Raw genomic sequence first — 144,179 nt, 5'->3', positions numbered from 1 at the left:
CCCCTTGTATGCAACACAACTACGGAGTATGTGCAGGACATCCACATGACACACCATAATACCTTCACAGTTCACAGCCTTCATCATACAAATACCTGAGTTCAATGCACTCTTCCTCATGTCCCACCATACACATCTTCCAGTGATGTGTAACTGAAGTGTACCACCTTTGTCATTGTGAGCTGTCACACATCTATTTGTGCATACTTAAGCATTTGTTTTGCTGCATAAAGATTACTGTCAGATGGCACGGAACCCCCATCAAGGTGTAATATCGCATGCATGTGTGATATCTTTTTGGTGATGCACTCATGACATTCATAGCTGTTTAATGACATTGCTAGCCTAGTTTATATTCATGGAAGTGTAGGTTGTGACATATATATCTCTGCTGTGTACAGCAGTCAACTAGTCAGTTGTGATCATCATATCAAGTGTGTCTCCTCATACCTCCTGCATATGTTAGTGTCAGGAGAGTGTGCTTGATTACACTCAGTTTGCTGACATGTCCTAATAGTTGTACAAGTGTGTTGGTGCAGAACCATCTATGCTCACCCAGAAACAAATATGCTGTGTCAGAGACATGGGTATTAATTGTGGCAATATTCTGATATTGTCCATGATTGTGCATGATGGTTTTACTGTTGGTCATGAGCCTGTATCTGTGTCCTACTTGTTGAAAACCTCTGTTGACAATACAGGCATACTCAAGCAAATCAGTTTGCATAGCTTCACAATATACACCCAACCCCAATTGTATTTAACATCCATGATACATGTTCTCTCCATTGTTCATGTCTGGATGTTTATATCACACAGACATCCTCCACTGTTATGTCACCCTGTGTGACAGTCACATTATATACATTTGTCATGGTGTAGTCCATAATGTGCCACGTAGAGATGTGGTTAGTGTTCCTGCTGCAATTGTCTTCCTTTTGCATTTCCTCATGTGTGGTACATTACAATGTTTTACCTAACCTCCTTCTCTGTGTTCATCCCTAAACTTCATCTATGTGCCCCTATTCAATAAACACACTTCCCATGACTCTTTCTTGTAAATGGCAGTCCATCCACCTTTACAGGTCACTGACACAACTTGTACAGACTGCCTGGAATGTGATTCCACAATACTCAACACTTTATACACTGTCCTATTCTGTGCCTGCAACACGTACATTAATATATAAAAACACTGGTGGTTTGTGTGGCATTCCATGCAATTTTGCTAGCCTAGCATGCTGCAGTGTACACATACACTGTCCTGTCCTGTCCTGCCCTGCACTATAACCAATTAATAATACATCTATCTTTGAAAGCCAGTAAAGCACTTAGCAAGTGTTGTTGCATAGACAGCCAGTAAGAAAAAAGTCAGGGACAGTTTCTAAATACTGTCCTAATTTAAATAAGTTACTCACAGGCTAACTTCTATAAACTTCAAAGGACATAGGAGGAAAGATATTCAGGGACTGAAGGAACATCTCTTCTGTGAAACCACATTGTAACAGCACTTAGGGAGTGTGTAACATATGGTACACACCTTTGAAATTGCTGTTGCGGTCAGGTTTTGTGTTACAGTACTGCATAACAGGTTTATCTTTTTTCCAGTTGTGTAGTGTAATCACAGCACTCCTGGCACCACTAGGGGCAGCCCTTGCTATTGGACTGCCAGACTGCAGCCCCCCCCCAGCTGTAAAAAGAAATAAATTAAAGAAAATAAAAGATTAAAAAAAAAATTTTAATTCACAGACTTTCGCGCATGCGCACTAGTCCAGACTGCTGCTGAGACAGTCTGGAGCATACGCAGACTGTTTCAGCAGCAGTCCGGACTGGGAAACATGTCAGAGCAGAGATCCCAGAAGTCTATGCCATTGTAACTGCATAGACTGTGGCTGGAAACAGATCGGACTCGGACTGCAACGTCGGCAGGCTGGAGTCTCGTTGGGGGAAGAACATCTCGCGTGGTGGATGTGCTCCAACGGACGTAATGCACTATGGATTTAATGGCACAAAGGGATCTACATCACGTGGGCAGGTTTGTAGTGCACTATGGATTTAATGGCACGAAGGGATGGGATCTACATCGCTTCAGGTAAGAGGAGAGTGTGTGTGTGTTTGTGTGTGTGTGTGTGTGTGTGTGTGTGTGTGTGTGTGTGTGTGTGTGTGTGTGTGTGTGTATGTGTGTTTAATATAGACATCTACTGTTAAGAAACTTAAAGAACTAATAATGGCATTTAAAATATATTCATGTGATATTACTGAAATGATTTATGCAGCATTTTTGGAAGTTTATAGCTGTAGATAAACAATTTTCTTCTTCCGTTGGATAGCTGCTATCAGATTTATTGCTGTTTTATAGAAGGATCCACTTTTGTTGAAACGCACCAGCCCTGCACTTCTTATTTTTCCTTGATACAAGATTTATGATTATAAGGACAAGCTTCATAAAAAACGTGTCTTACTATCCTTCTCTGTTTTTACCATAAAATCAAGCATTTCCTGTTTGCTAGTAAGATGGGTAAAATGGACAAAAGTACAAACTCTGTAATTTTGCTTTTGCCCTGGTCTCAGAATCGTAGTCTGTCAAGATGCAGTCTTTAAGTCTAGACCTGATTATTTCTGTGATAGAAATTGTTCATTAGTATAGCAGGCACTTTGAATTTATTCTGGCAGCTTGTCAGTTGCAGTACCTCTGCTTAAAGATACTATCTCTATTTTTGCATTATCACCCTGTGGCTAGATATCTGTTGCAAGAATAACTGTAATTATTGCTGTGTAACAAAATTCAGGACTACCTGACAGACAGACAGAAAACTTGTGAATAAAAGGGACAACACGCATATTAATCTTCATTTTGTAAGAAGCCTGACCTTCTGTACTCCATACTTTTTTCTAAGACATGAAAGTATCAGTGTTCTGTATGGTGAAATCTGATGTCTTGGGTTTTAGGCATATTTCTATCCCTGACCATGCAGCAGAAAGCTGCTCTCTTTTAATTTTCAGTTACTGCATAGAAAATCCCATCATGATAAGAGATATTGTAATTTGCCTACAGCTACAGTTAACCTAAATTAGTGGTAGGTCTATAGGTCGGATAAGCATAAATGTAAATCTCATTATTACTTGTGCCTTGTGATTAGGCTTGCCACCCCTCCGTTTTTTTTCCCGACTATCAGGAAATCAAACTGATTCTCCGGTAGTCCGGAAAACACTGTACAAACTCCGTTATTCTGTTACAAAAAGGAAACAGACTATCGGAGTTTGTAAATCGGCTGATTTACTACGCTTTTTTTACAGAAAAGCATAGTAAATCAGCCAAAAGCAGGCGGCGGGAACGAAAAAGAGGGCGTTCCCGTTGAGTGATGCTGTTGTGACATCACAAAATAGGAGGTATGTTGGCGGGAGAGGGGGTTGGGGTGGGCGGGGTTACTGGTGATGCGAGGGGCGTGGCTTTGCTACGGTTTTAGCCGTGAAGGAAGGTGGCAACCCTACTTGTGATAAGATCACTGGTGAAAAAAACAGTTATTGATAATGGTTCAATAAATACATAATTGCCTATATTATGAGATCTAGTATAACTTTAGACACTGAGTACCAGTCATATTTATTTATTTTTTTTTTCTTCATTTTTTTGGAACAACTACGAATAATTCCTAAGATACCAACAAGTGCTATATAGAATGACTATTTCCTAGGCTTTTCCAAGCAAGTCTACAAAATTTACAACATACTGATCGGTTAGATTATTTTAAAACAGTGGAATATGAAACACCATATCCTTTACTTAACCACTGGCAAGTTCATTATCTTTGATCATGGTATATCACATCAAATTCCCCAAGAGTTGCGTGACTGAATCACATGACACTGAGGAACAGAATATCAGTGATTCTTTGCAAAAGGAACTTACTGCTGATATGTTTTCTATGTAAGAAGCCAATAGTGATTCCCTTGTTTAGTAAGATCTCGCCCTTCTTTGTGTTTGTGTGAAAATGATTTTATATATATATATATCTATATATATATATATATATATATATATATATATATATATATATATATATATACATATATATATATATTGAAATTCTGAAACTGCATTTGTCGACCGGTCACAATGGTCAACACAAAATGCTGACTTTGGAACTTCAAAATAGCAGTCATGGAGAAAATGAGTACATTGACATCTGTAATTTGATGTGTTCAACATAGTAGGAGGTGACATCTGTCATACATGCTATGCACCTTAACATACCTTTACACTCTACAGTCAATGGTACGTTAATTGTACTATTTTGCAGGTGAGCTACAACCCCCTGTGCCCCTCACACCCCCTGCAAATTAAATATACCACCTCTGAGATCGCACTATAGTGAGGAAATGGGTTAATTCCCTGTTGCTCACCGAACCGCGAATTCTATTCACAACGCTGAACTCAAATACTCAAACTACACTACCCATACGCTGTAGTATAGTCAATGTATTTTAGATCAGCATTCTGCCCATTTGAAGAGTGCCTTTTGACCACATGCCGGTCGAGCACAGGCACTTTGGACATTTAATAATAAACCTATATATATATATATATATATATATATATATATATGAATATATAGGTTCAGTTGGGTGCAAGGCTTGGAAGGTGCAGGAGGTATTACCTCATACAAAAATGCTTATTCTTTTAATTTTCACTGTTTTGGTATTTCAGGCATTTGTGTTTAGCATTGTAGTTCCTTAGCATCTTGTGAGCCAGTGTTTCACAATGGAGCCTTTGACTATAGACTTAGCTAAATGGAAGAAAAGCATATTTTGTTTCTGAATTTTGTATCTTCAACACAAATATCCATGTGATATATACACACAGACATGTCATGCGCACACCCATGCTCACACACACCCCTACATATGTGTGTGTGTGTATGCCCCAGTTGCTATATACTGGTGGCTAGAACAAACTCATGGCAGTGTGGTAGGGAATACCTCAGGCTTGAACCCTGTACCTTGTATGCAGGTGTTAAGGACCAGAATTCCCTACCCACCACCATTTGTAAAAAAAAATTGCAAATTTTTGCCTCATATTTGATCTGATCTGTTCCTCATAATATCTGTGGTTTCTAAATGCTGCAATGCTTGATATTTGATGGTGCAGTGTTAGCATTGTTGTCTCACAGCTGCAGGTTTTCAGGTTTGATTCTTGGCTGGGGTGCCTTCTGTGTGGGTCTGCATCTTTTCCGTGGGTTTGCTTTTGTGTCCTCCCATGTTACAAAGACATGTCTGCATTATTTCTTCCTGTGCCTCTGCTGAAAATTGTTTTTTTGTTCCAAGTCAGACTGTCCTGATTAACAAATGTTAAATAAAATTGACAGGCATTTGAATTTCAGACTTCATGTTTCTGAATGTTTAATTCCTTGCATATTTGATGGTGCAGTGTTAGCATTGTTGCCTCATAGCTATAGGTTTTCTGGTTTGATTCTTGGTTGGGGGGTGCCTTCTGTGTCGAGTCTGCATCTCATCCCTGTGTTTGTGTGGATTTGCTCTGGTGTCCTGCCATTTTACAAAGACATGTGTCTGCAGTATTTCTCCCTGGGCCTCTGCTGAAAATTGTTTTTGTTCCGTCAGAAATAAAATTGACAGGCATTTGAATTTCAGACTTCATATTCTCCAGAAAATACACAGTAACACAAACTTTTATTCTAGCAATTTTCTAAGTTTATAAGAATAATATTTGAAATTTGTCCTTATTTTTGGGACTGTATTACCCCATTATTGGCTTTGTCCAGGGTTTTTGTGCTAAGGTTGACAGCTATGGTAAGAACTGAATTCACTGAATATGTTTGAGGGCTGTATTCCCTCATTACTGGGTTTGTCCAGGTGTTTTGTGCTAAGACGTTGACAGCTATGGTGAGAACTGAATTCATTAAATGATAGCCATTTAAGAATCAGTCTTCTGCTCTTTCACAAAGCAGCTGATTTGGCGTAGTGGTATGTTGCTCTGACTGTTTTGCACAGGGACCTTGGCAGTAAAATGTATGGTGGTAACACAGCATTTTTCTTTCACAAAGCAGCTGATTTGGCATAGTGGTATGTTGCTCTGACTCTTTTGCACAGGGACCTTGGCAGTAAAATGTATGGTGGTAACACAGCATTTTATTCTAGCAACTTTCCAAGATTATACAAGCAATGTTTAATGTGTCTCTGGTTTTTGGGCTTTTGACCCCCCCCCCCAATAAATTTGGCTTTTTCCAGATTTTTTGTGCTGCGAAGTTAAGATGCAGTTGAGTATTGAGTAGATTTTACAAGGAGCTGAGAGCTGCAGGGGAAGAAAAGTTTAGTGCTGTTTATGGTAAGTCAGATTGCATTGTTAATAGCACAACAGGTTGTGTACTTGCTTTTGATGCAGAAGGTTGTTGGTTCTACTCCCACAAAGAGTGTATGCTGCCGTACTGAAAAAGTCAAAATATTAACTAAGAGCCTGTTATCAGTTTGCCATCCATTTCCTATTGCAATATTACTAGCTTATCATTTTTAATGTAATATAGGAAATGTATTCCTCAGGGGCATCAGACACTATTTTTCGATGAAACCATGAAATATAAAGGTGTTTGCTAGCAGCAACCTCTTCATTAGTTACAGATTTATTTAATGTGGAATTATTTAGATGACTTTTTTACTTCTTCAGAGATTGTGCATATTTACTGATAATGGTGGACTGTAGAACTCTGCATATTTACTGATAATGGTGGACTGTAGAAGTTTGAGTAGACTTTTATGATGGAAATGTTCTGAACTGGGCAGTTTTGTCATTATGGGTGCATGCATTTTGTTTCATTGTTTACTGGAAAGATGTTCTGAATTGGGCAGTTTTGTCATTATTGGTGCATGTGTTTTGTTTCATAGTTTACTGGAAAAATGTTCAAAACAATAGAAGGTGTATCAAAGAGCACATGCATGTTTCATATGCAAGGGGCCTATGATTTGAAAACAGCCCAGAATTAATCTTTATCTGCCACTGGTAAAATGTATTTTCTTTGAATATGGGTTTCAATGCTGTTTCAATGAATATGAGTTTCAAGGGCAGAGAAGTTTTAATGCCAAGTTTGTTTAGCAGATGTCTTAGTGTTTGTGCTGTAAAATGCAAAATAAAACTTTCAAATGAAGTCCAAATCATCATAGAAGTAAATCAGTATGCACATTAGTGTTTATGGTAAATGGAGTGAAATAGCCAAGTAATGGATCATTGGAATGGCTGCAGGGGGAGGCTCCATTCGACCATAATTTTGTGAGGGGGAAGGACAGCAAACTTAAAGACAGCCCCAGCTGAACTATACCTCACAACTGTCCAGATTTTCAAACAATGAATAGATTTTTGCTTCTTATTTTTGGTTAGTTCCTCATAAAATTTGTGGTTTTCTGGCAAATCATTTAGGAATTAAGTCACTAAATAATGACACACTGAGTTTCAGACTTGATAACCTTCAGAAAAATGCATGCTAAAGTAAGACCTGTTGTTCTATCAACTGTCTCAGTTTATACAAGAGCAATTTTTAGTACTGTTTTATATGTTCCCCCAATATATTTGGCCTTGTCCAGATTTATTGCATTAACAGGTTGAGAGGTACATGCAAATAAATTGCTTTATAGAATTAGGCATAGCCAAACCTCTCAACTGTCCCTGATTTTTGGATCAAAATGTTGCTCTTCCCCCTAATAATCCCTCCGCAAAATAGCAATTTTGGAAGAAAACACGGAGGGTTTACAATTAAGAAATAACTGTAATAATCAGAGTTATAGATTACTTTTATTTCAGAAATGCATGTAGATTCTTTTATTTTGTCAGCTGCTCAAGTTAGCAGTACTAATATTAAAGTGTCCCTTCTTTGACAGGTTCCCAGCTGTATTGTGTGGCTATTTTATATTTTTACATCACATTTTTGGTCCATTTTTTCATAAAATTGTGTTTTTTTGGCAAATTAGTGACAAATCATTAAAGACTGAAGTTAGAAAATAATGACAGACATTTGAGTTTCAGATTTCATACCATTCAGAAAATTCATGCTAATGCAAGACCTATTCTATTATCTTTCTAAGTTTATAAGAGCAATATTTAAAAATTGTCCTTATTTTTGGGCCTTTGTCCCACTTCTTTGTATGACTTTGTCCAGATTTCTTGCTCTGAGGTTGAGAGGTATGACAAATGTGTCAGGGCCATCACAGTCAGCCAGAGACATTTCAAATTGTGACAAACTTGTTGCACCCCACTCCCCCATGTAGTGACTCTGGATGTGTCGAAGCAAGGCAAGGAGTAGTTATGCAGTGTAAATGTGCAGAGTATCCCCCCCATCCAAGGTAGACACAAGTACTAGAGTGGCTTTTCATCTGTCCTTAATTTTGCAGAATGGTCTGGTTTCTGTCATATTTTTGTACTGTTGATTTATGCTTATTACTCAAAGTGCCTGTTGCTCTTTGTTTAAGTAGCAATACTTTAATGACCATCAGGTAAGATTGGCTGAGATCGTAAGATGCAAGTAAGCTTTAATAAGCATACTGTTAAAGAATTGCCAACATTGAAAGCCTTTCTGTTGTTGCCATGTAGAGAATACTTAACTAGATAATGTATAAGCCTTGGGTATTAAAATGCATATGACAGTATTTGTAATAAAGGACAGGATTACATTATTTTAAGAAGCTCATTACACTTGGAGACTTCCAGTCATTTCTGCAGGCTTTACCCGTAAACTAAACAGAATGCCAGTCGTGTGGTCCATAACCTGTACAGTAATCCTTTTAAGCAGTGTATCTTAAGCTTATTTCTTGTTTGCTTTTCATTTTTACTTTGATCATGTTTTCCCCATGAAACAAGTAGATAGTTGTCAGGCAGAAGGTCTTTTTTTGGATAAGAAACATTTTTACAAGTGCGGGCATCAGAGATTTCTACTTTCAGCATGATACTTGGTACTTTAATAAAGCTGAATATAAATTATAATTAGAACTGCAGTGCAAGAAGTGGTTTGAGTTGAGTGCTGCTTGTTTTTCTTGTACTTGATTTTGACTGGCATTCCATTAATGTATTTAAAAAGTAATTTATTTTTTCATGCCTCACAACCTTTTTGTTTCCATCTAGATATTAAGTAAGCTGTCATGCAGCCAATGCATTGAAATATTTTTATTCTTCTACACTTCATTTTGTCTTGATTGGACTCTCATAATGATGGTTTGGCACCCAGGGCAGTGCATTTAGTTAGTTTTTGTGGTTTTGAGCATAGCTCCTCCCCTTTCTAGTTGGCCACACCCCATCTCATTGACCCCACCCATTCAGCTGTCTCCTGCAGCCCCCCTTTGATTTGAAGTCACCAGCCGCCACTGGGCACCACATATCATAAGTTACTTGGAATGTCTCCCATACCTTTATAGATATGTTATCTGTTTTTACATGTGCTTAGAAATGTGGTTTAGCAGCATGCAGATCTAAACACTGTTAATGAACACAGTTGTTTCCTTCTACCAGTCTAGCCTTCAACTTTTCCCTCTATTTTGTTGGTTTGCTTTATATTCAGAAGTAGGAATTTCCAGGAAGCTAGTGCTATTTTAGTGAAGACTCTTTCATATGGAATAATAATAAGAAGTGATGTAAGTAGTTGTATTCCCTCATGTCATCTTGTTAAATACACAAGAGTTATTAATTGAAGTCTTTTCCTCCAGGTGGGTAATAACTTTCATGCAGTAACTTTAGAAGAAATGAGACTCTGGCTGTAACCGTCAACCATTCTGATCTCTTTAGATTGGAATGCCCAGATATTTACTTTGTGTATCCACCACAGTCAAAGCAGTGTACTACCTCAGTCAAGGAACAAAATGACTATGAAAACTTATATTGCAATTAACAAAATAAGAACATTAAACAAATAATAACCTTACTGCAACAGTTTAACGCTAATAGTGCAAATGAACATAAAAGTATTTTTCAAGTACAAATGCCATAATTCTGCAAATCCAGAAGAATTCTACCAAAAACATCCAATGACATATATCAAAGGCAGATAATGAAAAGATGTCTGAAGTTATGTGGCCTGCAAAAGCACAGTTAGTGGGATGTCTGACATTGCTTTTTCTTGCACACATGGTCTATGTACATACCAACTGTTGAAGTGTCAACGTGAAGTATGTTTGCCAGATGTCCATCTATGATAGCAGATCTAGATCTACTTTTCAAACTATTCATTCTGGAGAAGAGCGGTTTACAGTAATATATGCTGCCAACACATGCAGTACATTTCATAGCATTTTCTGAGATATGGTAACTTTTCTGCTGAAACCTAGCAGGAGGGTGTTCTCTGTGAGGGCTCTAAGTCACTGTTCTTCTGAACCTAAATCAGTTCTACCTGCATGGCATCAGGAGCAGTACAGAGATCAACTACGAAAGGGTCTCCAAACATCTTCATCTCATTATGGTGTTTTCAGAAGGCCACAGACCTGTGTTTGCATTCTTAAATGAGCTTGACTGGTTGAGCACATGGTTTTGAATACTTCTTTGTATCAACCAGTCCTGCAATTAGGGTTGAGAAACAAAAAGCCTTCTGCTTGGATAAATGAATCCACAACAGTTCCAGCATTTGGGTGAATGCAACCACATGTTCATATAGTCTGTTAACTAGCTGATACCTTCCTGTAGTTTGATATTTAAGTCTGATAACAACTTGGTTTCATTCGCAAATAACGTCAAGTCATTTAACCACAGATCATCTTCCAAGAATGTGATATCTTTATCTTTTCATAGCTTCATAGATTCATAGGTAAGTGCTAGGCTATTGTCCCTAGGGCCTATATAAGCCTAGCCAAAAAGGTACCCTGGCTTTCGCCACCCAAGAAAATTATTTTCCTGTGCCCTTGTTGAGCAGAGCCACAGAAGTGATCCCCGAGGTGAATTTCCTATCTCCCATCCAATCATCAAGAAAATCCGATCTTCATAGAAAAGTTTTCATTTCTGATGTAATGACCAAACTCTGCTAATTGTTGCTACCCTGCTCAGCCACTGAAGGTGACAGAATTAAGTCAAATCATGTTGCTATGACCTTAGTCCTTCAAGAAAGACTTTAACTGCCTGTGATTCAGACCCCTTGATCTTAAAGTTAACAGTTGCAATAATCTTTTCCTTGACTGCTTTCACTGACTGCATCATTAAAATTCCACATTGCTTCCTTATCACAGCGGGAGCACCCATCAGTCATGACCCCCACAGAGTTTTGTTTTATTTAGCTTCCTCTTCAACAACATGAGTTTCACTTGATCGAAAATATCCTCTCCTGTTGTTGTCTTCTTATTTGCACAATATTCAGCAGTTCTTCCAGCATATCAAGACATCTGGTAGCTCTTCAAATGACTATGGCCAGTTCATCAGTGTCCCCAACATCAATGCTTTCATTGCAGGCTAAGCTGAAAAACTGAGAGTGCTCTGACCTTCTGCAAAGATGATCTTTTATCCTTCAGGACAGATTTTCCACTCACCTTACAATGGTCTGACATAAAAGGCTCAGATTTTCCACTGTTGGCATTTCTTCTGGCCAGGCCACATATTTATTTATTTATTTAATTAATTTATTTTACATTTGTTAAACGGGAAAGTCCGACTGGATACAGGTCCATTTTCAGTAGAGGCCCGGGGAGAAATGCTCCAAGTGTACATAACAAGTAAATACAGTGAAATTATTACAGTGAATTATCACAAAATTGAAATTTGTTTAACAATATATACACACAGGTACACGTTTTACTCACATACACACAGGATGGGTTGGAAGTCACTATCTGAGAAAGAAATAGTTAGTGATTTAATCTTGAAAAAGAGGGAAACGCAAACATTAACATACATGGTATCATCTTAACTTTAAATATTTCAGTAGGTGAGAGATATACAAAATTCTAAGCAGTTGGATCAGAGATTTATTCTTGTAATGAGGTACTCATTTATAGATTATGTTTGAGTGGGGGTTAGTCAGGGTTAGTACAGGGACAAAGCCAATGCATTTTTTATATATTTCCTAAGGGATTTTTTGAATTGAGATAAGGAGGATTCAGTGGTGAGTTCAGCAGGAAGAAGGTTCCAGTTTTTTCCAGCAGAGTTGAAGAATAGTGATTCACCAGCTGAATTGTTGGTTTTAACAGTTTGTACTAGCATTTTGTTGGAAGAGCGAATGGCCTTTAGGTTACTGTAGGGGGTGATATTTTCAGTATGGGTGTAGTGTCTGGTTGATAGAGAATTTTGTGAACAACTATTAGTTGGTTATATTGTAGTTGGTAGGGTAACTCTAGCCTGTCTAACGACTGAAGGTTAAGACAGTGATGGGTTCTATAAGCTGATCCTGTGGCAAATCTGGCAATATTATTATAGCAAATTTATTGAGGTTTGATTTGCTTAGGTTTGCGAAGATGGTTGAGGCATAAAGAGGGGTTGATAGCAGATGTGTACGGGCAATAACAGTTCTAGCAGATGGGTTTAGGAATTGTTTAATCCTGTATAAAGAGCCTAGTTTTTAGTTAACTGTTTTAATAGTTTTGTCTATGTGAGCATCAAACTTGAGGTTGTTGTCGATGATCACTCCCAGTAGTTTAGTGCTAGGTTCTGGGGAAATGATGGTGCCATTGTTAGATATTATGGTGAGAGGTGGTGAGGGGACCTTACGAGTGGGGGAAAAGAGTAATAGTTTGGTTTTGTTTGGGTTTAATAGTAGTCTGTGACCAGTGAGCCAGTTCTCTACTTTGTTGAAAGTGATTTGGGATAAAGATTGTATATCTGTGGGGGGGAGGTGGCAGAGCAGATTAGAGTGGAGTCATCTGCATACTGAATGCAAGTTGCATCTGGGATGACTTTATGTAGGTCATTAATGAATATGGAGAATAGGAGGGGTTTTAATATAGATCCTTGTGGGACTCCAAGGATGACTGGTAAAAGGGATGATAGGTTATCCTTCCATAGTACAGCTTGTTGTCTGTCACTTAGGTAAGAATGAATCCAGTTAATTGCTAGGTTATCTATGGAGAGTGATTTTAGTGTGTCTAAGAGTAGCTGGTGGTTTACCATATTGAATGCCTTGGATAGGTCTAGGAAGAGGGCTGAGGAGAGATTGTTGTCATTATGGTTTTGATTTATTGTGTGAGAGAAGGAGAGAAGGGCTGAGGTTGTATTATGGCAAGGTCTAAATCCATGCTGGGAGGGAGCTAGGAGAGAATTTTGATTCAGATAGGCAAGACATTGCTTATGTATATATTTTCCCATTATTTTAGCCAAGAGAGACAGAATGGCTATAGGCCTATAATTTGAAATTTCAGTGGAATTCCCCCCTTTATGAAGAGGAATAATGTGGCACATTTTCCAGATGGAGGGGATATAAGCTTTGAGACTAATTCTATTGATTAAAATTGAAATGGGGTATGCTATTTAATGAGTGGCTTTTTGGAAATACTCTGCAGGTAGTAGGTCTGCTGAAAGGGTGGTGGGTTTCAGTTTCTTAAGTAGGGACATAATAAAAGATGTTGGTACTGGATCAAGCTTGAAGGGGATTTTATTATCAGGTGTGGGATTGGTGGTACTTAGGGTATTGGGAGATAGCTTGCAGGCTAGGGATTGCACGGTTTCTGTAAAGAAAGTGTTAAAGGTGTTAGCAACAATTTTAGGAGGTTGTTGGAGAGTAGTTAGGGGGGTAGAGGTAGCTGATTGACCTGGGTGGAGAAGTTTATTTATGCCTGACCAGAATTTTTGTGGTTGGTTTTGGTGCTTTGCTGCATATTGCAGTAGTATCTCTTCTTATCTAGTATAATAGACTTCTTAGTATCATTTCTCAACTGTTTATATATGAGGTGGTCTTTTGGGGCTTTAGTGGTTCTCCAGGAGGTCCATGCTTTGTTTCTGCTAATAATTTTTTGTCTTCTAACATTGGATAGCCATGGTGCAACTCTGTCATTGGTTCTAATAGTACGCTTGGGAGCATGGTTATCCAGGATAGTAAAAAATGTAGAGTTAAAGTATGAGACCGCTTCATCTAGTAGAAGTAGTCTTAGGATGGACGAGTCACATGAGTTAAGTTCATTCTGGAATTTAGTCTGAATAAAGATTTTACTACTTCTAATGGTTTTAAAGGTAGATTGTTGAGGGATGTCATTTCTTTTTCTGATTATATAGGTGAGGAAGTGATTGCTAAAGTCCTCAGGTAGGGTGCCTGTTTTATATATCTCGGGTAGGTTGTTTATTAATATCCAGTCTAGGATACTTTCCTTATTGTTAGGCTTATTGATTCTGGTAGGTGAAGATATTATCTGAGAGAAGCCATACAAATTTATATGGGTGGAGGGGAAGTCTGAAGAGCAAGTACTCCAGTCAATATTGACATCCCCGAGAATAATAGTTTCCTGGGAGCAGTTAGTGGACAGCCATTGGAGGATACCCTCCAAGGTATTTGTGTTGTCACCTGGTGGAATATAGATACATACAATGTTTATAGATTTGTGTTTGTTGATTTGGACCTTTGTGATGAGTACTTCTGCATTGTTAGTAACCAAGGCATTTGGAGTACTAGTTTTGGATACTTCCAGAGTGAATTTATACAAGATGGATACCCCCCCCCTCCTTTCTTAGAGATGCAATCGAGTCATACTATATTATGCCCTGGGGGTATAACATCATTATCAATGGTAGAGCCAGGTTTCAGAAAGGCATAATACATCAGGGGAGTGGACATCCAGGAGGGTATGTAAATAGTGAATTTTCTTGTTTATACTTCTAATGTTTAGGTGACACACTAGGAGTGATGATTCTAACTAACTACTACCCCAGCTCTCATCAAACTCCTCTAATGTAAAACCTCAACATCCCATTCGTGCCTCACATATTAACCACAGAACTAAAAACTACCACAAACTCTTATTAAAACTCCAGAAACTTGCTATTAGATTACTACCTAACCTCATAGTGGATGGTGACATCCACCCTAACCCAGGCCCAACCACACCTGTTACTATCAGTCCCCCAAATAACAGCCTTACTAGCCTACACAACTCAAATAATGCCTCCAACTCACTCCTAGTGTGCCACCTAAACATTAGATCGATTCAGTGCCAACTTCACCCCCCCATCCCCTAAAGGTCCCATCTCAATACCGAAAAATTGCCAAATTCCGGCAATAATGGCCACACAGGTGAAAAAAATACACTGTCCAAAGCTAAGAATACAGCATCCATGAGACCAGACAACATCTCAGGCTGTGTATTATATGAACTACAAAATGAACTGGCACCTCACCTAAGCGTCATGCTTAATCATAGCCTCACCTCAGGCTTCATGCCCACTGAGTGGCACACAGCTACAGTTATCCCACTCCACAAAGGGGGATCCACCTTGGATCCTGGGAACTACCGCCCTGTCAGTCTGACCAGCCTGATCTGCAAGGCCATGGAATGTATTATCATGGAACTTATAAACAAAGACATTGGCAACCTTCAAACACAGTTTGGGTTCGTGAAGGGCCGATCTTGTCTCTTGAACCTGACTGACTTCTTCAAATCAGTCTCCAGAGCTGTGGACAAGGGTAAGGTGGTCCACACAGCCTATCTGGACCTCGCCAAGGCCTTCGATGCCATCCCCCACTCTGGAATCATAGATAAACTTACTTGATGGGTTGCCAACTGGATTACTGACAGAACCCACACAGTAAAAGTAGCTGACTCCATATCCAGCTCCAGACAAGTTACAAGTGGTGTACCTCAGGGTTCGGTCCTGTGACTGCTCTTATAGGTTCATAGGTTCATAGGTTTGTACTGGGCTATCTGCCCGAAGGCATATATTAGCCCAGCCATGTTGTGCGGTATTCACCGCCCCTTTAGTAGCTCCCTAGACCCTTGTACTAGCAGATAGTACCCTTGGCCCCTATGTAGTAGTGCTGTTGGTGTGATCCCCGGTGTGAACTTTCTGTTACCCATCCACTCATCAAGGTTCCTCTTGAAGAGTGACAGTGAGGGGCTCTGTCTTATGTAGATCGGGACCCTGTTCCATAGTAAGGGAAGTCTCTGCAAAGGGAATCTATCCCTCCAGCATGTTCTATTCATTGTTGTGTTGAGGTTTATATCCCTAGAGCATGTAGCTCAAGTAGATTTGGTTTTGCTAAGATGGAGCATGTTCAACAATTCTGGGTTGACAGTCCAGACAGAGATCACCTCTGAGAAAGCGGTATGCAACAGAGAACAGTCTTAGCTTTTTCAATCATGCTGCATAGGGCAACTGTTTGAGGCCAGTAATCCTCTTGGTTAGGTACCTTTGTGGTCTCTCCAGCTGCTGGAGATGTCTATCCAGGTACATTCCAATTGGTGCATTGTACTCAATAATGGGTCTGATGAGGAAAGAGTAGAGGGGCACCATTACATCCTTAGATCTTGATGCGAACCCTTTCGTGATCAGATGGGTCACATAGAAGGATTTTCTAACCACTTTGGCAACATGGTTATCAAAGGAAAGCTGACCATCTACTTGGGTCCCTAGATCCCTTATTTCTTCTTCAGATTTCAGGGGATTACCTCCTATGCTGTAGTTTGCGGGTACTCTGTTTTTTCCAAAGGGGATTACTATGCATTTTTTTGCATTTAGCTTGAGGCCATGGCTTTGACACCATGCATCAGTCTCATTTAGGCCCCTCTGGAGGATTTCCATGTCGGCCGGAGACTCTATTATAGCACCCAGCTTGCAGTCGTCCGCAAACTTAGTCAGCCACAGCCCTTCCGTGCTTGCCTGTACTTCTGAGAAGTATATGCCAAACAGGGGGGGGGCCCCAGGACAGAGTCCTGAGGCACACCACTCATTACTGGTCTGGATTCGGACATACATCCCGCTACTCTTACTTTATGGGATCTGTCTGAGAGCCAGTTTGCGATCCATCTTGTGACATAAGGGTTTATGCCCAGGCTGTTGAGCTTATCAATAATGCCTGAATGGGGAATGGTGTCAAATGCTTTAGCAAGGTCAAGGTAAGCTGTGTGTACCTCCTTTCCCTTATCTATAGCCTGAGTAACTGTCTCAAAGAAATCCACCAGGTTCAGGAGGCATGATCTGCCCTTGACAAAGCCGAACTTTGTGGGGTCCAGTGACTGGAGGTTCCCAATCTCTCCATTTATGAGTTCCATAATGATTTGCTCCATAGCCTTACAGATCAGACTGGTCAGGCTTATTGGTCGGTAGTTCCCAGGGTCAGTTGTGGCCCCACCCTTGTGTAGCAGGACCACCATTGCTGTGCACCATTCTATGGGCACATATCCTGTGGAGAGGCTGAGACTGGACAGGGTATTAAGATGCGGGGTTAATTCCTTTTGGAACTCACGTATGACACAGCCTGGGACACCATCTGGTCCCATGGATGCAGTATTTTTAGCTTTATATAGAGCCTTGTTAACCAACGTATCAGTAATAATTGGGCTTACACAATCCCCTAGAATGGTAATAGGCCCTGTAGGTGGTGAGGGGGGGGGGGTGAAATTTGCACTGAACCTGTCAGCCAAGATGTTGGCAATGTCAGAAGGGTCAGTGTATTTTGTTCCATTTTTGTACTAGCTCAGACCAGACCTGAGCATTGCCATTTTGGTTTTTGATGTAGCCATAGAAGGCCTTATGGTTATCCTTGGCATCCTTGGCAACTTTCTTTTCAAAATTAGCTTTAGTTGACTTGATGAGGGCCCCCAACTTCTTACTAATGCTGATCGGGGATGATTTTTATACTTGAGATTTGTTTGGCATCTACTTCTCTGAAGTACAGGCCAACACTATGGGACTCTGGCTGACAAAGTTCGCAGATGACTGCAAACTGGGAGCCATTATTGAATCCCCAAATGATGTGGATATTCTACAAAAGGGCCTTACAGAAACAGATGCTTGGTGCCAGAGCCATTCTCAAGCTCAATGCCAAGAAATGTATAGTTATCCCCTTTGGGAAAAAACATGTACCCATGAATTACCACATAGGTGGCAGTACACTAAACACCAAAAGTGTGATAAGAGACTTAGGGACACAGGTGGACAGTGGTCTCACCTTCGATAACCACATCGCCACAACAGTCAGGAAATCCTTCTATGTGGTACACCTCATAACTAAGGGCTTTTCATCCAGAAAAAAGAAAGTCATTGTCCCACTGTACTCATCCCTCATTAGACCCATTATAGAATACAACGCCTCATTTGGTATGTACCTCTCAAGGCATCTGCAACAACCGGAAAGGCTGCAGAAATACCTCACTAAAAGAATCACAGGCCTAAAGTAAATGCCCTATGCTGACCGTCTAAAAAAACTCCAGCTATACTCTGTCGCATATCGTCTACTCAGAGGCAATCTCTGCTTAACATACAAGGCCATGTCAAACCCAGAGCTGTTGGACATGTTACATTTAAAGAAATCCCAGTCCTTCAAAGCCACATGCTCCAATGATCTAAACCTTGTCATCACAATGAACAAAACATGCTGGAGGGATAGGTTCCTGACCCAGAGACTCCCCAGACTCTGGAATAGACTGCCCATACATGTCAAGCCGAGCACCTCTTTGGCCCTCTTCAAAAGGAACCTTGATGATTGGATGGGAGATAGGAAATTCACCCCGGGGATCACATCAGTCGCCTTGCTAGACAGGGGTCCAGGGAAGTAAATATTGTGGGAAGAAATAGCCAGAGAATTATTATGGCTAGGCTTGTATAGGCCCTAGGCCCAATAGCCTAGTACCAACCTATGAACCTATGAACATATGAGTTGCAGGCCAGAACTAGGAGCAGTTTTCAGCAGGACATTTTTCTTCTTCATCTACTTTCTTTATTCTCACCTTTTTTTTTTTTAAGTGTTAAAACCTAATAATGGCATAAAAACTTTATAGCATGCTGTTCTTTAGACGTATATTTAAGTAGCTGATAGGTGAGAGTTGAGGAACAGAAGCAGCCTGCAAAATTATTTTATTATGTGTACTACATTTCAGCAAATCAGCCAAGTAGCTTGCAAATTTGTTAGTATCTGGGTATAACAGATAAGACAGAATGCTATGATAAATACTAAGAGATTGGTCACATACTCTCTGTAACTGATTGCCTGAACAGCAGAGTAACACCTGCCTGCTTCACATCATGTATCTTTCTGTATGGAGTATACCCTACACAGCACAGCAAAATCTAACGAATACCAGTGAGTAGGTTAAAATGGCAGATTAGCTATGTCTAAATCTTCAAAAGCTAGGCTGTGAATTTCAAAGCTCTTAGATTTGCATGGATCACTGTGTCCCCTCCCTGGCACAAGTAATATCATATCCCCATGCTTGTTTGTTATTTGAAAGATACCACCTATCAAATTCATGCCCCTTTCCTTTTATGGTGAGGGCAATTTATAGCCCTTCCCTTTCATGCTGAAGGCTTTGTGTGTGGTCTTCTGCAGACTGTGCTATCATTGCTTATGTCTAGTGTAAGCCACATTGCCTCCTCTTCTGTATGTGTGCCCATTTATAACAATCTTTCAAACTCCCTCCTATCTTAAAGATCTTCAGACTTCAGTCAACTGAAAATGTAATGATATTTAAAAAAAAACATGTTTTCTTCTCTTGGTAGATCACACTATCTAAACAGTATCCCAACACTGCAGCAAACATCCTGACTTCAACTCTACTTCATCTCCAAGATTAGTTCTTCCCAGAAATTAAAAGGTCATTGAAACCACACAAGCCCAGTTGGATTACCAAAAAACTTGGACAACTTTTAAAACTCAGGGATGATGCTTGGAAGGAGTGGAAATCAGACCCTTCCATCAATAAGCACAACCATTTCAGTACCCACAGAACTTTAGCCAAACAATCAGAAGACACAAATCTTCCATACACAAATCCAAGCAAGCACAACTCCTGAAATATTCAAGCAGTCCTGGAAAAGACAATAACCTTACACAGGATGAAAGAACCCAGGAAACAGAAACTTCTCTGCCTTTTTACAATATGGCAAACAGCATATGTACAGCCAGTGTCCTCCTGAAAGAATTCAGCAAGCTTTCTACTCTCCTCAACCTTCCCCTTCATCCCAAATCCCTGACTTTTCACCATCCATCTACGTCAAGCACATTCAACCTTTTAAACAATAACTGGATTCCCCTGCAGGCAAGGGCAGCTTACACCCTTGGTTTATTTACTACTTCAGGGACAAGCTTGCCTTCCCTCTTCCACACATCTATAAACTTTGCCTCACTAAAAACAGTATCCAGTTTATGTGAAAAGCAGCAAGCCAATCCAAAAACAGCCTAACCCTTTTCACTCTTCCCATGTTTGTCCCATCTCTGTCCTTCCAACTCTTGACAAAATCCTTGAAAACTTTGCCCAATCACAACTATCCCACTACATCTAACAGCACCTCCTTCTCTCTCACAACCAAAACAACTTCTGGGCTGGTCAAATCACGTGGACCCTCACAGATGATATCTTACAAAATACTGACAAATGTAACATGACAAGATCCCTTTTCATTTATCTCACTAAAGCATTTGATCTCATAAACTACACGTTTCTCCTATATGCTCTTAATAGAAATTGGGATCAGCCCCAACTCCCGTAAGGGTTTGGGTTTAAAGACTTTCTGGAAAACAGTCAAAATGGAAAAATACCTATTCTGACACAAGCTAGTTTCTAAGAGGCACCCCCAAAGGCTCTATTCTTTCTGTTTCCTCTTCCCTGTCTTCATCAATACATTTCCATTCAACCTTCCTCTTATCCTTTATGCAGATAACATGGTTATGCCTAGACCTATAGATGACCATATTATCCTCTTTGTAGATAAGATGGTCATCTATAGGTCTAGCCACTCCCACTCTATTATTCATGCCAAATTCCAGTCTGACTTGCAACGTCTTCAACATCTCATTATCCATTACCACCTACTACTGAACTAATGAAAAGCAAATCAGTGCTGTATGGAATCCACGATAGGATCTCAAAAGTTCTGGGCAACCTTCCTACAGCCAATCTGAACAACCCTGTTCTTGAAACTGCCACAACATTCAAGTATCTCAGCGTCTGGCTTGATCTAACCTTTACAGTTATATAGAAAATACATAGTCAAGAATAAATTCCTTGATTTTCTGTGCCAACAAAATGCATCTCTGCATTCCTCTCCTCCTGCCCAGGTCTGCTATTGGTAAAGGTGTCGTACTTTCCCAGTTTGAGTCTATAGCCTTCCTGTTATCATTTCAGTCTCATCTAAAAAAATCCTCTCACATCCAAACCATCTCTAATTCATTTTGTCAGTTCATTGCTAACTCTCCTCCTCCAAAACTGCATTGTCTCATGGGAAACAAAGCAAAATGGTTCTGCATTGAACAAAGAGCAGTTCTTTTACTCAGAACTCAACTCTTTAGATTACTAAACCATGAAAGTTTTGTCCCATTCTTGACATAACTCCATAAAACATTGTCATACAGTCTGCAATACTCTCATCATTACTCCCAAGATCTTCCTTTCATTCGACTTTATAGGCCTTCTCCATAGCTGCTCACTCCCTTTAACGGTCCCTTCTACCACTCCTGAGAAAAACCTTTTAAACCTCACCTGCCATGACAAGCTAAGAACGGCTATCCCACTCAAAGGCATGTATATCACTTAATCTCCCACCATTTTCTACCATTTAATCTACCAGCCCTTCTTTCAGACTGTTCTTACTTCAGTTCTCTACATATGTAAACATTATGTCTTACTCCTTACAGACTTCCAATCTTGTAGCAAAGCTAACACTTAGATATTCTAGTAGTTTACTGGATTTGAAACTTTTTCTTGCTTCCTATTTATTATTTGTACATTTTTCTACTATTAGTTTCAAAATGTAACCCCCCCCCCCCCAGGCTGTACCTGCAAATGCTCACTCTTGATCAGTGCATTACCCTGGTAAACACACACATAAATAGACAGATTCTATGTTAGTCCCTTCTATATAGATGGTGTATATACCTCTTTTTTTATTTTAAATGTAATCTGGTGAAAGCAACTTACTCTCATGGATTTGTGGACAGCATTGAAAAAATTACATGGAGCTGCTTACTGCTTGGTGTGACGGATTTGAAGTGTTCTTAAGACACTCTGTCTTGCTGGCTGGATTCTGCTAAAATTCAAAGTCTGGTTATATTTGCATTCACAGTCTGTTGCATACAGAAACTTGTAGAATATACACTGATGAGAGAATATACTTTGCAGCATCAACTTTAGAGAGCAGTAACAAATAACTTTTTATAATAAACCAAACGGAACAATGTTGCAGCTTAAAGTACTGTTCCAACTTTACTTCTCATATAGTACAGATGATGTGAGAGATATAACATTTACCTTAGGACAAATGAGTCCCTACCATACCTCTAACATAACTGGATTTATACAGCTCTTTATATACAGTTTTAGTCATGCATAAACATATACATTTCCTCTTGATATTCTATTTTGGAGAATTGCTCATCCTGTAGAAACAATACTAAGCTTCCTTGTTTAACAATGTCTTGTAAGAGACCATCTTTTCTGACAGTGTGAACATCCTGTAACAGTGTCCTGTTGTCCATGCAGAAAAACATGTTTTTGAGGAAACACATTGTCCTGTATTCTCTTTGGATCTTTCTATAAGAACATCTGTTCTTGTGCCAATGCTGATAAGCATGTCCTGTTTCCATGCAGAAAAACATATTTTTGAGGAAACACATTGTAAGAGATCAGCTTTTCTGACGGTGTGAACATCCTGTATTTTATTTGGATCTTTGTATAAGAACATCTGTTCTTGTGCCATGTCCTGTTTTCCATGCAGAAAAACATATTTTTGAGGAAACACATTGTCACAGTGTTATTGTCCATTCTTTAAAAGCAGATTTTACATTTTTGCTCTTGCATACATCCTGTTTTTAAGTCTGTAAGGGAAAAATGCCCATTCAGCAGATTCCTTTTCCAAGCCATGGTAATTTAGTATGGATGCTGATTACATATTACTAAACTCTATTTCTACATTTAAGCAAGCTTTATCTTATACCTTATTTATGTTGCATAATTGCAGCAAAGTTACTTTCAACCTTAGTATATTGTTGAGCACACTCTAACAATTCCGTCTTTTTTATTTTAAACTAGAGAAATAAATTCAGCATTATTTGGTAATACTTTTTCATTATGACAATTAACAACAGTAACTTGACTAGCGTTTGCTAAGCAGACTTTAATACATGTAAATAATATGCAACCAAGCATTACAATAATAATAAAAGAAATTAAAAATACAGTGATTTTTCCTGTCCATCCTGTAAATAGATTACTAAACCATTCACTCCAGTCATAATTCCAGTTTTTTCTAGTATGTTGAGACACTTGTGCAATCACTTCTAAATGTGCTTTTACAGATTCTGTTTTGTCTGGAATAAATGTACAACATTGTTCTCCTATTAAAGCACATGTACCCCCTTGTGATGCTAATATGTAATCTAATGCCATTCGATTTTGCAAAACCATAGTTCGTATTGCTGTCATTTCGACAGTAATGTCAAGGACTGCATTGAAAGTGGCATTTGCCAATACCTCAACTAGTTTAGATAGTTTTCTCAGTTCCCAGATGGCTTTTGCAGCCCCATACCAAGGGAAAATACCTGCTCCAGAGATTACATCATCTCCTAAATCTATATCTTTTAATTTAATATAATCAAGATTTTGATGATATATACGTGATGTATCTAAGGTGTCTACTGGATTTTCTGGACTTTCAATTACAGGTAATATATCCCTTTTCTTTTTTGTATTTCTAATGTTTCCTTTTGGTAACTCTTTTACATGATGCATTGCTGGTACCACTAATCCTATATAACAGGTGCCATCCCATCCCTTTGGTAACCATTTATAAGCATATTTACCACAGATGTAATATAACCCATCTGATAGCGCAACACTGCTATTTACCACACTGCCATTTACTTGCCCCATAGTAGGAGTTTTATCATGTACAACTGTAAAGTTTTTATCTGTTTTACTTCTCCAACATGTAATATTAGTTTTACAGTCATTTTTGTCATTTTGTGAAAAATGAAATACTGCTGCATCACTTAATATTAACTGACCCTTAATTGGTATTAAAATAGGAAAACCATGAGAAAATACTCCACGTACTGGTATGTGGTTGTGAAAATTTATCATTTCAATTGTTTGAATACAATTGCTATTACCCACTGGAACAGTTCCATTTTGTTGAAAACATGTGATCCCCTGCACTATAGCAGATAACTGTACTCTTGTTTTACATAATTGTACATTTATAACTTGATCTCCTGTTTCATTTATTAATACTCTCCAACTACTAAGAGAATTTAGTGGAATAGGTATTAGAGGCATTACCCCTGTTATTTTTGGTATTAAACTACATACCCAACAATTAGAAACATTCATGCTTTTTGCATACCAACATTGTCTTGCTAAAAAGTGTTAAAAGATGGTGACCAGTCTTGTTCATTTTTCCACATTTCTTTACTCTCTCTCTCTTATGTAACTTTACAGTTTGATTAACAGGTTGTAAGTATAATTTAATACTAAGCAATACAATAATAGTTAGTATGATAGCTATTATCAATTTAAAAAATTCCTTTAAATAGAAATTCCATTGTTGAATCATTTTGCCTTTGGTCATCCGAAACTGGATTTCCAAAAGGATGCACTTTAAACCATGTCAATTTCATTAGGGTTTTCTCTGTTGGAAACCTACAAAAGAATACATTTAATCAGATTTACATTGTTCACTATTTTTTATCATTCTTAGTTGATCTTTATGTACCAGCATTGTTCTGTTTTTCTTTTTTCCTTTGATTTTGTACACTAATGGTGCAATTTGTTCCACTACTTCAAAAGGGCCTTGCCAATTGCTAGCCCATGGTCCTTCCATTTGGAATGTTTTTACCAATACTTTGGTTCCACAGGGAAGGTTTTCTTCAGCTGGTATTATTGGCACCTTTTTCCATAGATGGAACGCTTGCTCCCTTGCATTATAGTTACATATACTAGTAAGTTGTTTTAGCCATTCCTGATGTTTGCTAATTTCTAGCATGGGCCTACCATTAGGTAAATCTGGATCAAATGGTAATTGTATGGGCATTTTGCGGCCTGTCATTATTTCATATGGGGAAATACCTGTTTTGCTGTTTGGTGTTGCTCGAATACCCATTAAAATACCAGGCAGATGATGTACCCATGTATTGCCCTTTTCCAAGCATGCCTTTTATAGACGTACTTTTAACATCCGATTCATACGTTCTGCAATGCCATTAGATTGTGGATGGTATGGTACATGAAACCTTTGCTGTATGCCTAACAAATTACACATTTGTTTAATGAGATCACTAACAAACTGTGGGCCATTGTCTGACTCTATGACCCGTGGCCATCCCCAATGACAGAAAATATTTTTCCATAAGGCTTCTGCTGTTGCCTTTGCTGTCATGGTTTTGGTAGGAATTGCTTCTACCCATTTTGAAAAGACGTCCACTACTACTAGTAGATATCTGTAACCTCCCTTTGTTGTTGGTAATGGACCTGCATAATCTATTTGAACTGCATACCATGGCCCATCCACTGGCTGTACTCGATGTAACTGAGGCCTTTTGCTTTTAGCATTTACCTGCAGACAGATTAAACATTCTTCTATAATCAGTTTGCAGACCTTTTTTAAATTTGGGTTCCAATACTTTTCTTACAACTGCCCATAACTTATCAGTTCCTATATGGCCCAGTATTTGGTGATTTAACTTGACCAACTGGCGTGCCAACTGAAATGGTACATATGGCAACTGTAACCCTTTGGAGGTCGTGTATGCATACTACTCCTTTGGTGGTATACCTGCCAATCTGCACTGATCGGTTTCTTCTTTTAAGCCCTGTTGTTTTTGTATATTTACAAGGACTTTCTCTGTTGACTCTTTATCTAGCGCTTTTAAGACACTAACTTCTACATTGGCATACTCATATTCTGGAAGTTCTTTTCCATTTTGTGCTGCTTGTTTGGCCAGGGTATCAGCTAACACATTTAATCTGTAAGTTTCACTGGTTGGCTTTTGATGTGCTTTTACTTTTAAGATGCTATACTGTCCTTGTTGTTTTGACATTGTTATAACTTTATATATGTCTTTTAATACTTTAGCATGCCGTAATGGTTTACCTACACTATCCACAAATCCTCGTCTTACCCAGGTTTCCATATGTAGTCTTAAAGAATTTACTACATAAGCACTATCTGAAAAAATGTTAATAGGATTGTAATACTTTAGCACATACAATACTGGCTCCAGTTCAGCTCTTTGAGCTGACATATGTCCTGGTAACTTGATTAGTTCAGGAGAACCCAGTTGTGGATTCTCTGGAACTATGGCAAATCCTGTCCAGTATCTGCCTTGGTCCCAATATCGTGCTCCATCCACAAAGATGGATGGCTTAAAGTGATCAAAATCAGATGCTAAAAATTGCACTTCAGGTGACATTATCTTTTCTAAACAGTTATGCTGTTTTCCTTCATATCCCATATGGTTTGACAAATGGTATTTATCCCCTGTCTGTATAGTAACAGTTTTCATTCCAAAAAGTGCCATCCATTTTGCAAAGACTGCCTGACTAATACCATCTGTAATTTTATTCATTTCAAAACTGTCTATCAAAGCTTTTACAGCTTGATGTGGTGTTTGTACTATAATGCTGGAAAATACGGTCAAATATTCAGTTTGTTTAATACCCCAGTAAATGGCTAATAACTGCTGTATACATGGATGGTAGCCCAATTCCACTGGAGTCATCTTTCTGCTAAAGAAAGTGACTGGGCGTAATGTTTTTTTCATTCTGTTGTCGCTACCATGTGGCCATTCCTGTAGTAGTACCACAGACAGTGTTTTTTTTCCTGCTGCTGCTTGTAACACAAATGGTAACCTTGGAGTGGGCGCTATTAGTTCTGTAGCTTGTGCTAGTTTTATTTTTATCTGTGAAAATGCCTCCTCTTCATGAGATCCCCACTCTAAAAAGGTGGAGTTCTTTTGTTCATGTAACATTTTGTATAGGGAGCAGCCACGGCTGCATAATCCTCTATAAATTCCTATTGTAATTCATGATTCCCATGAATTTATGTAAGTCTGCTATAGTCAGTGGCTTTTCCATTTGTAAAATGTCTTGTACACATACAGGGCAAGGAGATCTTCCTGTTGGTTTTATAATAGTACCTAGAAACTTAACTTTTTGTGTCATAAACTGAATTTTTTCACTTTTAACCTTAAACCCTGCTTGCTGTAGAGTATGAAAAACTCTCTTAAGAAGCCGTACATGCTCCTCTACTGTTTCTGACTGAATTAAAATATCATCAATGTAATGTATTACTGAATCATCCTTTTCCAAAGGTTGTAGAATGGATCCTACTGTCTGAAGAAAAATAACTGGACTGTTTTGAAACCCTTGTGGTAACCTTGTCATAACATATTGCTGGTTTTTAAATGTAAAGGCAAATCTTGGCCAATCTTTTTTCCTGATTGGCACTGCAAAAAATCCATTTGCTAAATCTATTACTGTAAACCACTTACTTTGTGGCTTAATATGTGCAGCCAACTCTGGGACTCCTGGAATCAAGTGTGCTCTAGGAGTGGCATATTGATTAACCTTTCGTAAATCAATAACAAGACGATAACTACCATCTTTTTTCTTAACTGGCCAGATTGGTGAATTTGTAGGACTGTTGCCTTTTTGTATAATCCCTTCTCTTTCCCATTCTGCAATACATTTTTCCATATGTTCTTCTGCTTCCCTAGGAATAGGATATTGTTTTTGAAAAGGTGGTATATAGTCCTGATCATTTCCTATTCCTACTGGGCTTTCTAGTTTCCCACAATCAGTGGGACCCTTGGACCATAGATTTGGGAATTGCTGTTGTAAATGCTTCCATACACCCTCACTGTCTGTATTTATATAGCCTGTAGGTTTTTCAGGTTTGTCAGGTAGAGAGATTGCATAGCAACCTGTATTTTGCTCTTCCTCTCTTTGTTGTTTGTCTCCCATCCACAGAATATCATTAGGTAAATCAATTACTATGCCTAAAGGTCCTAGAATGTCCATACCAATAATGGTATTTATGCAAGATGGATGCATTAAAAATACACCCTTCCATATTTGTCCCTCTTGACTAAACTTTATGTCCACATTTTGGCTACTAACTGCATAGCATTCTGTGCCATTAAATGCTGAAATGCAAACCTTTTTTATAGGATTTACTGGTAACTGTCTGTTTGTGACAGATACTGCTGCTCCTGTGTCTCTTAAGACATTTTTCCACAGTGACCCCTCTACCCAAATATCAATCAGTGGTCGTCCATCTCGACCCTTCTTAAAGGTAGTCAGGAAAGATACCAGAGTAGGGGGGGCACATCCCTATTGTAAGGAAATCCACTCATCCTCTCCTTTATTATCAAATGCAATATGACACACCTCATGTTTTTGTTTGTCATCTTCTTCTGTGTCTGAATGATCTACATATTTAGGTTTTTCAATTTCTTTTTTTAACTGTTGCCTAGCTATTCCTTCTGCCTGTTCTATCAAATGTTTCGGATTTACAGGTGAAACTGTTTGAAAATCTGCCGGGCATACTTTCCCTTTTCCTGTATATTGATGGCTCTTATAACTGTTTTTACTAATATTGTAAGGTTTTTGTACATAATCCTGCTTTTCTGACTTTTCTTGTAAATTGTTTGCTCTCTTTTTGGAAACACTCCCTGTTCTTCCTTCTTTTTGCACCAGGCTTTGTAATGATCACAATTTTGCTTAACGTGTCCTATATTTTTACAAAAGAAGCATGTTGGTGCCTTTTGCTCATTACCTGTGCTTGATCCTGGTACTACAAGCATAGAGGCAGGAGCTGGTGGTGCTGACACAGCTCTTTCTGCTGGTGGTTGGTCACACCATCTTTGACTTCCCCTGTTTTTGACTTCACCAATTACTTCAAATGGCTCACTATTATCTTCACATGCAAAGATATGGTGTGAGTATAAAGTCCCATCATCGGCCATAGTCCGTCCCTCATTAGTTTTTGTACCAAATCAGTGAGGGTATCAGAATTTTCTTCGTAGATACATTTAATATCCCCTGGAACCCCTTTCACTTGTTCTAAGAAGCAATGTATTAACTGTTTTTGTATGTCTCTTTTTCCCATGTCTCTGTCTGTTTTTATATATGATTTGAAATGCAAGTCTAAAATGATCACTTTGTTCCATTAATTTATCTGTGATAGTAATTTTAAAATTATCTAATAATTTGGCTGTGAGAGGCTGCCCTTGTGTAAATGCCATTAAAACGGCTGTCATACATCCTACTTTAGTGTTCAACTGATAATCATCTTGCTTTAATTGTATGAAAGTTTTAAAACATTTGGGAATGAAAATCCAGAAACATCTAAGTAATGCATCTGTCCATATATCAGATCCTGCTGTATATGCCACCCATTCTTCAAATGTAAGCATGTTATAAAATATGCCTTTTTTATCATTCCACTGTGGTAAACTCTGTAATAATCTAAACTGTGTATATAAATCTGTAGTGGTTCCCTGTCCCTGTTCTATAATTTGGACTGGTTTTGTGTTTTTTAACTCTTCTTTAAGCTGGGATATCAAAATAGTATTTTGGAGGTTAGTCTCTGTTAATTCATCTAATTCTTCTTCCTTTTCCTTCACATGCTGTTTAAGGTCTGTCATTTCTACCTGTAAGTGTTTAAGGGATATATGATACCTGTTATTGGATTCCTCCGTTGACTGCAGAGCTCCTATGCACTTTTGACAGAAATCTTGGATGTCAGTTTTGAACATTTTAAATTCATTTTGTTTCTCTTTTAAAAACTTATTAAAGTCTTCTGTCAATGTATCATAAGCTTTGTTTCTGTCCTCATCTGTATGTGTAGCCGTGGCATCATTCCATGCTTGTACATAATTTTTAAAGGGAGTTACAAGATCTACAGGGGACTCTGTCAATAACAGATTTGATTGCTGTTGTAATTTAGAAATTAATGTACTGACAGGACATAACTGCTTTACATCTGGATATAATGAAAACTGTGTATCCTTAATTCATTCTTTATCATGAACAGATCTGTCTGCACAGTCTAGTTTTTTAGCAATATCATGCAATACTTGTTTATGGCATATTACACAAAATGCAGTTTCCTTTGAATCACACAATAAACATTTACTACGATATACTTCATTTTTATGTTGCAAATACCAATCAAATGTTACAATCCACTTACATAATGCTGGTATGTCAACTTGCCCTAACAAGGTTTTACACTTACTAATGTGTTGTGTATACCAACATTGCAATTTACTCCATATTTTATCTGGTTGTTCTGCTACATTAAGAGTAAAACTTGGCTTACATTTGCTAGAATTCTGCCTGATAGCATCCATACTAAAAAAAAAAATGTGACGTAGAAAAAAGTCTTACCAGTGAGCAAGAAAACAGGTGATCAGGCTGTTGTTGCAGATGGCTGAAAATTTTTCAAAGTCACTCGAGAAGCTGGGAAAGCACAACAGGCAGTGGACTGCTGTTCTAGTGGATATCCACCTTTTCTTAGCAAAGTTATGGCACTGCGACTGGAACTTCAGTCTCACTCCGGATGTAGACATCTAAAAAACTGTACTACTGCAAGCTGCATAAACTGGAATACTTCTGTTTAGGATTTACACATATGTACAAATGTTAGTTACTGCAATTTAACTGAAGTGACCCTCTGCAGGGCTTACCATCACTCCTCCTGTGTTTGAATGCAGATTGTAGGTTCAAATGCAGGCTAGCTTGCTATTGAAAAAATTACATGGAGCTGCTTACTGCTTGGTGTGATGGATTTGAAGTGTTCTTAAGACACTCAGTCTTGCTGGCTGGATTCTGCTAAAATTCAAAGTCTGGTTATATTTGCATTCACAGTCTGTTGCATACAGAAACTTGCAGAATATACACTGATGAGAGAATATACTTTGCAGCATCAACTTTAGAGAGCAGTAACAAATAACTTTTTATAATAAACCAAACAGAACAACGTTGCAGCTTAAAGTACTGTTCCAACTTTACTTCTCATATAGTACAGATGATGTGAGAGATATAACATTTACCTTAGGACAAATGAGTCCCTACCATTCCTCTAACATAACTGGATTTATACAGCTCTTTATATACAGTTTTAGTCATGCATAAACATATACATTTCCTCTTGATATTCTATTTTGGAGAATTGCTCATCCTGTAGAAACAATACTAAGCTTCCTTGTTTAACAATGTCTTGTAAGAGACCATCTTTTCTGACAGTGTGAACATCCTGTAACAGTGTCCTGTTGTCCACGCAGAAAAAAATGTTTTTGAGGAAACACATTGTCCTGTATTCTATTTGGATCTTTGTATAAGAACATCTGTTCTTGTGCCATGTCCTGTTTTCCATGCAGAAAAACATATTTTTGAGGAAACACATTGTCACAGTGTTATTGTCCATTCTTTAAAAGCAGATTTTACATTTTTGCTCTTGCATACATCCTGTTTTTAAGTCTGTAAGGGAAAAATGTCCATTCAGCAGATTCCTTTTCCAAGCCATGGTAATTTAGTATGAATGCTGATTACATATTACTAAACTCTATTTCTACATTTAAGCAAGCTTTATCTTATACCTTATTTATGTTGCATAATTGCAGCAAAGTTACTTTCAACCTTAGTATATTGTTGAGTACACTCTAACAATTCCGTCTTTTTTATTTTAAACTAGAGAAATAAATTCAGCATTATTTGGTAATACTTTTTCATTATGACAATTAACAACAGTAACTTGACTAGCTTTTGCTAAGCAGACTTTAATACATGTAAATAATATGCAACCAAGCATTACAATAATAATAAAAGAAATTAAGAATACAGTGATTTTTCCTGTCCATCCTGTAAATAGATTACTAAACCATTCACTCCAGTCATCATTCCAGTTTTTTTCTATATGTTGAGACACTTGTGCAATCACTTCTAAATGTGCTTTTACAGATTCTGTTTTGTCTGGAATAAATGTACAACATTGTTCTCCTATTAAAGTACATGTACCCCCTTGTGATGCTAATATGTAATCTAATGCCATTCGATTTTGCAAAACCATAGTTCGTATTGCTGTCATTTCGACAGTAATGTCAAGGACTGCATTAAAAGTGACATTTGCCAATACCTCAACTAGTTTAGATAGTTTTCTCAGTTCCCAGATGGCTTTTGCAGCCCTGTACCAAGAGAAAATACCTGCTCCAGAGATTACATCATCTCCTAAATCCATATCTTTTAATTTAATATAATCAAGATTTTGATGATATATATGTGATTTATCTAAGGTGTCTACTGGATTTTCTGGACTTTCAATTACAGGTAATATATCCCTTTTCTTTTTTGTATTTCTAATGTTTCCTTTTGGTAACTCTTTTACATGATGCATTGCTGGTACCACTAATCCTATATAACAGGTGCCATCCCATCCCTTTGGTAACCATTTATAAGCATATTTACCACAGATGTAATATAACCCATCTGATAGAGCAACACTACTATTTACCACACTGCCATTTACTTGCCCCATAGTAGGCGTTTTATCATGTACAACTGTAAAGTTTTTATCTGTTTTACTTCTCCAACATGTAATATTAGTTTTACAGTCATTTTTGTCATTTTGTGAAAAATGAAATACTGCTGTGTCACTTAATATTAACTGACCCTTAATTGGTATTAAAATAGGAAAACCATGAGAAAATACTCCACGTACTGGTATGTGGTTGTGAAAATTTATCATTTCAATTGTTTGAATACAATTGCTATTACCCACTGGAACAGTTCCATTTTGTTGAAAACATGTGATCCCCTGCACTATAGCAGATAACTGTACTCTTGCTTTACGTAATTGTACATTTATAACTTGATCTCCTGTTTCATTTATTAATACTCTCCAACTACTAAGAGAATTTAGTGGAATAGGTATTAGAGGAATTACCCCTGTTATTTTTGGTATTAAACTACATACCCAACAATTAGAAATATTCATGCTTTTTGCACACCAACATTGTCTTGCTAAAAAAGTGTTAAAAAATGTGACCAGTCTTGTTCATTTTTCCACATTTCTTTACTCTCTCTCTTATGTAACTTTACAGTTTGATTAACAGGTTATAAGTATAATTTAATACTAAGCAATACAATAATAGTTAGTATGATAGCTATTATCAATTTAAAAAAACATCCTTTAAATAGAAATTCCATTGTTGAATCATTTTGCCTTTGGTCATCCGAAACTGGATTTCCAAAAGGATGCACTTTAAACCATGTCAATTTCATTAGGGTTTTCTCTGTTGGAAACCTACAAAAAAATACATTTAATCAGATTTACATTGTTCACTATTTTTTATCATTCTTAGTTGATCTTTATGTACCAACATTGTTCTGTTTCTTTTTTCCTTTGATTTTGTACACTAATGGTCCAATTTGTTCCACTACTTCAAAAGGGCCTTGCCAATTGCTAGCCCATGGTCCTTCCATTTGGAATGTTTTTACCAATACTTTGGTTCCACAGGGAAGGTTTTCTTCAGCTGGTATTATTGGCACCTTTTTCCATAGATGGAACGCTTGCTCCCTTGCATTATAGTTACATATACTAGTAAGTTGTTTTAGCCATTCCTGATGTTTGCTAATTTCTAGCATGGGCCTACCATTAGGTAAATCTGGATCAAATGGTAATTGTATGGGAATTTTGCAGCCTGTCATTATTTCATATGGGGAAATACCTGTTTTGCTGTTTGGTGTTGCTCGAATACCCATTAAAATACCAGGCAGATGATGTACCCATGTATTGCCCTTTTCCAAGCATGCCTTTTTTAGACGTTCATTTAACGTCCGATTCATACGTTCTACAATGCCATTAGATTGTGGATGGTATGGTACATGAAACCTTTGCTGTATGCCTAACAAATTACACATTTGTTTAATGAGATCACTAACAAACTGTGGGCCATTGTCTGACTCTATGACCCGTGGCCATCCCCAATGACAGAAAATATTTTTCCATAAGGCTTCTGCTGTTGCCTTTGCTGTCATGGTTTTGGTAGGAATTGCTTCTACCCATTTTGAAAAGACGTCCACTACTACTAGTAGATATCTGTAACCTCCCTTTGTTGTTGGTAATGGACCTGCATAATCTATTTGAACTGCATACCATGGCCCATCCGCTGGCTGTACTCGATGTAACTGAGGCCTTTTGCTTTTAGCATTTACCTGCAGACAGATTAAACATTCTTCTATAATCAGTTTGCAGACCTTTTTAAATTTGGGTTCCAATACTTTTCTTTTACAACTGCCCATAACTTATCAGTTCCTATATGGCCCAGTATTTGGTGATTTAACTTGACCAACTGGCGTGCCAACTGAAATGGTACATATGGCAACTGTAACCCTTTGGAGGTCGTGTATGCATACTACTCCTTTGGTGGTATACCTGCCAATCTGCACTGATCGGTTTCTTCTTTTAAGCCCTGTTGTTTTTGTATATTTACAAGGTCTTTCTCTATTGACTCTTTATCTAGCTCTTTTAAGACACTAACTTCTACATTGGCATACTCATATTCTGGAAGTTCTTTTCCATTTTGTGCTGCTTGTTTGGCCAGGGTATCAGCTAACACATTTAATCTGTAAGTTTCACTGGTTGGCTTTTGATGTGCTTTTACTTTTAAGATGCTATACTGTCCTTGTTGTTTTGACATTGTTATAACTTTATATATGTCTTTTAATACTTTAGCATGCCGTAATGGTTTACCTACACTATCCACAAATCCTCGTCTTACCCAGGTTTCCATATGTAGTCTTAAAGAATTTACTACATAAGCACTATCTGAAAAAATGTTAATAGGATTGTAATACTTTAGCACATACAATACTGGCTCCAGTTCAGCTCTTTGAGCTGACATATGCCCGGGTAACTTGATTAGTTCAGGAGAACCCAGTTGTGGATTCTCTGGAACTATGGCAAATCCTGTCCAGTATCTGCCTTGGTCCCAATATCGTGCTCCATCCACAAAGATGGATGGCTTAAAGTGATCAAAATCAGATGCTAAAAATTGCACTTCAGGTGACATTATCTTTTCTAAACAGTTATGCTGTTTTCCTTCATATCCCATATGGTTTGACAAATGGTATTTATCCCCTGTCTGTATAGTAACAGTTTTCATTCCAAAAAGTGCCATCCATTTTGCAAAGACTGCCTGACTAATACCATCTGTAATTTTATTCATTTCAAAACTGTCTATCAAAGCTTTTACAGCTTGATGTGGTGTTTGTACTATAATGCTGGAAAATACGGTCAAATATTCAGTTTGTTTAATGCCCCAGTAAATGGCTAATAACTGCTGCATACATGGATGGTAGCCCAATTCCACTGGAGTCATCTTTCTGCTAAAGAAAGTGACTGGGCGTACTGTTTTTTTCATTCTGTTGTCGCTACCATGTGGCCATTCCTGTAGTAGTACCACAGACAGTGTTTTTTTTCCTGCTGCTGCTTGTAACACAAATGGTAACCTTGGAGTGGGCGCTATTAGTTCTGTAGCTTGTGCTAGTTTTATTTTTATCTGTGAAAATGCCTCCTCTTCATGAGATCCCCACTCTAAAAAGGTGGAGTTCTTTTGTTCATGTAACATTTTGTATAGGGGAGCAGCCACGGCTGCATAATCCTCTATAAATTCCCTATTGTAATTCATGATTCCCATGAATTTATGTAAGTCTGCTATAGTCAGTGGCTTTTCCATTTGTAAAATGCCTTGTACACGTACAGGGCAAGGAGATCTTCCTGTTGGTTTTATAATAGTACCTAGAAACTTAACTTTTTGTGTCATAAACTGATTTTTTTCACTTTTAACCTTAAACCCTGCTTGCTGTAGAGTATGAAAAACTCTCTTAAGAAGCCATACATGCTCCTCTACTGTTTCTGACTGAATTAAAATATCATCAATGTAATGTATTACTGAATCATCCTTTTCCAAAGGTTGTAGAATGGATCCTACTGTCTGAAGAAAAATAACTGGACTGTTTTGAAACCCTTGTGGTAACCTTGTCATAACATATTGCTGGTTTTTAAATGTAAAGGCAAATCTTGGCCAATCTTTTTTCCTGAGTGGCACTGCAAAAAAGCCATTTGCTAAATCTATTACTGTAAACCACTTTCTTTGTGGCTTAATATGTGCAGCCAACTCTGAGACTCCTGGAATCAAGTGTGCTCTAGGAGTGGCATATTGATTAACCTTTCGTAAATCAATAATAAGACGATAACTACCATCTTTTTTTCTTAACTGGCCAGATTGGTGAATTTGTAGGACTGTTGCCTTTTTGTATAATCCCTTCTCTTTCCCATTCTGCAATACATTTTTCCATATATTCTTCTGCTTCCCTAGGAATAGGATATTGTTTTAGAAAAGGTGGTATATAGTCCTGATCCTTTCCTATTCCTACTGGGCTTTCTAGTTTCCCACAATCACTGGGACCCTTGGACCATAGATTTGGGAACTGCTGTTGTAAATGCTTCCATACATCCTCACTGTCTGTATTTATATAGCCTGTAGGTTTTTCAGGTTTGTCAGGTAGAGAGATTGCATAGCAACCTGTATGTTGCTCTTCCTCTCTTTGTTGTTTGTCTCCCATCCACAGAATTTCATTAGGTAAATCAATTACTATGCCTAAAGGTCCTAGAATGTCCATACCAATAATGGTATTTGTGCAAGATGGATGCATTAAAAATGCACCCTTCCATATTTGTCCCTCTTGACTAAACTTTATGTCCACATTTTGGCTACTCACTGCATAGCATCCTGTGCCATTAAATGCCGAAATGCAAACCTTTTTTATAGGATTTACTGGTAACTGTCTGTTTGTGACAGATACTGCTGCTCCTGTGTCTTATTAAGACATTTTTCCACAGTGACCCCTCTACCCAAATATCAATCAGTGGTCGTCCATCTCGACCCTTTTTAAAGGTAGTCAGGAAAGATACCAGAGTAGGGGGGGCACATCCCTATTGTAAGGAAATCCACTCATCCTCTCCTTTATTATCAAATGCAATATGACACACCTCATGTTTTTGTTTGTCATCTTCTTCTGTGTCTGAATGATCTACATATTTAGGTTTTTCAATCTCTTTTTTTAACTGTTGCCTAGCTATTCCTTCTGCTTGTTCTATCAAATGTTTCGGATTTACAGGTGAAACTGTTTGAAAATCTGCCGGGCATACTTTCCCTTTTCCTGTATATTGATGGCTCTTATAACTGTTTTTACTAATATTGTAAGGTTTTTGTACATAATCCTGCTTTTCTGACTTTTCTTGTAAATTTGTTTGCTCTCTTTTTGTAAACACTCCCTGTTCTTCCTTCTTTTTGCACCAGGCTTTGTAATGATCACAATTTTGCTTAACATGTCCTATTTTTTTACAAAAGAAGCATGTTGGTGCCTTTTGCTCATTACCTGTGCTTGATCCTGGTACTACAAGCATAGAGGCAGGAGCTGGTGGTGCTGACACAGCTCTTTCTGCTGGTGGTTGGTCGCACCATCTTTGCCTTCCCCTGTTTTTGACTTCACCAATTACTTCAAATGGCTCACTATTATCTTCACATGCAAAGATATGGTGTGAGTATAAAGTCCCATCATCGGCCATAGTCCGTCCCCTCATTAGTTTTTGTACCAAATCAGTGAGGGTATCAGAATTTTCTTCATAGATACATTTAATATCCCCTGGAACCCCTTTCACTTGTTCTAAGAAGCAATGTATTAACTGTTTTTGTATGTCTCTTTTTCCCATGTCTCTGTCTGTTTTCTTTATATATGATTTGAAATGCAAGTCTAAAATGATCACTTTGTTCCATTAATTTATCTGTGATAGTAATTTTAAAATTATCTAATAATTTGGCTGTGAGAGGCTGCCCTTGTGTAAATGCCATTAAAACGGCTGTCATACATCCTACTTTAGTGTTCAACTGATAATCATCTTGCTTTAATTGTATGAAAGTTTTAAAACATTTGGGAATGAAAATCCAGAAACATCTAAGTAATGCATCTGTCCATATATCAGATCCTGCTGTATATGCCACCCATTCTTCAAATGTAAGCATGTTATAAAATATGCCTTTTTTATCATTCCACTGTGGTAAACTCTGTAATAATCTAGACTGTGTATATAAATCTGTAGTGGTTCCCTGTCCCTGTTCTATAATTTGGACTGGTTTTGTGTTTTTTAACTCTTCTTTAAGCTGGGATATCAAAATAGTATTTTGGAGGTTAGTCTCTGTTAATTCATCTAATTCTTCTTCCTTTTCCTTCAGATGTTGTTTAAGGTCTGTCATTTCTACCTGTAAGTGTTTAAGGGATATATGATACCTGTTATTGGATTCCTCTGTTGACTGCAGAGCTCCTATGCACTTTTGACAGAGATCTTGGATGTCAGTTTTGAACATTTTAAATTAATTTTGTTTCTCTTTTAAAATCTTATTAAAGTCTTCTGTCAATGTATCATAAGCTTTGTTTCTGTCCTCATCTGTATGTGTAGCCGTGGCATCATTCCATGCTTGTGCATAATTTTTAAAGGGAGTTACAAGATCTACAGGGGACTCTGTCAATAACAGATTTGATTGCTGTTGTAATTCAGAAATTAATGTACTGACAGGACATAACTGCTTTACATCTGGATATAATGAAAACTGTGTATCCTTAATTCATTCTTTATCATGAACAGATCTGTCTGCACAGTCTAGTTTTTTAGCAATATCATGCAATACTTGTTTATGGCATATTACATAAAATGCAGTTTCCTTTGAATCACACAATAAACATTTACTATGATATACTTCACTGTTTTGTTGCAAATACCAATCAAATGTTACAATCCACTTACATAATGCTGGTATGTCAACTTGCCCTAACAAGGTTTTACACTTACTAATGTGTTGTGTATACCAACATTGCAATTTACTCCATATTTTATCTGGTTGTTCTGCTACATTAAGAGTAAAACTTGGCTTACATTTGCTAGAATTCTGCCTGATAGCATCCATACTAAAAAAAAAAAATGTGACGTAGAAAAAAGTCTTACCAGTGAGCAAGAAAACAGGTGATCAGGCTGTTGTTGCAGATGGCTGAAATTTTTTCAAAGTCACTCGAGAAGCTGGGAAAGCACAACAGGCAGCGGACTGCTGTTCTAGTGGATATCCACCTTTTCTTAGCAAAGTTATGGCACTGCGACTGGAAATTCAGTCTCACTCCGGATGTAGACGTCTAAAAAACTGTACTACTGCAAACTGCATAAACTGGAATACTTCTGTTTAGGATTTACACATACGTACAAATGTTAGTTACTGCAATTTAACTGAAGTGACCCTCTGCAGGGCTTACCATCACTCCTCCTGTGTTTGAATGCAGATTGTAGGTTCAAATGCAGGCTAGCTTGCCATTGAAAAAATTACATGGAGTTGCTTACTGCTTGGTGTGATGGATTTGAAGTGTTCTTAAGACACTCAGTCTTGCTGGCTGGATTCTGCTAAAATTCAAAGTCTGGTTATATTTGCATTCACAGTCTGTTGCATACAGAAACTTGCAGAATATACACTGATGAGAGAATATACTTTGCAGCATCAACTTTAGAGAGCAGTAACAAATAACTTTTTATAATAAACCAAACGGAACAACGTTGCAGCTTAAAGTACTGTTCCAACTTTACTTCTCATATAGTACAGATGATGTGAGAGGTATAACATTTACCTTAGGACAAATGAGTCCCTACCATACCTCTAACATAACTGGATTTATACAGCTCTTTATATACAGTTTTAGTCATGCATAAACATATACATTTCCTCTTGATATTCTATTTTGGAGAATTGCTCATCCTGTAGAAACAATACTAAGCTTCCTTGTTTAACAATGTCTTGTAAGAGACCATCTTTTCTGACAGTGTGAACATCCTGTAACAGTGTCCTGTTGTCCATGCAGAAAAACATGTTTTTGAGGAAACACATTGTCCTGTATTCTATTTGGATCTTTGTATAAGAACATCTGTTCTTGTGCCAGTGCTGATAAGCATGTCCTGTTTTCCATGCAGAAAAACATATTTTTGAGGAAACACATTGTCACAGTGTTATTGTCCATTCTTTAAAAGCAGATTTTACATTTTTGCTCTTGCATACATCCTGTTTTTAAGTCTGTAAGGGAAAAATGTCCATTCAGCAGATTCCTTTTCCAAGCCATGGTAATTTAGTATGGATGCTGATTACATATTACTAAACTCTATTTCTACATTTAAGCAAGCTTTATCTTATACCTTATTTATGTTGCATAATTGCAGCAAAGTTACTTTCAACCTTAGTATATTGTTGAGCACACTCTAACAAGCATATTTCTGCTCCTCTTACCACAATATTAGTAACGTTTTTCTCCCATCAAACCTACCACATGAAGTTAGGTTTCTGTCTTGTTATTGGCTGCTGGTACTAATTAGCTTCTGATTTCCTTTTGCCCCTTCCCCTTAGCCATTTTACCTCATTTGTGTTGATTCTGGATGTTTTATTCCTTTTAGGATAACTCTTTTTTTCTGTTTTCACTAGTGGAACTAACACCATTAATTACTTCCCATAGCTTTTTTCTACCTACCCTTGGTAGTGTAAGCACTTGCTAATCTCGTTGCCCTCCCAACTAGATGTAGATCACCATGACAATATAGGCCTGCATCCATCCATAACTCTCCAGTGAAGACACAGGCCGAAGCTCTGTAACAGCATAAAACAATATTCTGAAACTAAGGCTATGGTGCACTATAGTCTCAACCATACCACGGAATAATAGCACCTTGGAGAATATTACCAATTAATTTGTTAGCCTAATACTCCCTTTTGCTTATCTAAACTCCCCCTGTATCTGCCCTGCCTCATGTCATTTTTTCAAAGGGGGTCATTACCAACCTGTTGTCCACTATGCAGCTGGCCCAGTTATCCTAAAGGGGTACAGGGCTAAACGGTGAATTATTTGTGGTCAGCACTGTGATGTGTGATTGCAAATGTAAATTTATTGTCTCTGAAATGCAGCAATTTTTGAATTAGCATATTTAATGAGCAAAGAGGGATATAGGAGGTTGAAGCCCTGCAAAACGCTTTAGGAGTGTAGCGGCAAATTTTGATTGCTGGTGTGTTACTCTGAGTTTGATACTTAATGATGAGTGTTTATTACTCACGTATTAAACTTGGATCATGAAGCCATCCTAAATATTCACTCTCTATCCTTTCTAGCGATGGCCCAAGACAGACATGGCCGAAACCTTCCTGTACCCTTCTGTATTGCAGTGGTACCTTATGATGACAGAACCCATGTCAGATGGCCCAAGACAGACAGTTAACCTTCCTGTACCCTTCTGTATTGTAGTGGTACCTCATGATGACAGAACCCATGTCAGAAGTTGCTTTCTTCTCCTTTGTGTTCCAATTTACCATTTGGTGGGTCTTCTCTGTGAAGGTTCCCAGAGTTTTCACTGATGGTCCAAAAAGCACTCTGAACTCACAAACGCCAATAAAAACTTTTAATCTTACAAAGCTTTTGGGTTTTCTCCCTTCATCAGTTTTTACCGCTGATGAAGAGAGAAACCCCAAAACCTTTGTAAGATTAAAAGTTTTTATTGGTGTTTCTGAGACCAGAGTGCTTTTTGGATTTTACTGGTTTAATTGCCATTGACCCAGTTTACTGGCTTCTTGGATCCTATTTTGCTTTGATGGTGCCACCTCATGGAAACCATTCTATGTTGGGACAGCATACGAACTGTGGGAGGGTATGTCTGGAGGGGGTGTGCACTTCTTTTCCAGCAGCCAGAATTCAATATGCTCCAAATGTTCCTGCTTTTTCATAACCACTGTGACAGAGGCTAAGATTGTTGTGGTGCCAGGATGGGAGTGCTGGTCCTGAAAATGTTTGGACATTTCTGCCTGCAAATAAGAATTCTGTTCTTTCAGCTTAAATATATGTTAGTTGATGGGGGCAACACTTCATTTTCCACCATCTCCACAGAAAGTTATAGCCCCCTTCCAGCAATGTACTGCACCACTGTTACTATTTTCTTAGTTTTTCTTTAAGTTATTTTGCTTGCTTGCTTGTAGCCTCTGTACCTCTGGTCACTTTTTTGTAATATATGCTGAAATCCCTTAGATATTCTTCATATGGATCACTACTGCAGTAGGCTAAGCAATATAGGTTATAACCTGCCAGGAATATAAAATCCAGTCAGCTTCCAAAGCTTCTGGGCACCTTCCATGCACCCAAACCATCAGTCAGTTTGAGCTGAGCTGACTGAACATCAGGTTTGGATGCCAAGCCCTTCAGAGCTTTCCTGCCACCAACAAGAGCACTGCTGTGTGGGTTTTCATGGATTGACAGTTGGCTAACACTGTACCATTGTGGGGCAGATAAGTTCCCTTCGAGGATAAAACCTTTCATTTTACGTTTTATGGAAGAAATTGTATGTTTTCTATAAAATAAGAATTTTAAAGCTGGGGAAAGGTGGTTTTATTGACTGTCACATGGAGGATGCCTCTTTTAACAATATCATAGAGCTCATACACCAGAGGAGAACTTGGCCTGTAGACCCCCTCTGAGGATGAGATAGATCTAATCAAGGCTTATGGTCCATCACTCACAATATCCTGAGTCATTTCCCAGGTTGATAATCTTATAGATCTAGTGACTTGGAGGTCATGGCAGGAGCCAGACAACTGTGAGGCAGTCCTCGTGCAGCCCAACAAGATACTCAGGCCCCCTAATGATCAGCAGTTCTGGGGTAAATCCCCTGCAGTGGACTCCATTATTGTGGCAGTGGTCACAAAACAATAATTATCAGAAGATTCTAATTCCATCCACCCACATAATAAACAGTCTAGGGTAATGGATAGGCTAGGGAAGTGAGTGCACACTTCATGCACCTTTGGGTTGAAGGCACTGAACTATCCCACTCATATGACTAGATTCCAGAGGGTTTTAGATCAGCAAATCCTATCCGCTCTAAAGAATCCAGACAGCTGACACTAGTAAACAACTGAAAATGGCCAGATCTACTATGTCAAGCATTTGTAACCTCTTCATGCACCTTATATACAATGCAGCGGATGGGTTGGCCAGGGTTGCTGGGTCAGGCATTGCCATAAAATACCATGCTTGGCAGTGCTTGTGTGACTTCATGGATAACTTTAAGGTGTCCTTCATGAATGCTTGATTTGATGATTTGTCTCTGTTTGGACCATCTGTCGAGGAAAAGATGAAGAAGTGTGAGATGGAGGCACCATAGAGAGCATGTAGCAGGAGCAAAATGAGCCTCATTCACCTTGGTTGCAAAAGTGAAATTGTCATAAGTTTGACTCACTCTCAGACAGGAGAGGCTGCGGCAGAGGTGGCCCCTTCAATGGACATTGGTTCAGAGGCAGAGGAGGTCCACTGAAACAGGGATAACATGGCTCCTTCTCAGACAGGAGGCAGCAGCAGTATGTCTTAAGGGTTGCCTGATTGTTCCACTCAGGATGCAGTCAGGGGCTGTCTGTCCTTCCTCCTTGCCATGTGGCAGGCTATCATGCAGGATGGGTAGATAAGAAGGATTATATTCAGAGGTTGCTGCATTCCATTTTCCCACCCACCATCCCAGCCCACAAGGCCACTACAGATGTACCACCTCAGTAGGTAAAACAGGCCACTTGACAGGTTTTCTCTCTATTAGAAAAAAAGAGCTATCCAAGAAGTCTTCCCAGATCAGACCAGACATTGCCAGGGTTTTACTGAAGATTCTTTTTGGTTCCTAAGAAAACTCAGGATCACAGATCTGTTTTGGATCTAAGTCTTCTAAATGACTTTGTTAAGAAGACTGGTTTCAGAATGGCCATGGTGCAATTGATTCTTCCCTGCCTGTAGGAAAACACCTGGATGTGCTTGATGTATCTCCAAGATGCTTTCCTTCACATAAAGATTGCAAAAGAGTCAAGGAGATTCTTACACTTCTGAGTAGGAGCCAATAATTATCAGCTCAGGGTCCTGCCATTTGGATGTCTAGGGTTTAGGATTTTCCCATACATGGATGATTGGCTCCTAACTGCCCATTTTATGGAGTCCATGACTTAAGTGAAGACTCTTTGGGTTAACGGTCAACCTTCAAAAATCAAATCTTTTCATCTGTGCAAACTTTTACAAAGAACTATAAACTAGGTTTCTTCCTTAGGTCTAAGGCAGGCTTGGCTAGGACCATTCTCTAGGGGCTCCTGGATCATCATCCTTCCCCCATCTAAATAAGCTATGGTAATCTACCCATATAGCTTAGCGTACTGCAGTAGTGATCTCTTCAACTATTTACATTTATTAGCAATCCCACTGTATTCCATACAAACAAAATTCAAAGAGCCCACCCCTCACAATCTATCTTGCTATTTTAAAAATAGTCTTTCCACTTGGATAGCTAAAGTTTAGTTACCCCCTCTTTCATATCTAACTGCTTAGTGAAGACTTCAGCTCATAGGATATGAACCCATTTTTCCATCTTACCTTTAAAATCTACAACATCAACTCCAAGACCACCAATTATTGGAGAGCCCACATTCTCACTCTCAGTAGTCACCTTGGGATTAGTGCTTCTGTTTTTCTCCTGATGAGAGAAGGAGCACTGTGACATTATTTTCTGGAGACTGCTGATCTATGGAAAGCCTAATAACTGCTTCATAGGTGCCAGCTATGACTTTCTGCTTATATTTTGCTCCTGGTGAGAGAAGGAACAGAGGGCATTGATTCCTGACTGTTTCTGGTTGGGCAGTGTGTGTCTGTGCTTGACATTCCCAATTGGACTGCTTGCTATTCAAGGCAACTACCAGGAAAAGGCTACAACAAGCCTACAGGCCCTTGCATCATGTGGGATAAGACTGTGGATCATTAAAGAGGCTGTGGCCTGTTTCTCATCTTGTGATTGGTGCTAATGTGTTGCTTCTGGTGAGAGAAGAAGCAGAGGAGCATTGTATCCCAGCAGAGTGAAGCTGGGGTGAGACCAGCACTAGTACTAGCCAGGCAGTAGCCATTCACAAGACTCCCCTCGTTTAATCATTCTTGAAAAGCTAATTCTTTGTTTTCAGTAAGTACTGTTTGATTTGTTTCTAACTTCAGAATATCTGCCTAAATACTTCAATAAGTCATCAAGGTTTACTTATTAGTTTCCCCTCAAGTGTTTGGCAGTGCCCTGTATAGACACAGACACCTTGAGTGACATTTTTTCTGTAAAAGCACAATTGAAATTTTACCAATACCTAGTTGCACAGGACAGCTAGTTTGCTATGACAAGCACTGCTCCCAGAGTTGCAAACTGGAAACTCCTGACATTGCTTTATTTTCTCACTCTTAACTGTCTAATCAATAAAAAAGGGTATTTTACCATGGATATGAACTTTTCCACTATCTCCATTACTAGCTTGGTGGTTATGGACATCCTGAGGCAATGCAGAAATTGCCTGATGTTTACTGACAACTAGTTAATTCTCAAACAAACTGATATGGTATGTGAGAGATACATTTAAATAATATCACTGAAGGCAAAGCTCTCACATAAAAGTACTCCTAATGTCCATAAGATTATCAGTAGTATACACACTGCACCCATCACATACAATTCAAAGCAGACATATAGACCCACCTATGCTGAAGCACTTAAATGTAACCTTCCTAACCCTCAAAGACCTTCTAGATGAAGTACACATAACAAATATCCTCACCAGCCCTGAATGCACTCTTTCAAAGCAACACTCACATCAACACACAACCACATCTCATGGAGCCTCTACTTCTAAGCCCATAAGGCAAGCTACCACAAAGTCAAGCATTCTGGTCATTGGAGACTCCATTGTGAGACACACTGATGTCCCTCTCACCAGGGTGAGTAAAGAGAAAATCACAGTCAGCTGCTTATCAATGGCAAGGATCTGCCACATTACACATGCACTCAGGTCATTGGACACCAAGTACCAGTATGACTCAGTCATAGTCCATGTGGGTTTAAATGACCTGAGACATACCTCACTGAACTATATGAAAAGAGTCATCATGGAGCTCTCAGAATATGTGTCCCAGGCTGGTATGAACCTAGCACTGAGCAGCATTTTACCTTTTCCAAGGATGATGCCACAATACGAACAAAACATAACTGACTTGAATATTAGCTAAACCTTTGCCTTCCCCTATAGTGCTTTTTAGGCAATACTAAACTGAGAGTACTTCTGACATAGTAAATCAAAATCATGAAAATCTAAAGGTATTACTGTTCAATGCTAGGAGTCTAAATAAAAAAACTCTATTTTCTAGAAGTTCTCTTCACCCTAGAGACTGCTGACATCTGTATAGTTACTGGGACATGGTCTAAAGCTGTGAAGAGCATGCCAACAGTGCAAGGGAATAATGACCTCCACATATTTGGATCACCTATTACACAGACAGGGGCTAAAGGTGGAGGTGTCTCAATTTGCATAAAAAATAAATATACCTCAGGGCTGGTCAGATAGGACAATGCACTTTAGCTTCTCCATGTTCAAATCACCATAGGCAAAATCCCATACCACTTCCTTGCAAGTTATGGGTCCCCCATGACCCAGAAAGTCATACTATGTATTTAAACTTATTGGAAACACTCACCATCCAACCCAATACCATATTCATAGGTGACTTTAATTACCCCGCTATTTACTGGGAATCCTATATGACACCAAATGTGCAGGCACAGAGATTCCTGGATTTTGTAAACACAAACTCCCTGGAGAAATTTGTCAAAGCACCAATCAGGGGTGCAACCATACAGGATCTGGTCCTCATTATGAGAGAGTGCTGCACACTTCCTAGTGTAATAATGTCTTTCCTAGTAAGTTCAGACCACAAAATGGTCTCCTTTGAAGTAAAAATAAAAACTTGCAACCCCAGCTAACCCTGGAATATTCAGGAACTACTCTAAGGCTAACTTCCTGCTAATAAGAGATAAGCTGCCAAAATGCCCCCATAAAACTTGAGAACAATGCTGTCTATGCAGAACTGTTCACAGAAACTCTATACAAGCATGTTAATAGATGCATAGAGGCAGCTGTACCCACCAGGAAGTAGTACAGAACTAACTCAAAAAACAAGCCACCCTGGTGGAATCACAAAGTCAACAGGCTGTATAACAGAAGGAAGAAAATCATGGCAAAAATTAGGAGGTGCACCACACAGCAGGATAAAAGCACTCTCATCAAACCAAAAAAACAACTCGGAGGACAAACAAAGACTAACAAAGCCAAATTTGAGGTACATTTGGCCTCCCAGGCCAAGGACAACCACAAGGCATTCTTTAGCTATGTCTGCAACCTCAAAAGCAATGCATAATTATGAGCAGAGCTCTTTGTAAATGGAGACACCTATACTGAGCCAGAAAATGTAGCAAACCTACTGGCTGACAAATTCAGCTTCAACTTTATCCCTCTCTTACCCTCAACATTTCCTCAGGTAATACCATCAAATATAACTCCCCCCTGCTATCACTAGGAAACAGGTTCTTAATGCTCTCTCTCTAAGACAAAGAACACTTCATCAATGTACCCAGACAATATCCCAGGATGTCTTCTAAATAGCATACAACATGACCTATCAGGACCTCTGGAATTGCTATTTAACTGTAGCCTCCAAAAATGCTTTGTGCTTCATAAATGGAGAACCGCAACAGCCATCCTTCTGCACACAGGTAGGCCATCTTCAGACCCTGGAATTACAGACCCATAAGTCTCACTAGTCTGATATGCAAAGCCATGGAAAGAATTATCATGGGAATGGTCCATAATGACATATTAAACTTCCAGACACTGGACACAACCTAACTTGGTTTTGTGAAGGGCAGGTCATACCTATTCAAACTGGTGGACTTCTTTGAGAAGGTTTCCAAAGCAATGGATGAGGGCAGATTGGTTAAAGCTGCCTACCTTGACTTGGCCTTTGACACAATACTCCACTTGGGCATTGTTGAGAAACTCAAGAGGTTAGGTATAAACCCTTATATCACCTAGTGGATAGACAACTGGCTCACAGAGAGGACCCAGGAAGTTAGAATTGGGGAGTCTACCTCTTCAAAGAGGCCAGTTACAAGTGAAGTCCCTCAGGGATTGGTCCTGGGACAGTTTGTTTTTGGCATTTATTTCTCTGAAGTCAAGGCCAATGTCAATGGTCTCTGGCTGACTAAATTTGCAGATGACTGCAAATTAGGAGCTGCCATTGAATTCCACAATGACACAAATATTCTCCAGGAGCGGCTGACACAGACAAACATCTGGCACCAGAGCCATGGTCTAAAACTGAATGGCAAGAAATGCACATTAGTATCCTTTGGGATGTCATCCATCCCTGGTAGATATCATATTGACAACACACCTATTAGAGGTGACCCAGTAGTCAAGGACCTAATGAAGCACATATACAGTAATCTAGTTTTTGACCATCACATGTCTACAGGAGTGAGGAAATCATTCTATGTTGTACAACTTATAAACAAAGGTATGGCATTTAGGTCCTAGGAAGTGATTGTTCCACTGTTTTTGGGATTCATCAGACCTATCATTGAGTACAATGCCTCCTTTGGTATGTAACTAACCAGGCATATCCAACAACTGGAATGTCCACACAGGTTCCCTCACTAAAAGAATACCGGACATAAGTAAAATGTCCTATGCAGACCGCCTCAAGGCCCTATCCCTGTATTCTGTCTCTTACAGGCTGTTGAGGGGTGATCTATGCCTGGCATACATGGCATTGTCAGACCCCTCTCTGTTGCACCTCCTGCAAATCCACAAAACAAACAGCACCAAAATTCTCCATTCTAAAGACTTAAACCTTGCCTGTGATATAAATAAAACCTGCTGGAAATACAGGCGTGTATCCCAGAGACTACGCCATCTCTGGGACAGGCTCCCTATCCATGAGAAGTAGAGTTCCTCCCTAACCCAGTTCAAGTGTAACTTGAACAATTCGATGGGGAACAGGAAATTCATCCCTGGTTTGGCATCTATGTCTCTAAAGGACAAAGGCAGCCTGTAAATAGTTCATCTCCCAGGCCCATGATTGTAAATGCTTCATTTACCAAGCTCCTGTTTACACTTTTCAAGGGTACCAGAACTTGTCAAACATTATGGATGCATGGCTAGGCTTAAAGGTGCTCTTGTGGTCATTAGCCTAGTAAACACCTATGAACACAGTACAATTATGTAAGTAAACTTAGTTTAACAATAGAGGTTTAAATTATTACTGCTGCAGTAGCCACTCCCTCCCTTCATCACTTCAGTTTTGTATATATTCATGCCAGGCTGTGGACATTTATTGTTGTTATAAATTTCCTAGTATTGTCATTTTTGGGGCTTTAGCCTCCCTCTCTCTGTTGGCATGAAAGTTCGGAAGGGCTTGTCACCCAAACTTGATTTTTAATCAGCTCAGCTCAAGCTAATGTTTTGGGTGCATGGAAGGTAGCTTTGGAACCTGGCCACCTATTATGTCTTTGTCAGGATATAACTCATATAGCTTAAGCTACTGCAGCAGTGATCATTCAAACATCTAGTCAACAACATCTGTGGCAGATGTGTTCCCATATAGAGTCCTCAGTGTACATTGTGTACTTGTTAAAAAAGCATTTTTCTCAGTCTGTGATGGGCAGGTAACAATGAATGGAATGATCAGGATGTGCTTGTACTAATAATGATGTCCATGGCCATTCTTGAGAGAGCAGCAATGCAAATGCATAGTTTGGAGTTTAATGTTGTCCCCCTCCCAAAACATTTTTTTCCCATGCTACACATATATACTGTTGGACACATTCATAGTATGTTAACATCCTTGTTTTACATATCTTTTGCACCATTCATTTAGTTAGGCAACCTATAGTTTTATTTATTTATTTTGCCTTTGTTAAAACTGGGATAGTCAAACTGGGTTCAGCATGAACTGCTTCTCAAAGAAGGCCTGGGAAGAAAAACTCGATATAGTAAAAGTTTAGACAAAAATTGGGAAGTTATATACAGTATAAGATCATGCATAAAAGAGATTAATCAAAAGCAAGTCAGATATTATACTGAGAACAAGAATCCATATCTAACAAATGCACTATGTACATATAAGACAGAGATATTTATACAGAGAAACAGCTTATGAGCAGCAACGTTTACTTTATGGGAGCACTTTAGTCTCAGTATAGGTCTTTGGTGTACTGTATAGTACCTCAAGTGTCAACTTGCAGTTTTGTTTTTAAGGCATTAGCAAGGTGCCCTATCCCCTATTTTAGTCTGTAATGATAGAATATGGCATAATAAATAAGAAAGACATCCTTACTACCCAAAAATGGGTGAATCCGTGTCTATAATTATTTTTCAGTTGCTGGGAGTGACAGTTGCCAAACATACCAGTCTCCTGTACCAAAATAACAAAATTATCCACAAATTTCTCAAAAACAACAAGAAAAGAAAGCCTTTTATTTCTTTTTTACTCTCATTCATTTCATCAGTTATTGAATCCTTCGCCCATCCATATTTACTGTTTACAGATTACGACCAGTCTTGTTTCTTGTACCACAGATATATATATATATATATATATATATATATATATATGGATCTACTTTCAATTAACAAAAGTACAATCCACTGAATGGCAGAACCATGAACTCAATTCACTGAAAGCTCACTTGCACAGAAACTAAAATTGCTGACAGTTAAATTAACAAAATGCACTTGCCCATTAAATGGGGTGTACCGCATTAAATTGAAGAAGGAAGTGTGTTTAGCTGTATGAACTTACCGTCATGTACAGTGTTGGAGTTGTTCATAGGTTCATAGGTGTGTACTAGGCTAATGGCCCTGGAACCCTTACAAGCCTAGCCCATAGTAGTGCCCTGTGCAAAATCTCTCCCAGAGTCCTGGTTGAAATATGTTTTACAGGTAAATCACTCTGAAGATGTTACTATTTAAATTTGGCAGGTTATGTGTATTTTGTAGAAACTTTTTGGAGATCACGGTACAGTGGGGCTAAGGGAATTTTCCCTTTTCCCCACTGTAGTGCAATCTCAGAGTTGGTGTATATTAGTAGCAGGGGTGTGGGGGTGCATGAGGGGTGTGCCCCCTTGCATAATGTAGTGTAGTGTATTTTTGTTTGTATTTTAGTTCTTTTCTAGGGTTTAGTTCGTTTAAAGTTGGTTTCGGTGATTGAGCTGTCAGTGTGTTAAGTTTCCATGCAAGTGAGTTTTCAGTGAATTGAGTCCGTGGTTTTTCTGTTCATAGGTGTTTACTAGGCTAATGACCAAAAAACACTTTTAGCCTTTTGAGGCCTAGCAATGTATCCAAATCTCTGTCAATTTCTCATACGCTTGATAAGTGCAAAGCGGGGCTTGGGAGATGAAACATTTACAAGCAGGTCCTGCGAAATTAACCATTTACAGGCTGCCTGTGTTCATTAGAGACATAGGTGACAAACCAGGGATGAATTTCCTGTTCCCCATCCAATTATCCAAGTTACACTTTTCAGGACCCAACTTCAGACTATGCTGAACACTTTCATGTTTTACTTTGAGATTTTCTGGTTCATTGCTAAATATTATTCAGTAAGTATTCAACAAATTATTTTACCAGTTTTAAGATTTAATGTACATTGTGTATAGTTCAGTAGTTGCCTTGTAGAAATGTGACCACTGAAACTTACTTATAGCGATGTATTCAGTAAGGTCTATGTTGATGAATTAGCATTGTTTTCGCACTGGGAAAGTGTTTTTTTTTTCCCAAAAGTAAGGGAACCACAAATGACAAATGTGTCACATCTGTAACTAGTATTAAAGCACATTTTAAAAGTTAGCTGTCTTGTGCTGCACTGGGTCCTATCTCCTTTTGGTACACTGCAGATACGCCTCAAAGAGAAGAAGGTCATTCATGATTTACAAAAAGGAATAGAACAGTGAGGTTTTTTTTGGAGACCTATTTGAGTAATCTAGTTTGTGAAGCCCATCTATCCTTTGAATTAGAAACATTAAAGCCTCTCTCTAGCTGAAACAGTTGCATGTTCAAGACAATGCAGAAGGGGGCATTTATACTCTCTGACTGGCAAAATGAGTGAGGGATGCAGTGGAAAGATGACTTCCCTTGGGCAGGTGACAGTCCTATTGTGTATCATATAGTTCACACTGTAAATATTTCCTACTACTCTAGCGACCCGTGGGTGAAATGTGAGACATCTGTCTATGATGGTACCTAGGTCCTTAATAAGAAAATATGTCTTAAGCAATATTTTAGTTCTGCAAGTAACACAGGGATCCCTTGCTTTCACAGTTATCTGCTACATTTGTTAACATTGAAAACTAAACCTTTATGCTTGTCCAAGTTATGGATCACATCCAACATTTTTAGAGAATTAGTGTAATGTATACAAAATTCAAATGCCTGAAATTATGGCAGCTTCATTGGAAAATTATTTATTTTATTTGCTTTTAGTTTGCTATCTGGGTATGTGCCTGGTCAGACAACCTTTTTCAGTCACAACTTGGGGTCTTTGTAGAGCAACAGAACATGATTTTCATCATAACGAGCACTGCTGCAGTAGTCTAAATTGGATGGATTATGTCCTGTATAAGATAAAAAAGCTAGCCAGCTTCCAAAGCATCAGGGCAACTTCCACTCACCCAAACTGTAATTCAGCTCAAATTGAACCGACTAAAAGACAGGTTTGGGCACAAAGGTCTTCTAAGCTTTCCGGCCACCAAAGACAGCACTCTTCTGTGGGCTTTAGACAATTAACAATCGGCTTGTGCTGTTTCATTGATGGAAATACAAGTTTATGTTCAGGAGAAACCTTCCATGTATTGAGTTTGTTGTTTATTCTTACCTTCCTCCTTAAGAAAGTATATTTTAAGATAAAAATATCTGTTTCTTTTTTTTTTAACTGTTAAACAACTTTACTCTAATTTTAAATGAGAGCATAGCTTTGTTTATGACAGTTTAAAAGTTTGTTTAAGCATTCTAAATCATTATTCGCTCTAGAGAATCGGTGTTTAAATTGTTTTTTGGGCTGATAAAATGTATTGGAGTCATGCCTCTCAACCTGGAAACATCAAAAATCTGGACAAAGGCCCATGAAAAATAAGTACAAATCTGTATGCTGATTAACAGAATATCTGCATGCATAATTATGTACCCCCACCCACTCGGATGGAATTGTGGGATACCAACTTTCAAACACAAGCTAAAGAACAGATAACCAAAATATGGCCCTAGACCCTGTAGTAAATGATAACCACTGTTTTTTGAAATGTGTAGCAATGATGTTCACTGGGAAGGGAGAAGATAATGATCCTTAGGATTTTGTTTTTGGTGACTTGCAGTATGTGAGTTTTGTGGCAAAAGCAGTGCATTTAATGTTTGTCTTTTTGTCTTTTCTTGGTTAGGGGTTGCCACAGCGGAACTCCGGTCCGCTAATGATTGGCAGTAGATTTTTTATGGTGCCGAGTTGCCAGCCCGACACCCAGTCTTCAGCAAAGGCACGCCCATTATGCATGTCTTTCAGAGGCCACTCGACCAAGGGGAGGACATGCAGACTCCACACAGAAGGCACTCCAGCCATGAATCGAACAGGAGAACCTCTTGCTGTGAGGCAACAATGCTACCGCTGTACCACCATGACTTCAAAAGCAGGGCATTTAATAGTAGGCATTTAATGGTAGGCAATAGTCTAATCTTAGAAAAAGAATATTATAGTTTGCTAGGAACTCCAAAAATCATTCTCCATGGCCTACTGATCAGTGGTATAGCTAGAGTTTGTGCCGTCCAGGGCTGTCTTTGAGTTTGATGCCCTTCCCTCCTCACAAAATCATGGTCAAATGGGGCCCCCCACACAGCCCTCCTTTATGAGGCCATTCCATTGTCCCATTACTTGGCAGTTTTGCCCCATTTACCATAAACACTGTAAAGTACATACTGCTTTACTTCTACAGTGAGTATTTGGATTTTATTTAAAACTTTTATTTTGCATTTTGTAGCACACACACTAATAGACATCTGCTAAACAAAGCATAACAGTCTCACAATGAAAATAGACTTAGCATTAAAACTTCTCTGCCCTTGAACCTCAAATTAATTGTAACAGCATTGAAACCCACATTCAAAGAAAACGCATCTGGCCAGTGGCAGATAAAGATTACCTTTGGACTGTTTTCAAATCATAGGCCCCTTGCACACGAAACATACATGTGTTCTTTGATACACCTTCCTGATTGCATAAAATTATATTCCTTGTATAATATAGCACACTTGTTAGAGTGCATTTTAAATTTATTGTTTTGAACATTTTTTGAGTAAGCGATGAAACAAATTGCATGAACCAATAATGACAAAACTGTCCAATTCAGAAAATTTCCACCATAAAAGTCTACTCAAACTTCTACAATGCACAAGTATCAGCAAATATGCACAATCTCTACAGAAGTAAAAGTCATCTAAATAATTCCACATTAAAGAGATCTGTAACTAATGAAAAGGTTGCAGCTAGCAAAAAACTTTATATTTCGTGTCTGTTGCCCTTGAGGAATAAATTGCCTATGTTATATTAAAAAATGATAAGCTAGTAATATTGCAATAGGAAATGGATGGCAAAATGATAACAGGTTCATAGTTACTAGGTATCTTCACCAAAGAGGATATTCTCAGGACAGCAGCATCAACCCCCTTTAAAAGTACAACACAATACAGTATCAGCAATCTGTCTACATACTGTGGGAGTAGAACTCACAGCCTTCTGCACCAAAAGCAAGTATTGTACCTTTTATGCCAAGTATGTTTGTGCTGCTAGTAGCACAAGTAGCACTAAACTTCTCTCCCCCTGAAAAACTATGCAGCACAAGAAATCTGGCAAAAGCCAAAATTTATTGGGGGGGGGGGGGACAAAGGCCCAAACCCAGGGACACATTTTAAATGTTGCTTGTATAATCTTAGAAAAGTTACTATAATAAAATGTTTTGTGTTACCATGCATTTCCTGAAAGATAAGGTGACTGCAACTTAAAGGGCTATCATTATTTAGTGAATTCACTTCTCACTGATTTGCCAGAAAACCACAAATTTTAAGAGGAACAGACCAAAAGTATGAGCCAAACATTCCAGACATTCTGTAAAACTTTGGACAGCTGAGAACTATGGATTTAACTCCTTGAATCACCAGTGGTGGTGGTATGGGTAGAGAATTTAAGCTCTTGCTCCTTGAATATAAGGTTCAGGGTTGAGTCTGAGTAATCCTAACTACCAGTTACACCTAACTATATACATACAGAGTGGGTAGAATTAATGAACCACTATCTGTAAGCTGCTGCCTAAAAATAACAAACCACATAAACTAGTATATCAGATAAATGCTTTGCTTAGCACATTTGAATAGATGCATAGAACAGAGCAGCCAGAATCTTAGCTGGGCATGTTTTCTTTTTTTTTTCTTACCTGGGAGCCAATCTCTTATCCTGACCTTCAGCATGTGGGTGGGTGCTGGGCAGACTGAAACTTAAATTTGCACAGCTGCCATTGCTGCTATATTCCCTCCAAAACAGTTCAACATCTGACTGACTCCAATGAAGCTGATGTCATGACACATGCCCCTGTAGGCTGGTGATGATGTCAGCCATAAATTTAAAGTTGTAGCACACAAAAAATAAATAAATAAAATAACCAAAAAAATCGGGAATTAAAGGGGCCACTCGGGAATTCTTGGCACCCCATGATTTTGCCCTTAAAACTGGTAAACACCAAGGAATTCAGTATGGTTGAGAGATATGAGGAGTGCTTTTAAATGTGTTGAACTGGAAAAGTTATTTTGACTACTTTTTAAATGTTACTAGCTTGTGCTGCCTTTTTCTCCAGGAAAGAAGCACCATTTTTGGCTTGACCATGGAACAAACTAAGAGTCCCATGGTCAGTTTTTCTTCCAGCCACAAAAAGAAAAAGAAAACGTTAACTATACAGCTTTTGCCACCACAGTAGGCTACAAAGGAAGACTGCTGAATCCAAAGCTGGTTCCAAATACCACTCATCTTTTCCCCTGGAACCCTCTGGTGTTGTCTATACAGCCACTATGAACCCGGTGGGTTAATCGTGTCCTCTGTGGCTGTTGGGATCCTCTCAGTAGGCAAAGGAGAGCCACTCTTGTTGGTCTGACAGAAGAAGCAGGGAAAGTGTCCCTGCTTAGCCCGAAGTTTGTGCAAATCCCTGGGGAAGCTTTTATTGCCAATAATAATCCTATTAGCCCCAACTTTCCTGTCAAAAAGAAACAGAAAATTAAACATTTATCATCTCTTGTACCTGTTTCATTGGACAGGTGTAGTGTATTAAGTCTGGCTTAGCATCTTGTACACTCTATTGACCCTTCTTATCAGGTGGTTTCTGGTAAAAGAAAAAGGGATTCCTGTTTTCCTGAACAGATTCAAGAAATGGACTCTGGAGAGGAATGTGAAGTGACAGATTTTTCAGTTTTTTTTCAGATTCCTGATTCACACTCAGAGATGAACATGTTATCTGAATCTCCCTGTCAGGGATTTTCTTTCTCGAAGACTATTTCCAGAATATGCCAGTGTTTTCACTGGAGCTCACTGAGGTTTCTCAGTGTCTCTGAAAATACTATCATCTGTTAAAACTAGAATTCCCATAAACTCCTCCCACCCCCTGAGCTGTCAGCATTGGAGGATGTAGACCAGTTTCATAGTTCCATAACTGATTACTAGGCTAATGACTCCAGGGGTCTTTTTAAGCCTAGCCATGCTTTCCAATGGGGAGAATCAAATCCTGTACCTTGTGTCTACATGCCAAACCCCTTAACCATTATGCTAGACTTGCTGCCCTTGTGTGCCATTTTAAGTTTTGCCAATTTCCCTTCCATGAGAATCAAACTCTGTACCACTTAAATGACTGCACCAACCTACCAATGTGTTGGTCACACCCTGTGGTTTCCCTGTCAGCCAGGTTGCTGTACCTAAGAAAGCAGATAGAATGTACAATTTCCTCTGTTTTTTTCAAATTTCACCCCAGACACTCATCCCGGATCTTATCCAGCAGCTAAAGTTTCAGTTAATCCAGCCACTTCCAAGTATTTTGTTAATTCTAATCCTTCCCTTCTGACAAGGATGGTAAAACAATTGATACATTTGGGGGAAAAAGTATGTGCTTCTTCAGCTTTAATTTTTAGAATTTTGAATTGACAGGCTCATATGTTAAAGTTTATTCTAATTGTGGAAGTATGAGGAATGATTTATCTGCAGTTCCTTCCTGTGAGGATAAAATCTGTTTGTGTGGATTAGATTCTTCCATTTCCTACGTCACTACTCATTGCTTAAAGTGGGTACATGACTCTGTAGATACTACATCCAGGGCTGTTGCCACTGGTACTTTATTGAGAAAAATTACCTGGCTGTATTCTCAGAACCTCCCAGAAGATGTACAAAATGAGATTTTAAATTCACCTTTGAACAGAGATTTAGCTTTTGGACAATGTGCTGCAGAGGTTATAAAAACTATGGTGAGAGGGTAAACTGATACAGGGGATCTCTCAGATTTTTCAGCTCCCCCTTCTCCAAATTTTCCAAGGGATTTTCTGCACCCTCATCTAGCGTTGGCAAGAAACAAAATAAACAGTCTCAACAAAATGCTGGTAAGCAGACATTTGAAAAAGAATTTGGCAGGGAAATTCCAAAAAGAAAGCAGGGGACCCCCAGAACAAAGGACAGTTAAATAAGGCAGCATGACTATATAATGAACCTTGTATCTTTCCCAGCCTGGAAGTCCCTTATCCCTTCCAGAAAGTCTGAATGTCTGTTTCTCTTTTTGGCAACAGATTGTTTCAGACAAATGGGTTCAGAGGCTGTTTATGACATTCTTAACCATGTTACAGATGGCAATGGGAAGACATTCCTTCATATCTGGAGAATTATTCCACATACACCAAACCAAACTCCTCTGTTTATTCCTGTCCTACAGCACATGCTGCCTTGGGGTAATAGAAACAACTCCTTCTTCCCATTTGGAAAAACAGTTTTATTCAAGAATGTTTTTGGTGCCAAAGAAAGAAAATGCCTGGAGACCAGTTTAAGACCTTTCTTTCCTAAACCAGTATGTGATAGCACCCATGTTCCAAATGCTTTCACTTCACAACCTGTTGCCCCTTCTTCCATATTTATGCAATTTGCTTATCTTTGCAGAGCCTTTTTCAAAGTCTCAGGAATCTCTCACTTAGGTGAGAGATCTCCTATGCAGGCTGAGATTCTAAGAGAACATTCAAACTTTTTTGACTTCACCACATAGGATTGTGTTCTAAGGGTGTCTGCTAGACACCTCAATACAAAGAACTTTTTCCTCAGGAAAAAAAAAAGCTCTATTTTTAGATTCATTTCAGGGGGGGTTCTATTAAAACTTTAGTCACTGTGAGGAAATATCTAAGGATTCTGTATCCCATGTCCTCTATGATTCTCATGATACCCCGGCAAGACTGCATGAGAAAGACATAATAGTATCTGAAGTCTCTTTAGCCTCAGTACCAACATCCATTATGTTTTCAGAATCCAATTCTGGGATTTGTGAAAAGGGAAATCACTTGGTGGAGACATCAAATATCCCTGGATTCAGGTGAGTCATCACAGACATCTTGGGCCTTGTTTGGGGAGCTGTTTTAAGGAAGATAAAAGTGCAAGATATCTTGGACAATGAAGACAGACACAATTACATATCTATAAAAGAGATTCTTGCCCTTATCAAAGCACTCAACTCTGAATCACCTCTGGTCCCCAGGATAAATTCAAGTTGTTACAGACAATGTCACAGTGATGTGTTACATAAACAAGCAAGGGGGAGCCAGATCTTACCCGTATGGAGACTAGCCATGTTAGCATGGGATCTAGCTTTACAACTCAGTCGCACTATACAGGCATCTTACATTCTGTCAGAGCAACATTGCTTGGGAGACAAGCTGAGGAGGACAAAGCCAGGCCCTCATGAATGGAAGTTAGATTAGAGGTTTTCCAAATGTTGATCCATCTGTGTGGGGACTCCATGCAAAAAGGTCTGGAAGACAGATGCCTTTTCTTTTCCTTTGAAAAGATGTTTCTGTATGCTTTTACCCTTTCCAGTGATATCCAGGGTCCTTCTGAAGAATCAAAAGGAATCCCCAAAGATCATTCTGGTGACTCATCTCTTTTCTGGCCCAGGCAACAGTGGCTCTCTCTTCTTTTGGAATTGGCCAGGGGCAATTACCGCAAGCTTCCTCACAGACTGGATCTACTCACACAAGAAAATGGGTGTTTGATTCATCCTGACCCTAAACAACTTCAACTGACTGCCTGGATCATAGAGTCTTAGTGCCTTTCAGACATGTCTTTACCAAGGGCGTGCAGCCGGCACTAATGGAGGCAAGAACACGTGCTACTAGAAAATCATATATAATCAGATGGAAAAGGTTTTCTAAATGGTGCCAACAACAGAACAAAAATAAAACAGCTCAAGGAACCATACAGAACACTTTTATTGAAGACAACTAGCCATCAGGCTTTCGCAAATGCTTTTTTCAAGATGTAAGAAACATCAGTACAACAGCTCTTCATTTAAATACTTGCAATTGTGAAACAATTAATAAATCAAACACATAATTAAAGTTAACTACCTAAAATATTTCATCTTTAAAATAGGCATAACACTGTTTGCAAAATTTAATCCAGGACTTTTATCTGCCCTTAGTTCATTTATCTAGCGGTATTCTATACATTCAGTTTTGGTTAGTATATCACCTCCTCTAAAATTAAAGGGTATATATTGTAACACCATGAACTTAAAAGAATGTGTATCATCAAAATCACTTATTATGCTTATAAAGGGGATTAAAATCCAGCTTTCCCCATATTTCAGATAGATGATCATAAATTCTTTCTTTTACTTTCCTGTTAGTTTTACCAAAATAGAAAGCCAGACAGGAATTATATAAGGCAACATATACCAAATTCATAGTATTACAGTCTGAGTAAGCAAAACGTTTATAGGTATGTTTTGTAAATGAATGTACAAATGTATTATTTGTATATATACATCTATATATATATATATATATATATATATATATATATATATATATTTGCAAAAAACTGCAAATTACAATTATTGCAAGAAAACGTCCCTGCTTTGTTGACTTATTCATCTTACATCCATTTGATCTGATTCTTTATAGCATTGTTTTTGCTTTAAATTCATACCTTTTTTAAAACTGAACTCAGGTCAATCTCCTGTATGTTCACACGACTCTTCCACACTTCTAAGAATATGCGAGTGCTTGTTTATGACATTCTTAACCATGTTAGTGCATGTATTATAAGGTATAGTGAACCTTACTCTACTATTTGAATTAATTTTTTGAGTTATTATACTGCCGCTTCCTTGAGAAGAATGGTTTACTCACAGTAGATTGCTCACTCATAATTTCATTCTTATTACTTATTAAGTCCAATTCATTGTAACCCCTCTTTTTAAAATCTATAATAAGGTTTTCCATCTGTTCCTTAAGTAACTCATCTTCTCTATTTAATCTAGCCATATGTAACATTTGACCCCTAGTCACATTATTAAATACATGCTTAGGGTGCATACTTAATCTATGTAAATATGTGGTTTTCTCTACTTCCTTCACATAAACCGTAGTCTGCAGGTCACTATCCTGCTTTGTTATATTAATATTAAGAAAATCGATGTCATGTACAGAGCTGCATTTCTTAAGATGTAAGAATCTAACAGTATTCATCAAATATCCAATGTATAAATCAAGTTCTGTTTCATTTCCACCGCAACAACATAACTACCACCCATTCAGTGCTAGTATTTTTCTAGTTTTAAAATATGTGTGTGAGTTATTTTCTAATGGCCTGTCTTATTCCGCTATCAATATTCATTTGTCGGCCATTTCAGTGTCTGCCCATGGATCCCCTGTTTTCAAGGCATTCTCATGTCAAAATATTTTGAAAGGGGTATTGCATAAGAAACCTCCAAGAAAACCAGTAGCTCCTCCCTGGGATCTTAATTTTGGGTTAAAGAAGCTAACATGTGTTGCATTAGAATCAGTTCATCTAGCTAACTTGAGGCTCATAACATGAAAAACAGTTTTATTGATTGATTCCACCTCTGCAAGAAGAGTATATGAGTTTCAATCTCTTTTGATGGATCAACCTTATCTTATTTTTCACAGATACAAGTTTTTTTTAGAACTAATCCTTCTTTTATGCCTAAAGTAGTATCCAAGTTTGCTTTAAACCAAACTATGTCCTTGTTCTTTCCTGTACCCAAACATGAGGCAGAAAGGATTCTTCATACCTAAGATATCCACAGACAAAGCAGGTATTGTCTTGACAGTACAAAGTCTTTCAGAACTTCCAATTAGCTGTTCATTGCTTATGAAAGTAAGAAGAAGGGCCAACCTGTGTGCAGACTATTTCCAAATGGTTGTCTCAGGTTATTACCCTTTGTTATTTCTACCACAACAAAACTATTCCAGGCATGGTAAAAGGCACACTCTAACACTCATTCATGACTAGTATTTCTCTAGTTTTACAATATTTCTGTGAGATACTTTCCTATGGCCTGTCTTACTCCTCTATCAAGGTTCATTTGTCAGCCATTTTATGTCTGCTTTGGCTTCATCTATTGCTTTTTGGAATGGGTTAGGCTCTAGAAGTATTCTAGAAACAGCAACTTTGTCCTCTGTACATATTTTAAAACTCACCACAAGGTAGATTCAAAGTCTAGGTCAGGCTATGCTAGGACCATTCTATAGGGGCTCTTGGACTATTTCTCTTCTACTTCCCAGTTGTTCTAAGCTATGATAATCTTCCCATATAGCCTCGGCTACTGCATCAGTGATCATTATGATGAACAGTACACCTGTATAAGTGAAACTTACCATAAGAGATGTTCAAGTAATCACTGCTACAGTAGTCGCTCCTTACCTCCCTTCACCTCACTTGTTTTTGGTGTGTTTTTGTGCCAGTGTATAGACATTTATTTTTTGTTGTTCCTAGTAATGTCCTCTTGGGGCTCAGCCTCCATCTTTCAGTTGGCATGAAAGCTCTGAAGGCCTTAGTGCCCAAACCTGACTTTTCGTCAGCACAGCTAGAGCTAACAATCTGTGTGTGTAGAAGGTGCCCTAAATCTTTGAAAGCTGACCAGCTCTTATATCCTATGCAGGACATAACCTATATAGCTTGGGCTACTGTAGCAGTGATCATTCACACATGTACTGTTATAGTATGCTTACGTGTACTTTATTAATCCAACCAGAGACACAGAAACATCACCATTACAGTTTTTTTTGTAAAGCCTAAAGACAGCTGTGCACTGTAAATACAGTTTTTACAACAAATTGTACAAAGTCATTATAAAATCATCCAATAAACATATACTAGCCTTATAAATGTGTTGCTATAGGAAGTGAACAAAGCAAACCTAAAGCAAATTGTGTAGGCATTAAAAAAACATACAGCAAGGCTTTTAATACTTGAATAAGTTAGTTGTTATTCAGTGTTGAAACACAGCAAATAGAAGAGTTAGAGAGCATCAGAAAGATCTAGAGTGGATATTATAGGAGTAGCAGGATATTGTAGTGCATATTATTGCAGAAGCCCAGATAAAATAAGCCCACATATAGTCATGGAGTCCGAAAAGAGTAAGAAGGGAGTGTGTGATATATTGATAAAAAGTATTTAATATTATTTACATATGTGCATGTATTTAAAAGGTGCATCCCAGAAGATATGTTTTCACATTGAATGTAACACTCAGCCTTCACGGTAGAATTACATAATGGCAGTACCATAACTGGACCAAAGTTTTAGACAACGTTATAAACCATACATAATATATCCAAATGGATTCTTGGATCCTTCCCCTTCCATCTCCCAGTTGTTCCAATCTATTGATACTGGCTGCTATCATTTGTTCACTGCTGCCATAAAGCGATTATGCAAACAATCTGAAAAGAACTGTAGTGTCAATGTTTAGTCTATACTTAGCAGCAACTGCGATTGCTATGAGATTAATCCAGTGCAGTGATGTAAAAGTAAGCCATCTGTCTATATGATAGTGACCAGGGTTCAGGAATGAACAGTGATGGTTAGAAGGGTTAACCAGGGTGGCAGAGGATAAATGGTATGCATTCCGTGGATGGTAGGCAGATGTGTGACATGGCATTGTTCTACAGGTCCTGGTGCAGGCCTGGAGGGCCTACATTTAAGCACTTTAACCATAATGGAGATGCAGTAAGGCATCTAATCAGGAACATATGACCATGCCTATTGTGTGTCATACCACAAAGGTAGAGATCTACACGCAGCAGTCATTAGTGATCACTGCCCCTCACCTGCTCCAACCTTTATTTCCATTCTCTGCTGTGCACAGTTAAAATGCAAAAGGTTATATTTCCTAAGGAGTCAGAGATCACATCCAAAAGGACTGGAATGGGCTTGTGCCATTAAAGATCTGCTATGGGGTTGGTGATAGTGGAACAACAGGGTAGCAAAGAGTAGGTTGAATGATCACAGGTACCAGCTGGAGAGAGAGGCAGTTATAGCAAAAAAATAGCTTTCACAGTTTTCAGTATTTAATCTGCAACTTAAAATGCATCCTGTTTTTTAAACCATTTCATGAATGAAACAACGGTTGTTTTCATATTTAGACTACATTTTTTGCAGCCACAGTTACTGAGATACCGTACTATAAATTGTTTATAAAAGTTACAAAAATTAATATTCAATATGTCTATTGGGATTTATAAAATCTAGTTTAAGACCTAGAATGGAATGAATGCTACCACTGTATGGATTAGTTTGTGTTGAACAGTTTTCTGTGCACACTTCTACATTAGGGCTTAAGGTTCTAGAGATAAGAACAGTTGTTTGAGTTGGGAGAACAAAGCTTAAATTTATTCTGTTGGTGTCTTTTCTGCAGCAATGAATCCCCTTCACAAGCATGAGCTCCTCCTGTATCCCATAATCCCCTTTTCAAAGGAGATGTTCCAGATCTCGTTGACTCCATTGTGGCTTTGACATCTCCTGAGTGAGGTTGAGTTTTGAAGGTAAAAATTAGTGGCTATAAATTTCAGATAAATTATTTTTTGTGACTCTGTAGTACTTTCACACTAGCAGTAGCAATCTGTACTCCCCTTGTTTCTTTGTATTTACTGTGGTTACACTATCACTGACTCTTCTACTCTCATTCCATTCCTCTTCTTCATTAAGAAAAGAAAGAAAAGAAAAAACTTCACTTTATTTAATAACTGTTTCTTTCTTTTATTGAGAATTTTTATTTTGGTATATTGTTGAGTGCCTGGGATATCAACATTTTTTTAGGGTAAGTGTGTGGTACCATTGGCTACATTTTGTTCAATCATAGCTATGAACAAAGATGCCAAGCTAAGATTTTAAAAGTACAAGAGATGCGGCTATGATTCCCCCACAAGACCCATGAGATGTGTGTGGTGTCTTTGGTAGTGGGACATCTCCAAAGTAATTATTTGTAAAAATTTCAGTGCAAGAACTTTGTCTGACAAGAAAAATACGTTGGTGTTTAAGAAACTGTTGGCCTCCAAGCTGGCACTGACAGAAAAATTGACAATGGGGGACTCAGATAAGTCTTTCACTAGAGCGTCTAGACAATAGAAATAAAAGATCAAGGTAGATGATTCTGATGTGCAGTTGTTGCTGTAATTGAGAACTTATCTCCTGCTAAGATGTTCAAAACTTCTTCTGTTTGACAAGAGCTTCTTCTGTAGCTTCTCCAGTTTGATCATCCTCCCCCCTTTGGCATGAGTTGTCAGGAATCATGGACTCAGTGCTGGGACATATGGCTAAAAGCTTTTTGTTTTCAGAAAAAGAGCTGTCCAAGTTCCTTTCTTTTTAACCAGCTTCAATATCTACTCTTAGGTCCTGCAGGTCCCTTCAGAGCCCTACCCCTGTTGATTAAGAGTAGTGGATGATAGCCTTTGTGAAGGCTCAGGTTTGATATGCTATCATCTTATATTCCTCAGTGACCAGAGTAGCTTGAGAGGACTTTCTTCCATCCTCTTCTTCCATTTATTCTCTAGCCCCATTCAGGGCCTGTAGTGAAGGAATTGCTGCCAACAACTGTGACTGCTCCCTTGGCATTAGAGTGATACTTCTTCCTCCACCCAGGAGCCCTCAACTTCTGTGGTTAAAACCACTGAAGTTTACAGTTAGTCAAAATGCCAATCATTAAAGTTTATAGTTCTTGTTCAGAAAATGTATGTTGGTGCAATACTTGTTGATCGGTTATCTTTTTAAATGAATTAGAGTAGTCTTCCATAGTAGTATAGTAGTGACGTAATACATATTTAATCTAGCTAATTTTTTGGCAGGCACTTGTGGGTGTAATGCACTGTGTTTGGGCTACCACAGTTTGTCTAGCACTAAGTACAGATGAGTAAAGCTGTGAGTTTTAATGAGCTGCTTCTTGTAGTGCAGGGTTCAATTTCCTCTGCCTTTGTCTTCTGTGTGACTCTTGACCAAGTTACTTCACCAGACAGCACTCCTGTGCTGTTTCTGAAAGGGGACACTTGGGTCCAGTGGGCTCCCCGAGGTTATTAGCAAATATGTTACACATTTGTCTTTCAAATTTCTGCATCTTTCACATAGCCACTAATTAGTACTTGCCTATATACTATTTGATTATGAATTTCAGCAAGTCTCATGTAGCTGAATGGGTTGTCAGATGGATTTTCATTAAATGTGAGTTTCAAGGGAAGAGAAGTTTACTGTTGTTCATGCAAAGTCTGTTTTCAGTGTGAGACTGTTTTGTTTAGCAAATGAAATGAATGTCAGTATTTTGCTGTAAAATCTGAAATATCTATTTAAGAAGCATTAAATTAAACCCAAATCTGTGTGATCATTGTAAAAGTAAAGAAAAAAATAGTATGCACACTGACAAGTTTGACCAGTGTTTTATGGTAATTGAGGAGAGACAGCCAAGTAATTGAATACTGGTATGGCAGGGGGCAAAGTCTGTTACACTGCCTAGGGCCCCATTTGATAATGATCCAGCTCTGGCTATCAGGCGTTCCAGAGGATGGAGGATTATTGCAGGCTATTTGTGAAGCAAGAGGTAAAGAGAAAACATCTCAAATATCTTAAAGATAAAGACAAAGACAAACAGTAATAGTGTGATTACTCCAATGTAAAACAGCAGTTTGATATTGGATGAAACATATGTAGTATAGGAAAATGCATCTGAAAATGAGTAGCAAAGATGGCTATCCTCCTAGTTTATGAAAGGTCCATATATTTGATTTTTGTATCTTTGTAAGCTGATAAATATTAAATAGTACAGGCATCATAATTCTGTTAAACAATTGTAAATATAATACAATTATTAGATGCACACACACTAACACACGCACACACACACACACACACACACACACACACACACACACACACACACACACACACACACACACACACACACACACACACACATATGCATGTTAGTAGGTGAATTCAGACACGTCTAGGCTAAGCCAAGACAAAGGCTGTCATAAGGGGGATGATAATGGATCCCAGGAAGGATGTTATGATACAGCCTGCTCTCAGAAACTGCATGCTATTCCAGTCTAAATCAATGAAGACTGAAGATAGTATCCATGTAGATATCAAAAGTTGTAACAAAATCCCAAGAAAGGAAGTCAGCATTGATTTGTATGGTTCTGCAAACAGCTTTGGATACATATTGATGATGAAGATGAATATTCAGGTCACCGTTCAGTGGTTTCAAGCTTAAACACTGTTGCCATAAATTTCTGGATACAGCGTATGAAAATTATACCATTATTGCCTGAGCCCTGAGGTGAATGATATTATAGAAAGGTTCATGACCAGTATCAGCAAATCTATTAGAGTTGCCAGAATGAATCAGACTTCTGGACTCAACAAGTCTTCACACAAGAGTTCCACTTATATGGGCAAGAAAGGCTCCAACAAGCTTTGTGCTCAGCTTTGAACTCAGCATATAAAATTACTTATGCATTAGACATTTTTTAAAAGCTAGGCATCCAGAATGGAGATATCAGAGAGACAGGCTCTGAACAAAACTCCAGGCTGAAATTCAAGTGACCAGGAAAAAAGCAGGAGAACAGAACATCAACAAAGAACAGATTGTTTTGCTCAAACAGCTCAACGGGAACAAACTCACTTCACTGAATAGTCCAGATATTCATATTGTATAAGACATTTAATAATGTGTGGTTATTATTTCACATGGGCAACATATCCTAGACATTGTTTACACTCCAACCAGACATCATTAGTTTTGAAGGAAATGATGATTCTGTGAGACAATGGCATTTCATATAATGGCACTGGCATCTTTTTCATTTGTGCCTGGCAAGAAATGTACCTACTTAATCTTGGACACCTGTGCAATAAGGCAATCAACCAGAATTATATAATCAACCAGAACTATAAGAAAACCTGTTTACCTTGGTGACAACATACATTCTGATAAATCTTATCATGGTGTTTTTATTACAGGTGTGAACATTCTTGGTAAAGTGACTCACTGATAATGAGTTGATTCAGAAAAAATGCACATACATGCTGTGTGTCTGTGTGTCACTCATATATATATATATATATATATATATATATATATATATATATATATATATATATATACCCAGCCACAGCAGACCCACAAACCCTCTACACTGCATACATTACACACACACACACACACACACACACACACACACACACACACACACACACACACACACACACACACGCACACACACACACGCACACACACGCACACACACGCACACACACACACACACACACACACACACACACACACATGCATTCTTAGCCACAGCCCCACACCTCAGTTCTCATTGCAATGGGTTTTTCTGTATCAGTTTCATACATTAAAGATTTATTCCCTGTGTTTAGTCCTACCATCTCTTCTTAGAATATACTTCATACGTCTTCCATTCTTGCTGTAAATAAGTGCTTATTGACTACTCATAATCTTTCCCCTTTCAGCCTTAATGTATTCTAATTTATCTCTAATGGCTCCTTCTTGGAATATGTGCTGCTTTCTTACACCATAGTTAAATATTTGGGATGTTGATATATGACCTTTTCTGTCATATCACATCATCCATATTTTGTTTTCTAGGTGTAGATAGTGAGACCCATGAGATCCCATAATGCAAGATTCTTGACAAATGAATGTTTTTCATTAGGCTACAATTTATCATGTAACAATGGCTCATAACTTAAAATAGAGTCTTTTCTCATGCTTTGATGACTTAATCAATATCTTGAGGCCTTCCGTCAAATCTGACAAAATTCAAAGGGTGAGTAAACACAATTCTTTGTAAATAATATTGCTTATAACACTATAACAATCATTGTAAATATCACATTATTAACTGCATAATTCTCTAAGTTATTATAAGTGTAACTAATGTAAAGGTTTATTTGCTAAACAAGTGTTTAGACAACTGATTTAACCTTAGTCAATTTATGCATGCTTTCTAGTTGTGATCCAGTTTTAGCTATGTTGACTTGGTACACCTATTAGAATTTATTGGGGTAGAGAGCTGTGTCTCCTGGGCTAAGCCTGAAATTGCTACATTTGGCTCAGTGGTTTTCCTGGTAAAAAACTTAAATAAATAAATTGAATCAGCAGGTTCCAACCTACCATTCCTGTGCAGACTTAACTGCAGTCCATGTCTGGCCAAAGTTACCAAGTTCTCTTGCACCATTAACAACTACTGCATTCAGTTGTCTCTTTATGGTTTCTAAATAACCCAGTCAACTAACCCCTAGAATCTTTGACTGCACTATCATTCCAATCACTCTGAGAAATATGCTAGCACTCAAAGCCTAATATCCTAACTTAACATTTTCATATATGCATGCTCTTCCAACAGCTGCAATAAAATTCAGACTGGAAACATGTATGCTTATCCTAATGTTTCATCATCCACCATTCCTCACACATCCATGCAGGACCCATTTCCTCCTTGCGCTATATCAGCAGGCCACTTCAGAGATGATACACCCTTAATCCAAATATTTAAAGTAGAGCAATTAAGAATGACTAAGGAGATGGGATACTAATCAAAGTGCTGCTATATACCCTAGATAGTTGATAAAAAGTTTCTAAGAGTGCCCTTATATTTCCATTTCATGATCCCTGCATTTTTAGCTATAATGTGCTGTATCAGGTACTCCATGTTTCAGGACATATAATGGCAGCTCCTAAAATGATTCCATTTAAGCATGTATCTGTATAAATTTGACATGACACTCAGCAAGGTCCCTCTTCTAATAGATACAGCTCATGATCATAACTCAACAATGTAGTACAGTCACTGTTTGCTTTGCCTCTCTCAAGGCTGACAGATAACTAATCCTTGCTAGCTAACCCTTGTTTATTGGAATAGATTAAGCTGGATTCTGATGCAATCTCACACAGCATATCCAGTTGAAAAGAAATTATACAGTTGTCAGATTGTTTTTATGAGCCACTCAGGAAACATCTCCCAAAGACTTTAAAGATGACTTTAGATGTTTCCAGCCATCCCTTTTATTTGTATAATGATGCAACAAGTAGATATTATATTTACTTGTGTTGTATTTCATTCCCAGGTAAGCTGTACTGGACACAACAGTGTTATTCTACTGCTTCTCCTGGCTGAGTTACTTGCATAGTCACAGTATGCAAGTAAAGGTTGGAGTAAAACCCATATCTGCAGGTTAAATGCATCTATAGCCACCTTACTAAAAAGTTATACTGCCACCTCACTAACTGATACTGATCTCTGTCAATGCACAGATATATGGTTAAGGATCTTAGATGATGAGCAGGACATCTTATTGTCCATCCTGAAACTGACTATTAAGCTGTAGATTTAATAATTTCAGAAAATTGGACTTCTGACAATATCATTAAGCCAGTACATTGCTCTCATCATTTCAACCCCAGAAAGTAGCATTTTTTTTTAATTCTACTTGAAAGTACGGGCAAGGTTTAATTTAACCTCATCCATTACTGCTGGGACCGATAAATCCATTTCTGCTTCTTCAGTGATGATTTCTACCATATCATTCTGCAAACTGCAAGCAGGGACAAAGAGAGCAAGAGAAAATTGTTAACTCTTTTTATGTAGATGGTTTCATAATTCCTGTGTTACTTCTCAGCCTTTTTGGTAAGATCATATGGTTTGCATGCTTTATTCTACTTGATTTGATCTCATTTATCTGTTACGAGTCTTTTTGTCCTTGTCCATATTTTACAATGAATACCTAGCTCTATGTAAAGCTAATCCTTGTTCCCTAGTTATACTTCTGATGAGCTGTTCCACACTGCTAGAGTTGATAATTAATCAGATGGATCAGTAATGATGCTGACATGTTATATCTGCTCTGCTGGACTACCCTGTTTTTTTTTTTATTTCTGTATTCAGCCATCAGCTGCCACTAGCTCCTCTCCTCGATCTCCTGTGCTTTGCTTTCAGTGTTTTTCTACTGAGTCCTAACCCACTCTGTGGCAGCCTTGAGAGCTCTGCTACAGCTTCTCCTGAGAGGCACATTCCCAATTCTACACATATACAACCTCCTGACCAAGCAGCCCACATGTTACACAACAGGTCTGTCCAAGCTGTTCATGCAGCAGGCTACGATGCTTCCTTCCCTCCAGACTGGGCAAGGCATCACTTTCATCCTCCCTCTCCCAGTCCTTCCAACACTCATGCTTCTAGTTAGACATGGGTTATCTGGGGTACAGTAAGGGCATTATCCTTCATGCTCTATGGGGCTGGGTATCACTGAACTAGCTCTTGGGCATTAAATATACTAACAATTAGACAGTACTTCAATGATGAAACATTATTTCTGCCTCAGAAACAACCTGCACATTTCAGTGGAGCCCAGAAGGGAAGGCCCTTCTTAAGCTTTATGGCAGAAAATGACTGCAGGTTCTGTGTCTTACTCCAAAAATAGGAGTGAGAGAGACACTATGTGCATTGTCCCTGCTAACCACGGAGTCCCTTACTCCATGAATGAGAGTGAGAGAGACAGTATGTGCATTGTCCCTGCTAACCACGGAGTCCCTTACTCCAAGAATGGGAGTGAGAGAGACACTATGTGCATTGTCCCTGCTAATTACAGAGTCCCTTACTCCAAGAATGGGAGTGAGAGAGACACTATGTGCATTGTCCCTGCTAACCACGGAGTCCCTTACTCCAAGAATGGGAGTGAGTGAGACAGTATGTGCATTGTCTCTGCTAACCACGGAGTCCCTTACTCCAAGAATGGGAGTGAGTGAGACACTATGTGCATTGTCCCTGCTAACCACAGAGTCCCTTACTCCAAGAATGGGAGTGAGAGAGACACTATGTGCATTGTCCCTGCTAACCACGGAGTCCCTTACTCCAAGAATGGGAGTGAGAGAGACAGTATGTGCATTGTCCCTGCTAACCACGGAGTCCCTTACTCCAAGAATGGGAGTGAGTGAGAAAGTATGTGCATTGTCTCTGCTAACCACGGAGTCCCTTACTCCAAGAATGGGAGTGAGTGAGACACTATGTGCATTGTCCCTGCTAACCACAGAGTCCCTTACTCCAAGAATGGGAGTGAGAGAGACACTATGTGCATTGTCCCTGCTAACCACGGAGTCCCTTACTCCAAGAATGGGAGTGAGAGAGACAGTATGTGCATTGTCCCTGCTAACCACGGAGTCCCTTACTCCAAGAATGGGAGTGAGTGAGACAGTATGTGCATTGTCTCTGCTAACCACGGAGTCCCTTACTCCAAGAATGGGAGTGAGTGAGACACTATGTGCATTGTCCCTGCTAACCACAGAGTCCCTTACTCCAAGAATGGGAGTGAGAGAGACACTATGTGCATTGTCCCTGCTAACCACGGAGTCCCTTACTCCAAGAATGGGAGTGAGAGAGACAGTATGTGCATTGTCCCTGCTAACCACGGAGTCCCTTACTCCAAGAATGGGAGTGAGAGAGACAGTATGTGCATTGTCTCTGCTAACCATGGAGTCCCTTACTCCAAGAATGGGAGTGAGTGAGACAGTATGTGCAGTGTCCCTGCTAACCACGGAATCCCTTGCTCCAAGAATGAGAGTGAGTGAGACAGTATGTGCATTGTCCCTGCTAACCACAGAGTCCCTTACTCCATGAATGAGAGTGAGAGAGACAGTATGTGCATTGTTTCTGCTAACCATGGAGTCCCTTATCCAAGAAGATATCAAAGAGTATGGGACACAGCTAATACCAAAAACCCACTTCTAACTGGAAGCATGAGACCACCCAGAGACGGTATCCTGGGAACAGGATTTGCACCAAGGATGTCCTCATGTCTACGTCTGAACATATCCATCCCACCTTAAAGGCTACATTGAACCATTAGTAGTGTGAGCACTCACAACAGAATGAACACTAAAGAATCTGATGTCTACATCAAGCACCATACCCCTGCATCAAGTCAGCAAAGGCAGACATGAAATCTCATATAAAGAAAAGATGGGTTTGGCTAATCTGGAAACAAGGTCAGCCTTTGGCAGCAGAAAGTGAGCATAAAAGACTGTACTTGATAGGCCCTCTGGCAAGCTAACCCGTGTTTGATTGGAGTCACCAGTGCTTTTGGAGGCTGAGCATGGAGGATGGAAGAGAATGGCTTACACTGGCTTACCCCACCTTGGGGGAGGGAGGGTGATCACCCACAGAAGCTGTCTACTGGGCAATGGTTTATGGGAGGTGCACCACATGCTTTCCTCTGAGTAGGGGGAATTGTGGAGTTTGCAAGCCACCCACAGGGTGATGGTTATGGAAGTCTATGGCATTAGAAGACTACTGACTTTCACATGCCAGGGGAATAAATGAGCTGATAAGGATCTCCAGATTTGGAACTAATGGGTCAGGGGGCTGTTTGCCTATCTTGTAATGCTTGGCACACAGGAAGATCAAATGAGCTAATGTGGCACAGATAAGGGAGTTATTAGACCAACTCCATAGTCTAGCAAAAAAAATAAAAAAGTGACCATTCTCCTGGAAATTAAAGAATGACAGATTGCAATATGGTAGAGAAGCGTGGCAAAGGAAACATAGTTACCAGTCTGTGACCTGAGGTATCTTACACAGTATGAGAAAGCTACAATCAAAGCAAGCAGAAAAGCAGGTTATGTTGGTAGGTAGTTATTCAGCAAAATGGCAGCAATTATAATGTTCGTCTACAAATCTGTACTTAAATGTGCTTGTTCTGTAGCTCTTTCTGTACACCAGTAGAAGGAAGATTCAACAAGGGTCACACATAGGTCACTGTAAACACAGTTGCATGATCTTCCACAGAAGGATATTCTTTAAAAAGATAGTGAGGGAATTTAAGCTAATGTGGCAGTGGGTGAAGGGAGAGGTACAGCTGAAGGGGGTGGCGTTCTCTAGATTAGAAACAAGCCATACCACTTGGGCAAACTGAATAAACAACAAAACATTCTCTTTCTGGCTGTTTGATGTAATTATGTTTTTATTACCCTGAAGCATCAGCGCTGAGCTGCCAGGGCCCACATTTTCTTATTAGCTTTAGCAGTCATGTTCTTGGATCATAAAAACTAATTTAAAAATCAGTGAATACACAGACATATGCTGCATTCTGAGTGAGTGACTGAATCTCATAATGAGTTCATATCCATTCTAAGTCTCTGTTTACATGCACGGGCACAGCACACACATGCATCCTAAATGCTAGGCATCAGATTCTGATGACACATTTATCCTTATGCTTACAGCTTTGCTGTCATGGTGTACTACACGTACAATCCATTCTTTCTGGAAAGCATCGGGCAGTTAATTGACTTGCTTAAAGCCACATAGTATAGATGTTCTTCAGTTATTTAGTGAAATCTGTAAACTGTGCTGTCATTATGTATGCCAGTAAGTAGGAATGGGTGATTTGTTACAGGCTCCATTTAGAGATGTTATGGAAAATTAATTGTAGCACAGGAAAGAATGCAAGCACCCTGAACCAAGTAGTTTATGTAGTTACCCACGGAATGTTATTACTTCTAGTCAGCTCTAAGAATGGGATTCCCACTAGACAATGCACAGTACAAGCAGAATAAATATACCTAAAATGCCCTTGTATGGTCTATCATGGAGGTACTCCGTATTATCGTCTGACTAAGAGCTTAGCAGTGAAGTCCTCAGCATGTTAAAACACTGCAGTTGGATGAGAGCGTGTCTGAAGTCTACCTAAACTATATGCACTGCCTTCCCTTTACAGCTTCTCTCAGACTTATTGGGTATGCCCCCTCCTTCAGAGGATCCATGCAGACACCTATTATCTGTTATACCATAACTCACAGAATTACAAATGTGTAACCACCTTCTGTGTGTAACAAGTCTTTTTCATTTCTCCTAGCTGATGTGAAGTCGACAGTCCTGGAGCAGGCAGCATTCCGTCTAACATCCATTCATATATAGCGATATTACAATAACCATTTTCTATTTGTTAGCAGCATATAAACTGTTAAAGAGGTGATCGTTAGGACCTCAGTACTATCCTGGAAATGTTTAATATCCCAGACAGCATACCATCTGATTGGATTGTCTTGTTCAACATCAGCACTACAGCATTTAACAGTTTAACCAAATAACATGTTTACTGAGCATTTTGTTTTAAACAGCAAACATATTTTCTTAACTTTAAACAGTGCTGAAATATAGGCTCCTGTGTCCTGGTAAAACAATTCTTTATATGTTAATTTAATCCAATATTAATTGTAGGAGTATAACTGTAACGTCTCTACTAACCACACATGTTTTTATATTAAAATCTTTACTGAATATAATGAATGATATTCAGTTTAAATAGCATGTATTGAAACTAAATTTGTGAGCTCATGCATACTTAGTTGTTTTTTTCTAATTTATTTTTTAACATATTAGATTTCTTAGTGATTATCAGAGATGCTTGGAAACTACTCTTTTGTGATCCCAACTGCTTACTTAGTTATTTATTATTTAACAACATTACTAAACCTCCCCATCATACCTTTATAGATTTTAGATTAACATATTAAACATACTTTTATAATATCTAAGTAATATAGCAGATTCCATTTAATAATGGTTTCTTTTACGGTGCATATTAAATATTAAACCTACCTCATTACCTGCTTCATATGGGCAATATATATTAAAATCTGATAATGCAACATACCACCTTTAGGGCTTCCTGAAGAAAAAAAATAACAGATCTCCATCCAATAAGACAATGTAGAAACTGTCTCATGTTCTCTGACAGCCACTTAATTCTTGAAAATCCTGATACAGTAATGTGAGAAGTATAAGTATACACTGTCTCTTAAGGCAGCGCTGTCACATAAAAGCACAACTACCAAACAGGTTATCAGAAACACACAACATCACACATCACCTGCTACACACAACACAGGACAAATACATAGACCCACATACGATGCAGCCCTTAAAAGTAAGCTTCCCAAACCTCAAAGGCCTCCCAAATGCAGAAATTATGATAACTGTCCTCAGCAACCTCAAAAACACACTACCACAGCAGCACCCACCAAGACATTCAGCCTCATCTCATAGTTTCTCATAAGGCGGATATCCACACATTCCAATAGGAGAATACATTGTGAGGCACACACAGACGTCCTGCTCACCAGGCTGAGCAAAGAGAGGGTTACAGTCATTTTCCTATTTTATTTTATTTATATTTGTTTTCTGTAGTAGAGCACTGATCTCTCACCTTATTCAGACTCAGTCCAGGATCAGTGTCTGGTTAAGTCACTTGCTCAGAAACACACAGTTAGGGAATGGAAGCTGAGGGGAATCAATATAAAGGGCCAGGTTCCACCACATCGTGCATGCTCTACGGTCATTGAACCTCAATGAACAGTATGACTCAGCCATAGTCCATATGGGTGTAAACGAGTTGAGATGTACCTACATGGACTATATGAAGACAGACATGATGCACCTCTCTGACTATATGTCTTAGGCCAGTATGAGCCTAGCATTTAGCAGCATTTTACCTTCTCCAGGGAAGATGCCACAGCATGAACTGAAGATAATTGACTTTAATAACTGACGTAGTTTTTGATGGGGGTGTACAATATTTATGAACTCGAGAGGATATGATTGAGAGACCACACTGCTTTGCCTTAAATAGTCTGCACTTGTCCCCTCAAGGCTTATGAATATTGGCTAATATTTTGTCTAGCCCCATTGTGCCATTTTTATGCATTGCCAACTTGATAAACCATATAACATAGGTGAATCAGCTCTTAATAATCTAAAGGTGATGCTGGTCAATGCCAGGAGTCCGAACAAAAAACTCCACTCCCTGCAAGTTGTCCTCAGGCTGGATAACACAGACATTTATGTTGTTACTGAGACATGGTTTTAAAATACCCTGACAGTGCAGGGCTATAATGCCTTCCACACATTTAGACTTGCTACTGCACAAAAAGTGACAAAAAATGGAGGGGTTTCAATTTACATCTCAAGGCTGGTCAAGCAGTGTGACACCCTGGAGCTTCACCACATATAACTCACCATAAGCAAAGTCCCATATCATATACTTATCAGCTACATGACTCCCATTATGATTCAAGAAACTGACACCACTTACTTAAATAAACTGGAGCCACTATCCATTCTTCCCAACACCATATTCATGGGCAATTTCAGCTACCTTTCTATCAACTGGGAAACATGCAGATCCAGAGAGATTCCTGGACTTTGTCAACATGAGCCTGTGTCAGATAGTCCATATGACCAATAGGGATGCAAACATCCTTGAACTGGTCCTCATAAGCATGAGAGACTATTACACCTCCCTCACCCCCTAATGTAACACCCTCTGTGGTTAGGTCAGACCACAAAGTTGTCTATTTTGAAATAAAAATAAGGCTTGGGACACCACCTAACCCTGGAAACTTTAGGAATTATTCCAAGTGAAATTTCCTGTTTTTAAGTCACATCCTGGCAAACTTTCAAGCCTCATCTAAACCCAGGGAACACCGCTGCCTATGCAAAGTCATTCACAAAATCCCTGTACAACCATGCATACAGCTGCATAGAGGTAGTGATAACTACCCAAAATAAGCAGAGACAAGCTGTAAAAGCAAGCCATCCAGTAAAAATAGGTTGTATAATAAAAGGAAGAAAGTCATGTCCAAAAATAGGAAGGGCAATACCCAGTAAGACAAGAACTCTCCCATCAAACTTAATAAGCAACTCAGTGGACTAATTATGTCTACCAAACCCAAATGTGAGGTAAAAGTAGCCTCCCAGGCTAAGGATAATCATAAGGCATTCTTCAGCTCTGTCCGCAACCTCAAAGACAAAGCACATCAACATGCTGAACTAATTGTCAATAGAGCCACCTATACTGAGCCAGAGGATATAGCTAATCTACTGATGTTATACTTATACCATCAGACACCTCTCAAGAATACCCCCAATCATAACTCTTCCAAGTACTTCTAGAGAACAGATCCTAAAAACACCCTCCAAAGCTAAAAATACTGCATCCATGGGACCTGATAGTATCCTACATTGCCTCCTTAATAGCATGAAACATGACCTGTTGGGCCCACTAGAATCACTATTTAATCAGAGCCTCCAAGGAATGAAAGACTGGAGTTTTTATCTCTCTGCACAAGGGTGGGCCATTTGTGGACCTGGGAAACTATAGACACATAAGCCTGACTGTTCTCATATATAAAGCCATTGAGAGAATAATTGTGGACATGATAAATGTCGATATAGGTAACCTTCAGACATCAGATCCAACTCAGTTTGGATTTGTTAAAGGGTAGGTCACACCTTCTCAATGTGGTGGATGTCTTTGAGAAAACCCCCATAGAAATGGACGAGGGCAAAATGTTGTATGCTGTTTACCTTGTCCTGAACAAGACATTTGTCACAGTACCCTACTCAGTCATTGTAGATAAGCTTATGAAATTAGGTATAACCCCCTATGTTACCTGCTAGATATCCATTTGGCTTACTGAAAAGACCCAGGAAGCCAGGAAGCCAGGATAGGGGAGTCTACTTCCACTACATGGCAGGTCAATAGCATGGTTCCTCAGGGCTCAGTACTAGGGCCGATCCTCTTTGTCATCTCTCTAAAGTCAAGGCTAACATCAAAGGCCTATGGTTAACTAAGTTCACAGATGATTTTAAACTAGATGCAGTCATAGAATCCCCTACTGACACAAATACCATCAAAGAAGACCTGATACAGACTAATAACAGGTGCAAGATTCATGGTGTAAAACTCAGTGCCAAGAGGTTCATAATAGTCTCTTTCAAAAAGATGGCCATACCTGCAAATTACTGCATTGATAATACACCACTAAGGGTAGATCCAGTGGTCAGGGATTTGAGAACACACTTAGACAGTGACTTGGCCTTTGACTACCATGTGTCTAATGTAGTAAAGAAATCATTCCATGCTGTGTAAATTATAAGCAAGGGCCTTGCCTCCAGGTCCAAAGATGTCATTGTTCCATTGTAGTCAGCCCTCATTAGATCAGTCATTGAGTACAATACCTCCCTCTGCATATCCCTGATACATAGTGTAGTCAACATGTCCTATGTGAACCACATCAAAGGGTTATGATTTTACTCAGTCTCCTAGAGACTGCTAAGAGGCAATCCATGCCTGGCCTGTAAAGCATCTTCTGATTCAGCTTTAATTGATCTGTTGCACATTTGAAATAGAAATACCATCTGAAACAATTGATGTAAGGACCTTAGCCTCACCTGCAACATAAATAAGACATGTTAGAGAGAAAGATATATGTCCCAGAGACCAACCCTTTTCTGGAAAAGGCTTCTCATTCATGTGAAGCAAATGTCTTCCCCACACTTATTCAAGTGCAGTCTGGATCAGTGGATGAAGAATTGTATATTTAACCCTAGCCTGGCACCTGCATCCCTATTAGAAAGAGGGAGCTTCTAAATGCTCAATCACCCACACACAAGTTATATTATATACCCTCCACAAAATCTGTGGGATCCAGACTGGTCCATTACACTTGGATAGCATGGCTAGGCTTAATAAAGCCCTTTTTGGTCATTATCACTATGATCCACTGTGATCCCATGATCCTATACTATGAGCAGCAAAACTGTCAGACAGTATGTTATAGGGGTGAGAGGCTATTCCTCCTGTGTATATTTTGCATAAAATACTATTTGATCCCAGGTGTTTTACTTTTCTGTCCTCTGAGTCTCTACTAACCCAATCATTCAAACTGCCCGATATACCTAACACATTGTATTGCATTGTGCAGAGCCACCCTTTCCTTTCCGTCAGCTGCAGTTATTGTCATGTAACAGAAAGTAAGAGTCAAACACCAGAGGGTTACCACTGCAATTGGCAAGGGTTTTTCATGCATGCTCCTGCTCCAAAGGGTGTTGCATATGCACATGCTATCCTTACTGGTGTCACTTTTTCCTCAGCGCCATCATTCAATGTGCTGTCCTCACACAGGGTCAGCCAACCCTTAGTTGCCTGGGGCTAATCTTCTGCCCTTCACCAGAAGATATGTCCATAGTACAACTCTCCATTCTCTCACATCAGGCTGCAAATACCTCCTACCATCCACCTAGGATTACTTCTCTCAGCAGGATACTTTGGAGTCGGGCCAGTTATTATACCACAGTTTACTGCTATCCATGAGGGCTATGGCCTCTACACCAGTGTAGCTGATCCTTATCACAAAATAGATTTTACCCCTCATTGTTTCATTTTAAATATCCCTAAGGTATGTCACTCATTCCATGAAGCCTCCTCCCTCCTACAGTGCAGTCACTAGCAAGCATCTAGTAAACTGCAAAAACTACCTCTCACCCATCCACTGGTTGACATACAACTATAGCCATTCTCAGTAGTCTGTACATTTGCTATAGATTCCTGTTCCTTGTTCTGATTAGTCCACCAGGTGAAACAGAATTCATGACACACTTCACATGAAGTTGTTTATCATTCCACATTAGCCAGGCTAGTGCCCGAGTGAGAAACACTATGGTGTAAAAATGCAATGGCCTGAAGGAAACAAGTTAAATGTTATCTTACTATTTTCTGCCTAACAGACACAAGAATTTAATTATGAACAAAGGACCACTATAACCTACAAGAGATACCTACAACATGATAGCTATTAACTGCTGCCTGTCTGGACAAGGGTGCACAAGTGCTTTATTGTTTATTTATGGCATCCAGGTAAATGTTATATCATGATATTTTAAAGTGGACATAAGGGTTCACTTTTTTAATTAGTTACAAACCATATAGCCAAGATATTTCCTAAACAACTAGGTACATGCAGTAACTTTATGACACCAAGAATTCTACAGCCATACTTCAACCCCATAACACAGCAGTTAACTTTACAAAATAAACATATATCACTCAAGGTACAAAATCAAAATTCCTGTCAACAAATAAACAAAGATGATAATTCACTGTTGTTTCTCTGATTATTGCTATCCTACAAACGTAAGCAAATTCCTCCATTTTGGACTGTTCACAATTTTATTTATAGCTGTTTCTTGACTGACACTGAACTTTTCTTCAGATGAACTTTTCTATCAAGCCTGTAAAATAACCATATCATTCAGTCCAGAATGGCCTTTAATGTTACCAGTTTTAGTCCGGGAGCTAAACTGAACAGAACATAAAGCTATATATTCTATTGTCAGTATACCATATATAAGCAAGAATAACTAAAACACATGCATCCATGACTTGTGGTGGTGATGGAGAGCAGCAAAATGGTAGAAAGGGGGACAGAAAGAAGATTAGAGAGAGAGAGAGAGAGAGAGAGAGAGAGTTATATGGCAGCATTCATTACATAATTAATCTTTTAAGATTCAGAAACATCACTTACATGGCCACAGACTGGCTAATATCAACTGTCCAAGTTACACAATGTAGTTCAGAGCTAATTATCAATGTAATAAGAGGCAGTTAGTGTCACAGCAATTAACCAGTTCAGGAATTCACTACCAGAAATGATGGTGCCAGTGAATAGAGGAACATATCACAGTTGTGGCTACATGATCCATGAACAGCAGAAGTGCACATTTAGCATGCGTGTAGCTATGTGGACATACACATGCAACTTCACACCACTACAATAACTGGTGAGACCCTTAATAAGGGCCTCCCAGCAAAGTCCCTACCAGCTTTATAAATAGGAAGAAAATGGCAGCATAGGACAAGCAGACGAATACACAGAAAGACAAAGAGAAGGAACAAGTGGTATGGGGTGAAGTAGAACGTTTTTTTTAAACGTGTCTATTTTTTTAAGAGTACAAGAGGAAGGAAATAAAGGGAAGGTGGAACAAGGAAGGAGAGTATAGGGCTGGTAGCAGGGGCAAACAAACCCTCTCAGGACATAACAAACATAAACTTTGGAAATGTTGATGCAAATGGGGGGACAAAGACAGACAGGCAGACATTTTGTGATCTGGAGAATTATACTACAAAAGGGGAGGGAAGTGAAACACATGAAAGAGGAAAATCATGAAGAAGGGATAGAGTATGATAAGGTGATGACTTCCTTTCATGCTCTCCAGGGCAGCACATATCTAGAGGTCAATCCTTTTTGTGACTGCCCCCTGTACTGGATCCTGTTTCTATTATCTCACAGGACATTGCCAGGTAGTGGTGCAACTCTGCTGATCGCACAAAGACATTCTTAAGGTGGCCACTGCAGATGTCAAGCTGCCTGTCCACCAGTTCCATTATCACCTCATTCAAATCCTGTGGGATAACATACTGGAACCTACTGGTGGTGTCCCTTGAGGGAGCAACAACACCCCCCAGAGAGACACCACCAAAAGCTGTAATGCAACTCTCCAGGTCACCCCCACTAGATAACCTGTGTTACCTCATATAAAGGTTTGGAGACCTGACAGGGAAAGGCAGGACATGTCAGTGATGTGGTGACCACTGCAGCACCACAGACACAGCTACAGTTGACATTGTATAGAATACCTTCTTACATACATAAATACATAAAGAAAGGACAGTGACCAAAAAAAAGCTAAACTACTATTAGGTATGTGTATGACTATCAGGCATTCAAGGAGCTGCAAAAAGTACAGAAATTCAAAACTGTTGTTAGGTAAACAGTGATAATATGAATTATATGTTTGACCTGGCACAGTACAGGTTACGAGGTGCAATTGCAAGAACTGGGTGCAAAGGGGCATTGAGGCCATGAATATTATACATGTCCCCTGTGAGTATGTGGAAGTATAGTGCAGGAGGTTTGGTGTGGGACAGCGGAAGACTTGGATGATGCGAGGTGATGCACCCACTGCTATGTTTTAAGTTAAAAGAACAAGGAAGGGTATGGTGGACATTACCACCTGAACAGAAGTTCCAGGGCAACATGTTGACCATACCAATGTGACATAGCAAAGGCATAAACAGAGGGGAGCTGTCAACATATGGTGGACAAGGAATATGATATATGTCAGCCAACAGTACAAAAAACAGTGGTCTTAAAAGTGGCATGTTCTAGGTATGACACTTATAAGTGGCACTGCCATTGGCCTTATGTGGGGAAATATGGGGGAATGTGAATGTTCCTGTGTGTAAGACTGCATGGTCCATGGTAATGCATGCAGCACAGCAAGCAACAAAATCTTTAGGTGTGTGACAGACCATGGCATTTAGCACAATTTAAGGTCAAGCTTTGCCAGCATATGTTCACTCCATTGATACTGTGCTTACCTTTAACAGGTCAGGTAGGTGGGTCAGTGCCTTTGCCTACATGGATACTGCAAGTGTCTCCAGAGGTATGCATTGTTGCACACAATGGGTGTTACTAATAACCACATCATAACTATAATTTAGGCAAATATTCCCCTATAACATCTGTAGGTGGCTATTTGACTACAGGTATGAACTTATCCCTGCATTTGGAGAGATGTTACATATGTGTTCAGGAACTGAAAAAGAGTAAACAGAAAATAAAAATGCACATGAAGCATATGTCCTATAAGTGCCATGACAGTTATGCATTACATTAAACTAAAATACACCTGTTATGCATATATATTATACAACTCAGAGCACTTTCTCCATCTAACCTCTTCCGCCTTTTTCACAGTGGCATGGAATGGCTAGATGGAATCTCCAAAGCATGTGATGCCAGTTACAACAGTCACATTCCTGAAAAAGGCTGTGTCAGGCAGCCACCTTATACTGAGAGCTCTTAAAAGAGGTTCAAAGTAGGCACTCCCAATAGTCTCTGTACATGAAGTGGAGAAATATTTTGTATTCTTTAGCTCACTAGCTGAGGGTCTTGTCATCCCCACTGCATTCAGAAGCCACAACCACTTTTTAAATCATTGTCCAGAGCAATATGTTAGTTCTTATTTTACTTATTTATTTATTTTATTTAACATTTGTTTACCGGGAAAATCAGACTAGGACAGAGCCTATTTTAAGTGAATGCCTAGAGAGAAATGCTCCAGATGCATGTCTTTCGAATGTGGGAGGAAACCTGAGTATCCAGAGGAAACCCAAGCGAACACAGGGAGGACATGCAGACTCTGCACAGAAGGCACCCCAGCCGAGAATCGAACCAGAGAACCTGTGGGGTAATGTAAAGGAACAGATGCAGTTTTTTTCTCAACAGATTTCTGATTCAGATTCTGAGGAAAGTATGGTATCTGGTAATCCCTAGTAAGGTTTATCTTTCTCTGAGACTATTTCCAGGGTGAATCAGTTTTTTTAATGGGAAAATGTTGAGGTCCCACAATCCCTCAGAAAATACGTATGGAATTACCAGAACTTTCATCGCTTCCTCCAGTCTTTTCTGCCTTGGAAGATGTATTATTTTCTTGACAGCCAGCCTGTTACTCCTAAAAAACATATTATATAAAGCTCTTCAATCTTTTAAGTTTGTATATGTTGATCCAAGACCTGGCCCAGCAGTTATTGCTTTAATGAATCCAGCTGCAGATAAACATTTTGCTACTACTAATCCCTCAACAAGGATGGGAAGGCTTTTTATAAGTTTGGGAAAACAAGCGTCAGCCTCTACAAGTTTAACTTGTCAGGCTCATATATTTCATTTTTTTATCCTGGCTAATTGTGAAAACATGGGGAATGTTTTGGCATTAGTTTCTTCCTGTGATGAAAAATCTGCTTTTTTATATTTTTTTTTCATTTCCCAAGCCACTACTTATTGCTTAAAGTGTGCCTGTGAAGCAGTGGATGCCACTTTCATGGATGCTGCCACTTGAACTGTTTTAAGGAGGTTTGCTTGTATACATTCTTGGAACATCCCAGAGGATGACAAAAATGAAATTTTGAATTCTCTCTAGATTTTGAACCTTTTGCTGCAGAAGTCATCAACAAGTGTGATGACAGGGGAAAGCTGATTCAGGCAATCTCTCAAAATTTTCAGCAGTCCTTCTCTACGTTTTCCAAGGGGCTCTTTACTCCTTCATCGAACTTTAGTAAAAAGCAAAATAAACAACTTCAGCAAAATGTTGGCAAGAAAACATTTAAAAAGGAATGTCAAGGAAGTTCCAAAAAGAAAGCAGGACCCCCAGAACAAAGGGCAGTCAAAATATCAGAGTGACTATATGAAGGCAGAAACAAACCAAACAGAATGGAATGAAGCTCCAAAAATTCCAAAACAAACAGCAAAGCAAAAATCCACAAGATGGAGTAGGTTTATTAAACATACACTTAAAACACTTTAAAACAACAGTGGGATGGATAAGCACTTTTGGAAAACCTTGTTCAGATCCTTATAATCATTAAAACATAATAGGCTCTTTATAAGAGGACTTGACCAATCAGATCTCTTTCCTGAGCCGACGCCTCTTCAATGCCAGTTTTAAAGGGATAATACTATTTAATCCTGGTTCACAGTCTGCTCTTAAGTCTGCAATCCATTGAAGTTCTTTAAATTCAGTAGTGTTAAACAAGTCACCTCTTCTAGGTCCATTCTTTACACATTCTAACACTATAAAAGAAAACTTGTGTTCAGGAAATCGCATAAGATGTTGTGACAGTACATTCATATTAACCTTATATTTGATCTCATTTAAATGTTTCAAAATCCCAGTCTTGAAAGGACAGTTGGTTTTACCAACATAAAATTGCTCACAATATTGACACGTAGCAATGTATACCACATTATTTGTGTTACAGTCTGCAGACATTTAGCTGATATATTCTCTTAGTAATTGGATGTATAAATTTATTTGTAATATTAATAAAAGGACATGATCTACATCTGCCACATCTATAAGTACATTCTATATTATACACTGTACATTGCAGACAACCTGGCAGTTGACAGAGTGGAATCCTTAACTGTTGACACGTTGTCCCACTGCCCCAGGTGCTGCCTTGGTGGCAATGTGGGTATAGTCAGTGGTAATCTGAGTAGAATCAGTGGCTCCAGTTCCTGAGGAGAATGGGCTGTATCATAAAATGTCTTCTTTGTATTGTTACTCTTCTCTGGAGTGTGTGGGAACCACATACACTCCTACTTAAGCTGTAGCATAACACTGAGAATCTGATGTAGTATCCATGAAGCAGATTGCTGGAATACACCCAATTTGGTCAATAGAAGGCTCCTATAGCCAGCATTCTCATAGTTACACATACCCTGGTGTCCACAGGAATGGAAATTCTACACATCCCATGAGCCCACATATGAACAGCTGCCACCATCTGTACTAGCTCTTGCTAGGGAGAGTTTTACATAATAGTTAAGGTCTTTAACTCACAAATACAAGGTACAGGGTTTGATTCTGACCCCTGGTTATTGGCCTACAGACTGATAGCCTAGTATTTACCTACAAATGTATGATGCCTGTCTCCACATTATAGCAGTCCACTATTTCTGTATTCTAAAGGGAAAGAAATGTTAGGAGCTCTTGGATCATTTTTTGATGAAGCAGGTGATGAATTCCACTTCTGTAGTTACTGGCTGAAAGGATAGCATCATACATCTGCATGTGTGCTAAACCTGTTGATATCCGTAACATGATTCCATGGTCTCTTTACACTAAAATTTTATGGCAAATAGCTATTCTAGCAGTCACAACTTGTTGCACAATTTGTATAAGTTTCTGAATTGCTCTGCCATATTGTTTACCATTATTTGCATTTGCCATTGCATTTCAATAATGTTGCTAACCATCTCATTATACACTTACTTGCATATTATGCTGGCTGTGGTATTTCATGGCATTGTGGTGCCACTGTAGGTGTGTCTGTGAATTGTCTCCACCCTATGCACCATCACTTGTTATGCAGTTTCATTTTTTGCATTGATCTATTTGTTTCTCAGCAACCGATAAATATCTTACCAGAGTCAGGGACTATATGAATACTTAAAATAAAAGGAAAAAACCTGGCTGTCAACGGATTATGAGTCTAAGAAAAGTACTTAACGTAGATTCAGACATGGTGCAGGATAGCCGGGACAATAAGCAATGAACACAAATGCAGGATACTGTACTGTTAACTCTGCTGTTATAACATAAGCTTGAAAAATGTGTAAATGTTTTTGCTGAAAACAACTGGACCATGGCTGAAAAGGGTCCAAAGGTGAGTCCACCCATCCATTTAACAAGCACAGCAAATAAATAAAATCAAAACTAATTAATAGCAATCAGACTGGTATGGAGTTCAGTTTAGAACATACGTACAGCCAACTAAACTAGAAAAGATGAAAGGTTTTCTATAGGTTAGACTTAATTAGTCTTTAAGAAATACAGTAGAAAACCAAGAATACCTACTGGTAAAAACATTTGGACATCCTCCTTTTGACATTTCTTATGTGTGTGAAGACAGATTTTGTTGACGTTTGATATCATTTTTAGCACAGAACAGATGATATGAGCATTTCTACATGACTGACACAGCATGTCCTGTCCACCTACATTGAAGTAATGATTCATTGTTTGCAAAAGCCATCTCAAACTTGTTTACTTTTGCTTCCCACACATGGGAAAATGGAGAGTCAGCTAAGCTGAAGTAAGATATTGAAAATCAAAACCATTTAAATATTACTTACACTGAAAAACAGAACTGTATGTGCATACTCATAAAACGTAGGACTATCATTGTTAAACAAATGGTAATTTGTAAATATAGTTATATTTTGTTGACACTAGTTTCCTAAAACTAAGCATGTCGTAGCTACACTACTAATTATGCCATAGTAGCTACAGTCTTACTACACACTTTGCCAAGAAGCCAAAGTTGACCTGGGGTCAAGAAACATAGCAGCACTGCAGCTGTTATAAACTCATGCTGTTGTAAATGCAATTTCTCTTACAGAAAGTAAGCCATCTGCATGACTAAAATGGAGACAAAAATTACAAGCCCCACTCAAAATGGGAAATAGCTATTTTTATTTCTCACCCTTTTTTAAACCTTAGCATATCTGTTGTGCATTTTTCCATGTATCCTATCTGAAATACTTTTTTTAAAGAAATGATTAAGCAAATAAAATGTTGCAACCCTAGTGTAACAAACTTTAGTAGGTCATGTGGAAATGTTCATCATAATGAAGGCAATCTCATAACACTGACAGCCAACAATATTTAGAGGCAAAACATGTAGAATACTCATTTTAAGGGTCAGAACAATACAACTGGTAGTGTCATTAAACCGTTCATTTGATTTTTGAAACTTTGTTTCCTGCCTGAAATCACCCTTTGGAAAAGGGATTTTAACAGCAGTGCTTCTGCTCAATAGATGAGGTCCCATAGATGGGGAGTTTTGTAAAGCCAGTGCAAACATGTTGAATGTCATTTTTTCAGGCAATGCTCTCAAGCTGAAATTTAGGCCCATAAATCTGGCAGATTTACATTTTGTGACAAAGCTTTCAGAACATTTGCTTTAAGGGAGCACATCATGAAGCCTGAAATGTGCAATTTAATCATTTGCAGCTTTGCAATTGCGATGCAAAGTGATCGTTTTGTCAAAATGCAGAATTGCACTAGTACAGCTCATAACGAAGTTAGAGTCAGTTGTCCAAAGTCTTATAGAAAATAAAAAAAAAAATACATTTTACAATTTCATCAGTAAACAGCTGGCTACCAGAAGAGTGACTGCCAAGTTGATGGTAAAGATGGGACTGGAAGGTGCTGGTACTGTGAATGAGTTTGTAGTGGGGATTGTTTTTTAACAAGAAACAACTTTATTAAATTATCACTTATGACCTAGGCAAGCATAAATTTATATAAATGAAAACAAGCCATGTTTTCAGTTGCAAACATTATACAACACTTATAATCGATCCAGTCATTCAGTCAAATATTACATAGCACTTTCAGTTCTTGGCTTCTCTTAAAGCTCATTCCTCCTCCAAGATATTATTCAGCATGTATTGTTCCCACAATTCCCATTTATTCCTATGTAATTTGCTCCTACCCTTTCTAAAGATCACACTTCCACTTGTTTTCTCCCTGTTACTATATTTACTTCTAGTACAGTTGGTTTATACTTTGATTTCCATTTTCTAGTAATTGCTTTTTTGGCAGCCAACAGAATTAAACTTAGCAGGGCTTTACTATGTCTAGGCAATTCCAATTCTGTATCATAGCTCAGAAAAATCATTTCCTTAGTTACACAAATTTCCTCACCCAGTATTTCTGATAGAGTAGTCTGCCATTACACTTAAAAAATATGTTCCCAATTACCTCTTTCTTCACCATTGCACTTCCAACATTTGCACTCTACCTGATTCTTTGGAGTTTGCTTGGGGTATAAAAATAGCAGTGCAAATACTTCCAAGCAAAGATCCTAAATCTTCCAGACTTTGTTGCATATTTGGGATATATATATATATATATATATATATATATATATATATATATATATATATATATATACACATTGTTTCCTTGTGAATTGCTTTTCCAATCTCTCTTCCCAATTCTCTCTATGCTCCTTTGATTGATTACCCCTTTTAAACAGCAGTTTCTGTAATAGATTTACTAAAGATTCTAGCAGTGCTGGTCTTTCACTTAGGATCCTCCGATTTCTTTCCCTTTGCCATTCTTTAGCTTGCAATCTAAATTAATTCTTGCCTTTGTAGTGGATATTTTGAGGGCATGCATGTGAAATACTAATGGACCTTTTTTCTTTATTTGTGAAAAAGAAGGTGCTTGGATTGGAAGCATATACCATTTGGTTCCTGAATGAATACTGATCACTAGAGTAATACGGGTGGTTATATAAAATAGGATCGATGAAAATTTTGCTGAATGATAATTTGTCTCACACAAAAATGTGAAAACTAATATTTCACCATTAATCATAAGCTTCAAATTTTACTCAACAGAAAGACTTGTCAGCATTGAGTGGAGTCCTCCATACCTCCCACAATGGGGCTGTCTCTTAGCATTTCCAAACACAGCAAATTATATTTAATTGTGGAGGAAGATGTATCTGTTTTAACAAAACCAGAATGTGTGAGTAATCCATACTTTTGAATAACTGTGCAAGAAATCATCAACTGGCTGACTCATCTTTAAGTAACTGTAGTACATACAGGGTTCTGAGTACACTCTGAAATTGGTATAAAATAACCTAGTTACCCAAATCTTAGTAGCAAGACTCAGTCATAGCAGCTTTCAAACATTTGTTATTCTACTTTTGAAAATGTTAGGTCTGTGCCAGGTCTTGCATTGCTCGGCTTTTGAAGTGAATTTCTTGACATCAGTGTCTCAAACAAATAACAAGTTGGCTATGACTGGAGACTCCTTCATAATACTCCTGCAGTGCTAGTAATGGTTGTCTATGAAACTGGTTATTCAGACTTCTGAGGGGGAACTTTGAAGAAGTGTGAATAATTAACCTTTGCTAGTGATGTTTCATTACTTGCCAAGATGGTGCAGAAGTAGGGGAGCTGAAAAGTGTTTTAAAGCAAGACATGCTATGAAAGAGAAGTATTACTTTTTTTAAACTGTGTAACCAGTCGATCTGAGGACATGGACAGAGCGTTTATTAATACTGCCTGTATTTTTTTCACTGTTATACATAAAGTATCTATTAAATTAGAATTTTAGCCCCTAAGCACAGCACATCCTCACCAGTTTTGCGGGTATAGTCTAACATCTGGTGCTAGCCTCCAAAACCAAGCTCTATTGCATCAACCATCACTTCCTTTTTCTAGCCCCTAAACTATGCAAGAACTGCCCAGCAATGTAAATGATATCCTCACTTGTAAACCATTTTCAGACTGTAATTCAAAGCATACCTGATTAAACAGAGCAAGTGCAGTATTTTGGCCATATAACATGAACACCTCATTTGCAGAACTACCTGTTCTCAGCCTAACTCCCCTTCTCTTCAAGTAGTCAGTAATTCTGCTCCTTCAGTGCCCTATTCCCCCTCATTTACTTTCATCCTCTGCCCCTCTTTTCTCTTCAGATATGTAAATACGTTAATATATTGTAACATTTCTTACCCATATTGTAAAATTTGTACCTACTGTAGTTAAATTTATATCTATTAGCAAATATAACCTGCATTTACAACAATTTGTACAGTTTGTATAGTTGTAGTACTTATAATTGTTTTGAATTGTTTTGTTTTTTTACAGAACCCAGCCTGAACCCGAAATTGGTCATTGCTGATCAGTCTTGCCCTGGTAAACAAACCTACATACATGCATGCAAACAGCACAGAGGATGAGCTGCTTCTTGTGGTCTGGGGTTTGATTTCCTCAACCTCCATTTGCCTACTGTTTGACCTTGAGTAAGTCATTAACCAGAAAGTGCTTTGGGGCAATTGGGAAATTGGGTTAGGGTCATCAATGCTGTCCTGCACTATGGATCTATACATAAATATGTATATGCATACGTTAATAAACATAAAATTGAAACAATTCCCCAAAGCAAACACCATTGCCTTAATGGACATGCATACCTTAGTAGTAACAGCAGTATTCTGCTGCTGGGAGTGATAATAGATGTACCTTCTTTGAAAAAGAAAAAAGAGAGAGAGAGAGAGAGAGAGAGAGACAAAGAACGCTGGAGGAACATCACTTCCAGTTTATTTCAGTCAAGATGATACTTTGATGTTATTTGTTATCTCTGAAGGACATAGACACCTGTTTGGGATTCAGGACAGAACTGATATAGCTTCAACAATACAAAGTGAGAGGTTCTGAACAAAAGTATTTTTGAAACCTGCCAAACCCGAACCTGACTCTCTATCTAATTTTTCCTCCATCTTACCATGCACATACTACCCTGTCTTATGAACTACTCTCATCTGCACTTTTTGTTGTATTTACTTTCTCCTCTTATTTATTAATGCTAGACCCTACTGACCTGCCCTACCCTTTAGTCCCAGTTTTACATATTAACATAGTAACCTGATTTGTACTTTCTTATACACAACTGCTTACTGATTTGCTTAATTTTGAACTATACTTTCTGATTTAATTGCTTACACTGTTTTACTCTGTTATTGAGTTGCCATGTATTTAAAACTCAATATACTTACTACTTAATACTTTTTGTATTAACTATTACAACTGTTCTGTATTGCAGCTTTTCTCCCCTGCCCTCTGCTGGAAATGGGCTTAGGCTCATTCGGACATACCTGGTTAACAAATGTCAAAACTGAATAAAAAATAAAAACTGGAATGAGGTGAAACAACATCAGAGTTTTTTCTCTGCATTAGTAGTGCAAAGATAAAAACTCAAGGGCTATCAAAGTGCAGTGATTTCAGAAACTGTTGCAGTGAGCATAGTTGTATCTCACATAGGGCTCAGTGTAGAGATAGCATTTTTTTATAATTTTATCACTTCAGAAATAAGTAATGTTACAACTGTGAATACTGACATGGGATGATTCAATTTTCAGTGCACCAGTAAGGTTTGCTCCAACTGCAGTAAGTGTTCATTTTATTTAGTGTTCATGTTTATTTATCCAAGATTTGGAGAGGTGTGAAACTGTGAGTAACTAGCTTTTCAAAAAAGAAAGAGAACTAAATTATTTTAATTATTTCACTTGTGCTCTGTTCCAACTGATTGCATTTTTTAGTTTGTTCTGGGACCTTCATTATTCTGGGCTTCTATTTCAACAAATAGAATTGTTTGTAAAAGCTGTTTATATTTTAAACCCTGCTAAGCCAAAGTCTTGCAGATTAATTCACAGTTGTGGCAGAACTGTGTACTACTACTACTACCAGATTTGTGCCTTAGTCATTAATTACTACATTTTTCTATAATCAGTGTTACTGGTAAATCTATGCATCGTCTGGTGCCTTAAACTGTAATAGAAGTTCAGTAGTGAGAGAATTGTCCCTGCTCCAGTTTGTGCTTCAGTGCTTTTATATTCTACCTATCACTTACCTGTTTGTATTCTGTGTCTGCCCCTCCCCCACTAACACATTAAGCTAAAGTTTTTGAAAGAGCTCCAATATTGCCCTTATTTGATTGCATGCCTCTGTAGCTAGCCTGCTTGTTCCTTGAAAATTCCCAACCCCCCACCTGTTTTGCTGTTGTGTTTTTATACGGCTGTGTCTCTGCCCTCCTCATGACTATATGATTTCCAAAGTCCTTCTCTCCCCTCTTTCATTGATATTGACGATTATATAAGCTATTTATGCACTCATCCACCTCCCTCATTGTTCTCCATAGTCCAGTGATACTGAGTGCCCACCCAGCAAACTAGTATTGCTCTTGAGTAAACCTCCTTTACTAAATACTGTCTCCTGCTCATTTTCCTGGAGCTCATCAAAGCTAGTAGTCCTAGTTTGCATTCCAGAAGTGTTTGACTTGAATCCAGTGCCATCCAGGGAAAGTTAAGTTCTTTGATAAATTCACACAAGTTATTTTTAGTGATTGCTTTTGTTTCCTGTTTTTATGTGTGGATTTCACTCATTTTTTTTTTTTTGTAAAAAATACTCTTGTTCTCACTTACTCTTGAAATTACCTTCGCCAAGTGATTTCCAGCTAGCTGTTTAGGACGTTTGTGTCAACATTGCAGTTGTGGGTCTCTTCTAGTGTGTTTTTACATCAAGAGGACTTGGTTTATACACCGTTTGGCAGGAGGTGTTTGCGTGGTCTGTTTACGTTGGTAAATACACAAAAAGTCTCATAGTGTGGTCATTTTTTTTGGCCAGAGGGCTCATTATTTAGTTTTCTGTCTTGTTTTGTTTTTTTCTGTGCTGTTGTAAATTTTGCATGTTTGCAGACGTTAGCAGTGCCCTGTGCCATTTTAAGCATACAGTTCCTGAATAATTATTGTGGCATTTATTTCATTTCTGTCCTCTGAACATGTTATGGATTATTATAAAATGTCATAGAGTCTATACTGTGTAGTTGAAGTTAGGGAATAACTGTTGACATATTCCTTAACAATTTACCACAATGTACTTGTTTTGTGACTTTGTTGCCTTTTTTTACCATTTATTTTTTATCCTGCCTTTGTTCTTATATTAGAAATCAGAAACAGTGATTAATGCAAAACAAAAAAAAAACACCAATGGGTAGGCTTCAAATTGAGTTTTGCCATCCAGCCAAGGACAGATTCCCAGTAAAGTTGAATCTGTCTGTTTTAACTGACCTATTACACAAACATACTGAAAATGCTATAAATTAAAGTTGGGCAATTTTCAGTGAAGGGGAAAACCAACAACTCCACATCACTTGAAGTAACAAATAACTTCCAGCACTATGACAATTTTGTAAAAGGGACTGTATTTTTAATGTTGTAACTTCCAGTCAAAGGTGTTGTATTCCATTGACAAAGAAGGCCCACAAAATTTGCCTTCAATAGCTATGTTTCTCCTCAAATATACTACGGTCAAACTTATTTTTAAAAAGTACATAAGGACTTGGTAAAAACCTTTAAATGGGCATGGATCCGGGGAAAGTAGAGACAGGTGAGTGAGCAAAGAGAATGTTTTGCCTGTAGCAGAAAAATCCAACACATGACTTCTATAGTTAATAAATGATTTATTAATGTGAATGCAGCACCAAAAATAACCAACATCAATATTGCTTAGTGGCTTCTTCAGTTCTCTAATTAGAATTATCATTTCTGGCACATTTAAATAACAAAGACCTAACCAGTGAGGTGATCAAATCATGTGTCCTTTAGCTTACACACCATAAAGAAGTAAATAAAGGCTATAACATAATAGCTTCACGTAGTACATAAAATAATCAAACCAATTTGTAAATAAAGTTCAGATATATTAAGTGAATAAACAAATCCAAAAACATTTTCATAAGATAATTAAAAAAACAAATAATTAAATATCCAATGAGTAGAAAATAACAGAACTTGTTAAATTATTAACCCTTGGTGTAAACAAAGCACCAGTTAGGCCAATCTACAATTTCTTCCATCTCCATGAGGACCATATCCTTATTGGTGTAGATCTTCAGCGATTTCAAATGCCAAATGGCAGTTCAGCATTACTTGGATTCCCCATGAAGATGTGTGGCAACATCTGACTGGAAATTGTGAATTGTTGACAATTTATTTAGGAAGCAATAGCATTCTATAAAGCATATAAAATCTAATGTATTTGCTAAGTAATTGTGATTGCCAGGCGACTTAATTAACATCTAAAGTATGATGAGGCACTAATGCATGGTATGTTGACTTTGCTTACATCTGTGTGACTGCTTATATACTCCAAGAAAGCCTTAGCTAAGCTCATACTTCACTGTGTAATACTTTAAACCTGATGTAATGAAGGCCCATGGGATATATGCAAAAAATAAATAAATAAATCAGGATTTCAGCTGCATGGCTTCTGAGAACCCATGCCTTTTCACTTTTTAAGTCTTTGCTGGTGCATTAAGGCCAATAAAGCCAAACCCACTAGCTATAGATATGTTACATTTCACCCTTTTCTGAGCTTGTTATACAGCATAAGTAGATTGTTTCTCTCTAACTTGGAAAAACAGAGTTTAAGACCACACCTGACATTCGTAAACATCAAAGTGCCTGTAAAACATCCCAAACAACATCCAAACCAGATGGCATGCAGGCTACACAGACAAACCAATCAATAAATACTCCAAGAAGTACACAGCTAAGCTAGCGTCTTTATTGTGTAATACCTTAAACCTCCTGTACTGCAGATCAATGAATATATGCAAACAACCCCTTAAGGACATATCAGAGTTGCAACTTTATGGCTTCTTAATGCCCATAACTTTTACTTTTTACATCTTTACTGGTGCCTTCAATCCAATAAAACCACATCTCTTAACTGTGGACATGTCATGGTTTGTCCTTTTTCTAAACTCATCAGTAAAGCATCAATAGACTGCTTGGCTCTACTTTGGAAGCATAGAGCTTAAGAGCTAGTCTGATAGGTTCATCAGTAAGTACAAGGCAATCAGTCTGCAGACCTTTACAAGCCAAGCCAAAAAAATTCAAAAATTCTCACTAGCCCCAAGGAGGGCAAGACAAGATAGAGCAGGGAAGAAACTGAGGCTGCCCATCCAATTATCTAGATCTAACTTGAAGGTGGCAAGTAGAGTGAGACCTCTTATAAGCATTAAGTAGTTTCTTCCTCTTGTGATACAATTTATTTATATAGGTATTCCACCACACGGATTTGTTTTTAAATCTTTCATTATATTTGGTGCAGGTAGAGACTGCCTTATCAATACAACCATTTAAGTGGGAGTAGAAGTCAGAGGCATAGGTAACAGCTTTAGCAATGGGATCCATCAGATGAGGATTACAGCAGAATAGATTTTGATCATCAAGGAACCTTAAGAAGGTATGCTTTTGAGAAGTTCCTATACATGGAGCTATTCACAGTGAAAGTACCACCAGCTTTAAAGGAAAAGATAATTGAATTATGGTTTAATTTAATAAGGCATGATGATACATACGGAGATGTGCAAGAAATGGCCTTACTTGTAAAGACTAGATTGAGGATATAGGGGCCCGTAGTAGGATTAACAATTTGTGAGAGAGAGCGTTTGCATTTATAATGTGAAGGAAGCACTGGGCATGCCAACCATTGGCAGTGCTGGTCAGCAAGTATATTGATGGACAGGTGAAGTCGCCCAGTAGAAAACCTTGGGAGACTAATGTGTTAAGATAACTATCCTGCTCTGAAAGGACATAGAGGGTGTTCCATAGCTAGCATTAAAATGGTAATTAGTGTTGTTTATGGTGATTTGGACTTCTAGGAGTTCATAGCTGGTGTCCGAAGGAATCTGTCATGTGATGATATCCATAACAAATACTGATACCCCCATCTCAATTGCTAGTAGGTCTGAAAACATGATAGACATTATACCCAGAAATATATATTTAGAGAGTGCTTTCATTGCCATGAAACCATGTTTCTGTAACTACAGATATATGAATATGTTCAAGTTGGAATAGAACCTCAAGTTTGGTCATGTTTTGTTAAGACACCTGGCATTGAGTAGAGCCACATTAATGAGTTCCAGTCCAGATAAGAATTTACTGGGTTGGAATGTCCATTAGATGGATTCTGCCTAAAACAGGCACTATGGGGGGGGGGGGCAAAAAGGCTTTTGCCAGAATGCAAAAGCCTTGGTAAGAGATGTGCAGACCTTCCCTGACATGGGAAGAAGGCTTGCCAACCACCTTATCCCAAGCTGACTCATACCGGATAACCCAAGAATGCACTGTCTACATAACCAATTATTAAAACCAGTTATCTTATCTTTGAAGCTTGGTATCATTCTGGGTACTGGCAAAGTAACACTCAAGACCAATGACTTCATCACATCCTTCTGCATGAATCTCTGGGTAAAGCATCTAAGGTCATTCATCCCCTGTGGTGGACCACAATCAGGTCATAATCATATTTTGTCAGGCTGTAAGAATCTAATAACTCTTGTTACATCCTGAATAGGGTCTCCAGAAAGACAGCTTATTGTCACTATATTCTTATTCAGCCTAATGAGACTGTTGCCAATATTCCTTACAATAGAGTCACCTATTACTGATGTCCATAGACATCAAGGTGCCTGCAAAATATCTCAAACAATATTCAAATGAAAGGGTAAAAATGTCACATAGACTAACCAAACAGTAAAAATTTCAAGAAAGAACCAGCCAAGCTCCTCCTGTAGTGGAGGCCCATGGGATGACCTATTAGGCCATACCAGTGTTTCAGTTAAGTATCTTCTGAATGTCTGTGCCTTTTCACATTTTACTTTTTAAGTCTTAAGTTTTTGTTCATAATCTCTTTGTTTCCAAAGGATAGAGAAAAGCATGTGCCAAAATCCACAATTCTTGCAGGGGAAGCCAGCTCTTTTGGTGTAGTGGAGTAATGTATTTACTGTGACCCTGGCAGCCTGGTTTCAGTCAGCAGCCCAAGCACTTGTAAGAGCTGGTGGGGAAGAAAGGAATGATGAGGCTATGTCTGCTCATCTTTCTTCAGAAGATGCATATAAATGACATACTGGTGTGATGCAGGCCATTCATGAAACCTCAGTGAAGCCCAGAGCCATGAACAGTGACTAGAATAGGTATATGTACAGGGGTCTACTTCATTTGATCGAAAGACCATTTGACCTAAACTCATTTGATCGAAATTTCATTTGATCGAAAACCAGTATTCAAGGTAAATAACAGGGATTTGTCCCCCTCCCCAATGTCGTGCAATCCTGGACTTGATCTATATAGTTAGGGGGGTACATTGGGGGGTGTGGGTGGCGAAGCCCCCCCCCCCACCTATTTTTGTTTAAAATTTGTACTTTTTGAGTTATTTTATTCTTTTACAGGAAACTAGGTGGTGGGCTTTGCACCCCACACCACCCAAATATGGAGGGCTGCACCCCCCCACACACCCCCTAACTATATATACCAACTCCAGGGTCGCATGACATTGGTGAGGGGGACAAATCCCAGTTTTATGCCTTGAATACTGGTTTTCGATCAAATGAAATTTCGATCAAATGGGTTTAGGTCAAATGGTCTTTCGATCAAATGAAGTAGACCCATGTACAGGCTATGAGTGGGGGTATCACAAGTTAATGATGGGTTATGAACACCTAAAGAGATATTTGTGCCTATCAGCTCACAGTGTTTTTTGAGGGAGTATCACAAGTTTACATGGGGTGTGAATATCTAAAGAATACTTGTGCCTATCAGCTTACAAAGGTTTTCTGAATAATGCCAGCAATGTGGGTAACAATTTTGGATACCAGCCTCACTCCTCTCTGCATCAGGTCTTCACCAATATATCCTAGCTGGTGACGCTGGCCTCACTGAAGTACATACTTTGGTGATGTTGTAAAACTGATATCATGAGAGGAAGGCTCAGCAGTGCCAAATTTCCAAAAATGTTATCACATCCAGCAAAACCATCACAGAGTTAAAAAAAAAAAAAAATATCCTGCAGGTGATCATGCATATAGGTTCATATCTGTTTACTAGGCTAACAACCAAAAGAGCATTTTTAAGCCTAGCTACTCATTCCAAATCACTGACAAGTTCGGTACCTTTGATAAGTGCAAGCAGGGGCTTGAGAGATGAACCGTTTACAGATTGCCTGTGTCCATTAGAGATATAGGTGCCAAACCAGAGATGAATTTCCTGGTCTTCATCAAATTTTCCAAGTTAAACTTGAATTGGGTTAGGGAGGAACTTTGGATGGGGAGCCTGCTCCAGAGACAGGGTAGTTTCTAGGATAGATACCCGTCTCTTCAGTAGGTTCTATTTATATCACAAGTAAGGTTTAAGTCTTCAGAATGAGTAATTCTGGTGCTGTTTGTATTGCAGATTTGCAGGAGGTCCATCAGTGTGGGTTCTGACAATGCCCTGTATTCCAGGCATAGATCTCCCCTCAAGGGCCTGTAGGAGACAGAATATGAGGAAAGGGCCATGAGGCAATCTGCATAGGACATGTTACTTACACCATGTATTCTTTTTAGTGAGGAAGCTCTATGGACATTCCAATTGTTGGATATGCTTAGTTAAGTACATACCAAAGGGGGCATTGTACTCAATGGCAGGTCGTATGAATGTCAAATACAGTGGAAAAATGACTTCCTTGGACCTAGATGCCATACCTTTGTTTATAAGTTGTGCAACATAGAATGATTTCCTCACTACTGTAGACACGTGCTGGTCAAAGACTAAATTACTATGTGTGTCTCTAAGTCCCTGACTACTGGGCCAACTCTAAGAGGTGTGTTGTCAATATGATAGTTACCAGGGGTGGATGACTTTTCTGATGGGTACTATTATGCATTTCTTGGCATTTAGTAATAGTCCATGGCTCTGACATCAGATGGTGTCTATGTCAGCTCTTCCTGGAGAAAATTTGTGTTGGTGTGGGATTCAATGACAGCTCCTAATTTGCAGATTTAATCAACCAGACGACTGACATTGTCCTTGACTTCAGAGAAGTAAATGCCAAAAAGGAGAGGCCCAAGGACCAATCCTTGAGGGACTACACTTGTGACTGACATCTTTCTAGAGGTGGACTCCCCAGGTCTACCCTCCTGGTTCCTGTCTGTGATCCAGTTGGCTATCCACTGGGTGACATACAGGTTTGTACATAACCTCTTGAATTTGTCAACAATGCCTAATTAAGGTCTTGTGTCAAATGCCTTGGCCAGGTCAAGGTAGGCAGTGTGAACCATTTTGCCCTCATCCATTGCTTTGGTGGCCTTCACAAAGACGTACACCAGGTTGAGTAGGTATGACCTGCCCTTGACAAAACCAAGTTGTGTGTGGTCCAGTGTCTGGAGGTTTACTATAACATTATTGATCATTTCCATAATAATTTTTCCATGGCTTTGCATATAAGACTTGTGAGACTTATGGGTCTGTAGTTTCCAGGGTCTGTAGATAGACCACATTTGTGCAGAAGAGATGACTGTTGATGCAGGACATACTATTATACTAAGGTATGAGCAGACTTAGAGAAATTTCTGGGCTTTTCATATATGTCTTGAATACTGCAGACATTTAGGGTATAGTGCAATATGGTCATACCTAGATAAACATACAGCTGTTATGTGCTAATGTGTCTTAGTTTAAGCAGTATGACCATATGCATGTGCAATACTGAACAGTGTAATGCAACATTTAACAAGCATTTGATACTGGTTCATGCACAGTAGTAATGCAGTTACTGTGCAAACAAGTTAACTGTAACAATATGGTCACATACCACTCCTAAGCTTTACTAGTGCCTGGAATAATGAGTATCTTAGTATTATAAAGGATTTTGCCTTGCTAGTAAGATGTAGTTACATGTGTAAAGAATAGAACAGTTATGATTAGCATATTACCTAGTCACCCATGAGCACTTGGTTGTTTGCCAGAAAGGTCATATGATTACACAGCAAGAAACATGTGATACTTGATGCAATCCCACTAGTGGCATACACAGTTTAAGTGAAATATAGTCAACAAGCATTATGTTTACTGAAATAGTTTATCAAGTATATGTGTAATGACTATAATGGATATGTAAAGTGATAGGTTCTAGGAGCTTCTTTATGTTTGAATGTCTCACATGGCTTGTTGTCAACTGGATGTAGAAGGGTAGCTGTGTGCATGATAAAGGTATGTTGTTAATGTGTTTGTATTGTTGATGCTTGATGTTTAGTGGTTCCCCTAGGGCAAGCTTGTAGTCCTTATGTAAAGCACTTTCTCCACCAATGTTGTAATTTGGTTTATGGGGAATGATACTGTAAGAAGATATGATGATAACACATGACTAAAACTTATATAACTACGTAGAGGATGTAGCCTAAGGATGAGACTCAGAGATAATAATTGGTTTCTACAGACACAACTTAGGGATGTCACCTCCGTTAATTTACATATTACCCGGAAGTCTTTGTCATATAGTTATAATAATGGTTTTGTAATATCAGTTATCCATCTCAGGATGTGCTCAGCCAATCAGAGGTCATTGTTGGAGTGATTGGGAGGGGATCCTGAGCTTTTGAAAGTTGCCCAGTATGAAGTTAGCTTGGCAGATAGCCAGAAATGCCACCGAGGCAGTGAGGAGTTTGAATATCTGCTGTTTTATATATATATATATATATATATATATATATATATATATATATATATATATATAGTGATGTATGAATTAAAACCCCAGGGATTCAATAAACTCTGTGTAGGCTTAGCGCAAAGCCTACATGGAGTTTACTTGTTTGCAGTTTGCAGTTTCATGACAAGCAACAGTGCTGCTGGCCAGGAAACCATGTAAAGCAGCACAAACATCTGCAGACATGCAGACATGCAGACATGTTTACCTACAGGCAGACTAGTTCTACTGGATTGCACAGACAGCTGCAATGACTACCAGGGTTTAATAAAAGGCAAATAATAAAGTTCTAACACATTATAAGTAAGTGTCGTCACTGAGCAAACCTGTTTTAGGCATACTGAATAAATGTTTTGGTGGTGATCAGCAAGGGTACTTAGACTACACTATAAATAATTTATTCTGGGGAAGTGTGTGCATTGAAAAGGGACACAAAAATGAATTGTAGGAATGAAGACAGGGGAAGAGGATGGATAGAGCTAAATATGAGTCTAATATTTAAGAATTGTTTTCAGCTTTGATTACAGGGCTTAGTTAACTGTGTTTGCTGAAAGTTGTTTTATCTGTACAAACTACTGCATTTACTCCTAGTGCTACATTACAGTTTTTTAAGAATATTTTCTGCTTTGCTTACAGGGTTTAGTTAACTGTGTTTGCTAATATTTGCTTTTCTGTACAAACTACTGCATTTACTTTTAGTGCTACATTATTTTTTTTTAAAAAGTAGTATCTGCTTTGCTTTCAGGGCTTAGCCAACTGGGAATACTGTTATTGCTACACTGGTTATTTCTTGTCTGTATTATACCTCACTTATCCTTCTGATTCTCTAGGATTTGTCTAGGTCTAGTCTCTCATATGTCTTTTTTTACTTTCTTGGTATAACCTTTTGTATATGTTTCCCCTTATCACTTGCAGCTTCTCCCGACAGATTAAACACTCTGTCATCATCCCCTGGCTAACATATTCGCCCAGCAAAATACCTTGTGAAAGTGTTATAAATCTGCTTAAGTTACCTGCCTGAAGCAGCCCCAAAAACAAACTAAAAACCACAGCTTTCTAGTTCAACTGTAGGTGTTCCTTCTACTACTTTGAATGTGTTTTTAAGACTATCTGCTTTTTAAAAATTGAACTGCGCCTTATCATTTAAAGTATTCCTACAGGGCAGGTGAGCACACACGCAGGTTAGTTTTTCTGGCTGTAGTAACTTACTTTGGCCACCAGGAGGCAGCACAATGCCAGCAGTCTGCCATATTCCTTGTTGTTTTAACTAATAGTACCAATAGCTTTTAGTTTAATGTTATTTTAACTCTTAATAGTTCCAGTATATGTAGGTTTAATGTTGCCAACCACATTCTAGAGTGCTATTTAACCCCTAGTACATCTTATGTACCCTTTGTCTCCTGTTTTTAAATTTATATCTGCAACATTTCCATCTGTGGCTTGCTCTCTTCTTACTCTTCAGCTCTGATTTTCACAGTTGCTTACTTTCTGATTGTTATTTTCAGTGCAGTTTCACACTGCTGACCTGGCCCTGCCAACTCTGTTCGCCCTCGCTCCGCTTGGGTTCACTCTCCTCCCCTACTCTACCCCCATTCTCACCCATCCCTATTTCAATTTCCTTTATAGTTAACCCTCGTAGCTAGTCAACTAGTCACGGCTTAGTCAACTGGGAATACTGTTATTGCTACACTGGTTATTTCTTGTCTGTATTATACCTCACTTATCCTTCTGATTCTCTAGGATTTGTCTAGGTCTGGTCTCTCATATGTCTTTTTTTACTTTCTTGGTATAACCTTTTGTATATGTTTCCCCTTATCGCTTGCAGCTTCTCCCGACAGATTAAACACTCTGTCGTCATCCCCTGGCTAACATATTTGCCCAGCTAAATACCTTGTGAAAGTGTTATAAATCTGCTTAAGTTACCTGCCTGAAGCAGCCCCAAAAACAAACTAAAAACCACAGCTTTCTAGCTCAACTGTAGGTGTTCCTTCTACTACTTTGAATGTGTGTTTTTAAGACTATCTGCTTTTTAAAAAGTGAACTGCGCCTTATCATTTAAAGTATTACTAAAGGGCAGGTGAGCACACATGCAGGTTAGTTTTTCTGGCTGTAGTAACTTACTTTGGCCACCAGGAGGCAGCACAATGCCAGCAGTCTGCCATATTCCTTGTTGTTTTAACTAATAGTACCAATAGCTTTTAGTTTAATGTTATTTTAACTCTTAATAGTTCCAGTATATGTAGGTTTAATGTTGCCAACCACATTCTAGAGTGCTATTTAATCCCTAGTGCATCTTATGTACCCTTTGTCTCCTGTTTTTAAATTTATATCTGCAACATTTCCATCTGTGGCTTGCTCTCTTCTTACCTCTTCAGCTCTGATTTTCACAGTTGCTTCCTTTCTGATTGTTATTTTCAGTGCAGTTTCACACTGCTGACCTGGCCCTGCCCACTCTGTTCGCCCTCGCTCCGCTTGGGCTCTCTCACCTCCCCTAATCTACCTCCATTCCCACCCACCGCTATTTCAATTTCCTTTATAGTTAGCCTGTGTAGCTCCTCCCATCTTCTCAACCAATCATATACCTCCTCCTACACTTACATACCCACCAAACAAACTCCTCATTTGCTATCTCATCTACTCTCTCCCCCTCCTCAGTAATAATTCCTTCTACTCTCCATCCCATTCAGTAAATACCATTTCAATCTTTCCCTCTCTCCTACTAATTATCTGGTCTCTCTTACAGTTAATATAAATGTCTCCCTACTCTATCTTAATATCTTCCATCCTGCTCCTTCCCACTTCCCTTGTGCTCTCATCTCATTCTTCAAATCATACTACTCTAACATACCACATACTTTCACCTACACTCCACTATCCTCCCAACTACACTATACACTTCCACTATTTTCATATCTCACCATCCCTTTTCAATCACCTGTACAAGTACAGGTTCCTACCTATCAAGCTACAACACCCCTCACTTAAAATCAAGAGTATTATAATTTGGACCCAGTCTGCAATCAATAAACCTATTTTCTCTATCCTGCTTTGTGCAGGCGATATACATCCAAACCGTGGCCCTACCCATCACAATGACACTCGTCAACACACACCACAACAAACTACTTCACAACTCTCCCCCTCTCCTACTACTCTTACCAAATCACTATCTCTTTTTTATCTCAATATCCAGAGTATAGTCAACAAAACCACCCTCTTGCAGTCCTGGATTGCTACACACAAACCTGATATCCTTTGCCTTACTGAGACATGGCTAAAACCTTCTATAACTGATGCACAAATTCTCCCTCCTGGCTACAATGTATTTAGAATAGATAGAAAATCTAAAAAAGGATGTGGGGTTGCTATTCTCTATGTTGATTCTCTCTCTCTCTCTCTCTCAATCTCTCTCTCTCTCTCTCTCCCTGCACAATCCAGTTACCAGACTTCCATCCACCAGAAAGCTTGATAGTTAATTGTAATTTAAACCATTGTAAAAAACTTGCTATAGCCACCATTTACATACCCCCAGGTAATAATATACCAACTCTAGAGCTTATACTATCGGACCTCACAGCACATCTCACAGGAGACTGTAATTCTAGGGGATGTGAACATAGACTGGAGTCCTTTTACTACTAAATCCTTTAGCTGTCCCTTTAACTTATATGGCTTTACTCAATTAATAACTACTCCTAGTCACCTCCACAAGCACTCCGGTACTGGCACTATCATAGATTGGATACTTACATCTAAGCCCCAAGTCTATCACAGCCAAGCTACCTTACCAGACTCTATAAGTGACCATCTACCCATCTCTGTCATTAGGCAATCTTCAACTATTCTTCAAATGACACAATTTTATAGAATCTAGAAATCTGTCCAACTATACTGACACCTTTAACAACATGCTGTCATCTCTCAACTGGTCCTCTCATCCTTATGTTACCATTGGAAGAGGCTATTCTGCACTTTAATAATATCTTCTTACATACCATAAATTCCCTTGCCCCTTCTAGAAACATCTACATGAAAAGCAACTATGCTCCCTGGCTCTCCCAGACCACCCATTCCCTTATGGATATAAGGGATCAAGCCTGGAAATCCTGGAAAAATACTAATTCTATCCATGATCTCAATTTATATAAATAACTTAGGAACCTTACCAAAAACAAGTAAATATTGACAAAAAGAGTTTCTATCATAAATCACTAAATAACCCTCACACAAACACCACCAAATTCTGGAACTCTGTCAAAAAAGTACTTTCCCTGGGAACCCTTCACCCCCATATCCATTCCCTAACAACTCTTCCTTAGAAACTGCAACATTACTGTATACTTTCTTCATTGACACAATCAAAAAACTTACTAAAGATAAACCAAACCCTAACAAGCCCCCTACCATCTCCACCTCCTCCACCTTCTCTCTCTCTCACCTATCCCTGTCTCCTATATAAGCTCTCTCTTAGCTAAACTTAAACCATGCTCATCTTCTGTCGACAACCTATCTCCTAAATTCCTTAGACATGCAGCTACATCAGTTGCATACCCAGTATCTATCTTAATAAACAGGTCCATCCAAGAGGGTAAAGTCCCTGATATCTGAAAAAAATCTTTGTTATACCTTTTCACAAAGGTGGCAACTCCACTGAACTGTCCAACTTTCATCCCATAGCCATATTGTCCCCTCTATCTAAGGTACTTGGAAAAATGTATATATAAACACAAATCTTAACCTATCTCCTTAAAGAAAACCTACTAACTCCTACCCATCATGTTTTTTGACCAGCCCATAGCACATCAACTGCATTAATAACTTTCACACAGAACATTGCTGCTGCTCGGGATAACAATTCGCTAGTATCTGCTCTCTTCCTGGGCTTATCCAAGGCTTTTGATACTGTCTCACACTCTATTCTCCTACATAAACTCCAGGACCTAGGCATGTCTAACTCTACAATCTCCTGGTTTAACAGCTACTTATCAAACATATCCCAGTCAGTCAAATGGAAACAGTCCTTCTCTCCCTTTCTTTCCATCAAAACTGGAGTACCCCAAGGGTCCATTTTTAGACCCCTGCTTTTCAACATTTTCACCAATTATCTTAGGAACTCTTGCCCACACTCTACACTCATGCAATATGTTGATGACTCCACTATCCTAAACACCTCAGACAATATTCAACACTTACAATTTATAACACAGATACACATTTAAGGGTTCCTACTTAAAGCTGAGAAGTACTTATCCATACTGGCTATAGTAGACACAACTAGTTAATATCAGAAATGCTGTGTCATAAATCCTTTAACATTAATAAAGTATTTATACTGCTTTCCCTATTTGCACATAGTTAAGGGACAATGAAATGCAGGTCTCTGCTTCACTGAGAAACGTATGAGAGTTCTATCACTTTCCTTTCCTCCGCACAAACTCACTAAGCAGAGAGGCACAACAATCAGCACTTTGGACAGTACTGGATGAAAGAAAAACACTCACTCCTAGCTCTCTCTCGGACAGCAAGTGTAAAGAGCAGTGAGCTCTAACTTTATGCACAGATGATAGAGGGTTCAAGTCCAGCTCAGTCTATTGTTTTACATATGTATTGATGATGAAATTAAATAATTACAAGTGATAGTTTTTGCTCATATGAGAGGTACTGACTACAGTGAAGTACAGTATAAATTCATACACTACTCGATTTATGTCAACAGTACACATATGTATTTGCATATTTATACATTCAGCAGTCTAAATACATGTATATGGCATTTTTAATACGAGTGTCTTTATTGTGCTTTAACAGTGTATTTCTTTGGTGCAGAGAGTTTAAGCAGCATTTTGTGGAGGTAACCACACCACGTCATAGGACATGAAGAGCCATTCATCGTCGCTCATCATTAGTGCGTGATGCCAAACTACAAGCAAATGCAGAGGACAAAAAGTGAAGTGCTTCAATGGGGATTTACTATTTATGTGTGTGGTGTGTGATTTTATTTTTGACCAGATTATAGATGTGAAAATGGGGAAGATAGGAAAGTGGTGAATTTGGGTGCAAGCGGGGGAAGAACAAAAGTGAAGCAATACTGGAATGTGCAGGAGTGAATTAGGAAATAACCATAGATATCCACTTCTTCAGCAGTGAAAAATGAGCATGGATAGAATATTGGATGAATCTGGACTGTCACCTCAACAAAGATGGGTGACAGCAATGCAGTAATGTTGTACAGCCAATTAGACTGAATCAAGTTTGATGAGAATACACATGTGCAAAGTGGAGTGCTGTGTATAGAATGATATTTCTGGGGGGGGTGGCCATAGGTGCCACTTTTTGTGTTTTTACTTCAGTAAGAGAGTAATGTTGAGTATGGGACATAGGTTTGTCAGGGTCAGGTAAGTAGGGTAGGTGAGAAAGAGGATGCAGACAAACAGTACAAACAAGACAAGAAACATGGATGGTGAGGGACACAACAGCTTGGGGGACACCGTGATTCTAGATAGGGAGGGGACATCAGATTTCAATCCCCATCAAACATGGGGACAGCGAGAATCTATTCATCATTCTAAGAACTGTTATCACTGTCCCCTTCCTCAGCCTGCTGTTGCAGTGCTCAATGTTTTCTTTTGCCCAGCATTTCGATAAGCATCTTCTCCATCTGGCTGTGATGTGTGCCAATGGTACTTTTCACAACCTCACATATCATGCCTGGCATCTCCTGGTAGTTAACAAGATCACCACCTCCACCAATACTCCTGGAGGGCACTAATGTACCAGCTGACAGAGTAATGCTACCTGATGTGGAGGGCCCAGGTAGTGTGGGGGCTGCAGAGGCAGTATTGCTCGGTTGGGTTCCAGATGTGCTGGGCATCAGTGCGACAGCTGTTAGAGGGGTGACAGGCTGAGACAAACTGGTTGGCCTACCTTCCTAAGCTGGATATCATTTTAGCAGTTGTCAGAAATTGATGACATCAGAATGTTTTGATCACACATATACCAATAAAAAAGAGATAAAGGGTGGCGCAAGAGACAAAAAAATGAAGATAATTAGTACCATCATATCTAGCATACAATAAATTGCTAAGATATAAATAATAATTTTAATTTTACAGTAACTATACTTTTTAACAACTACAAACTATGACTGATGATTGTCCCAAGTAATCTTTATAATATGCATGTATTGCACATATGCTTTACCAAACAATACAGATTCAGATTAAGTTAACAGCATGGCATGTATGCTAATCTTGTTAAAATTATTATGTAAAATGTTTAAGTATTTTACAGTATATTTGGTACCTGTGGGATTTCAACCCACAACATCTGAATGCATTATTATAACTGACTCCTCCAGTTCTACAGACTGAAGCATGCATGCTTCATTTTGCAGTAAACATATGCATGCTTAATTTGCTAATAATGTGTAGAAGAGCAATGCTTGATATAAAATAATACTATGTTGTGCTGCATACATACTCCTTGCGTCTCTAAGTCTTTACAAATGTTGAGTATGGGCATCCTTGGTTTTCTGCAATCTCCTGAGTGTCTGTAAAAGAAAGAGGGGGAAAAGGAGACGAGCGTTATGCATATCGATAGAGCGTTACGCATATCGATCTTGGCTACATCCAGCTTTCTATATAATTTAATGCACCTTTCTCTGTGTACTTACACAACTGTGGGATGTCAGCAGTCATAAACTCGTTCAACCACTGGCTGAGTTGTCCCTGCTTGTGCCTTTTCAGGTCATTATATTGGTGCCTGCATTACTCAGCAGTGCGTGGAATGCCAGTTGCACTAGAGACAGCCTTTGAGAGACTATTCCAAGCCTCTGACTTGTATTGAGAGACGGTATAGTCCCCCTGCAACAGCCTATGGCTCTGGTGCTTTAAAAGGAGTCCAATGAATATTCTGGACTCCTCTACACCCCATCTTTGAGACATAAATTGGACACTTTCCCTTCTAGCTCCTGCCATGTCCACACAACTCAAGCAGCAACAGTAACAGTGTTTTCCTGCCAACTTCTGTTATCGTGTTTTACAGCTAGCATGCAAACCCGAGCAACCATGCCAACCATGTTTGCATGATACGAAGCAGAGAACAACAGTGCCAAAGATCGAGGAAGGCAGTTTATGAATTAGGAAGGGTAATGTGACAGTTGCTATTAGTTTATGGGTTGGTTGCTGCTGTACCTGTTAGTTTCTTAAAATTTGCAGGCATGTATTGGAGGTATACATTTTATGGCCTGATACATTTTTTGTGTGGCTTTACACACTGATAAAAGTGATTTGTACAATGTGGGATTCAAACCTATGTAAAATAAACAAAACATATTCTTCTGTATAGGTGCTTTTTTATCCTTGCACCAGAAGAAGTGTTTGCCAGACATGGTCATTAATTATATATATACACATGACAGAGTGGGGGGTTACCATATATATGTCTGACCTGACAAGGTCCTGGTTTATACATTAAGTGTGCAAGGCCAGAAAAGAAAATGTTGTTATATACCCTCAGTCACACATATAATTCATATGAGCTCCAGTGCTATACATAGTTAATCTAATTATGTTTAGATTGTTCTTTACTTTTTAACAATGAGTGGACAAGCATTGAGAAAATCAAGAGTGTGCTAGATTAGAACCCTGGTTCACCTGTATTGTGATCATTAACTTATACCAGTTGCTACAGGGAAGGTTGCACTGCAAGTGTATTTTTTTAAAGTCATTATTATGCAGAGTGCACATTGCATCTGAGATCTTGCTTGACAGACCTGCTCATTAGTTATACACTAAAGAGTTAAGTCTTTATCCATGTATGTGTATGACATGAAAGTTCAGAAAATAAATGCTTAATTATAGAACCATAATTCTACTAATACCCACAGTTACACATTTAATATATATCTGATATCCTGTGTATGCTCAATGCACCTGCTATAGATAGTTATTTTTATGAGTAATTATTTTTCTAATGTTAATTTTTATATAAAATAAACTAGAATAGCAGTGATAAAACTTTGAACTTTCCTGTATTAGAATGCAGGCTCCCCTGTATTGTACAGCCCTTAACTTATAGCTACTGCCACAGGAACTACTAACTCACAACTGTATATTTTCACATTCATTACTATGTATGTGTGCTGACCACTGCACAATGCCGCTTAGTGTGTTTGTGCAGTGGCAAACCACACTTGATAGAATGTATCTATTTTGAAATTGACAAGTGTGTGCTTGTTGTATGCAGGTGTTCTAGACCTGCAGGTGTTGTGGAAGCTTGCTGACCATTGTGCAGCGCCACATACAGTGTTTGTGCAATGGGCAGCAAAAAATGCAACAATGTATCCTTTTTGAAATTTTCAAGTGTCTGCCTGTTGTCTGCAGGTGTTCTGGACCCAGACCTACAAGTGTTGTGGAAGCTCACTGACCGCCACACAATGCTGATTAGCATGTTTGCACGATGGGCAGCAAAAGATGCAACAATGTATCTTTTATGAAACTAACAATGTCAGCGTGTTGTCTAGACCATTAAACCACGTTTGCATGGAGGTGAGCAATGTGCAAACGGGCAAAACTCAACATGGATTATTATTGTAAAAAGGGTTTATTAGTTTTCATAACTAAGAGATAAATGTGGGACTTGAACCTTGATCTACATATGCTATAGGATTCATGTGTTTAACAGATGTGCTAGATACACACTTGATTCACAGCTTTAATTTATGCTGTCTTTATCACAGAAGCAACTTCCATAACTTTTAAATTATTTCACCATTTCACCATATTTCGCTAAGCTGTGTGTTGCACAAATACTAATTATTAAAAAAAAAAGAGTAAATAAAAAATTAAAAAGGAAACAGAAACAACATTACAAATACTTTTCAACACACCTTACAGATTTTTACACAATTCGGGACTTGAACTGTCAGACTAATGAAATTACAAAACACACTAGGGGTGTCTTATCTGTCTTTGACACAAAAACACCTTTGTAGCAGGAATACAAATCATTGTGCATATAAGCAAACCCCATTTCCTTTACAGCATTACAAAGACATATACACTTGTATACTCTCACTTGTTTGATCACACAAGCATTTACAAATATTGTTTGCAATACTGCAGCTCTGTCTATTTGTATTGTGCTAATCCTTCCCTTATCTGTGCTGTAGTCTCAGACATGCAGTCTATAGGCCATTTTGTATCGTCATTAAAATGTAGAATAAAATCACATGACAGTAAAATACAGTTCTCAGCAAAGGCAGGAGAGTTTGGCTATTAGTGAACAAAAATAAGATGTGTTTGCTATTCACTTATTTATTCATTTGCATTTGTTTACTGGGATTGTCCCTTTAAGAGCCCATTTTCAGTGGAGGCCCTGGGAGAAAAACTCCACAATAACATGAACATACAGGTGAAATACACATACCTCTCAACCTGTTAGAGCAGGAAATTTAGACAAAGCCATAAATAAAAGTGGAAAAAGGCCCAAAAATAGGGACAATTTTTAAATATTGCTCTTACAAACTTAGAAACTTGATAGAATAACAGGTTTTTGCATTAGCATGAATTTTCTTAAGGGTATGAAGTCTGAAACTCAAATGTCTGTCAATATTTTCTAACTTTAGTCTTTAATGATTTGCATGTATTTTGCAAGAAAACCACAATTTTATGAAAAAATGAAAAAAACGGCTCAAGAACGATGACAGCATCCACGGACAAAAATTTAATAAAATCAGTGTCTTTTAAAACCAGTACTGTAATAAATTAAATCCAAAATGAACCAAGAAAACAAGTATCTGCAAGTACAAATGTTAAGCGCTTTTCGTCTGTTTATATAAACAGACTTCTTCAGACAAATAGGGGTTGAACAATTTTATGAAAAATGGGCCAAAAATATATGTCAAAAATCTGGACATTCTGAGAAAATCTGTACAGTTGAGAGGTATGGAAATACACAAAATGTGAATAAGTTTCAAGGATATATGCAACAAAGGCAAATAGATTAACGATTAATTAAATTAATGGTAAAATAAAAATGGACAAATAGGGAACAGTTAAAAGAAAATAAATAAAAAAGGTTAACGTTGCATAAATCTTTCTGACACTAGAGTAGTGAGGTTTTGACCTGACATTATTAGATTGTAGATATGAAAACATCAGTGTCATCAATAAGCAAAGGCAGTTAGGTTTTGAAAGGTAGAGGCTTGGTGCAAGTGCAGTTCCGGATAGAAGATGGGTAACCTAGTTGAGAAGTTTTAAAAGAAGCAAGATTCTGAGTAGCTCTAATATTTAATGGTTGGGCATTTCAATTTTTGGCTACAGAGCTAGAGTAAATAAGCTGGTCTGCTGGTAAGTTTGGTTTGGGTACCTATAAAAGGTGCTCTTTCTCAGATCTAAGAGGCCTCTTTGGATGGTAGTAACTAAATACTGAAGTATGAGCAGTGCAATCTGATGATTTAAAAATTATTTTGTGTGTCATTGTTAATTGCAGGTAGGAGAGGTAGTCTGGTAGGTCTAGCCATTTCAGAGAGTGTAGAGTGGTACAGTGATGGGTAGAATGTTTGGCGTTTGTAGCAAACTTGGTGATTTTGTTATAACATGTCTCAAGCTTAGTTTTAGGGAGGATTGGAGGTTAGTAAGTAGAGGGGCACCATAAACAAGAGGGGAGTAGATTAGTGGTAGCAAGGGTTTGTTTAGTGGAGGGGCTAAGGGTGTGTTTATGCCTATTTAGAATGCCTAACTTTTGGTGAGTTTTGCCGATGCTATGTTGTATGTGCAGGTCAAATTTCAAGTGTTTGTCTATAATTACTCCCAGTAATTTTGCATGGGTAACAACCTCGATTATCTTCCATTTAAAAGCTTGCTATAGTTATTCTACACTTTGTAAGTGTGTCCTGGGTGACACACTCCCTTCAGGTAAGGTAGTCTCAATTGCTGTTGTGTCTTCCTTCTCTTTACCACTAATCATTCATAGTTGCAATCCATTAGCAACAAACACCCAGGCATTGTCTACACTATGTTTACACCTGCTATACGAAGTCAAACGTTTGGCATTATTGTTGCAACTGTTTATCTAACACACTGTTCTATATTATTTCAGTGAAATGTTATGTCCTATTTTGTCAATGACACTGGGGTGTTAGGCTTCTAAGATGGTCCATAGACACCTCTAGGGGAGTGTGGCACAGAGAGAGATGACTGACAATCATTTAAAATTGACTTTTCTGTTGTAAATGTGTACACATTTTAGTGAGAATTTTAAAGCATTTATAACATTTGGCTAATGTGTTATTTCTTGGTTAGTACAAACTGTTATTTACCTGTTGTTTTTTTTTTTGTTTTTTTTTGGGGGGGGGGGGCAAGTACCATTTGTGTGTTGCCACAACAAAAGTTGTTTTCAAGAGGTTTGCTCTTGAAATTGTGCAGTCATCCCAGTTTTCTCTTTGGTAAACAATGCATTACTTCACTGTTATTCCTTGTTTTGGATCAAACATTGGTTTGTGTGTGAGTGTTATATGGTACAACCACATAACCTTAAACTGCAATAACTGAACTGTGTGTCTCCAGTCATTAATGATGAAAAAATATATATGTGTATATAAGCAGGAATTTAATTATGCAATATTTATGTGTTGTATTCTTCTCTGTTTTATGTCACCTAGGATTATAGTACCCAAGTATACAAATCCACGTAAACCCCCTTTCAGTGACTCTGAAAATGACATCATAGTGCAGGCATTCAGGTGCCACGGTGCCTTTCTGCTTGAGAGAGGATGTGGGGATATGGCTGACAGAATGCAAATTTGGAACCAGATAGTCAGTGACATAAATGACGTACAGGGTTGCGCCAGGATTTGTGATCAGGTGCATTATAGGGACACTGATATAACAGCCCAGAGGAGAGCAGCTGCAGTTGCCTATGAACAGTTGACTATAAGGGGGTTTCCCGCTACAGAACCACCACTGACATCAAATGAAGAGATCCTGTCCACTGTCAGAAATCCAGAGAGCTCCGTGGAAAGTGAAGAACATGTGATTAATGTTGGTGCTGATGTTCCTAGGAGGTATGTCACAGGATGAGCTTCCATGTAAGCTTACATATGTCAATTTATAACATTTTCTTGTATAGTAAAATATTTTAAGTAATAGTTCATTTGTTTTAATTATTTTTTTTGATGAACCTATTGATAAATTGATACAGTTAAAAACATGTTTTTGTTCATTACCCATGGGCTTTGGGTGGACGTGTCAGCCAATATTCACTTAAAAGTTTTGTTACTGGACATATATGCCAACATTCTGTCCCCCTGTGTTATTGGAATAGTAAGGACTGTGTCCTGACCTTTTGCTTAACTTGTACCAGGACCATACACCATAGCAAGTGTGGGGTCATCTGCACATGGTAAGCCAAACATTTTAATTTCATTATTGATGACCATTTGTCAGAAATATGCATTTATCCGTATGTGTGAGGTGGATGTCATGAGTGTGTGTGTATTGCTGTACCATCTGTGATAGTGGCACCAGTGTTAGTTTGTTATTATATATTAAATTGTAGTGTAGGTATTAATTTCTTTCCTGTGTTTTTTGGATATTATCACAGGTGATCCTGACAGTGGAAGTGTAGGACCCCTACCCCCTGATGTCAGGGTATCGGCAGCTCTGATGATGATGGTGGCCAAACAGAGACACAGTGAGGGAGTACAGAAGTTGAATCTGACACTGAGGTTGACATTCAGCCATCCCTTGTATTTCCATCAGACACAGCCAGTAGGAATATTCATACCTATTCCAGTGAGCCCTCAGATATTGGATAGGTTGAGGGTGACACACTTGATCAGGGTAGTGTGGTTACTGTGTCTTTAGTGCCGGTTGACTTTGGGTGTAGCCAAAGGGTGGGTGTGGTGCCATGCAGAAGGGTTGTTAGGGGTGCACGTAGGAGGCCTGCTGTCCACTCTCCACCTGTTCCTGGTGTCTTTACATGCCACTCAATGTATGTTTAGGGCCATCATGGAGGGGCAGGCATATTCCAATAGGGCCTCTGAGGACTTGCTTAGGGTTGTAGATGTGGCACAGGCTGACATGTGTGACTGCCACCACTGTGTTGCCAATTCAGTGGATTGGGTGAATGATACAATGGAATGGCAGTGTCTCTGATGGAACATCTGCTGGGAAGTGTATTACATCCATGCGGGCATAGGTCATCATCATCTGATGTTAGCCAACATGGCCATGCACGTTCATGCTCCCATGGTGGCACTACTTCCACTGCTGCATCAGTGATTGAGGTGTCCATACCCAGATATGGTAAGCCATGGGTTCATGGTCCTGGGCGTACTTGCAAGGAGAGCTCATGCAGCAGACATCGGTCATGTTCGGGTAGCAGCAGTGCATCCAACTATGGGCATGGACATGTTAGTGCAACTCCTGGCAGACCCAGTTCTCACAGTCAGGGACAATGACAATGAACTGTTACCTCTGCCATGCATGGCTCACACCTGTCTAACATGGCAAGATGTTGAACTAGCACAGAAATTGGCTGTGTTCTTGCAGGCACTCACACACACATTTCACCTTAAGTGCCCATACAGGCATACACACATAACAGTTACATAGGTCAGTCATGAGGCTTACAACTCATTCTGTCTCAGTGGCCATTTGATAAATTATCTAAATTTCTGCCTGTCTGTCTTTCATACATGCATTCCCTACCATTTGTGTCAGCCTTGGCCTCCTGGCCCCCTAAACAACACCTTCTGCAAATAATAACTGCGCCTTATCCTTGTTTTCTATCTTTTGGATTCAGAGATATATAAGTCTTGTCTGATGCCCAAGGTGCATAGCTGAGTGCTTAGTATATATGTATTTGTGATGTTCTTTTGAAAATTGTGTTAGAGATCCAGATTTGGACAAGATGATGCAAATTTCTCAAAAGGCCCAGATTGACCTAGGGATAATTCTCTCCCACTCAGCTCTGACAGTGAAGAGAGATGGTCTTCTCCCTCTGTATATAATTGTTCCTTCCCCATTCCAACCTTTGGCAGTGGCAACCCTGGAACCAACATCTCTCTGTGTTGCTCCCTCAACAGTGTTCACAGCCTGGCTGACTTTGGCATTTACCACAACCCTGATGTTTTCAAATCTGGCTCCATTGGAGCCATCTGCATCTTGGAGCTAAAATGTCAGGGTCGAGGGTTTGGAGACATCTCTGAGGCACCCAGGGGCAAGGATGGCTATAACAGCCTTAGAAACAACCCTGGTTCTTCAGCCCTGGACTGAACAGTGCCAGTCTTGGCTTTTGATCAAACTGGATCTGTGGCTGTATTTGGGGCCAATCATAGGTCTATGGATTGAGGATGGTCTTTCCCCAGTCATCCAGTATTGGCATAAGTGTTTGATGTCATCTAAAGAATTTTGTCTCACTCAGAGACATTGGGCAGTATACCCAATGTTGGATGCATCCCAATTTTCTCCTCTACTTGAGAATTTGGTTTTGCACCAACTTGTTCAAGGACAGCCTGCAGCAAAATGTCTTGAGTACCTCCAGAGCTGGGGCTTCCCCAGTGCTTCTCTTCACCCTTCTGTCCTTTCCTCTCATGAAATAAACATCAGTGCAAAAGGAAGCATGTGGATTTCCCTATGGAATTTCTGACAGAGGATTCTGACCTTGATGAAGGGAAGGGTCTCCAAAATCTCCTCATGAAGATGCCTCTTTTGGCAACCTACTTCAATTGATGAGGCTTGGGTGGGGCTGTACCACAGAAGCCCCTTCCCTTAGGATTCAATCTTTCTTGAGGCCTTCTTGTGGATGCCTATCCACACATTAGGTAGCACTCCCTTATGAGATGCTTGACAGCCTTGTGTACAGAAGGGGATATAAAGAGCCCAATGTGGTAGAGTTGATTCTATGCAAGCCCAACAAGATCTTGGTTCTGCTGAAGGATAAGTCTTACTGGGGCAAGGGTCCTACAGTTGATGCCATTCTTGTTGCTGGAGCAGAAAAGAGAGACCACTCTGAAGAGAGGGTGCATTGGTTCATCCTCCAAATAGAGATTCACAAGTGTTGGACCAATTTGGGAAGAACACATATGCTTCAGCCATTTTCACTATTCATGCACTGAACTATATGTCACATCAGACTTAGCTTCAGAGGGATTTGATTAATGAAGTCCCTAAGTCAATGACATCTCAACTAATAGTTCAGTCTCATAAGTCCTTGGTGACTCAGTTGGCCACCATGTTACCCATCTAAAACATCTCAGTGCTCCTCATTTCCAGTGTTGTGCATGGTGCTGCTCAGAAGGCGGGCACCAGCATCACAGTTCACTGCCATGCTTGGAAGCACCTGTGTGAGTTTACAGAGTGGTTCAAGGCATCCTTCCTTAATGTTCCATTTCATGGTTTTGCTTTATTTGGCCAAAAATTAAGGTTTCACTGACCAGAGCGAACAGGATGGCAAGACTTTGTCTGCCATGGTAGTTCACTTTTCTACTACTCAGAGGACCTTCTTGGGAATCCAGAGAGGGGAGGAGTGGCTGTTCTTCTGTAAGTGACAACAGATTGTTCAGGACACTCCAGGTGAAAGTGCCTCCTGTAGCAGAGGGGGAAACTTCAATGGACATCACCCCAGGGGCAGCAGCTGTCTGCAAAATCATGGCTTTCTCTAGTAAGTCCTTGAAGCATTGCTGAACATTTGTCCAACTGCTGCAGTCTGGAGGCAATTGGTGGGAGCTTGGCTGTCGATCCCCAAGCTTGGGAGGCTATCACTTCAGATGCCTTGGTGTTGAGAGTCTTTGATCTCAGGCTACACCATGCCCTTTCAGTTCACCCCAACTTTAAGACAAAAATCCTTTCCATTTGAGCCTCCCCATCAGTGAAAGGAGGCAACAGTAGAGATTCTAAAGCTGCTCACAAAATGAGTCATCCAAGAGGTCCTGCCAGATCAGAAAGGATCTAAAGTCTCATCAAGATTCTTTTTGGTGCCCAAGAAAAACAAGGGCCTCAGGCCCATTTTGGACCTAAACAAATTAAATGTGTATGCCAAACAGGCTAAGTTCTGGATGGTTAAGGCACCATTATTCTACCTCTACTGAGGAAGGATGATTGGGTGTGCTCTGTGGACCTCAGTGATGCTAACTACCCCATAAAGATAGCAAGGCATTCCAGGAGGTTCATGTGCTTCAGGCTGAGAGACAGACATTACCAGTTTCAAGCATTGCCCTTTGGCCTTATCACTGCTGCTTTGGTGTTCACCAGATGCATGGCAATTGTAGCAGCTTAGCTCAAGCTGCAGGGATTCCTGGTCTTTCCATACCTGGACAACTGGCTCCTTATGGTGATGTCAAGGGCATTGCTGGTTCAGGTGAGAGACTCTGCTCCATCTGTGCTTGTCCTTGGGAATTATAGTCAGTTTCAACAAACCCAACCTGGAATTTTTTCAAGCTCTTGGATTTATAGGTTGCCATCTGGACATCACCAGTCAGATTGCCAGACTTCATCCCTCAAGGCTGTTATCCCTATTTCTTCAGGCCCAACAAATCCTTCTGCTTCAGAGAACAACTGCTTCCTTAGTCCTCTGCCTTCTTTCACCTTCTCAGCTTGATGGCCACTGTAGTTTATATTGTTTCCTTAGCCATGATCTTCACGAGGGCTCTTCAGTGGACTCTTTCAGTCCTGTGGTCTATGATAACTCAGTCAATGAATTTCCCTATTCATCTTACCAAGATTTGTCATTTGCAAATATCATGGTGGCTGACATTGAACCATGTCTCCTCAGGATGTCCAAGGTGGCTGGTCCCAGTCGGAGGTCCATCTACAAATGAATGTTTTGGAGATGAGAGAAGTCCTTCTAGTCCTTCTAGCATTACAGGCTTTTCACAACTGCCTCCCGAAGGTATGATCTCAGTCCAGACTGACAACATGAGGGTGGTCTGGTATATCAACAATCAAGGGCAACCTGATCCTGTCTCCTGTGTCAAGAGGCCATGACGGTGTGAAAGTGAGTGATGTCCTTGCTACACTTTCTTTTAGCAATGCACATCCCAGGGAAATCCAACATTCTACTATAATCTGAACAGAAGCATTCAGATGCCTCACAATGTGATTCCTCAATCTGTCAGATTTTCAGCCACTGGAACTAGCTTTGCTGAGACCTGTTTGTGATCACTTACAACAAGAAATGCATCCGTTTTTCCTGATCCCTCTCACGGGACAATCATTGAGGGACACTCTATTCTATGCTTGACCTCTAGATCTCCTCTATGACTACCATCTAAATCCCTTGATAATCCAGTTTTTACAGATATCATCTCATTGTAGTGCAACCATTATTCTAATAGCCCCCTTCTGGCCCAGAGAAATCGGATTCCCCTTCCTATGACTTCATTTACTTGCACCATCCATGGGTTCTGGATGAAAAACTAGATCTGATTTCCCACCCTTCGTGGTAGCCTCACCCGAGTCTGAAATTCCTCTGGTTGACCAGTTGGTTCTTCCACTTCTAATGATGGCCAGAGATCCCAAGCTATCTAACACAGTTGTGCTTACACTCTCTTTTTCTTTGGAAAAGCCTTCCAACAGAAATGTGTATAGTAGTAAGTGGAAAAAAGAGTCAACATCTGAGCCACTTAGAAGGGTTTTTCTGCATTGTTAGATACAATTCTACATGTTTTAGATGACCCTTTCCAGTCTGAGCCTAACTACTCTACTATTAAGGTTCAGCTGACTACCACTTCCAATTTCCATGTGGGTCAAGACCATCTGCCTGTTGTTTCTTTAAGATTGTACAAAGAATTTTTGCGAGGTAACTTCCGCCTCAGACCTCCTGTGAGGGATCCAATTCAACCTTAGGACTTGCCTGTTCTTATAGCCTTAACCAAGGCCCCTTTGAACATACTGTGACTGTGGATCTAAAGTTTTTGTCATGGAAAACTGTTTTCTTAATTGCAGTCGCTTCTGCCAAGCGAGTTTCTGAATCTCAGGTTTTATCCTATACTCTGCTTACCTTATTTATCAGAAAGACAGGATTTCATTACAGACCAATCGTTTTTGATAAGATGGCCTCTGACTCAAATCGAACCATTTGATTCAGTTGACTGTTTTTTTCCCAAATTTCAGTAATAAGGGGAAATACATGATCACTGCTTAGATCTCTATCATCAATTGAGATTTTATTTGGACATGACCAAACATTTCAGAAAATTGGAACAGCTTTTTGTGTCCTTCTTTAGTGCTAAGCTTGAAAAATCAGTTTCTAAGGTTACTTTATCCAGACAGCTTTCTGACTGCATTTCCTTTGTTTATGCTACTAATGGTTTATCCTTACCTGTCATACCAAAAGCCCATTCTACTAGGGTGGTGTCTACTTCAATAGCCTTCTTTGGTTGGCCTTCCTTAGATGATATTTGTGCAGTGGCTACCAAGTCAAACACTCTTAAAGTGTCCCATTATAAACTTGCTATTCAGTCCAGATCTAAGATTTCTTTTGCCTCCACCATTTTGCAGAATATTCTGCTGATACCATCCAATAAGTCCGGTTGGGTACTCTGTCTCTGGTTGAGATGGATGGACAAGGCAACACAAGATATGAAAGTTAAGTACGTACCGTAATGCTACATCTGTGTTGTCTTCTTGCATCCATCTCAACCATCTCTCGCTCCTCCTCCAAATTGCCACAGATATTTTTGACTCTTGGTAGACCTTTCAAGATGGTTTAAAGTCTGTTGTTGAGACCTTTCTGGTCTTGGCCACAGTTTCTTTTTAGGGGTCACTTTATGTACAGGTTAGGTATGGGTAAGACAAACTCAGTCTGTGGAGATTTAGTCATGAAGCACTGTGGGAGGGAATTTGGAGCTTCAGAGCCAAGATTCTTAAGTGCAGGCCTCAGATCTGATTCAATAACCCACAGGTTGAAACAGATGGAAGAATACAACACAGATCTAACATTATGGTAAGTACATAACTTTCATTTCATTTAAGTAGGCTCCATTTACTATTACTTTTGGGAGTCCTGTTGTCTAGTCAAGCTAAACAAAGGGTAAATGTTTACACAGAAAAAGCCAGAAAGCTCCAAGATAAACCAGTCTTCACTGTGTAATCTCCTCTTTAAATGAGGTCCAAAGGACATATGCACATGACCCCTTAAGCGCATTCAAGAATTCAATGTTAAGAATTCTGATCAGCCACAGACTTTTAAGTGTTTGATGAGGTATTTATACCTTTAAAGCCAAACTGCAATAGCTGTAGACATGACGTAATTCACCCATTTCACAAGCTCATCTGTATAACATAAGTGACTAGTTTCATCTTTCTCTGAAAAATCTCAACTTACAAAGCAATTTGATGTACTTAACATGCCAAACTAATGCCATGTCAATAGATAGTGGAGTGTGGCTTTAAATGTCTGAATGCATCATTAAAGACTTAAAATAAAAATAAACACTTACTGAGCATTCAGAAACCTTAGAACTAAACGCACAACTGTCTTTAAAGTGTTATTGTACATATCCCTTCAGCATCCATCAAAGTATGTTTAAGCTGTTAAACAGTGCAGCTTCTGTCATTCTGTTTCTTGTGGACTTTCTAGTTCTAGTTTTCCTGTGTGACCTTTATACCCTTTGTTTTGATTGTTACTTGGACTGTTTTTACAGTCACATAAATTTAAAGACATCAAGTTGAATATCTCATCAAAGACTTAAAAAGTTAGTGGGTGTTCTACCCCCCCCCCTCTACATATCTGTAACATTGTATGCTTCTCCCTAGTTCAGGGTGTCACTTCACTGGAAAATTGTAACCTGGGATTCAGAAAGATGGCAGGTGCAGTAGCGTTGCACCAGCTGCTGTTTACCTAGCAAGTGGGATGCAGCTTGAGGCTCATTAAGAATTAGCATTGTGAAATACCTGTGTGAACACAGCACCTGATTAAAAACCTGCTTGTGGCAAGCTGGGATGACATGTATTCCCCTGTTGTGGCCAAGGAATGCAGTGACAAACAGTCTTGAACTTGAACCATATAGGCAACTCAGTGAGACTCAGCACATTGACATGCACACAGAAGAGGCAAAACAGGAAAGGGATGAAGCAGTCTTAAAGGGCCCAATACAGCAGTTTCCCCTACTGTTTGACCAGACTAAAAGGTGGAAATGGGAGTATAGGATGGTTATGAATAAGGGGAAATCAAGTAGAAGAAAGCATATATGGAGAACTGATAAGAATGAAAAGAGAGGATGGGAATGGGGTTGGAAAGATAGTGTAATTAGGGGTAGGAATACATTTTACATATAGCAAGAAGGAAAGGTGGGGAGGGAAGTAAGGGAAGTTGAATGACTGGAAAGAGGATTAGGATAGGCAGCACAGGCACATGAACATACATATAGGACAGAAAAAATTGACAGAAGAAATGATGACGCACTGAGGGAGGGGAAGCACAGTGGTTTAGGAGACATCAAACAGACAGAGGGAAGACAGTGGTGATGGGGTTGATTTGGCAAAAAACAAACAAAGGAGGCATAGATAAAAAGGGAGGGAAACACTGGGATGGAGGACAGGGTGGGTATGATCAGAAATACTACGCTGCTTGAGCCAGACCCAATGGGAGATCAGAATCCACCTTGGCCATCCTCACCACTGGGTTCTGTCTCTGATGGTATAGCCACTGATGGGTAGGAATGTGACCCTGCAAGTTGCAAGAGGAGTCAATCTAGAAGGACAATGCAAGCATCAAGGCACCAGTCTGTCAACTCTGCAAAGTGGCTTTTTCCTAATGAAAGAGCCTTCATTCCCTAGCAGCCACAACCACTGAATCCCCATCAAAGACAGGACTAGAAGTCCTATTAACATCCTCCACAGGCAACTCTGGGGAGGATGCCCTGGCAGTCTGGGAAGATGTTACAGCAAGTGTAGGTCTTTGGAGGGTGGGCTGGTGGTCCATGATGGGGTCACAGGTTCTGCTGTGGATGTTGCTGTCAAAAGGAAAATAAATAGAGAGAAACAACAAACCAAACCAAAACTTAGTGTAATAAACAGAAATGATAGCAACAAAGAGGGTGGGGGAGAGAAATGCAAACATACAGTAAAATACAGAAAATAGATGACCTCAGTTATAGGTGCACTACTCTCATGATAAAAAAAAATCAGACAAAAACAGGGATATACTGCAAATATATTTAAGTTGAGATGTGCAACCTGAATATATGTATATGTACTTCCCTATGCACTACAGAAGTCATCTAGTCTGTCATACACAGCTACCACAAAATCAGTAGGATGGGGCTCCTCCACATAAGTGTCATTCACAGGATAGTGGTCAATGTCCCCCATGCTGACATGTAGTGGGTGTAATGTAGATGGAAGAAAATGCTGGTGGTGGGATAAAGACAAATATCTACCCACTGAACCATCATGGCAACACCAAACTTCCACCAGCTAACAAGCACATAAACTAACTAAACACTGAAATGGCTAACTGCCAAAAGCAGCTCAGAGGCTATATTTGAAGCAAAAGGTAATAATATATTCCCCACAATGAAACTGCCTAAAAATATTACAGAGTTAAAAGAGTAATGGATGTGTCCAATAATCATGCTAAGAAACTGAGAACTAAAAACAAATGAAGGCAGTAAAACAGGTATGCTCACCCATGTGCGTGGAAAGGTGGGACAACCTCCCTTTGTAATGCTGGTAATTCTTTGCTCTGGCCTGCAGAGTTATGGGAGCAAAAAAGAGAGACATTTAAGTACAGTACAGTACAATCCATAATGGCATAATATGAAGTTAAAATATCAAATCTACTATAGCACATCTCAGGAGCAATCACTCTGATCTCTTCTTCCCATTGTCAAAGAAGTTCTGGATGTTGCCTGTTCAAGTCACTGTAGTGCTGCCTGCTCTGCTCTCCAGTACTGGGGATGCCAAAGGTCTCAGTAACTGCATTGGCAAGACACTGCCAGATATCCAACTTATACTTGGGGGAGGTCATAAGAATTTCCAGGCAAACAGTCCTGGTGGTCTCTATGCAAGAAGTGGAGAAGTATTTTAGTCTTCTGAGAGCACCATTGGAGTGCCCTACATTTACCAGTGCCTTCTGAAGCTATGGCCATGGGTATCATATCATAGAATAATGGCTGACATCTTGTGGTCACTCCCATTTCACATGACTAGAATTGTCATGCAACATAGAGCAAATTGCTAGTGTGGTGAGGAGCAGGGTTTGAAATGGACAATGCCATTCTGACCTTGTAGAAAGGAAGGTAAAAAGATGTGAAATATGACAGACCTAGTTCACCTTTATTGCATGTTGTGTTGCCGTTACTCTGCTAGTGTTCTTTGGTGACCCCATGCCTATAAAGGTTAGACAGGGAACTTCCTGTCAATATTACCACACCCACACATGTTCAATGCACCTTGTAGGTGCTCAGGTGTGTATATGTTGCCATTTAGAACTGTCTGTGAGAGTCTGCTTGTGGGTATGACACACAGAATAAGCAATTCAAAAATATTCATGAGTTGAGCCAATATCTGCATAATCATCATGCTCAGAGGCCTAAATCAGCAACATGTAAACCTCAGCAGCTGCAGAGAGTCACATCCCACTACGCAAGAAGTCACAGCATTTTCCTGAGTGCTACTAGTCTGGTAATATAAATGAATGCTCTGCAGTAAAAATACTTACTTTAAGGAAATATGAAGTGCCTATTAAGTGTTTTAACATGGGAAAAGTAGTCTGTGAAGCACAAATAAGGGTGTACAAAATGGCTATGAAAATTAATGGGCAGCACACCCAAACACAATTGTAAAGTGTATTTCTTACAGGATGCAGGTCAGCACTGTGTTGTGAGATGATGTGTTACAGGTACACCTTTGCATAGCTTATATATGGGACACATATCGGTGTGTATATTTGTACTAGCCTGTGATTTTCCTTTGAAAGGGCAGGTGGTAGGCTGTACACAAGAAAGTACACTGACATGACGGGGGGGGGGCTATCATATTGGTTACCTGCTTGTCTTAGGTTTCTGTCTGTGTGTTGGGAGTAGTTGTTTGCACTGTTGATTGTGTGCCTGTTAGTGTTTGATGGTTTTAAAGTATACTGGTATACCTTCTATTAACACTCACAATGGTGTGCACAGAAATCCTGTTGTAATGTGTACAGAGCAGCTGCACAAGCAGTCCTTAGTGACATACTTACATAGTTTAATTGTTATCCACACAGCAAAATGCCTGACAATGGGAAGCCTAGGAAGAGCAAGTTCTCTGATTCAGACAATGAAGTGCTGCAGGACTTCTGTCTCCATGACTGATGGCTCTTCAGACAGGAGACTGTTGACTGGTTCTATCATGAAAGTGTTTGGCAGGATCTTGTGGCTGACATCATTGTAGTCGGTGGTCAGCACCAAAACGACAAGCAGGTCAAAGGCAGGGCCACTGACATTACCCATGATAACTCATAAATGGGTTCTCTGCCCTGTATGGGAAGGTAGGGTAACAGGAAGGGGACCATTGGTCAAGCCACCTTTAATGGAGATGGTGTTTCTGGTATATCCAAGAGGAAGAACAGACTCCCCATAGTCCCATGGTGGGGTGACAGACCTCAGAATCGAGCTACAATGTACCCCAAGAGTAACCATTGGAGATGTCTCATGTGCTGTTCCTGTATTACACTATGATTATTTTTGATTGCTATCTCTATTACTGCACCTCTCAGTGACATTGTGTGTTTCAGGTATTATAAGTACAGCAGTGATACTACCTCCATGGGCACCTGCATGAGGTAAGGTATATTAACCAGTATTGCTATTAACCAGAGTAGTATTAAAAATGCACTGGGAGTAAGGAGGATGTGATTAATTATAATTATCCTAGGCTTTGTGCCTTGCCATGTTCACAGATGATTCTCTCTCCAGTAAAACATCCATGGAACTTCCATCACCTGATAGACAATCAGCTGACTCTGATGATGATGGCTGTGAACAACTGGATGGTCAGAGAGTCCAGTGTCTGTATTGGACACAGGGATTGTGCAGACAAGATCCTGTACCCAAATGATAGACAGAGCCTCTGAACCTGCAGACATCCAAGATGCACACACTACACAAGGATGACAGGTTAGCACTGATACTCACAGACAGGCATTGTGTCAGCCCTATGGCTCAGGCATCAATGTTTGCTGCAAGCCACATAAGATGGGGGGGGGGGGGTGACCACATGAGTGTGTGTACTGGTGCACACCAATGGCATTGATACCACCTTCCCCCTGAACTAGCTATGTGAATGGTAGAACCTGATGTATGTGCAGATCCATTGTGGCTAGTAGCACCATATCCTGCAGAGAGATGATACATGTACTGCAGGGTGCGCAGGGTGACTTACAGGTGGGCAAGGCCCACATCTGTGACTTTTTTGACAGAATTGATCCTTGCCACAAGACAGACCCTCTCAGTCTCACATGCTGAATGACAGGCTTGGTCCATTATGCTGATCCACCTCTGCCTATAAGGATTGTAGCCATTATGGTCTCTGAATGCCAATGTCAGGGTCATTCAGCGTCAGCAGTTCCATGACAGCATCTGGTGTGGTGGTGCATACAGGCAAGAGAGGGTATCTCCAAGATCACTGAAATTATGGCAGTGTCACATCTGGTACTGAACATCATTCATAGTCATGCAGCACGCCTACTTCTAGCCAGAAGGTAGAAGCAGCTCCCATTGGTGAGGGTGCACATAGGATGCCCACTCATCTTCCATATATGCTATGGACCTAGTTTGCTGTAAGCCACATAGGAAGGGGACCATTGGTCAAGCTGAGGCTGTGTCCCAGCAGATACACACATAGCACATACACACACACACACACACACACACACACACACACACACACACACACACACACACACACACACACACATACACACACCACTGCAGCCCCCTGTGCCTCATACACTCAGACAACCGGTGACACTAGCCAATCATAAAGCCTTTTGCAGTATTCCCTCCAGCCCCCCCCCCCCCCCCCAAAACAGTGCAATCATGATTTTTCAGTTTCTACAGCAGTCAAATATTTCCCTGTGGAAGACATTGTGCACTTGTTGTTTCTCCCACACCTGTGCAAATGATGATAATTGTACCTTGCCCTTTGCATTTTGTTACTTTGATCATCTCTGTCTGATGCACAGTGTGGCCAGCCTGTGCAGCGGTAAACCCAGTTTGGTTGTGGGTTTGCATGCATCACTTTTACTGTTGTGCTCTATATATGCTTTACTATTGGCTGAAGCTGTATGTCAGTCACAGCCTCTTCTCCAGTGCCATTGCATACTGCACCCACCTCTGTCAAACATGTTCGTCCCCTTATGCCCAGGCTACTACTGACTGCTCATCTGGCTTTTTGGAAAGGGCTGGAAGCTAGAAGTATTCTATAAGCAGTCCTCTGTGCACACTGTATAAATCACTGTAAACTGAACTCCTCCTGGTGTAGGACAAGCTTTGCTAAGACCATTCTCCAGGTGTTCCTGGAAACTCATCAGTCTTCCTCCCAGTCAATTAAAGCTGTGGTGATCTATCCATATAGCTAAAGCTACATACTGTAATTAGTGCATTATTTCTTTTCCCATTGATTCTGCCTGCCCACATCCCTCCACGTTCAAAAATCCTTAAATGCTTACTCATTCAGCTCCACAGATCTTATGCAAACACAGTCATTCCATACGTCTTTTTATTTTTAATGCAGCATTATTTCGGTATTCTATGCACATCACTTTGTTCCAAAGTGAGTTTAGATTATTTTCTAATGGTTTTCTCTTTCTTAGTGATGTTGGTATAATAGTTTGCTGGTGTCACAGATTTTACTTGTAACATGTAAATTTTGTGACAAGGCTGCTTGCATAATCATTTATTTATCTTTTAGACACGAATGTATGGTTTACTAAAAGTAGTTACCAGAAAATTTTCATATGAAGCAAACAAATGGAATGTGACCATTTGTGAGATGGGTAATTGACTGGGAAGAAGTGAAAAGGCTATAGGTTCCTCTTGCATGTTCCTCTCCTAACTTGGGCAACAGACATCTCCAGTGAAGCCACTAACTTGTAAATGTATTCTCTATCTAAAATATTTAATTGGCAATATATTATCAACTGTTTTATTTAGAATTTGATTGAATACATCTTGTGCAAAATATGAGCTACTGTGTATGATGCAGACACACTGCATCTTAAATTTATTTTAGTTGATAGTATTTTTCTTATAAATATTAGGTCATTAGACAGGGTGCGAGACAAGTAGGGTACTTTGCTGAACAGTGATGCCTAGTGTGACTGTCATTCTTTGATCACTAGAATAACTGCAAGGCATGTAAATATACCCTGCCCTTTAATCTGAAGCTACTGTTAGTGTTTAATGTACCCAGAGCATTGTGGAGTACTTGACTGTGTTTGCTGGCCCTGCCATGGGAACCTCTTAAACAAATTTAATTCTCTTTTGTGGTTTAACTGCCTTCTAAAATTAAACAGCCCACTACATTTCCTCTAGCTGAATACTTCTTGGTTTACTTTTAGGTGTATACTCCCTTAGTTACACTCCCTACTATGCACACTGCTGCAGCTTATTGTTCCTTTTTTCATTCTTCTGACCCTTAATCATTCATTTTAGCAACCTCTCGTTTACCTTCTCTCACTTACTTTAGACACCAGGCAGATGCGATCTTTGTTTTGTGTCATTGTCAAGAGTAGGCTGATTGGCATCTGCTAACTTGAGGGGCCTACTTCACTTCCCTTCCCACTTCCAATTCCCCTGCCATCCAAAACAGCCATATTTTATTCTATTAGAACCACACCTGCACATTTTCAATCATACCATCTCACTTAAAGTCACACTGTCCAACTTTAATGTACTGCAATCTACAACCCATAAACATTCAGATAAATGCCACTATTCCTGTTCCAGAAATGGATTTGCCTATCCAGACAACATGTTTCATTTCAGTGAGCCATTTTGCTATCCACCTGATGATGTAGGGGTTTATGCTTAATACAGTCAATTTTATCTATGATCCCTTAGTGGAGGACTGTGTTGAAAGCTTTGGCCAGGTCTGGATAAGCAGCATGTACAGTTTTACCCTTATCGATAGCCTTGGTGAATTTCTTGAAGAATCCACCAGATTGAGCAGTAAGACCTCCCTCTAACAAAGCCAAATTGCGTCTGGTTCAGTGTTTGGAGATTTCCTATGTCATTATTGATCAGGTCTATGATAATTCTCTCCATGGCCTTGCAGATAAGACTGATCAAGCTCATGGGTCAGTAGTTCTCTAGGTCAGTTGATGGCCCACCCCCCCCACCTTGTGCAGAGGGACAGTTGTTGCAGACCTCCATTCTCCTGGGACAAAGCACATCTGGATGTTGTGGTTAAAAAGAGTATCTAGTGGCCCTGTTGATTCTGTTTTAAGCAATTTAAGAAGCACCTTGGAACATTGTTAGGACCCATGGAGGCTGTGTTTTTGGCTTTAGTGAGTGCAGCAAGGACCTGTTCCTTCGTAATGACTGGTAGGGGGATGGTTGTGGGTACTTCTTTTGGGTGTGGTAGGAGGTGATGGGGGAGGTTTGAACTGAACTTGTCAGCCAGCAAGTTTGTCATAGTTTTGGGCTGAGTGTAAGTGTTTCCGTTCATGATTAACTCTACACATTGCTGAGTGCTTCCCCTGAGGTTACAAACATAATTAAAAAAGGCTTACAGTTATCTTTCACCTGGGAGGCTATGTTGGTCTTGTAGTTTGCTTTGGCAATTTGACCATCTCTCTAATTTGTTTGTTTAGACCATTGAGTGCCTTTTTGCGCTGTTCTCTCTGTTCCTTCTTGGCTTTGAAAAGGATTTATTTCTTTTTGTTGAATAGCCAATTAATGCTAAGGGTCCATAGGGATGGTTTATTTTTGCCAGTAATCATAGTTTTGACTCAGAAAGGTACTGCCTCCTCTATGCAGCTAGAAGGTGGTTGCACAGTGTTTTTGTGTACAGCACAGAGTTGGCCTCAGTGTCATACAGGATTGGAGGGGGCACTGGAGTTGAATAAGCTGTCACTTAGTTTGAGATAATTGACCTTATCAAAGGACTTAACAGGTTTGGAGTTTAATGCAGGTTTTAGGTTAGTTTTAATACTAAAGTATCCCCCCATGTTTATAAGTACTAGGTCTAAGATACTCGTACCTCTAGTTGGGGAGCTAACTAGTTGCTCCAGGATGTTTGCATTGACAAAGTCCAAAAACCTTTGAGCAAGTGAATTATGGGTTATATAACACTCCCAATTTATGGAAGGGTAGTTGAAGTCACCAATAAGTATGGTGTTAGGCTGAATGTTAAGAGGTTCCAGTAGGTTTGTGTAAGAGATGTGGTTTTCCTGACTAATGTTAGTAGATGTGTAACTAGCAATGAGATGACAAGGGATCACACCTATGGTTAGTTGGGCATGGATCAGCTCAAGCAAGTCATGTTGTTGGACCAGTTTAGCAGTGCATTTGTCCTTTATGAACATTGAGACACCTCCTCCCTTTGTTTTAACCCAAGCTGAGGGGGATCAAAATGTATGAAATGCATTGTAGCCTTTGATGCCAGGGTGCTCTCCATCATATATGTCTGCATTCTCCAGGGTGAGCAGTGCTTCTAGGGAGTGCAGTTTTTGTTTAAATTGCTAGCATTGAGCAGCAGTACTGTTAGGTGGTAGTTAGTGATTTTGTTATTTTGGAGAGTTTAACAACTTGGCATGGCCTAAAAAAGGCACTGTGGGGATAGATAAAGTTTTTGCCAGTGTCTGAAAGCCAAGTGTTGACAAGTGCAAACCATCTCTGGCAAAGCATCATGGTTTGTCAGTTATGTCTCCCCAGGCAGACAGACATTGGACGCCCTTTTTGTGACACCAGAAACTAAGTCTATTGTTGAAGTTAGTCATTTTTGCTGGTACTGTGGGCATCATTGGTGAAGGTAGGATGCTACTCAAGGTTAGATTCATACCCATCTGTGATACATATTCAGAGAGCTCCCTCATGTCTCTCTTCATATAGTCCAGTGAGGTACATCTTAGGCCATTTATTCCCACATGGACTATGACCGTGCCATGCTGGTACTTGGAATTTGAAGACCTAAGTGCATCTGTCATCTGGTGGCTCGTAGTTCCAGAGAGCTCACTGTGACCTTCTCCATGTTTGGACTGGTAAGGGGGACATCAGTATGTCAGATAACTCCACAGGTCTTATCCTGTCTCCCCATCACTCTTCTGGCACACTCCAGAACAGACTGCTCAATAAACAGAACTGATGCTGTCTTTGATCCCCCTGACTTACTTCTTCATTCAGATTGTACTCTGAACTCCCTCATTTCCTCTCCTTCTTCTTCACCGATCTAACTCATTTCTTCTCTCTAAACTCCTTTGCCATGCACACCTCCAACACCACATATTAACCTATTTTTTATCCCCTTGTAACTGTATACATATAAACGTTTGTAAAATCTCAGAGTTTGTCTGCTAGTATTAAATACATTTACCACCTGCATGTATTAATAATGTTTACCGCTGTATAAATGAATACTGTATTGTTACTGTTTCTTGTAACCCGGACTAAGTCTGCAATTGGTCAGGCTACAATCAGTACTCCACCCTCTTAGCTGTAAAAATACAGCTAACTAGGTAAATAACTAGCTAACTAAATAAATAAATAAATATTTATATGACTGCCTTACTTTTCCAGAGTCTTTCATAAGTTGTCAGGAACATTTTCTTGGATAATTTTTTCTCAATCTGGGATTTTGAGTGAACACAGAGAAATCCTCTCAGTCTATCTCTTAGATCCGTCCTTTAAAATGACTTTTCTTCCTCTTGAGAAAATGGTATTTTACAAGGAGCGTTTTCTAATAATTTCCAACTAGTCTTTGGCACATGTCAAGGGAATATCTCAAGACTGTCTGAGTTTCATGGCCTCTGCAATTCTTGTGTTTCCTCTGACCACACGTTACATAAGAAAAATCAAATGATTCCTCAAATCAGTTTGGACACAAAAGCAGCACCCCTTATCCTTTCAGATCCAGGTGCTGGGTTTTGTCAAGCAGAGATCTTCTGGTGGGTGAATCAGTTGTCTCTCATCCCAGACTTCCCTTTTTCCCCTCCAGCTCCTACTCAGTGTATAACCACAGATGTGTCAGACTTTGCTTGGGGAGCTATATAACAATGACACTAATAAATTCCCTCAAAGTTCTAAGCCATTTTTGGATTTGAGGCCCTCTAGTGGAAATCACAGAAAACACCACAGTGATATGGCACATAAAGAGAAGGGCAACAAATCCTAGCCCCTTTACAGACTAGTTATGGTAGCCTGGGAACTAGCAACTCAGCACAGTATTTTCCTACAGCATAATTATATTCCATCAGAGCCGAATTTTGTAGCACACAAGCTGTGCAGGACCAAGACAGATTCACACTAATGGAAAGTGCACCTGGGGGTCTTCCAGGATTTGATCCATCTGTGGAGAACTACTCAAGTAGATGTGTTTGCCTCCATTCACAATAGATAGTTAAAATAATTCAGTACTCCTTGCACGAGCGCCTGGAAGACAGATGCCTTTTCATTTGCATGGATTAGAATGTTTCCATATGCCTTTTTGCCATTTTCTGTGATAACCAGGATTCTTGTAAAGAATCAGAAGGACTCTGCAATGATAATTTTGGTTAGCTCATTATGGCCCAGACAACAAAGGTTCTGCCTTCCCTTGACAATGGACATGGGCAATTACACAATCTTCCTCAAAGAATGGACTTACTCACAAATGATATGGGTTCTTTGACCTACCCCAGTCTTTAATTTCTTCATCTTACTGCCTGGGTGATAGTATTTTAATATCTTTTAAACACCTTTTTTTTTTTTTTTTGAGGATGTGTAGAAGGTATTAAAGGAGGCAAAGAAACCTGCAACTAGAGAATCATATATGGCTAAGTGGAAAAGATTTTCTAGTTGGTGCCAAAACAAGAACCAAGATCCATTTAAGTCTCAGATGCCTTTGGTTCTGCAGTGTTTGAGTTAGTTATTATCCTCTGGGCTTTCTTACGCTTCTATCAAGATTCATTTTTCAGCCATTTCTGCTTGTCTGACCACAAATCCCCCCCCTTACTACCCTACCTCAACTGTAACAGTTTTTCAAAGGGCTATTACATATCTGTCCAGTGATATGTTGCTCCTAGTTTGGATCTTAATTTTGTATTGGAGAAACTTACACCTTTTACTTTTGAATATGCTCACAAGGCTAATTTAAAAGTCTTACCTTGGAAAGCAGTGTTACTCATTGCTTCCGCAACAGAGGTTTTGGCACCTATATCACTGTCTTTTTACTGCTCTCCTTAATGTCTAAAGTAGTTAGGACATGCGGAAGGTGCTCTAAAATTTTGAAAGCTGGCCAGGATACATCCCATATAGCATAGGCTACTGCAACAGTGATCTACTCAAAAATCTACTGTTACGATATGTTTACTTATACAACTGTACTTTCTTTTTTCATACACAGAGCAATACACAGCCATTCGGACAAATTTTTATTTTATTTATTTATTTTATTTTACATTTGTTTACTGGGAAAGTCCAACTGGAACAAGGTCCATTTACAGTGGAGGCCTGGGGAGAAAAGCTCCATAACATGACAGTAGAAATACAACAAATGACAAAAACATTTCTGTACAGAGGCATACATACACAAATAAACTAAAAAGGTAATAACCTCCTAGAAACAAAACACTAGTAATCATAAACACAAGGAGTGGCTTGTACCAAAGGAAACCAAGACTTCACTGGTCCTGGAAGATAAAAATATATATATTTAATAAGATAAAATACAAAGTATAAAACAAAGAATAAAATACTTTGCATTTTATCTTATTAAATATATATACTTTTATTTTCTGGGTCCGGTAAAGTCTTGGTCTCCATTCTGATAAATATTATCTCTTTCCCAATACCATATGATTCCAGACTGCATTCACCTGCATCTGTGCTTCCGGAATACTGCATCTTGTTTGGTACTTGGATGCATTGGCCTGGGCCAGTCACTCTGCTGGTCTTTTGTTTAAAATGTGTGACCGTTTTTGTTATACAAATTGGCTAAATGACAGAAGATTCATTTTTCAAGTACGTTGCAGAACAGTGCCACATAAAAACTGAAAAATGTACATTATGATAGAAATATTGGTGAACTTTTTTGAACTCAATGCAGACAACTTTGTATACAGTGAAACTGGTTATAAACATTACATAGATAGAAAGGAGTGCAAAACAGGGAGTCCCAAATCAGGTAGACTTGAAATGGGAAATGCAGCTTAAATGTAAATATAGGAAAAAAACATCAGTATTACAGGAAGTAAGGTTTGCTGTTTGAATCATAGAGAGCAATGCAAAGCAGAAAGATGATACCCAGTTAGAATTGTTTGACTTTTATAGACCTTTGAAACCACCAGCTTTTAAAAAGATTCACTATCGAATGGATTAAATAAGTCAAAATGTCATCTCAAAATTGAAAAGAATTGAAAATGAGATTTCGGGAGACTGAGAAAACTTTTATTAGACTAGACCTCAGTCTGTTCAGCATGCATCCGAGAAAGCCAAATGTGCAGATAGCGAGGTAGCTGAATGTTGTTGTTGTGTCTTTCGGCTTTTCCTGGTTAGGGGTCACCACAGCGGAACTCCGGTCCGTTAATGATTGGTAGTTCATTTTTACGGGGCCGAGTTACCAGCCCTGATGCACAACCTTCAACGAAGGTACGCCCATTCACGCATGTCTCCACGCAGAAGACGCTCTAGCTGAGAATCGAACCGGACAGCGTCTTACTAATATAGCAAAATAATCAACTTTAAGTTATACAAAGAAGTAAGAGGAGAAAACATACACCATAATAAAATGAAGCAGCTTATAGATGGACAGAGAAAGAGCTATTTTGTTTAAAATGTAACTGTAGATTTTTTAAGTTTTAATAAATCATCCCCTATAAAGTGAAACATATACTTACTTTAAAAAAATGCCTGTTTTATTTAAGTGACCTTATTTTGCAGGTTTTGTAGTTCTTTCTTTCCTTGTGATTATTAGACATTTTTAAGGGATATACTTTCTCATTTTTTTGCTAGAGTAACTGAGAGTAACAGCCCAGGAGAAGGGAACGAAACAGATACAGGATCATAAGTGGTTGTATAGCTGAAGTAATATATAAAAGAATGTTTGATCCCCCCCCCCCCACCAAAAAAATAATGAAAGAATAATCTAGAGCAGAAACAACTATACAGGTTATTGTGCATCAGCAGAGGTTCAAAGTATATCAGCAAATCTGACACACCCCTCACTGCTATGATGCATGCAGAAATCTATGATTTTTGCTCACAGATTTAGCCTTGCTCCTTAAAGATTTACTGATAGTTCTCATAAAGATATACCTATTTAAAGGAACATTATTTTAACTGAACTAAGCCTACACGCAGATTCACTAACATTAATTGTTGGAGCCCTAGTACCCCAAAATATTCTGTTATGAAAAATAACAAAGTGCTCCCCTTTCTGACCCTGTGCTATGAATTGTATTGTGCAGTGGTTGAGACTTATGAATCAGAATGTGTAGAGGCAAGTTTAAAATCTCACAGTAGGGAGTTCTTGAGGTGTCGGGTCAAAAATAAGTATGAGCCATTATCACAGTCATTTATTTGGAATGTTATAGTGGGAAATTGTTTGTAGATTGGTAGCTATATTAGGTTTGAGAAAACATGGTAAAAGAGCAACAAGAACGTAGAGTGTTTAAGCGTGTGATGCTTTCTGATATACATGGTTAGAATATCAGTCTTTGTATTAGAGAACAGACAGTTTTAGTATTTTAAAGGTGGCATCTGCAGCTGTAGTGAGTTAGGAGAGTCAGCAAAATCAAATCTTCAGATGCTACTGAGAGCTCCACCTCAGTAATTTAGTTTTAGTCTTTGCAACATTGAGTCAGAGCTAATAATTCAGATAAAGGGAATATATTATTTTACTCTTTCTGTTTCAGAGCTGACAAGTTTTGTGGACAAGAGATGTATGCAAATTATATTCAAAGAACATAGCAATATGGAATGTGAAATGTATTTAAAAGGACACACAAGGTAACAGCAGTGAGCCCTTCAGCCATCAAGCAAATACAATGCTACGTAATCACAAGAAAGGATTTTGAAATATTTATGAAATGAGATGAGATGCTATCTGTATGCCAATAGCATATAATCCAAAAAGATATGAAGAGATTTTATTAAAGCTGAGTTGAAGATGATTCACTGTTAGCCAGTTATTAAAATGCTAATTCACAAGGTATGAGTTCAGCAAAAGCTGTTCTGTCACACTGATGCACTAAATCATTTGCACTTTACAGGGTTCTGTAAGACAGAATACATTTAGGAATAGCTATGCCATACAAACAGGCAAGAGGAAGGAGGGAGGGAGGGAGGGAGAGAGATAGAGAGAGAGAGAGAGACAGCTGGCAAAAAGTAAGGTTAAAGCCATGTGTTGCTAGGAGAGGAAATAGCAGTGACAGAAAAAATCATGACAGTTTCACTGAAGACCACCTACTGAGTTATGGCAAATTAAATGAAAACCATCCTAACAAGTATGGTATGTAAGTTAACTACTTTAAGTTATATTGAAGCAGGTACTATAACTGCTCGGTATCACCACTCCGATCCAGATGGTCAAGCTCTATAACTTCTATGAACATCTGGGTTCTCCCTTTGCTTATGGATTTCCTTGTTATGTTTGTGCATTCTGCAGCTTTGTTATAATTTCAACAACTTTCACCAGTCTGACCCACACATATCTTCTGTAAAAAACTGATTCCTTACGTTAGCCTTTTCTCTGGTAAATTCTGTTCTTAGGTCATGTCTCCTCTCATGTTAAAATTGTACTTTCTTAAGCTGCTTCTTCTTGTAGTCATATGCTTGTAATATGCAGTCTTGTATCATCCTCTTCAGTGTCTCTTCAGATGTTCTTCACTGCTGTAGTAGATTAAGCTATATGGGTTATATTCTGCATAGGATATAAGCTGGTCATCGTCCAAAGCTTTGGGGCGCTTTACATACCATTAGTCAGCTTGAGATGATTAAAAAGACAAGTCTTGGCACCAAGCCCATAAGAGCTTTCCTGCCACAGACTTTCAAGGATCAATGGTCAGCTAACAATGTTCCACTGCTGGGCAAATAACTTCCCTTTGAGGGAAAACTTTCCATATTACTTTTAGACTCATTTAAAGTTACTCTTTTTTGTGAAAAACAAGTAATTTATGCTTGGAAAACTTATTTTCTTTGATTGCCTTGTGACTTTTATATACTTTCAAACAATAGCACATACTTTTACTTTTCTGGTAAAAAGTTATTAAAAGTTGTTTATAACTACTTTTTTATATGAAGAAAATGTGATTATTTTACTTTTTGGGGCTGGGGAGGGGAGTTTAAAGTACTTTTCCACTTGACCGTGGAACAAACTATCAATTTCTAGGTTGAACCTTCTTCCAGACGCAAACAGAAAAAGATAACTAAGCAGCCTTTGCTATCACAACTGGCTGGTAATTTGCAACATTTGCAGATGGATGACTCTGCTGTGGCCAAATCTGGATTCTTGTGCAGTACTCTTTTCCCCCAGACCCTCTGGGTTTGTCTATATTGCAACAATGAACAAGGGGAGAGGTTGGCCATGTCCTCTGCAGCTCGATGGGCAAGGGAGAGCCAATCTTGTCAGTTATAGGAGAAGGGGCAGGGAATGTGCCCCGGCTTAGCCAGAATGTTGAGCTCATCCCTGGCGGAGCTGTTGCTGGAAATACTGGGTCTGTTTCCACTAAATTTCCTGTTAAAAAGATACAGAAACTTTAAATATTTGGCTTCTTTTACTCAAAGAAATTTTTATTAAATGTTTCTCCATATCTTCAAATAGGACATTTGGCTTCTTCAGTGTCATTTTCTCTGGGTAGGAGTCAGTTATTAAGCTTGGCTCTGGGTCCTGTGCAGGTTATTGACTCATCTTGTGAGCTTGTTTCTAGTAAAAGAAAAAGGGTTTCTCTTTGCCAGAAGAGGTTCAAGAGCTGGAATTTTTAGAGGAATATGAAGGGACAGATGTAGTCTTTTCTCCTCAGGTTTTAAGGAGAGTGTGGTACCTGACTCTTGCTTTGAAGGATTCTCTTTCTCTGAGACTATTTCCAGAATGAGCCATTGTTTTCATTGGGAGAATACTGAGAGTTCTTAGTCCTTTAGAAAATATTATGATTTGCTGCAACTGGAATTTCAGGAACACTCATTCACCCCTTAGTGCTGTTAGCATTGCAGGATGTGTTCATCATAGCCTGTGGTTTCCTTGACAGCCAACCTGCTGCCTCTAAGAAAGCAGACAGAATGTACAAAGTTCCTCAGTCTTTCAAGTTTCTATACACTCATCACAGACCTGAGCCAGCAGCTATAGCTTTAGTTAATCCAACTCTGACGAGTATTTTGTTAATTCTAATTCTTCTTTCTGATAAGGATGGCAAATCTATTGATAAGTTTTGGGGGAAGTGTATGCTTCTGCAGCTTTGAATTTTAGAATTCTGAACTGCCATGCTCATATCTTACAGTTTATACTGACTAATAAATGTATGAGGAATGCTTTCCCTGTAGTTTCCTCTTGTGAGGGAAAAAAACAGCTTTGTGTGGTTTAGTTGTTTTTCAGTTTCTCAGGTCACTACTCATTGTATGAAGTGTGTTTATAACTGTAGATACTGCTTTCAGGGCTATTGCCACGAGTACTGTTTTGAGGAAATTTGCCTAACTGCGTTCTCAGAACCTCAAAGAAAATGTAAAAAATGAAATTTTGAATTCTCCTTAGCATAGAGATTAAGTTTTTGGAACATCTGCAGAGGTTATCAAAAAGTGTGATGAGAGAGGTAAGCTGATTAAAAAAAAATGATTAAATGTTTCAGTCCTCCTTCTTAACATTCTCTAGGGGATTTTATGCTTCCTTGTGCAGTTTTGACAAGAAACAAAATAAGCAGTCACAGCAGAATGCTGGTAAACAGATATTTAAAAATCAAAATTAGGGAGATTCCAAAAAGAAAGTAAAATGCCGAAGAATGAAGAACAGTCCCTACCTCTTCCAGAAAGTCTGAATCTCCATTTCTCTTTGGCAACAGTTTTTTTTAAAGCAAACAGGTCCTAAATGTGATCCATCTAGGATATAAATGGCGGTGGGAGGACATTCCTTCTTTTCAGGGGAAACCAATCCCTTCATTTTCTTCCTGTCCTACAACATACGCTGTCTTAGAGGGTAATAAAAGCTGTTCCTCCTTCCTAGGTGAGGAAAGAATTTTACTCAAGAAAGTTTTTAGTGACAAAAGAAAGAAAATTCCTGGAGAGCAATTTTGGATCTTTCTCTTTCATGAATCATTTAATGATAGTTCCCAAGTTCACTTCACAACCTGTTACCCCTTTTTCCTATTTTGAGGTTTCTAGTAACCTTAGATTTAAAATATGCATATCATTACATTCATTTTTATACCGATTTTAGGCATTTCTCAAGGTTTTGTGCATCTAGGTCACAATTTCAATATTCTCTACTTTACCCTTTGGGCTATCCATTGCTCCAAGGATGTTTGTTTACAAAGTGTCTAGCTCCTGTTATAGCCCATTGCAGGCTACAGGGTATCCACATTTTTCCCTATTTACTGTACTTGCTTATCTTTGCAGAATCTTTTTCAAAGTGTTGGGAATATTTGAGCTGGGTAAGATATCTGGGATTCCAAGAGCATATTAGAAATTAATTTTTTTACTCCAACACACATGATTGTGTTTAAGGGGTGCCTGTTAGACAACTCAATACAAAGTGCTTTTCTTCTACAGGAAAAAAAAATAGATCTATATTTAAATTGATTTCAGGGATTTTCTACTCAGATGTCTGTCACTGTGTGAGAGAATACCTCAGGATTTTGTGTCTCATGGCTTCCATGATTTGCATGATACTACTTGCAAGACTCCATGTGAGAAATAAACAATGGTATCTCAAATAATAATTTTTTAGATGTTAGTTTGGAATGGAATAAGGACATTGGTAAATATGAAAGTAGTATATTTAGGAAAGAGACTTATAGAAATAGTTATTTGTATTATACCAGCAGTCACCCTGGTTTTATGAAGAAAAATCTACCAAGGGGCAAATATATAATGCAGTGGCGGCTGGTGACTTCAAATTAAAGGAGGGCTGCAGGAGACAGCTGAATGGGTGGGGCCAATTGGAAGGGGTGTGGCCAACCAGAAAGGGGTGGAGTTATGCTCAAAACCACAATTGGAACTTTAATTAAATACGCTGCCCTGGGTGCCAAACAGTCATTACGAGAGTCCAATCAAGACAAAATGAAGTGTAGAAGAAAAAAATATTTCAATGCATTGGCTACATGACAACTTACTTAATATCAAGATGGAAACAGGTTGTGAGGCATGAAAAAATAAATTACTTTTTAAATACATTACTGGAATGCCAGTCAAAAATCAAGTATAAAGAAACAAGCAGCAATCAACTCAAACCACTACTCCTTGCACTGCAGTTCTAATTATAATTTATATTCAGCTTTATAAAATGACCAAGTAACATGCTGAAAGTAGCAATCTCTGTGATACCCCCACTTGTAAAAATGTTTCTTATCCAAAAAAGGCCTGCTGCCTGACACAACTATCTACTTGTTTCATGGGGAAGACATGATCAAAGTAAAAAATGAACAGCAAACAAGAAACAAGCTCAAGATAAATTGCTTAAAGGATTCTTGCACAAGTTATGGACCACACATGATAGATTGGCATTTTGTTTAGTTTACGGGTAAGCCTGCAAAGATGACTGCAAGTCTCCAACAAAAGATGACTGCAAGTCCCCAATAAATGTAATGAGCTTCTGAAAATACTGTAATCCTGTCCTTTTATTACAAATACTGTCATATGCATTTCAATACCCAAGGCTTATACATTATCTAGTTATGTAAATATTCTCTGCATGGCATCAACGAAAAGGCTTTCAATGCTGGTAATTTTTTAACAGTATGCTTATTAAAGCTTACTTGCATCTTGCAATCTCTAACAAGCTTACCTGATGCTCATTAAATCATTGCTACTTAAAAAGAGCAACAGGGCACTGTGACAGCATGCATTTCCTGAATAATAAGAAGCATAAATCAACAGTATAAAAATCTGACAGAAAACCCGAACATTCTGCAAAATCAAGGACTGATGAAAAGCCACAGTCGTACTTGTGGTCTACCTTGGATAGGGGAATACTCTGCACACTTACACTGCATAACTGCTCCTTGCCTTGCTTGGACACATCCAGAGCCACTACAATGGGGAGTGGGATGCAACAAATATGTCATAATTTGAAATGTCTCTGGCTGACAGTAATGGCTCTGACACTCATACCTTTCAACCTCAGAGCAAGAAATATGGACAAAGCCATACATAGAACTAGAAGTGGGACACAGGCCCAAAAATAATGACAATTTTTAAATATTGCTCTTATTAACTTAGATAATAGAACATTAGTAGATCTTGCATTAGTACGAATTTTCTGAAGGGTATGAAATCTGAAACTCAAATGTCTGCCATTATTTTCTAACTTCAATCTTTAATGACTTGCCACTAATTTGCCAGAAAACCACAATTTTATGAAAAACAGTCCAAAAATGTGATGCAAAAATATAAAGTTGCCACACAATACAGCTGAGAACCTGTCAAAAAAGGGACACCTTTTTAATATTAACACTGTTAACTTGAGCAGCTAACAAAATAAGAGCATCTACATGCATTTCTGAAATAAAAGTAATCTATAACTCTGATCATTACAGTTATATAGAATTGTAAACCCTCCACATTTTCTTCCAAAATTGCCATTTTGAGGAGGGATTACTAGGGGAGAGCAACATTTTGAGCCAAAATTGGGGACAATTGAGAGGTTTGGATATTCTTAATTCTACAAAGCGATTTGCAGGTACCTCTCAACCTCTTAATGCAGGAAATCTGGACAAGGCCAAATATATTGGGGGAACATACAAACACTACTAAAAATTGCTCTTGTATAAACTTAAGGCAGTTGATAGAATAACAGGTCTTGCATTAGCATGCATTTTTCTGAAGGTTATGGCGTCTGAAACTCAATGTCTGTCATTTAGTGACTTCATTCCTAAATGATTTGCTAGAAAACCACAACGTTTATGAGGAACAAACCAAAAATAAGAAGCAAATATCTATTCATTCTGCAAAAATATGGACAACTGAGAGGTATAGTTCAACCGGGGCTGTCTGAGTTTGCTACACTTCCACCCCCTCACAAAATCATGGTCGAATGGAGCCTCCCCCAGCCATTCCAACATCCCATTCCTTGGTTATTTTGCCCCATTTACCATAAACACTGTAATGTGCATACTGCTTTATTTCTGTGATGATTTAGATTTCATTTGAAAGTTTTATTTTGCATTTTGCAACACAAACCCTAATAGATATCTGTTAAACAAAGCAATTTATTCTCACAATGAAAATAGACTTAGCATTAAAACTTCTCTGCCCTTGAAGCTCACATGCTTTGAAACAGCACTGAAACCCACATTCAAAGAAAATACATTTTGCCAGTGGCAGATAAAGATTAACTCTGGGCTGTTTTCAAAATCATAGGCGCCTTGAACATGAAACGTACACATGCTCTTTGATACACCTTCCTGACTATTACATTAAATTCCTTGTGCTAGAGGGCATTTTAAATTTATTGTTTTGAACATTTTTCCAGTAAACAATCAAACAAAATGCATGCACCAATGACAAAACTGCCCAATTCAGAACATTTCCATCATAAAACGTCTACTCAACCTTCTATAGTCCACCAGTATCAGTAAATATGCACAATCTCTGAAGTAGTAAAATCCACTTTAAAGAAATCTGTAACTAATAAAGAGGTTGCTGCTAGCAAACAACTTTACATGTCATTGTTTCATCTACAAATAAAGTGCCTGTTGCCCTTGAAGTATAAATTGCCTATGTTGCATGCATTAAAAAAATGATAAGCTAGTAATACCGCAATAGGGAATGGATAGCAAACTGATAACATGCTCATAGTTACTAGGTATCTTTTCCAAAAAGGACTGCAGCATCCACCCCTTTACAACACAGTACAGTATCAGCAATGCATCTACCTACTATGGGAGCAGAACCCACAGCCTTCTGCATCAAAAGCAAGTACACTACCCGTGGTGCTATTAACAATGCAAGCAGACCTGGCATAAACAGCACTAAACTTTTGTTCCTCTGCAGCTGTCAGCTCCTTGTAAAATCTACTCGACACTCAGCTGTATCTCTGAACTTTGCAGCACAAGATATCTGGAAAAAGCCACAATTTATTGGGGGGGGGGGACAAAAGGCCAAAAACCAGGGACACATTTTAAACTTTGCTTGTATAATGTTGGAAAGTTGCTAGAATAAAATGCTGTGTTACCACCATACATTTCACTGCCACGTCTTGAACCCAGGGGACCCTGTGCAAAACAGTCAGAGAAACACACCACTATGCCAAATCAGCTGAAACAGAGGAAGTCAAACTTAAATGGCTACTATTTAGTGAATTCAGTTCTCACCATAGCTGTCAACCTCTACGCAAAAAACACCTGAAAAAAGCCAATAATGTGGGAATACAGCTGCCAAACATATTCAGTTTTCACCACATCTCTCAACCTTAGCACAAAATACCTGGACGAGGCCAATAATGGGGGAATACAGTCCCAAAAATGTGGGCAAATTTCAAATATCCATGTTATAAACTTAGACAATTGCTAGAATAAAAGGTTTTGTTTTACCATGTACTTTCTGAAGAATATGAAGTCTGAAATTCAAATGCCTGTT

Source organism: Protopterus annectens, chromosome 3.part0 (genome assembly GCF_019279795.1).
Source record: "Protopterus annectens isolate FY-2018-M chromosome 3.part0, PAN1.0, whole genome shotgun sequence".
Taxonomy (NCBI): Eukaryota; Metazoa; Chordata; order Ceratodontiformes; family Protopteridae; genus Protopterus; species Protopterus annectens.
The sequence above is the reverse complement of the archived record's forward strand: the minus strand, read 5'-3'. Positions refer to the sequence as shown.